At 37.5% G+C, this 144,179-nt stretch overlaps 1 protein-coding gene across 1 annotated transcript; it reads left to right on the forward strand.

The window, feature by feature from the left end:
• The first annotated feature begins 12,868 nt into the window (after window positions 1-12,868).
• Window positions 12,869-109,419, forward strand: Nhe3 (Na[+]/H[+] hydrogen exchanger 3). The gene is made up of 13 exons (XM_067765371.1): window positions 12,869-13,693; window positions 53,068-53,192; window positions 53,257-53,451; window positions 55,032-55,321; window positions 55,409-55,550; window positions 57,117-57,425; window positions 57,486-57,597; window positions 57,674-57,827; window positions 57,889-57,940; window positions 71,523-71,635; window positions 75,830-75,938; window positions 76,333-76,506; window positions 108,990-109,419. Exons 1-13 carry the CDS (start codon window positions 13,213-13,215, stop codon window positions 109,065-109,067), a joined length of 2,334 nt encoding a protein of 777 aa, XP_067621472.1. The 5' UTR covers window positions 12,869-13,212; the 3' UTR covers window positions 109,068-109,419.
• The last annotated feature ends 34,760 nt before the right edge of the window (window positions 109,420-144,179 follow it).

A 144,179-nucleotide genomic window follows, 5' to 3' on the forward strand; every position in this document is an offset into this window, starting at 1 on the left:
TTGTAACCTTGGCCAGTCTAGGTTGCGATTCGTTCGGATGTACAACCAGTACCATTCGCGAGCCTCTCCACTTAGCAGCCGATGAAAGTCTCTAATGATATCAGCCCACGAACACCCATACTGCTCTTTCAAATACTCAACCCTAAATACAAAGTCCTCTATGGTCATGGAATCGCGGTGACCCTGGTAACTGATCCCCCACTTTTCTATATTTAGTTCAGCTCGGTAGGTACCAGCTCTGTATTGAGGCTCAGGTGGTGATCTTTGTGAGGAAGAACGATGGTCCGGTGCTGCAGGGCCTAGGATTGGACGCTGATTCGCCCGATTATTGAACGCCGGTAATGGACCTACCGCCGACCTAACAGGAATATTATTATGTGCATTACGATTGTTGTTGACGTTTTCATTAACTCTTTCGTTTTCAGGTATCGAACGCCTCGATTCTGCTGACTCGCTGCTAATGTTATGCCTCCTTTTTTTATACTGTATTCGTGGCCTATTTGTCTGACTGCCAGCTCCCACTTCGACACTGGAACTGCGTACAGTTTCAAACATCGCCTGCATGCCTGCACGCATTTCGACTAAAAGGGCTTGTTGAGTTTCTGCCATCATACTTTTTATTATTGGGGTTACTTCTTCGCGTATGTTTGGTGTTATAGGCCTACTGGCCGTAACATTAGTTGCGAAATTGTGAACCGGAGGGGGGCGCGGAAAGGGTAAAGACGGTGGCCGGATGAGTACCGATTGGGTAACCTGGGCTTGACCATATTGTTTGGGCATTGTCCCCGTACTAGTTGTTAATGCTTGCACACTACCTTGTGGTGCGCCTTGCCCACTACCGCCTACATTTTCATCCCCTTTGTTTTTCGTACCTACGAACCTATCTGAAAGATCGATGAATGCGGGATCACCCTCATTCATTTGCTTGTTTCCGTCTTCTGCTGGCATGTTGGCTATCTTTGTTCTTGCTCGTGTATTATGGGCCGGTGCCGAGTGATTCATACGAATGATTCAAAAAAAATTTGGACTTAAAAAAAATCTTTGTATACGAGGCACCAAAAAGACACACTGTAAATGTATATATGTATATAAAATCCTTAAGTAACCCTAAAAGAGAAAATTATAGTATAAAACCTGAAATGTGTGTTAAATCCTATAAGCCTTGCGTGTCTATAGACACGCCTTCACGTACTAGCGCTTTAAAAAAAATCAAAAGAAAATTTATATAAAAGAAAATTTAAATCAATATAAAATATATGTATATGCGGGTTAAAACCCTATGCGAAATTATATATATCACGTATTAAACAAACAAAAATTTTTTTTTTTGGTAATGAACCAATTTAAAAACCATGTATATAAGTCGAAATGGCTGCGTATGTATGTATGTATATTAGATCCTATAAAAATTTTATCTCGGCTAGCCCACACCACCGTATCAGCGCCAATAGTAGTAAGCAAAATCCATTTATTTTAGTAATAAAATAGAGAAAAAAAATTTGGATGTATCAAAAAAAGAAAAAAATATACGATCTAAGGACAGTAGATGCACGTTAAATTCCCTCTGAATTGACTATGCGCATATACGACCCCATATATTAACACCCCATGTAATATAAAAAAAAAATAAAACGTGTATTAATACAAAAAATATTCATATATATAAACTATAAGATAGGATATCTGTATATGCGTATGTTCAACCCTATAAGTACTGAACCTTATGAGAAAATGTATATCTATTGGTATAATAAAAAAAAATATTTATGTAAACCAAAATATCAAGCAACCAAGTAATCTCGATGTAATCTCAAAAAGGAGAATATACGACATAGCAAAATATATGTATGTTAAATGCTATAAACCTTGAGTGTCTACGAACACGCACCCATGTATTAGCGCTTCATACAACTCACCCAACAAAAAAAAAATTATATACAAAATATATATATATCGATTAAAAACAAGTGTTTGTATTGATGAATATATATATAAGTAGGTATTGCATGCATATAGTATATCCGTGGGTCAAATCCTTTGTTAACTGAATGTTCATAAACTTATACTGACGTATTAACGCAACACGTACACCAAAAAAACTCAAACCTTTGTACACTGACTCCAAAAAAAAATCAATACCAAATTTAAGATAAGAACTCTCCGATATAAAAGAATGTATACACAGAAAATTTACAATTTAGAATATTACGAGTTGGCGGGTGTTCGGATGGCCTGACTCCTTGAGGAGGCTTAGGGTTCTGGAGCATAGTTGTTCGTTCCTGTGTGGGTAGGTAGGTGAATCCTCACTGATAAACTAAATAACGAAACAAATTACGAAACGATTTTATGCTTCACAACATCTACCAATCGCAATGTAGTTGTGGTCACAAAATCTACTACTTATGGAACAACAAAACTCAAAACCTATGTTTTGGCTTCCACATTTGTAGCCATATTCCTGACACTAACTCTCTATAAAAGAAACAAACCAAAAACTGAAATCTAAAATAAACTTTTGTGTTGTAAAAATGTCGATGCTAATAGATCACCCTCATGTTTTGTGTCTATGCCACCGTTTGGTTATTGTATCTGATATGGTGGGCTTGCTCCTAACTACTGGTGCAATTAAACTTTGTAACAAGTAGACAAGCAAGTCACCTAACTAGCTTAGAAACCCGCTTACACCATAACCTTTTTCAAATGAACGTTTTTTTTTTTTTTTTTGAAAGCTTAAATACATTTGTAAGTGCAAGATTAATTGAGTAAAAAAAAAAGATAATTATATCTTTGTATTTCTACTAGATGTTACTGAAGAATATTTGATTTCTTGCGAGGGCGCCAATTCAAGCTTCATTTCATGCGCTCTGTCGATTTATAAAAAAAATTATTTCTCGGGTGCTATACTAAATATAGCGATCCCTTCATGTGTTTTTAGTTTGGGCGCCATTTATAAATATATGTCACGTACACGTTGCTTTGGTTTCAGATGGTGGCCCTAGCTAGCTCAGTACATTTGGCAGGCCGTGGTTCTCAACCCGCCATCTTGGAACCGGACGCACACATATATTTATTAACTTCCATTCACCTCTTCGGGTTCACTTACCCACCGCACAACAGGAATCCCACCCAACCTTGGACCGCTCGCATCGTGCAACCTACTCTGCGGTCACCCTAATGCCATGCTCCATACTCCCACTTACCTCCTCATCATTCCATCCTTACATCCCGCCCCAAAAGAAATTAGCCAGCCATATTACTTCTCTTTTCACTTCAATAACGCATTTTTAATAAACATAATCTTAAAATCTATACACGAATGGAATAAAACCTTACAAAAAATCAAGCTTCGTTTATATTCAATAATATTTTTCTTCAAACACCTTAATTTATATATATACATATATGTAAATTTTAATTTAACACATATGGGTTCCTTCTTCGCAAAAAAAAATGTGTATCCTTGTGCAAACATATAAAAGTAAAAATAAACGTATTACAAACAGTATTTATACACGCGCAAACAAGCCTATAAATATTATCAACCTAAAAAGAATCAAAATGTGCTCATAAATTCCATAAAAAAAAACTGTATGACAAATGTTCAAATATATTTCTGGGTCTTTCTGTCGCCAAAATCACCAAACTCTTATCTACTCAAGTGGAGTTATATAAAAAAAGTAGTTTTAAACACACCCTAATGCCTGCCTAAAAGAGCTCTTTTATGTGGGGATTGGGGAGCACATTGGTGCAGGGTTCATACCCCCTGCAAAAAAAAGGTAAGACAAAAAAAACAGCTTAATTAATCGTTCTGGTATGTTTTGTGACTCATAGACGCCTTACAATTTTATAAATTTTGGTTTAATCGAATATTACGTTTAAGACTAAAACGGAAAAGATTTATAGTGACTCGGATATATGTCCATGCACATCAATGTAAAATTCATATTTCATACAGTTTAAAATTTGGGATAAAAAAAAACAATTCTTAGACTACCCTGACTCGTTTGTTAATTTTCTATCTACCATAAAAAGCTTTTGCACAAATTACATTATGGTGAACTTTTTTGCTGAATGCTATAATGAGGTAGGTCGCTCCAACGTTAGGGTAAATGGCTAGGTGAATAAAAAAATCCAATTGGACGCAGCTTTCCGAGACGCACATAAAAGGATTTGTTGGTGATGAAATGGTAATACCAAAATCGTGATGAGATGCAATTACGATTTTTGCTTGATAAAAAAAATGTTGTAGGGTTTTGATAGGTCGGAGATCGAATTGTATCGGATTTGTAGGCAATGCCGCTGAGTTTGTATAAAATGACGTCGAATATGTAGGAATAATATGGACTTTGTACAAAAACGGTGTTGATTTTATAAAAATGGTTGATACTCGTAACGATTTTGATGTTGAAGTTACAAAAAGAATTGTTGCATTTGTAAAATTTGATACCGAATTCGTAGAAATTCGTAGTTTTCGTAAAAATTCGTGATTTGTAAAAATTTTGATTCGTAATAAGTGTGATTCGCAAAAAATGTGATTCGCAAAAAATGTGATTCGCAAAAGATGTGATTCGCAAAAAATGTGATTCGCAAAAGATGTGATTCGCAAAAGATGTGATTCCCTGGCGCTTTAAAAAGGCTTCACTGGCCACCTCCGGTTCCCACTACGAGAATGAAATCTCAATTAGCGCCAATTAAATTCTTTCATTAAGGCTCCCAAAACCGATTTGGCGTTCACGCGCCTTATGTCACACATACATTAATATTATATTGCCCTCATACCTACACGCAATATGAAACGAATGTATCCGCAAAAAATTTATTATTTTAATCAAAAGGAAAAATCAAAGAGATAGTAAATTTTTAGAATTTGGGATTACGCAAAAAAACAATGATTGAGTGGGAATCTTCACTCAGGAAAATCCGTGCTTGCGGATTTATTGAGGAGGCTGGTGACCGAAGTCGAAATTGAGGTCGCGTGAACCCCAAACGGCGCGAAAGTCTACATGATTAAAAAAAAAAAAAATCTTCATAATTTAAACACTCACCAGGTAAACAAATATTCCACCTCCTTATGCAGCAAGGAAATCCTGTCCTGATGGTTGGATGCAGCGTCGTCCTTTTTCTTTAAAAATTATCGACCGAAACCGCTTTTTTTTTATTGAAGGCAATTTGCCTTATCAAAACTTAAAAATTATTGCTATCGGCACTAACCTGATCCTTTCTGGATCTTCGCGCACAGGGAATTTTAAAACTTTATCACACGCAAAAATCACAAATGTTTTTTTTTCTTTTTATAAGCGGAGCGCGCACTTTAGCCCGATATGCTGCTATATTTTACTTTCCTCTTGTTCACCTTCAGTTACCCCCTTTTATACTATCCGAACCGCTGAAAAGAACCGTTTCCTTATGCCGTTTCCCACGGTCTTTCTTTTGTCTATTGCAATCATAACCACCCTATATCTATCCCTGTCCTTATTCTCAACATATCATGCACGTCAATCTGGCAATCTTCAACCTAAAGCTTTTTTCATCAATTGTGAACTTACGTGAGTTCACCATGGTGTTTTTTTTTTGCGACATTTTCATTTGACGTTTCTCGTGTTTACCTTTTTGGTAAACACAATTTTATAAATTTTATTTATGATAAATTGTAGTTGAGGGATCGACTGCTACCCACAACCTGTCGCGAGAGGTGTCCAAGACGCGTCGAAAACAATGTTCCGAAGGCGGAAAATAAGAATTGTATCTCTATCCGGAGATATTTGCAGTGTAAGTTGGTGATTTTCAGGTGATTGTTGTTCTGTTGTGCAATACCCAACAAAAAAACTGTGAACATAAGTGCTTTGCGTGGATATAGTTTTGGTCTCCAAACCGGTGTTGGACCTACCCAGGGTGCTGTTTTATAAGCGCGGCCGACGGCCACCAATGCAGAATGGTGTTCTGTGCAACCATGCTGTGGATACCACCCCCGGTTTAGGCGGGACCCGCTGGTAACTTTTCGGTTTTTTTGTTCATATATTTTGAACGAGCAAAAAAAAATGTATTTCAATATTGCTGTTTTAACAGCGTACTCCACCCTAACATATGAGGCTCTATACATCCGAGCGGGCCAAGGTCTGCATGAAGCCCAACGCGGGGACGACCCACGCCCTGACAAACTACATTTTTTATCTCGTTTAAAAGTTATTCGCGGAAAACCCGTCGGTACTATTGTCGCTTTTTTCGTTGTTGCAATTAAACAAACGAAAACAAATGAAGGTGGTGAATAGTGTTGCCAGCTCCGCAACAATATCTTTTTAACTTGGTAGAAGATTATAAGGTGGTGACACATCGACATAAATGCAAACAAACTTACACTATCAATGTATTTTGTTTTGTAATTCTCTGAATAATTTGAAATTAATATATTTAATTGGAACAAGTGCAGAATACATACATTTGTCAAAAAAAAAAAATAAAAAATTGGACTTTATAGAGATTTTTATGCTGATTCCAACGGTAATTCCGCGTAGAACACCTTTCTGCATAGGCGGCCTTTGGCCGCGATTATAAAAAATAACCCTGGGCTACGCCATGCCAAGTCCGGGTGTGTGGTATAACCGTGGCTACCGCCACGGTGATGTCCTTTTGCGTAGTACACCCTTCTGCGCAGCACCCCAAATAATATTAGACTACAATTATTAAAAGTGTTTTGCTAATATGTCGACGTGCCACCACCTTATAATGTTCTACCAAGATAAAAAGATATTGTTGCGGAGCTGGCAACACTATTCACCACCTTCATTTGTTTTCGTTTGTTTAATTGCAACAACGAAAAAAGCGACAATAGTACCGACGGGTTTTCCGCGAATAACTTTTAAACGAGATAAAAAATGATGTTTCTGCTTTCGGATTCTGAATCTTGACGCAAATACGCGTCTTTTGATACCGCTATCGACATGTACGACCCGAATTTTAAGTGCAGGACTTAAGTTGAAATTTTACTAAATTTGAAAATTAAAAAGCTTATATTTCGTAAACTAAGAGTTTCCTAGAGTTGCGGATGATAATTTTGTGATTTTTAGGACCCCCTCTACCCATACAAATCAGAAAAAGTTTGAAAATCGTGGCACCTTATATAAAATCCAACCCTTGGCGGTGTCGGATCGGTTAAGGATAATTTTTTTAAAGGTGTTCTACGCAGAATTACTGTGCATGGCGTAGCCGGTGTTGGATCGACTAAGGGTTGTTTTTTTTAAAGTGCGGCCGAAAGCCGCCTACGCAGAAGGACATCACCATGGCAGTAGCCACGGTTATACCACACACCCGGACTTGGCATGGCGTAGCCCAGGGTTATTTTTTAAAAGCGCGGCCGAAGGCCGCCTATTCAGAAAGGTGTTCTACGCAGAATTACTGTGCATGGCCACCAAAAAAGAGCTTTTAAAATTTTTGGTAAATAGACTAAAAATTTAAAGATATATATACATCAGATAAAATGTATTTTTATAAGTTATTTTTCGATTTTTTAATTTTTGAAATCCATCCACTAGTTTCGCAGATATTTTGATTTGAAAAATTCATAATTTCGCCTTTTGACATGGAATTACCCCCAAACCTTTCATTTGCAGCAAAATAGAAATATACCGTTGGAATCAGCATAAAAATCTCTATAAAGTCCGATTTGTTATTTTATTATTATTATTTTTTTTTGACAATTGTATGTATTCTGCCCTTAAGCCCCTTTTTCTAAATTCTTATCATAAGAAATTTTTATATTTACTTAAAAATCTCGCGTTCCGGTTAATTAAATATATTAATTTCAAATTATTCAGAGAATTACAAAAACAAAATACATTGATATTGTATGTTTGTTTGCATTTATGTCGACGTGCCACCACTTTATAATGTTCTACCAAGATAAAAAGATATTGTTGCGGAGCTGGCTACACTATAAAGGTGGTGACCTTCATTTGTTTTCGTTTGTTTAATTGCAACAACGAAAAAAGCGACAATAGTATCGACGGGTTTTCCGCGAATAACTTTTAAACGAGATAAAAAATATAGTTTCTGCTTTCTGATTCTGAGTCTTGACGCAAATACGCGTCTTTTGATACCACTATCGACATGTGCGATCCGAATTTTCAGTGCAGGAATTAAGTTGAAATTTTACTAAATTTGGAAATTAAGAAGCTTATATTTCATAAACTAAGAGTTTCCTAGAGTTGCGGACGATAATTTTGTGATTTTTAGGACCCCCTCTCCCCCCTCGAAAAAAATAGTTGAAAAATCGTGGCACCTTATTCAAAATATTCCCCCAATTTTAAGTTACTCGACACGTCTGGTCGCTAAGAAAGTATAAGAAGAATAATAACATAGCAAGATACAATGAAATGTCAAAAATGTATTGTTGTGGTTGCTCGTTTGCTACTCCGTGCTAGTCGTTGCTGGCAGAGCTGCCACAGTACTCCCCTTTTAATGACGGAGTCACTGTTGGTTCAGGAATCGTACGCGCCTTGACTTCTCGTATGTTCGAGGAATCGGTTTCGTAGCTGCCTCATCGAAACTGGTGTCTGTATCTTCACGTATGATGAAAGCTGGCTTTAATCTGTCAACCGATACAGCAACTTTCTTGTTGTTCATCTTCACGTTACAAACTCTATCTGTGGTACGATCTATAACCTCATAGGGGCCTGTGTAAAGAGCTTCTAAATGCTCTCGAACTGCATCTGTTCTCAACAATACGTGCGAACAGTCATATAAGTTTTTGAGCAAAAATAAACTTTTCTTCGAGTTATGATGAGCCGCTGGAATAGGCCGAGTATTGCGCATATATTCGCGGTGCTTTTCTAGAAAATTTTGTGGATCGATAGTTGGTCTCCAAACCGGTGTTGGACCCACCCAGGGTAATTTTTATGAGCGCGAACGAAGGCCGCCAATGCAGAAATGAGTTCTGCGCAAAAATACTATGGATCCCGCTCCCGCTTTCGGAGCGCTCCGGGCCATTTTTCGGTTTTTTTTTCGAAATATCTTTGGTAATAGTCTAGTAGAGGGGTCGACTGCTAATCGATAGAGGCGTGAAACGACGCCTTTCGACATCAGTATTAATAATCCGAAGGCGGAAAATAAAAATTTTAACTCGTTCAAAAAATATTAACGAAAAACCGGAAAATGACCTGTGGGTACCTCCGAAACCGGGGGTGGAATGATTTCGCTTTATTTGGCCCATTCGATTCATCAACCTTTACCTTGCACTTTCGTGGTCTTTGTCGAGTTGTTGTTGTTGTTGTTGTAGTAGCGATTAGGTTACTCCCCGAAGGCTTTGGGGAGTGTTATCGATGTGATGGTCCTTTGTCGGATACAGATCCGATACGCTCCGTTAACACAGCACCATTAAGGTGCTGACCCGACCATCTCGGGAACGATTTATATGGCCACATTAAACCATCAGGCCATTCCCTCCCTCCCCACCCCCAACTTCCATGAGGAGCCTGGAGTCGCCAGAGCCTCGTCTGTTAGTGAAACGGGATTCGCCACTCGAAGGTGACGTTGGCAATTGGGTTGGAGAAGCTATATATTGCGCTACACAACCCCTTGAATCCCGTCTTTGTCGAGTCTTCTCCACCAGTACTCGATTACTGCAGAACCCTTTCTCCAAACTGAAATTAAGTGGCGCATCCTGGTTCTTATAACGCATCACCCTTTTCTGCATGTCGATCTTGATGTCATGGGCAACTAAGAAATCTACTCCCAATATAACTTCATCAACAATCTCCGCCACAACGAATTTGTGTAAAACCATGACCTTCCCAATTAAGACTTCACAGATCACTTCTCCCCGGACTTGGTTATACTCGCCAGTGACCGTGCCTCAGGTAATGACTTTACTCTCCTGTAGACCAAATCAGATCGAATCAAGGAATGAGATGCGCCCGTATCTACAGTCAGTACACGTTCTTTGCCATCCACATTCCCGCTGACGGTAATACTGCTCGATTTTCTACCAATTTTCGACACAGATATCACAGGGCATTCAATAGCTGGATCTAGGTCTCGATCTCTATATCTTACTCGCTCTTGCTCATCCCCTCCAGCTTTGTTATTAAGACCACTCATGCTGTTGCAGCCACTAAGATCGAGATCGCAATGACATGCAATGTGACCGGGCTTCCCGCATTTGAAGCATTTGATAACTCTCTCACTCCGCTTTTGTGATCCTTTTAGCGCCTCCAATATTGCGTCTACCCACTGTGGCCTTTCTACTTCCACACGGCTACTTGAAAACTGGCTTACACAGAAGCGACACTGTTTCCTGAATCAGAGCTTGTGAAACCGTTTCTGCGAATGTTGGCTTTGGGTTTGCGTATGTAGCTCGCTTTGTTTCGACGTCCCGTATGCCATTTATAAAGCTCTGAATCTTTACCCTTTCAGTGTATTCCACGGGTGCGTCCGCATTCGCTAAATGTGCCAGCCTTTCAACATCCGACGCAAACTCTTGCAATGTCTCACCAGGTTTCTGAAAGCGGTTCAGTAACTCCATTTGGTATATCTGTCTCCTATGCTCCGCTCCGTATCGTCTCTCTAGAGCGCCCATCAATGCTTCATAACAGTTCCGTTCGCCCTCTGGAATGGTTTGTAAAATGTCAGCTGCAGGCCCTTTCAATGCCGTGAACAGTGCAGCAACTTTATCTTCAGCATTCCAGTTGTTCACTGTTGCGGTTGTTGTTGTTGTTGTTGTTGTTGTAGCGATTAGGTTACTCCCCGAAGGCTTTGGGGAGTATTATCGATGTGATGGTCCTTTGTCGGATACATATCCGATACGCTCCGGTAACACAGCACCATTAAAGTGCTGACCCGACCATCTCGGGAACGATTTATATGGCCACATTAAATCTTCAGGCCATTCCTCCCTCCCCACCCCCAAGTTCCATGAGGAGCTTGGGGTCGCCAGAGCCTCGCCTGTTAGTGAAACGGGATTCGCCGCTCGAAGGTGAGGTTGACAATTGGGTTGGAGAAGCTATATATTGCGCTACACAACCCCTTGAATCCCCCTGTTGCGGTCTTCTCAAATTGTAGCTTAAAGACCTGGAAGGGAACAGAACCGTCAAAGGATGGTGTTTTTACCTTTGGATTACTCGTTGAAACTGCTGGGCGGTTTAGTTGCAACTGCTCGATGCGTCCTCTCAGAGCATCCACCTCGGCCTCGATTTTTTCTCAAACTGTAAAATTTGTGTATCTTGCGCCTCCAACTTCGAAGAAATACGTCCTTCTTGCTCTTCCAGTTGAGCAGAGATCTGCGATGATATCTGTGCTGAAATTTGCGCCGACATTTCGTATATTCGTGCCTCATGTACTTCAATCTTCGCTGTTATACGGTTCTCCTGCGATTCCAGCTGAGATGACATTTGCGACGGCATTTCGGATATACGTACCTCCTGTGCTTCCATCTTGGATATTATACGGTTCTCCTGGGATTCTAGTTGTGATGACATGTTGTTGGATATTTGTGATGACATTTCGGACATTTGTGCCGATATTGCAGCCAATATCATGTTCAGGTCTGTGTTCGCCATTGTCTGCGGTGTTTCAGTTTTCTCCTCCAATTTTGTTGTCTCATCGCCATCAAGATGAAAGACATACTCTTCCACGTCAATTCCTTCTAATTCCATTGCCTGTCGTAGTCGTTCCTGAAGTTCTAGTTTAATGCCGGTTGTATTCAATCCACGGCCCCCCAACTCCTTCTTCAGTTGCTGGATCTTCAATTCACGTAACTTTTCCATGTCCAAGTTGTATTCGAAATCTCCAGAATTTATTCAACAATTCCTCTTCTGACACCAATTGTAACGAATTTACTGCAAATCCTCTTATTTGCAATTTTCTGCTAAGTTCGAATCACTAAACTGTTGAATAAATAACTTCAATATTTAATAATGCAAAATGGCCTTTATTCAAGTACTTTCAAAATAACACTTCTATTGCTCGACAGATAGCGTGCTTGATCGAAACTGATTATCGCGCCTCTACTATTGCTGCTTTTATACTGTGTGATTTCCTCGTTGCATCTTCTAGGCGCTTCCAGTATTTACTTAGTTACTGGTATATAATTATAACTACAGATGCACGTGTGTAGCTCTCATATGCGCGTGTGTTTGTGAGCGACACTTCCACAATTACAATTGCATACTTTTGGGAGCATCTCAGATAAGATATCTGCATGTGTTTATGCGTTGCTTCTCCGCTGCGTGTACGTACATATGTGTAGACATAATGATTGATTCGTTTATGTAGATACATAATGATTGATTTATGGATGTGTATACAAGTCACTCTTATCATCGGCTTAGAGATGATAGTATCCCTTAGTGTTGCTAATATTCGTAACAGTATTTTTGCGCACAACACCTTTCTGCCTTAGCGGCCTTCGGCGCTTATAAAAAATTACCCTGGGTGGGTCCAACACCGGTTTGGAGACCAAAACTATATCCGCGCAAAACACTTATGTTCACAATTTCTTTTGTGGGTACAACAATATTACAACAACCACATGAAAATCGCCAACTTCAACTGCAAATATCTCCAGACAGAGATAAAATTTTTCTCGAGGTCAATACGTGTCTTTTGACACCTCTCTCGATATTTTTGGACTAGTTTTAGCAGTTGTACCCTAAAGTAAACAATTACCAAAAAGAATTCGGTCGCGGGTCCGCCAGCACGTTTCGCGTTTACTGGGTTTATGCAATTAGTATAGTAATGCTAGTGCTTTATGTTGCAACCCTGCTTGAGAATTAATTGTTTAGAATGATGTTCAAAAGCAAATTCGATACAAAAACAAAATTTGTTGTTATTTTCCCATATAAACTTCAGAAAAAAAAAACTAGTCAGCTGTCAAAGCTCACAAAATTGTCAAAAGCGCGCAGAGAAATAAACGAAGACACCGTCGGAAGCAGCGACGTCTCTGGTAGGAAGTCAAGAACGAAGGATTTTTCTATCTGACTTGAATTTGCGTAGAACCGTTCGACTGAGTAATCGCTAAAGAAGTTAAAATAAAATTGTGATAAACGTTGTGAAATATTTTAAAATTTTCATAAAAGTGCATTGAAAGAATACGGCATAGAATTGACATACTTAATTACATAAAGTTTTGCATGAGGATAAGGTTTGAGAGCTGTCTCATATCCAACAAACCTCTATAGAAAGCAGAGCATACATAAAAGAAGAAAGTAAAAATCGATTTTGATGTCTAATAGTCAAAAAGTGTATAATCCTGGAAGAGTGAATATGAAAAGAGTGTTTCATTGCAAAAGAGTGAATTGCTGCGCAAAAGTTCCAGATCATAGAAAAAATGCACAACGAAATATTGGCCTACGATGGGGCACCTCATCCACCGCGTCTTCAACATTAGGCAACAATTGCAGCAGCAACGTAGATATTGTCATGAATGGCGGTAGCAACTGTGGCGGAGGCAGATCACTTTTTGTTGGTGGCCGCATCTCAACCGCCCTTTATTTGTTTTTATTATTAGCTGCACTATTGCAAAGCACCAATGCGACAGCAACGGATATTGCGTTGGATGCAAAAGCTACTCTAACACATAGAATTGATAGTCTTAATTTGTTAGTGTATACATTTTTACTCACACTAACCGTACTGACAATTTGGCTGTTCAAGCATCATCGTGTTTCCTGGTTACATGAAACTGGTCTTGCGGTAATTTATGGTAAGTGCATATGTACCTAAGATAAAGTGATTCCATATGGATGCAAGAATATGTACGTATGTATGTTGGTGTATGCCACCACAGTTGTTCTTTTTTTTGCTAGTTTAGATTCATTTATGACTTAATTGGCATACAAGAAAGCCTTTAATCCAGATACAAAACTAATCGATTTATTAAATGTCGCTCTTTTATAGATAGTTTTTTATTGTGCGCATTTCACCCCCCATGGTCATATGAATTGGATATGCTTTGTGTGTACTACTTAGAATCAACGTCATGCAAACAATAACATTGCGACTCACGTGAATAATATATCAAAGCGACAAGAGGTATTGCAATAAATAATACGAAAAAAAGACAAAGTGTAAATCTAATCAGTAGCTAAGTGGCGTTGATAGAATGCGTTTTGTAACCTTCGATTAGAGTGTGCTACTTATACAAGCTATGCCGAAACGGTGCTGATACGCAAGTCAGTCGGGTCTCGAATTCGATCTGGTAACTTTGATGAGACAAACTCTTACCAATGACATAACTAATGTGTGACCCATAGCTACACGACAAAAACCATGCTGTCGCAAAGATTCATGACTTGAAAATCACTAACCTTGGCATCCCAGCAATGGAGCTCATCGATCTTTCGGCCCGGGCCAGTGGCCATTATTGTGCAGTCATCGGCGTAAGAAACGATAGTAACTCCTGGTGGCGAAGGTAGTTTTGACATGTTAAAATTAAACAAAAGTGGGGATAGGACACCACCCTGAGGCACCCCTTGTTTAATTCTTCTTGGCTTTGATATTTCGTTTCTGAATTGCACCGATGCCTGCCGACCACCCAGATAATTTGCGGTCCACCTTTTAAGACATGGAGGAAGGGTAGACCCTTCCAAGTATTGCAGTAACGTGCCATGGTTGACCGTATCAAAAGCTTTTGATAGGTCTAGCGCTACGAGTACTGTAGGGCTTATGGTTTAGACTACAATTTATCTGGGTGCTAATGGCATTTAGCGTGGTGGTGGTGCTATTGAGTTTTCTAAAGCCATGCTGATGACAGGCTAGCTGCAAATTTGCTTTGAAGTGGGGGAGCAAAATGGCTTCAAGCGTCTTGGCTACTGGCGATAGGAGAGATATCGGGCGATATGACTCTCCTATGTTAGCTGGTTTCCCAAGCTTTAGTAGCGGGACCACCTTGGCCATTTTTCGGGTACGACAAAGGTGGAAAGAGACAGGTTGAAGACATGTGCTAAATATTTGAAACCCTCTTTCCCTAGGCTTTTAAGCATCGGCATGGCTATGCCGTCTGGGCCCACTGCTTTGGATGGTTTAGCATGACCGATGGCATCCTCAACCTGGTGTTGTTGTTGTTGTAGCAATGCTCGCCCCACCTAATAGCCGCGACCGATCACAAATTGTCATCAATATCCTCTAACGAGAGTCCAAGGAAACTTGCCGTTTCAACAGGGGTGGACCATAAGGAAAGGGGTGTTAGAGGCGTTGGTTCCACATTACAATTGAAGAGATGGTTTGTGTCATGTGGGGACACATTGCAAGCGGGGCATACATTTTGTATGTCGGGGTTGATTCTGGATAGGTAAGAGTTTAACCTGTTACAGTATCCAGAACGAAGTTGAGCAAGAGTGACACGCGTTTCCCTGGGGAGTATGCGTTCCTCTTCCGCAAGTTTTGGATAATTTTCGTTAAGTACTGGATTCACCGGGCAATTCCCGGCATAAAGGTCCGACGCCTGTTTATAGAGTTCACCAAAGACCTGCTTGTGTTTTTTCACTTCATACGACTGGGTTCTCAGGTGCCGTATTTCCTCAAAATGCTTACGGAGATGACTCCTTAAGCCCCTATGCGGTGCTGGTTCATCAATCAGATGTCTGTTGGGATGCCCAGGTTTCTGGGTATTCAACAGGAACTGTTTGGTCAGCATCTCATTTCTCTCCCTGATGGGGAGTATTCTCGCCTCTTTATGCAGATGGTGTTCTGGGGACATAAAAAGACAGCCCGTGGCGATTCTGAGAGCAGTATTTTGGCAGGCCTGTAGTTTCTTCCAGTGGGTGATTTTTAGGCTTGGCGACCATATGGGTGACGCGTAGCACGTAATCGGCTGGCTAATTGCTTGGTATGTAGTCATGAGCGTTTCTTTATCTTTTCCCCAAGTACTGCTAGCGAGGGATTTGAGGATTTTGTTACGGCTCTGAATTCTCGGAACAATTGCGGCTGCGTGCTCACCAAAATGTAGATCCTGATCAAACGTCACACCCAAGATTTTGGGGTGTAGGACAGTCGGTAGCGTAGTGCCATCGACGTGGATGTTCAAAATGGTCGACATTTGGGGCGTCCATATTGTAAATAAGGTCGCGGAAGATTTAGTCGGTGATAATGCCAGGTTTCGCGAGGCGAAAAAACTGGAGAGATCAGGGAGGTAGCCGTTTATTTTATTGCATAGCGCATCGATCTTTGGGCCTGGGTCTGTGGCCATTATTGTGCAGTCATCGGCATAGGAAACGATTGTGACTCCTTCCAGTGGTGAAGGTAGCTTAGATATGTAGAAATTAAACAAAAGTGGGGATAGGACACCACCCTGTGGCACCCCTTGTTTAATTCTCCTTGGTTTTGATGTTTCGTTTCTAAATTGCACCGATGCCTGCAGACCACCCAAATAATTTGCGGTCCACCTTTTAAGACATGGGGGAAGGGTAGACCCTTCCAGGTCCTGCAGTAACGAGCCATGGTTGACCGTATCAAAAGCTTTTGATAGGTCTAGCGCTACGAGTACTGTTCTATGGTGGGGGTATTGATTTAAACCGCAATTTATCTGGGTGCTAATGGCATTTAGCGCGGTGGTAGTGCTATGGAGTTTTCTGAAGCCATGCTGATGAGGGGCTAGCTGCAAATTTGCTTGGAAATAAGGGAGCAAAATGGCTTCAAGCGTCTTTGCCACTGGCGATAGGAGAGATATCGGACGATACGACTCACCTATGTTAGCTGGTTTCCCAGGCTTTAGTAGCGGGACCACCTTGGCCATTTTCCATTTCTCAGGTATGACAAAGGAAAGAGACAGATTGAAGACATGCGCTAAATATTTGAAACCCTCTTTCCCTAGGCTTTTAAGCATCAGCATGGCTATGCCGTCTGGGCCCACTGCTTTGGATGGTTTAGCACGACCAATGGCGTCCTCAACCTCTTTAGCGGTGATGGTGATTGGTGACGCGCTGAATTTGTGTTTATGTGCGTGTCTATTGGCTCTCCGTCTATCTTTGTCGACCGTAGGATGCATTATATATTGTCGGCAGAAAGCGCTCGCGCATTTTTTCGCGTCCGACAGCACTTTGTCGCCAAAGGCGATGGAAACTTTGTCTTTGTGCTTAGTCGGATTCGATTGGTGACGCGCTGAACTTATGTTTACGTGCGCGTCTGTTGGCCCTCCGTCTATTTTTGTCGACCGTAGAATGCATTATGTATTGTCGGCAGAAAGCGCTCGCGCATTTTTCGCATCCGACAGCACTTTGTCGCCAAAGGCGATGGAAGCTTTGTCATTGTGCCTAGACGGATTCGATACGGACTTTACAGTGGACCAAAGTTTACCTACACCGGCAGAGAGGTTACAACCGCTTAGGTGCTCCTCCCATTTCGCCCGCTTGTGTTCATCCACAATCTGATGCGTTAGTTTATGTCCCTTATTTGGGGGTCGCCGGGATCGAGCTGTCTTATAAGGTCACGTTCTCTCGCTAAACTTGCGGCCTCTGCCGGGAAGTGGCGCCGAATTTCGGGAATTCTACCGGCGGGAATGAAACGAGCCGAGGCGGATTCAATGACCTTGCGGAAAGCACGCTCCCCTTGGCGGGCATCAGTTGGGATAGGGAGGGCAGCAAAGCGGTTGTCTGTAAAGGATTTGTATTCGTCCCACTTTCCTTTTTTGAAGTTTATGAAAGTGCGTTTTTATTATTATTATTATTATTATTATTATTTTGATAAGAATTAATAGCCTTTATATTAAATAATATTTTGTTAAATTTTTGAGCTGAAGGCCAATTTAAATAAAAACACAACTTTTTGTATTATAGTTGTATAATTTATTTTTGTCGATATTTCGGCTCAGTCGATCGAACATATTTTATGATCCCGAAGATGGCTTTAGAATAAAGCCTAAATATCGACAAGAATAAATTATACAACTATAATACAAAAAGTGGTGTTTTTATTTAAATTGGCCTTCAGCTCAAAAATTTAACAATATATTATTATTATTATATTTATTTATTACGGTCTGTAAGACCTAGTTGATGTTAAGTAAACATATGTTTCATTAAATATTAAGTGTTTTTCAATATAAAAATAATTTTACTTTAAACTTATTAATATTTTCACAATCTTTTACCTCAGTAGGTAGTTCATTGTACATTTTGTACCCTGTATATTCTAAAGTCTTCTTTGTGAACTCTGTTCTTACTCTAGGCAGTCTTATATTATTGCAGTATCTAGTTCCATAACTATGGATCTCGTGATTATATAATATTTTATTGCTCAGGTAACTCTGTAGCATTCCTAATCTTACACGATGTATAAATTTCAAAGTGAAGTAACTTATTGACTGTTTTATACTAAGCCAGTTTAACCGATTCAGCATTATAGTTTTTGATGTTCTTGGGGGACATTTTAATATAAATCGCATAGCCTTGTTTTGTTGTATTTGTAGTCTTTTAATTTGCATATCACTCGCTATCAGCAGAACTGTAGCACACTATATAAAGTGCGGCTCAATAATTGAACGATACACCATTATTTTATGACGTTGACTAATATGTTTACATGTTCTGTACATGAATCCTATTTTCTGCGCAATTTTTCTTTCAAGATAATTTATATGTTCTCCAAAATTCAGGTTTTCATCAATTAAAACTCCTAAGTACTGCATACTCCTTGAATTAAGTTGTTTTTTATCTTCAGGGTTATATTGTTTAAATCGTTATTACGTATGGTGTTCTAGTTTTCGCAAAATACCATGAACTTAGCCTTATCTATATTTTTCTTCAATTTTTTAAGGCACAACCAGTTGTATAGAGAGTCAAGATCTTCTTGTGCTTTCTGCATTGCACAGTCGGCATATTTCTCACTGATGGTGAGCAGTGCATCATCCGCAAATAGACGTATATTGCAATATTTTAAGCATTTTTGTATATCATTTATGTACAATGTAAATAGTACCGGTGCAAGTACTGAACCTTGTGGCAATCCGATATCTACATCCACAACCGATGAGACTGCGTTTCCAATTACCGTCCTTTGCTTTCTGTCACTGAGATAACTTCGGAACCATTCCAAAGTCTTACCTCTGACACCAGTTTTGAACAAAACATTCAACAATTCCCGCCTATCAACTGTTTCAAAGGCCCGTTTCAAGTCTAAGAAGACAGACACAACTTTTTCATCTGATATATCTTCTTTCCATTCTGCAATAAGCATGTTAAGTGCTGTTTAACAAGAATGGCTCTTCCTGAATCCAGACTGTTCTGGTATAATAACTTTGTGCTTTTCTAGGTATGCCACCAATTGATTATTTATCTATTTATTTATTTAGTCTAGTAACAAATGTTTAGTACAGACACTTATGACTAAATTACAGAGACCAGCTTATATTAAGCTATGGAGAACACTAGCAAAAAGAATTTATATTATTACAGATTAAGTAATTTTTTAGTTTAAGTTTATTCACCACCATTTCCATAATTTTCTCAGCTGAGGGTAACGTATTGATTGGCCGTAGCTCCTCCGGTTTCACTGTATTTTTTACTTTTTCCACAGGTACTATTGTTGAAACTTTCCAGCAGTTTGGAACAATGTCATTATTTAGGGACTCATTTATTATGTCTTTGTAAAAGTTACCAATGTACATCATGGAATCCTTGAAGACACCCTCAGATAAAAGCTTTCCTCCGCCATATTTATTTTTAAAAGCTTTTGTGATATTCATTATATCATCTAACTGAATGTCAGTGAAAAGAAACGGTTCTATTGCGATCGAGCGATCAACGTTTAGTTCGGCTGCAGTAGGCATTTCTTCGATACTATCACTAATTTCGACTATGCTCTGTACAAAAAAAATTGTTTAGGGCATTAGCTATATGTTACTCATTATCGAGGCATTCGCCATGTATTACTATCTTAGTGATATGTGTTTTGTTATCTGTAAGCTCTGCGAGGTCTTTCAGACACTTCCACATCCGCTTCATGTTTCCGTTATTGCTGTGAACTCTGCCTTCCATATACATCTTCTTCTTATATATAATAGTACTTTTGTATATTTTCTTTAATACATTGTATTCATCCCAGTATCCTGTTTATGTGGCAATATTATATAGCTCAAGTTTTCTTTTATGGAGAGCTGTAAGCTCACGGTCATACCACTTATTTCTCAGTTGTATTTTTGTTCTCTTCACATATGTCAGTGCTTGCATTACTTCAGTAAGAATATTGTTCAGGGTTGTAGTTTTATTTTCCGCTCCCGCATTACGCATACAGCTAAAATCGCATGTTCTTAGCTTATTTAAAAGGTTTTCGGAACTATAGTATTCCCAAGAGGTAAAAGTAGAGTAGCTTCTCATTTTGCAAAACTTTGTTGATGGCACTATATTTTCCGACCTAACTTGATCATTATTAGTAAAGAGCAAGTTAATTTTGGTAGACGAGTTCTCTGTTGTTCTCGTATTGAAATTAATTCTTTGAATCATTGCCCTTTGTGCGAATAAACTTAATAGGTGTTTCGAGTATGTTGACGATACATTCATATTGATCTTAAAATCTCTAATTATGATATTATTGTCTGATTCCTTAAGGTTTTCAGTCAGGATTTCATCTAAAAACGTAATAAAGTCGGCGTCACTGCTACTCGGTGAGTGATAAAGTACACCAATTTGCCATTTTAAGGCACATTTTTTGATTATTATAATAAAACAAAAATAAATGTAAGGCGCGATAACCTCCGAAGAGATATAAGGCCGACCTTCTCTTCCAATTTGCATCGTGCTCCTCTTGATTTTCCCTACATGTTTTATGCCGACTCCGAACGGCATCTGCAAGCAGATGAATTTTCACTGAGAGCTTTTCATGGCAGAAATACACCCGGAGCGCTTGCCAAACACTGCCGAGGAGCGACCCCGCTTAGAAAAATTTTCTTCTAATTGAAAAACATTTCTAAAATTTTGATGTTGCTTTACCCGCGGTGCGAACCCAGGGCATACGGTGTGGTAGGCGGAGCACGCTACCATCACACCATGGTGGCCATTTTTATAATAATGCACCATATATTCATGTTAATGGCTATATTGCAGACTATACTAAACCCTAAATTTTCATGAACATACATCAAAACACCACCCGTATGTCTACTATGGGAATCGCAACGAATACATTTGTATGTCGGAATGTTTAATTCGGTATCCATTATAAGATCATTTGTGCATGTTTCTGCCAGGCATGCTTAACGAACGAAACGATATCATTTCGTTACGATAATCAACGTTAATAAACGAAACGAAGTCATTTCGTTTCGTTTATTAACGTTAAGAACGTCAAATTAACGTTAATTTGACGATCTTAACGTTAATAAACGAAACGAAGTGACTTCGTTTCGTTTATTAGCGTTGATTATCGTAACGAAATGATATCGTTTCGTTCGTTAAGCATGCCTGGTTTCTGCGCATAGTACAATGTTTGGTTTTCTTATTTCGACAAACCTCTCCAGTTCACTTTTGTTTGCTGTTATACTACAAATATTGAGATATATACATTCCAAGTTATGCGCCCCACTACTTCGATTTTTGTACTTTTTATGCTTTGGTTGCTAATAAACAATCTTTTTTTTCCTTGCGAACAATTTTTGCTGATATACAGGACATGCTCTATCCATAGTATCATGGTTATCATCAAGCCCAAGATTCAGTTCTTTATTTGCCCTCATACAGTTGATACATTTCCTGACTGGTTCCTTATAGCATTGCGTATGTTTGTGTTCACCCAGACATTTTGTGCAAACTTCTCTTTCTTTACAGTCACTGGCCTTATGATGAAAGCCTTTACATTTAAAACAACAAAGTACTTGGACTGCATCATACACTCTGCACCGTTCCCAGCCTACATTTATCCTTTCTCCAGCTAGTATATTCGTGAAAGCTTCTACGTCCACTTCCAATACTGCGTTGTAATACACATTCGAACCCTTTTTCTTTTCATACTGTTTTATAATTTTAATGTACGTTTCAGAAAGACACGCATTTTGTCGTTTAATTCTCTGCGCCAGTTCTTCACTATCATATTTAAAATGTATACCCGATACAACAACTGTCGTTTTCACTTTCTTAGGGATCTTGACCTCATAGGTATTTCCAAGATTAGTCTCGATGGCATTTTTAATTTTATCTCGTTCTTGATCATTTTTACTTTCAACTATCACTACCCCGCTTTGCCTAGTTACTATATTCGTTATTTGCAGCTCTTTAGGGTCTACATTTGAATTAAGGTCATTTTTTGTCCTTTGCGCATCTTGTTTTTTGCTCGGTTTCACTATTAGTGGATGATTTTTTTTTATCTCTGGCAACGCTTCTTTTTTTTGTTTACTACTTTTTGTTATATTCGCATATGATATTTTTGCTTAAACATTATTGACATTCTGCTTCAGTTCATTGCACATTTTTTTGTTTTCGCTGCTTATTGCTTCAATCGTTTTCTTATTGTCATCTTTGCATGGTCATCTTTGTTAGTTTTTAATTCGACACATACCTGTTCACTGCTTCGCTTAAAGTCTTCTGCTATTTCCCGCATTTTATTAACTTTTTTACACTTTTTTCACACGATTTTTGCATAGCTCTAATTCTTTCACTGAAAGCTGTTTCCACCGCTTGTAGAAGATGCTTTATTTCTTTTTCGTTCTTTCTAAGTGCATTGTCAAATTCACTTCTATATTCTTGTAGTTGTTCATTTTGCTTCACTACCATTTGCATGTCTTTTAATATGTCATGTTGTTGTTGTAGCGATTAGGTTACTCCCCGAAGGTTTTGGGGAGCGTTATCGATGTGATGGTCCTTTGTCGGATACAGATCCGATACGCTCCGGTAACACAGCACCATTAAGGTGCTGGCCCGACCATCTCGGGAACGATTTATATGGCCCCATTAAACCTTCAGGCCATCCCTCCCTCCCCACCCCCAAGTTCCATGAGGAGCTTGGGGTCGCCAGAGCCTCGTCTGTTAGTGAAACGGGATTCGCCGCTCGAAGGTGAGGTTGGAGAAGCTATATATTGCGCTACACAACCCCTTGAATCCCCATCTACATTACGTACATACTGTACACAGTCAGTACACATACGTCATTGTTTACTATATAGTTTGGCAGCTTAAGTAGAGGTTATGTTGCGAATAGAGTGGAAGGCAGTGGACTAGGCAGCCGAATGTCATATAATGAAGGAATGGTGTTCGGAGATTTTTCGAAGTTAAAAAAAACAAGTAAGGAAGGCTAAGTTCGGGTGTAACCGAACATAACATACTCAGTTGAGAGCTATGGAGACAAAATAAGGAAAATCAATCTGGGGTAACCCTGGAATGTGGTTGTATAACATGTGTATCAAATGAAAGGTATTAAAGAGTATTTTAAGAGAGAATAGGCCATAGTTCTATGGATGAACGCCATTTAGGGATATCGCCATAAAGGTAGACCAGGGCTGACTCTAGAATTTGTTTGTACGATATGGGTATCAAATGAAAGGTGTTACTGAGCATTTTAAGAGGCAGTGGGCCTTAGGTCTATCGGTGGACGCCTTTTCGAGATGTCCCCATTAAGGTGGACCAGGGGTGATTCTAGAATGTGTTTGTACGATATGGGAATCAAATGAAATGTGTTACTGAGCATTTTAAGAGGGAGTGGGCATTAGGTCTATAGGAGGACGCCTTTTCGAGATATCGCCATTAGGGTGGGCCAGGGGTGACTCTAGAATGTTTGTACGGTATGGGTATCAAACGAAAGGTGTTACTGAGCATTTTAAGAGGGAGTGGGCATTAGGTCTATAGGTGGCCGCCTTTTCGAGATATCGCCATTAGGGTGGGCCAGGGGTGACTCTAGAATGTGTTTGTACGATATGTGCATCAAACGAAAGGTGTTACTGAGCATTTTAAGAGGGAGTGGGCATTAGGTCTATAGGTGGACGCCCTTTCGAGATATCGCCATTAGGGTGGGCCAGGGGTGACTCTAGAATGTTTGTACGATATGGGTATCAAACGAAAGGTGTTACTGAGCATTTCAAGAGGGAGTGGGCATTAGGTCTATAGGTGGACGCCTTTTCGAGATATCGCCATTAGGGTGGGCCAGGGGTGACTCTAGAATGTGTTTGTACGATATGGGTATCAAATGAAAGGTGGTAAGGAGTATTTTAAAAGGGAGTAATCCTTAGTTCTATAGGTGGACGCCTTTTCGAGATATCGCCATAAAGGTGGACCAAGGGTGACTCTAGAATGTTTGTACGATATGGGTATCAAACGAAAGGTGTTACTGAGCATTTTAAGAGGGAGTGGGCATTAGGTCTATAGGTGGACGCCTTTTCGAGATATCGCCATTAGGGTGGGCCAGGGTGACTCTAGAATGTGTTTGTACGATATGGGTATCAAATGAAAGGTGGTAATGAGTATTTTAAAAGGGAGTAATCCTTAGTTCTATAGGTGGACGCCTTTTCGAGATATCGCCATAAAGCTGGACCAAGGGTGACTCTAGAATGTTTGTACGGTATGGGTATCAAACGAAAGGTGTTACTGAGCATTTTAAGAGGGAGTGGGCATTAGGTCTATAGGTGGACGCCTTTTCGAGATATCGCCATTAGGGTGGGCCAGGGTGACTCTAGAATGTGTTTGTAAGATATGGGTATCAAATGAAAGGTGGTAATGAGTATTTTAAAAGGGAGTAATCCTTAGTTCTATAGGTGGACGGCTTTTCGAGATATCGCCATTAGGGTGGGCCAGGTGTGACTCTAGAATGTTTGTACGATATGGGTATCAAACGAAAGGTGTTACTGAGCATTTTAAGAGGGAGTGGGCATTAGGTCTATAGGTGGACGCCTTTTCGAGATATCGCCATTAGGGTGGGACAGGGGTGACTCTAGAATGTTTGTATGATATGGGTATCAAACGAAAGGTGTTACTGAGCATTTTAAGAGGGAGTGTACATTAGGTCTATAGGTGGACGCCTTTTCGAGATATCGCCATTAGGGTGGGCCAGGGGTGACTCTAGAATGTTTGTACGATATGGGTATCAAACGAAAGGTGTTACTGAGCATTTTAAGAGGGAGTGGACATTAGGTCTATAGGTGGACGCCTTTTCGAGATATCGCCATTAGGGTGGGCCAGGGTGACTCTAGAATGTGTTTGTACGATATGGGTATCAAATGAAAGGTGGTAATGAGTATTTTAAAAGGGAGTAATCCTTAGTTCTATAGGTGGACGCCTTTTCGAAATATCGCCATTAGGGTGGGCCAGGTGTGACTCTAGAATGTTTGTACGATATGGGTATCAAACGAAAGCTGTTACTGAGCATTTTAAGAGGGAGTGGGCATTAGGTCTATAGGTGAACGCCTTTTCGAGATATTGCCATTAGGGTGGGCCAGGGGTGACTCTAGAATGTTTGTACGATATGGGTATCAAACGAAAGGTGTTACTGAGCATTTTAAGAGGGAGTGGACACTAGGTCTATAGGTGGACGCCTTTTCGAGATATCGCCATTAGGGTGGGCCAGGGGTTACTCTAGAATGTTTGTACGATATGGGTATCAAACGAAAGGTGTTACTGAGCATTTTAAGAGAGAGGGGGCATTAGTTCTATAGGTGGACGCCTTTTCGAGATATCGCCATTAGGGTGGGACAGGGGTGACTCTGGTATGTTTTTGTACGATATGGATATCAAATTAAAGGTATTAATGAGGGTTTTAAAAGCGAGTGGCCCTTAGATGTATATGTGAAGGCGTTCTCGTGATATCCACCAAAATGTGGACCAGGTGATCCAGAAAATCATCTGTCGGGTACTGCTAATTTATTTATATATGCAATACCACTAACAGTATTCCTGCCAAGATTCCAAGGGCTGTTGATTTCGCCTTGTAGAACTTTTTCATTTTCTTCTACTTAATATGGTAGGTGTCACACCCATTTTACAAAGATTTTTCCAAAGTTATATTTTGCGTCAACAAACCAATCCAGTTACCATGTTTCATCCCTTTTTTCGTATTTGGTATAGAATTATGGCATTTTTTTCATTTTTCGTAATTTTCGATATCGATAAAGTGGGCGTGGTTATGGTCAGATTTCGCCCATTTTTTATACCAAGAAAAAGTGAGCTCAGGTAAGTACGTGGGCTAAGTTTAGTAAAGATATATCGGATTTTGCTCAAGTTATTGTGTTAATGGCCGAGCGGAAGGACAGACGGTGGACTGTGTATAAAAACTGGGCGTGGCTTCCACCGATTTCGCCCATTTTCACAGAGAACAGTAACCGTCATAGAATCTATGCACCTACCAAATTTGAGAAGGATTGGTAAATTTTTGTTCGACTTATGGCAATAAAAGTATTCTAGACAAACTAAATGAAAATGGGCGGAGCCCAAGTTTCGTCGCTTTATCTGTCTTTTGTAATGAGTTATCTCACTTTTTCGGTTTTTCGAAATTTTCGATATCGAAAAAGTGGGCGTGGTTATAGTCCGATATCGTTCATTTTAAATAGCGATCTGAGATGAGTGCTCAGGAACCTACATACCAAATTTCATCAAGATACCTCAAAATTTACTCAAGTTATCGTGTTAACGGACGGACGGACGGACGGACGGACGGACGGACGGACGGACATGGCTCAATCAAATTTTTTTTCGATCCTGATTATTTTGATATATGGAAGTCTATATCTATCTCGATTCCTTTATATATGTACAACCAACCGTTATCCAATCAAACTTAATATACTCTGTGAGCTCTGCTCAACTGAGTATAAAAATGATAAAAGCTTTAATATAAATAAAACTATTGTTTTAATAACAACAAAAACGCCATATATATTCTGTATACATAAATATGTAAGGATTATCTCACTTTAAAATTTGAATTAAATAATCTAAAGTTTTGTTTTGAAACTGAGTCGAGAACTGTGCGTGTGAATGTGCGAATTTTCACCGATCAGCTGTTAGTTGCGCTACTTGGTAAAATTTACAATGACATAAATCTTAGCATTTCACATTCTTGCAGTTTATTAATGCTGTATTGGTCCAACCCAGAACATTTGGTAAGGTGTTAATATTTACCACACACCCCATCCACGTATCGAACTTTTACACTTGTCGCACTTTTTTTCCATTTTGGTTTAAGTAACTTGCATACATATATGTGCATACATATGTACATATGCAAGTAGCCACTAATGCAGGTGCAAATGTATGCGTATGTCTTATTTATATTAGGGGGACTCATGTAACCGTATAAATGCCTTATAAAGTGTGTAAACGTATAAATTTATCTAGTTTACGCACGAGCTGTCAAATTTTGTATGAAAAATCATTTACACATTTTGTATAAATTTACGCGCACATTTCATTGTGTAAACGCGGTAAACTCAAAGGAATGCAACCTTGCAGACATTACAGACGGCATTTTCATCAAAAATCTCCAACATCAGCAAGTAAAGGCGTTTTAGTTTTGATTTTTCACTTAATCTTGGTATTTTTTAATTTGTATAACAATCAAAAAAATTTTTTTGGAAATAATACAGCTGAAAAACAATCAAGTTTATCAAGAGTATTACTAGGTGCGTTCATATAACCGCGTGTGTAAATGGATATAATTTTACACCTTATAAGTGCTCCGCCTATCACACCGTATGCCCTGGGTTCAACTCCCGGGCAAAGCAACATCAAAATTTTAGAAATAAGATTTTTCAATTAGAAGAAAATTTTTCTAAGCGGGGTCGCCCCTCGGCAGTGTTTGGCAAGCACTCCGGGTGTATTTCTGCCATGAAAAGCTCTCAGTGAAAACTAATCTGCTTTGCAGATGCCGTTCGGAGTCGGCATAAAACATGTAGGTCCCCTCCGGCCAATTTGTAGGGAAAATCAAGAGGAGCACGACGCAAATTGGAAGAGAAGCTCGGCCTTAGATCTCTTCGGAGGTTATCGCGCCTTACAGTTATTTTTTTTTTTTTATAAGTTTATATGCTATCATGAGTCCCCCTATTAAAAATTTATTAATTTAGACTATTTCATTTAGTGTCACAAATAACTTCCAAATTAGTTTCCTGAGTCTCTATCTCTTACATTAGATTATGTTATCTAATATTTTTATGAGGTTTTACAATTTTTCAATATAAAATTCAAGGAGCAAAATTAAACACGACCGTTCCTTTTCGCGCCACTCATGAATGATCACGATGAAGTCGGAGGTACGCTCGAACGAAATAAGTATAGGCAGGTGGTCGGATGCCAATGTTACCATCGGCTGCCAGTTGACGCAGTTTACGAGTTCTGCGCTCACGATTGAAATATCCGGCGAACTGTCACAGCTTCCTACCATACGTGTGGGGCGTCTCCGTTTATAGTGCACAACGTCGTTTCTTCTATTTGATCCGCTAACATCTCACCCCTACTGTCCACCCGCAAGTTTGAATGCCATAGATCGTGATGGGCATTGAAATTGCCTAAGATAATGCGATTGTTTCTAGTGAGTACGCCGCCGATATCAGGGCGGTATCCACTGGGGCAACAGGTGACAGGAGAGATGTAGATGTTGATGATTTCTAAATTTGCATCGTCCTACCGGACAGATAATCCTTGACGTTCTAAGATGTCGGGATCAAATATATGATATTGCACAGTGTGGTGTATGATAAACGCGAGGCCGCCCCCATTTCCGCTCTCGCGATCTTTTCTGTGGACATTATATCCAAAACAGGTCTGCAATGCAGATCATGCTGTGAGTTTAGTCTCTTGAGTCGCAGCAATGCGGATGTTGTGCCGCTTCATGAAGTCGACTATCTCCGTGGGAGGTAGGGACTAAGAGTCTGTTTCCCTGACCTACACAATTGCTGCCGGAAAAGAGGGGGAAAAAGACGGGTGCAGGGGCTGATGCTCGGAATTGCTCCCGACTCTACTACGGAGATTGTAGGTATGAGTGGGAGTAGCCGTGTGAGTTGGTGGCGCCGTGGGGCGCGAGCAACAGCGGGTACTTGTTGTGGCTTGCTGAGCAGCGGGGCTGCTGGAGGGTAGCGGGGCGCTAAGGCGCAGAATACGGGACATCCTAGGACGTGAACAGCAAGGATCCACAAAAGATTTATAGAAGTTACGTGGACGTCTGGTTTTGGGGTCTAGCCCAGAACAACCTGTCCGATGCAACCATCCCTTAGACGAGACACACTGACAAGAGTTTGACCGTCCTAAAAAGATTCTTTTCCGGCAGATGCAGCAAATCCATTTCTCAGGACCGGGGTCAGGAGACGGACCCGGATTGGGTTCGATACCTTCCCGGAGCAAGAGAATATGGAGCAGTCCCGCTGCAAGGAGCTGCTGGGAGGATGACAATTTGTGGGAGGGACGCAACAAATTAAATGGGGTTACACTGAAATGGCAGTCCTTGGTCGGGAAAAATCCCGAGTCGCTCCGGTACATAGAACCGAACCGACGGCCTTGAGGGTTAATGGTACTTGTTACTGGACCGTACCGGGTATATATCCAGCAAAGACCATTAAAACCGATAACAATTCCCAAAACCTACGGGGAGTGTCCTCATCGCCAGGCAGAAAAGCATCGACTGAAAGCTCATAGGACCTAGAGATTTCCAGGCTAAATCCTCTTAGAATGACGTGGGTATATTCGGCCAAAGCTATCATCATTACACTTTTTTATAAGTGGAAGGACGAAACCATTTATAAACTCAGGGGACTGTTAAAGCCTATAACTCTGGCAGCTTTCTGTTTTGTCATGGTGTGTTTATATGTAAGCAAAGACGAGTGTCATAGGTAGCATTCCAGGGGTCTAAAGGTAACAACGATTCCTGGATTGCTCCGATTGTTATGCTCACCTTTATTTGACTCTGCGTCAAATAAAACGTTAGCCAAAGGTCTCTTATCTAATCAATTGTTAACATCAGTGCCAGTACCTTGCCAAGGCGTTCTACAGCGTCGATAATCACATCCTACCGCTGCTCCTCCAGCGAGTTAGGGGGCTTAGAATATTCCCGCCGTAGGTATGCCTGTCATAAGACGCGACTAAAATACCAAATTGGTTCAAGGGGTTGTTTAGCACAACCCTTTAAATGGGTTTCCAGCGCAATATATAGCTTTTCCAACCTAACTGGCAACCTCACCTACCCGTGGCGAATACTGTTTCTTTAGCAGCCGAGGCTCTGGCGACCCAAAGTTCCTCATGGATCTAGGTGGTGGGGAGGCGGTATGGCTTTGCAGGTTTCATGGTCATACTAAATCGTTCCGAGAGATGGTCGGGCTAGTGCCTTGATGGTGATTGTTACCGTACCGTGAACGTGCCGGATCTGCGTCCGGCAAAGGACCATCAACATCGATAACACTCCTCAAGGCCTTCGGGGAGTGTCCTTATCGCTACAACAACAACAACAACAATGTCCTACCTGGCAAAGCTAGCAACACTTTTAACGTCCAGAGTTCGCTGTGGCACGCTTTCTTGCTTTATTTGATTATTAATAAATCAATTGGTATGTTGTCAATAAAATCATATCAAAATGCAATTTTATTATACACTAACTTTACCCGGCGTACGTTGTAACGCCCGAGATCGAATGAATATTGCGTCATTCTTTCTGTTTTGTTTGTTGATAATTTAGTTTATTGTTCTGTAAATTGAATTGAATTTTGTACGCATATTTGGTGAAATTTTTGTTTAAAACATTTTATTATTGTATCTTATTGTAATGAAAGTGGGTACACAGTATTTTTGGTTTTTTTTTTTTTTGGAAAAGCACGGACTCTCTAAATTTAATCCTGCAACAGTAAGCGATTGTCCTTGTGCTTTGTTGATTTTAATTGCAAAAGCAAGGCGTACAGAAAACTGCAAGAGCTTAAAATTGAATGGCAAATCTGTAGGAATCATTGGGATCCGTGGTAAGAGCACACCACCTTAGCTTTTACCGCTGATGATTGATGCTTCGATTACAATCGGCATTAATTTCTTAACGCAAAGTCTGGTACCATTGCACAATTTTGGTGGGTCTAAATTCCGAAGAAGCATGATTGGTGAGCCAATTTTCAAAGTTAATATATGCGCAGGCATTCCAGGTTTTTAGAGTTTAGAAATTCAATTGGATAATTCACAATTTGATCTTCATCTGTAACTGTGTCGATCGATTTATATTTCGTCACTTCACCAGGAATTTGGTTTTGAATGCGATCTATACATGATTCATTGTATACATGAACATTTTTGGGAGCTAAGATTGCTCGTTCGCATAGCCAAAAAAAAAATTTTAAGTTAAAATTCTTAATTCTGAAATATGAAAAACCTTCGTCTTGATGTTGTTGTTGTTGTTGTTGTTGTTGTTGTTGTAGCGATAAGGTTGCTCCGCGAAGGCTTTGGGGAGTGATCGATGTGGTGGTCCTTTGCCGGATACAGATCCGGTACGCTCCGGTACCATAGCACCATTAAGGTGCTAGCCCGACCATCTCGGGAACTATTTATGTGGCCACATTAAACCTTCAGGCCATTCCCTCCCCTCTTCGTCTTGATCGAAGGAACCTATAGCCAAAATTTGGTGATGATTGAAGTGTGAGAAATACGTTTCCATACACTCAGAAAAAAAATTATCCCGATTGAAGAAAAATGGGAATTAAATGGCACTTAAGAAATTTTTTCGTTATTCGCATGGCCAAATTTCTTCAAAATGAGGAAAAATTCTCAAATTGAGGATTTTTTCCTCATTTTGAAGAAATTTTGGCCATGCGAAGAGGAAAAAATTTCTTAAGTGCCATTTCATTCAAGTTTTTTCTGAGTGTAGAGAACACACACACATAATTTAATTTTTATAGAAGACTAGCACCCACGGAAGACTTTGTTCTGCCCTAAATTTGATCATCTGCATACATTTTAATAAGCTTTTTCCGTCTAACCCTGCCCTCCCCCCTCTTCACTTTTTCTTAATCCTTTTATTCACTCCACCCTCCATCTTTTTCGCTTCATCTATCTCTATCTTCGCCTCACTCTATCTCTTTCTCACTCTCCTTCCCTCTTTTCTCTTCTCTCAAGTTCTTCTCATTCTTCTGCATCCCTTATTGCCAGTCCCAGAGGGTGGTATCTATTTTGTTCCAGTACCATTCCGAGTCCCAGTCCCACTCCGAGTCTCAGTCCCAGTCCTAGTCTTAATCCCAGTCCCATTCTGTCTCTGGTCTACTTCCCGGAAAAAAAGGATCGTGAATACTAATATAGACAAATTTATATACCAAATTTCAGGCAAATCGAATAGGACGTATGTAAATAGGTACATACATATGTGGGTATTATTAATTCATGTCTTTATTTCGGCTTCGAATGCATATTTATCAGTTTTTCCAGGTTGATGCGACTAAATAGAACATCACAATGAAAATTACTTTAAAGCTCGCAGCAGCAGCTTTTATTAGATATCCATATTACACACACGGGCGGCCTATCACGCCGTATGCCCTGGGTTCAACTCCCGGGCAAAGCAACATCAAAATTTTAGAAATAAGATTTTTCAATTAGAAGAAAATTTTTCTAAGCGGGGTCGCCCCTCGGCAGTGTCTGGCAAGCGCTCCGATTGTATTTCTGCCATGAAAAGCTCTCAGTGAAAACTCATCTGCCTTGCAGATGCCGTTCGGAGTCGGCATAAAACATGTAGGTCCCGTCCGGCCAATTTGTAGGGAAAAATCAAGAGGAGCACGACGCAAATTGGAAGAGAAGCTCGGCCTTAGATCTCTTCGGAGGTTATCGCGCCTTACATTTATTTTTTTTTTTTTTATTACACACACGTTCTAGGGGTACCCGGGTCCACGTTTTGGTCTATATCTCGAGACCCTAGTCACCAATAGGTATGAAAACTACCCTGTACTAAAGCACTCATCAACAGCATCAATTTGATGCTCATAATGTTGTGACGAATACTAGCAACATTAAGGGGTGCTATCATCTCTAAGCCGATACTAATCAATCATTATGTCTACCCATATGTCTATACGAGCAGCGGAGAAGAGACGCACAAACACATGCATATATCTCATCTGAGATGCTCACAAAAGAAGGCAATAATTTGTGCCAGTATTACTCACGTATACACGCGCATAAAAGCTATAAACGTAGTTGTGGCTGGTGATTTTGTAGCTGATAACTAACTAGTAAATTCTAGAATAGAAAAGCCTAGAAGTATGCAACGAGGAAACCAGACAGTATAAAAGGCAGCAACAGTAGAGGCACGACAATCAGTTTGATTTAAGACGAGTTGATTTAAGGCCAGCAATAGAAGTGCTATTGTGAAGTACTTTAATAAAGGCCATTTTGCATTATTGAATAGTGGAGTTATTTATTCAACAGTTTAGCGATACGAACGTTAGTAGAAGGCTGCAAATAAGACGAATTTTCGTAAATTCGTTACAGTGTAAAAACACATCCTAGTGTTACCCTGATCCACGTTTTGGCATATATCTCGGGACCCTAATCACTAGTAGGTATGAAAACTACCCTTTACTAAAGCACTCATCAACAGCTTTCATTTGATATCCATATTCTATAAACACATTCTAGGGGTACCCGGGTCCACGTTTTGGCCTATATCTCGAGACCCTAGTCACCAGCAGGTATGAAAACTACCCTTTACTAAAGCACTCATCAACAGCTTTCGTTTGGTATCCATATTGTGTAAACACTGTCTAGTCACCCAAGGGTACGAAAAATTCCCCGTATCAAATTACTCATAAACAGATTCCATTTGATAGCCATATTGTACAAACACATCTCAGGATTACCTTAGCATAAAAAATATATTGAAGAATTAAATTTCCTTAGTGCACAAATACCAAAAAATAAAACTTTTGTTTAAGAATTTTAAAGAAATGTTCAATATTTTTAACGAAAGAGTATTTTTCAAGAGATGTTTGCATTCTTAACCATTTATGTACGTTGGATTAACTTGGAAACAACGCATAAATATGTATGTACATACATATGTCAAGCTGATATGATATGAAAATACATACATACATCCATATATATAAATGTACTCCCGAAGTTAAATAACGCAGCGAATGCTATGTGTCGCCTGACTCAAAAGCAATTTGCGCGCACAGTTGACACCGAATAACCACACACTCGTATTTTTTGGTAAAAATGTTACTTTTGCTTAAACAATTTGGCTGATATAAGAAATTAATCAAGTATTTTTTTGATGCAGAACGAAGGTAAATATTTCAATGTTTTACTGAAAAGTAGAATTTTTTAAATCCATCTATCCATTTATGAGTTATAGCTGTGTAAACAAAAATTTTATGATTTTTTACTAAATTTAGGCAATTTGCCACGCCCCTATAATATATACCTTCAAATTATTTTAACTGTACCATCTCACGTAGCTAAGCTTTCAAATGCAAAAAAAACTTTTTAAAATCGGAGCATTCTGTGTGAAGTTATGTGCGTACATGGCATTTAGCGACTTTATTTTATAAGATGTACTAGCAGACCCGTCAGACGTTGTTCTGCCCTAAATTTGGTCTATCTCCATACATTTTAATAAACTTTCTCCGTCTAACTCTGCACCTCCCCCCCCCCCCCCCCCTGTCCTCCCCCTTCTTAACTTTTTCTTAATCCTTTCACTCCTGCCTCCGTCTTTTCGCTTCATCTATCTCTATTTTCGTTTCACTCTATCTCTTTCTCAGTCTCCTTCTCCTTCCTTCTTTTCTCTTCTCTAAAGTTTTTCCCATTCTTCTTCATCCCTTATTACCAGGCGAATCGAATAGGACGTATGTAAATAGTTATGTGGGTATTATTAATTCATGTCTTTATTTCGGCTTCGCATGCACATTTATCAGTTTTGCCAGGTTAATGCTACTAAATTGAATATCACAATGAAAATTACTTTAAAGCTCTCAGCTACAACTTTCATTTGATATCCATATTACACACACATTCTAGGGGTATCCGGGTCCAGGATTTGCCCATATCTTGAGACCCTAGTCACCCAGCGGTATAAAAATTACTCTGTACTAAAGCACTCATCAACAGCTTCAATTTGATACCCATAATGTAAAAACACATCCTAGTGTTACCCTGATGCATGTTTTGGCCTATATCTCGAGACCCTTCACAAATAGGTATGAAAACTACCCTGTACTAAAGCACTCATCAACAGCTTTCATTTGTTATCCATATTGTATAAACACTTTCTTCACGTTTCGATCTCAAGACCCTATCCAGAACGGGATAAAAATTAGGCTATGTCTGTCTCCTGGTTCTAAGCTACCCCTTCACCAATTTTCAGTCAAATATGTTCATCCGTTACTTCCTCTTCAATCACTCTTTATCTATTAAAAAAAGCGCATCGAAATATGTTGCGTATTTTTAAAGGTTTAAGCATTCAAAGGGACATAGGGACAGAAAAAGCGACTTTGTTTTATACTATGTAGTGATGTACATCCATACATACCTATAAACCTACGCCCGAAGTTAAATAACGCAGCGAATGCTATATATGTACGTATGTATGTGTCGCATCAAGCCTCACTCAAAAGCAATTAGCGCGGACAGTTCACAGCGAACAAACACACATACGCATTTTTTGATAAAAATGTTACTTTTGTTTAAACAATTTGGCTGATATAAGAAAGGAATCAAGTATTTTTTTTTGATGCAGATCGAAGGTAAATATTTCAAAGTTTTAATGAAAAGTAGAATTTTTAAAATCCATCCATCCGTTTATGAGTTATAGCTGTGTAAAAAAAAATGTTATGATTTTTTACTACATTTTGGCAATTTGCTACGCCCCTATAATATTGTAACGAATTTGCTGCAAATTCCTCTTATTTGCCCTTTTGCTAGGTTCGTATCGCTAAACTGTTGAATAAATAACTCCAATATTGAATAATGGAAAAATGGCCTTTATTAAAATACTTCACAATAACACTCAAACTGTGCAACGAATAGCTTAATAACCAAACTGATAGCTCAAATGAAACTCCACTATTCAAAATAATACTGCTATTGCTCGCTAGATATCGTCTTAGTCGTAACTGCTTGACAACTCAAATCAAACTCAAACTCCTCGCCTTTACTGTCGCGCCTTTTATACTTTTTGATTTCTAATTGCATACTTCTAGGCTTTTCCATTCCAGAACTTACTAGTTAGTTTCGGCTACAAAATCGCCAGCCACAGCTACGTGCACAAATTATTGCCCTCTCTTGTGACAACTCAGATAAGATATATGTATGTGTTTGTGCATTGCCGCTCCGCTGCTCGTATACGTACATATGTGTAGACGCAATTATTTATTCGTTTATGTAGATACATAATGATTGAATTATTGATGTGAATGTTTGTAGTTTACAGTCTCTCGAGTACACATAGGCGTATAAGTAAATGCATCTGTGTGTGACATCTCTCTCGGCTGCCTTATATATGTGTATACTTGATTTGATTATTGACGTAAATACTGCTTAGCATGGCCTTAGTGATGGTATAGCTTAGTGATGCTAATATCCGTGACACTGCCCTCCACCTAAGTCTGATCGTCCCGATCAGACAAATCTCTCGATCTAAACGCTGCTAATATTTCCAAATGAACCACTTTAATTTTGGTTCGTGGTTTGGTAGTGGTTTGTATGTGGTACACTACATCGTTGATCCCTTTTACAACCTTGTATGGGCCTTCCCAGTTACACTGCAATTTCGGGGAGCACCAAATCTCCTTCCTGAAACCCTTCCGCATTAATTGCTTTATCGTACCTCGCTTTCATCTTGTCACTCATAATCTTTGCTCGTTGCCTTACGAGATCGTGTATCTCTCTCAGCTCTTCTTCCAAGACATCAGTGGATTTCTTGACATTCCTCTCCGCATCGGCATCTATCCCATACTTCAAATCAGCTGGCAGTCGAAGGTCATTGCCAAAAATTACCTTTGCGGGAGTTTGGCCCGTTGTGTCATGTACTGCCGATCGGTAGGCCATCAAGAATAATGATATGTGTGTATCCCAGTCTTTATGGTACTTGTCTACTACTTTCCTTAAATGCTCCTCCAATGTTCTATTGAAACGTTCCACCATACCATCGAACTGAGGATGCAATGCAGTTGTCCGTGTTTTTCGAATGCCCAACTTCTTGCATATTTCTTGGAACGCAGCTGATTCAAAATTCCTGCCTTGGTCAGAATGTAACTCCATTGGTACACCATACCTTGCAACCCATTCGTTTTTAACCACTTCTGTTTCTTGGTTTGGGATTGGGTATACCTCTGGCCATTTACTGAAATAATCCATAACCACCAGTACGTATTTGTTTCCGCGTCTGCTAGTAGGAAATGGACCTGCGACATCCATGGCGATCCTTTCAAAGGGTGCACCTGAAATATACTGCTTCATCTGGCCATGACTTCGGGTTTTGGGCCCTTTCGCTCTGCTACAAACCTCGCAGTTCGCAATCCACTCAGTGACTGACTGACGGCAACCAACCCAATAGAATCTCTGCTTAATTTTCTCGAGTGTCTTCGTGATTCCAAGATGACCTCCACTTGGACCATTGTGCAGCTTGCTGAGCACGTCAGGAATCCTCTTTCTGCAACCGGATATCAATTCTAAACTGTTCCACTGTGCCCAATATGACTTCGCAATGGGACTCTCTGCTGACATCTCCTCTCTGCTTGGTCTTTCGTTTCTATCTAGCTCTTGCATAACATGTGACAGATCTGTATCTTCTAGCTGACACTTCCTTAGTTGTTCCTTATCCCATTCATCCGTACACGTTATAGTCATTAGCCGGACATCTATAATGTCTTCTTTAGCCTCGGCCTTTGAACAGTGCTTGCATTCCAAACTACATGGTCTTCGTGACATTGCATCAGCATTTCCATGGGTACTACCTTTTCGATGCTCAATGGAAAAGTCATAGCTTTGTAGTCGCTCGATCCACCGTGCCAATTGTCCTTCCGGATTACGGAACTGCAGAAGCCATTTCAACGCTGCGTGATCTGTCCTGACACGGAATCGCTGGCCGTAGAGGTATTTGTGAAAATGTTTAATGCACTCTACCAATGCCAACAGCTCTCTCCGCGTAACGCAGTAGTTCCTCTCTGGTTTTCCAATCGAACGGCTGTAATATGCAACTACCTTTTCCTGTCCATCGACCAGTTGTGATAAAACGCCTCCTATAGCATATCCACTCGCATCTGTATCTAGAATAAATGTTGCTCCTGGAATCGGATATGCTAACATTGGGGCAGTGTACAAACGCTCCTTCAATGTTTGGAAAGCCACTTCTTGCTCCTTCTTCCATTCAAAAGCTTTGTTTTTTCTTGTAAGCTCATGGAGGCTATGGGCTACGCTGGAAAAATTTGGTACAAATCGGCGGTAATACGTGCACAGCCCAAGAAAACTTCTCAATTCATGTAGGTTCTGTGGTATTGGCCAATCCTTTACAGCCTCTATCTTTTCGTTCGCAGTGCAGATGCCCTCTGTCGTTACCTTGTGACCCAAATAATTTACTTCCTTTTTAAACAGCGCACACTTTTTGGGACTTAACTTCAGACCAGCGCCAGCTATTCTCTGGAAAACTTCCTCCAAATTCTTAAGATGTTCATCAAAATTCTTGCCCAATACGATGATGTCGTCCAGGTACACCAAGCATGTTTTCCAATGTAGTCCTTTCAGTACCTGGTCCATGAGTCTCTCAAAAGTAGCTGGTGCATTACAAAGTCCAAAAGGCATCACTGTAAATTGCCAAAGACCATAACCCACACTGAAGGCTGTTTTCTCTTTATCTTCCTCCTTCACTTCAACTTGCCAGTAGCCGCTTTTCAAGTCCAGTGTGGAAAACCATTTCGTACCAGATAGCGAGTCCAGAGTGTCGTCAATTCTTGGCGATGGGTAGCTATCCTTTTTCGTTACGTCAGTCCACGCAAAACCTCATTTTTCCATCCTTCTTTTTATACAAGTACTACCGGTGAGCTCCATGGACTAGCTGATGGTTTGATGACGCCGCTGTCGCTCATTTCTTGAATGATTTGACTCACAACTTCCCGCTTCGCCAGTGGAACACTACGTGGAGCTTGACGGATCGGCCTCGCATCTCCAGTGTCAATTTGATGTTTCACAACGTTGGTGCGGCCTGGTTTAGAATCATCCTGGTCAAATATGTTCGCGTACTTTAGGAGCAGTTGTTTTGCCTTACTCTGATATGCTTCCTCTAGCCCCTGCGTCCATGCCGTGATGTCATTTGAAAGATCAGTATTACTAGCTGAAACGTGTTCCTGGAGCTGTTCACAGTTAATAACTACTTTAGCCTCTTGGCATCTTCCCAAAATAGCTCCTTTAGTCAGTTTGAGTGGTGACTTGAACTCATTGAGTACTCTTACCGGAATACGTCCATCTTGTTTTGTCATAGCCAGGGTTTTTCCTACAAGTATGTTTAGTGCTGATTTGTTTGCTGCTTCGACAACCCACAATTTGTTTGTCCCACAATCTCCATCAACCTTTGCCCAGATGACTGCTTCGGATTTTGGTGGTATTTGCTGACTCTCTTCCACCAGCACTCGTTTACTGCTGTAGCCTCTCTCGTAGCCGAAATTAAGTGGTACATCCATGTTTTTATATCGCATCGTCTTGCTTTGCATGTCGATCTTGATGCCCTGGTCGATTAAGAAGTCCACTCCAATTATGATTTCATCAACAATTTCTGCCACTATAAAATTGTGTACTACCGTGACGTTCCCAATTGCGACTTCACATTCTACTTCTCCAATTACCTGGGTCGTGGCTGTACGTAATCTTGCTCCAAGCAATGGTCTTATCTTTTTGTTGACTAAATCCGCTCGAATGATGGAATGAGATGCACCCGTATCTAAAGTCAGTAAACGTTCCTTTCCGTCCACATGTCCTCCAACAGTAAGATTGCTCGATCTTCTTCCAATCTGCGAGATAGAGATTATAGGGCATTCAATTGCGGGAGCCAGCTGTCGCCCCTTGTGGCTAACTCGATTTAGTTTAACGATTGAGTGGTCTTGGAGATTTGCTCATCACCTTCTGCTCTGCGTTTACGACCACCCACATTGTTGGAGCTATTGGGACCGCTGCTGCAATGTCGTGCAATATGACCTGGGTTGCCGCACTTGAAACATTTAATAACTCCGGCATTTTTCTGTTGTGATCCATTCAGTGCTTCCAAAATTGTGTCTACCCAATCTGGTCTTTCCACTTCCACACGATGAGCTTTGTATGCTGGTTTACTCAATAGTGAGGCCGTTTCCTGAGTCAATGCATGTGATACCGTTTCAGCAAATGTCAGCTTTGGGTTTGCGTATGTAGCTCGCTTCGTTTCCACGTCCCGTATGCCATTTATGAAACTCTGGATTTTTACCCTTTCAGTGTATTCCACGGGTGCGTCCGCATTTGCAAGATGAGCCAATCTTTCAATATATGAAGCAAACTCCTGCAATGTCTCATTTGCTTTTTGGTAGCGGTTTTGCAACTCAATTTGGAATATCTGTTTTCTATGCTCGCTTCCATAACGTCGTTCTACAGCAGCCATCAATGCTTCATAACTGTTCCGCTCTCCTTCGGGAATCGTCTGTAGGATTTCCGCTGCTGGCCCCTTCAATGCCACGAACAGTGCAGCAACTTTATCTTCCGCATTCCAGTTGTTCACTGCTGCGGTTTTCTCAAACTGTAGCTTGAAGACCTGGGAAGGAACAGAACCGTCAAAGGATGGTGTTTTTACCTTTGGATTACTCGCTGAAACTGCTGGGCGATTTAGTTGCAACTCCTGTATACGATCTTTTAAAGCATCCATCTCGGCCTCCATCTTATTTTGTCGTTCACTAAAAGCCTCCAGCTGCGATGAGACATTTGTTTCCTGTGCCTCCAGCTTCGTTGAGATACGCTGTTCCTGGGCTTCGAGTTGTAATGTTATGCGTGCCTCTTGCTCTTTTAACTGTTCTGCAATTTGTGACGCCATGTGTTTTTTCTGTTCATCCAATTGTGCTTCAATCTTCGCTGTTATACGGTTCTCCTGCGATTCCAGCTGAGATGACATTTGCGACGACATTTCGGATATACGTGTCTCCTGTGCTTCAATCTTGGATGTTATACGTGTCTCCTGCGATTCCAGTTGAGATGTTATATCTGTCTTTTGTACTTCGAGCTGTGTTGACATATCGGTTGATATTTGTGACGACATTTGCTTCAGCACTGCTAGTATCGCGTTACTTAGTGTCTACACACGCCAATGGATTCGAAGTCTCTATCTTCTCCTCCAATTTAGTCGCCGCTCTTCCACATCAGGATAAAAGACATACTCGTCCACATCAATTCCTTCCAACTCCATTACCTCTCGTAGCCGTGCTTGAAGTTCGATCTTATTGCCGGTTGTATTCAATCCACGGCTCTCCAACTCCTGCAGTTGCTGGATTTTCAATCACTGAACTTTGCCATGTCCTTGTTGTGCTCTGGAATTTATTCAACAATTCCTCTTCTGACACCAATTGTAACGAATTTGCTGCAAATTCCTCTTATTTGCCCTTTTGCTAGGTTCGTATCGCTAAACTGTTGAATAAATAACTCCAATATTGAATAATGGAAAAAGGCCTTTATTAAAATACTTCACAATAACACTCAAACTCTGCAACGAATAGCTTAATAACCAAACTGATAGCTCAAATGAAACTCCACTATGCTATTGCTTGCTAGATATCGTCTTAGTCGTAACTGCTTGACAACTCAAATCAAACTCAAACTCCTCGCCTTTACTGTCGCGCCTTTTATACTTTTTGATTTCTAATTGCATACTTCTAGGCTTTTCCATTCCAGAACTTACTAGTTAGTTTCGGCTACAAAATCGCCAGCCACAACTACGTGCACAAATTATTGCCCTCTCTTGTGACAACTCAGATAAGATATATGTATGTGTTTGTGCATTGCCGCTCCGCTGCTCGTATACGTACATATGTGTAGACGCAATTATTTATTCGTTTATGTAGATACATAATGATTGAATTATTGATGTGAATGTTTGTAGTTTACAGTCTCTCGAGTACACATAGGCGTATAAGTAAATGCATCTGTGTGTGACATCTCTCTCGGCTGCCTTATATATGTGTATACTTGATTTGATTATTGACGTAAATACTGCTTAGCATGGTCTTAGTGATTGTATAGCTTAGTGATGCTAATATCCGTGACAATATATACCTTCAAATTATATTAACTGTACCATCTCACGTAGCTAAGCTTTCAAATGCAAAAAACCGTTTTAAAATCGGAGCATTCTGTGTGAAGTTAAGTGCATACATGGCATTTAGCGACTTTATTTTATAAGATTTATAGATAGAATAGATATAGATGTAGATAGACTGAAGCTAACAACTATTTTTTAACGGCGGCAGATTACTATACGTCCAAAAGGAATAACAGCCAAATTCAACAATGCAGTCAAACTTTAGGTGTTAAAATAACCTAAGTTTGTACGGCAGCCAATGCTCTGAAAAATCCCATTTGTAAGGAAGGTACCACGCCCCTTTTTTCCCAATTCCACATTTTACTGGAGGTGTTAGGACTTAACGTCATATAGCTCCTTACCAATTTTCATTATCCTACCATTACCACATCCAGAGATATGCAGTATGATATATTCCATTTGTATGGGGGGTGCCACGCCCCCTTTTTCCTAATACCGCATTTTCATAGTGGTGTTAGGGATTGACCTCATATAACTCCTTACTGAATTTCAATGTTCTGGCATGTATACCTTCAGAGTTATGCAGTACCAAAGATTCCATTTGTAAGAGAGGTGCCACGCCCCTTTTATATATCGAAATTATTATACTCAGCTGAGCAGAGCTCACAGAGTATATTAACTTTGTTCGCATAACGGTAATCCGTAACGGCATAAACTAATCGAGATAGATATAGACTTCTATATATCCAAATGATCTGGGTGAAAAAAGAAATTCATATAGCCATGTCCGTCCGTCCGTCTGTAAACACGATAACTTGAGTAAATTTTGAGGTATCTTGTTGAAATTTGGTATGTAGGTTCCTGGGCGCTCATCTCAGATCGCTATTTAAAATGAACGAAATCCGACTACAACCACGCCCACTTTTTCGATATCGAAAATTTCGAAAAACCGAAAAAGTGCGATAATTCATTACCAAAGACGGATAAAGCGATGAAACTTGGTAGGTGCATTGACCTTATGATGCAGAATAGAAAATTAGTAAAATTTTGGACAATGGGCGTGGCACCGCCAACATTTAAAAGAAGATAATTTAAAAGTTTTGCAAGCTGTAATTTGGCAGTCGTTGAAGATATCATAATGAAAGGAACTTTACTCCTATTACTATATGTGTTCTAAATAAAAATTCAAAATATGACAAACACGCCCACTTTAAAAAAAATGTAAAAGTAAAATTTTAACCAAAAATTTAATATCTTTACAGTATATAAGTAAATAATGCAAAATTCAACTCCAGTAATGATATAGTGCAACAAAATATAAAAATAAAAGAAAATTTCAAAATGGGCGTGGCTCCGCCCTTTTCATTTAATTTGTCTAGAATACTTTCAATGCCATAAGTCGAAGAAAAATTTATCAGTCCTTTTGAAATTTGGTAGGTGCATAGATTCAACGACGATAACTGTTTTTTGTGTAAATAGGCGAAATCGGTTGAATCCATGCCCATTTTTTTATACACAGTCGACCGTATGTCCTTCCGCTCGGCCGTTAACACGCTAACTTGATCAAAAATCGATATATCTTGACTAAACTTCGTTCACGTACTTATCTGAACTCACTTTATCTGGATATTAAAAATGTGCGAAATCCGACTTTCACCACGCCCACTTTTTCGATGTCGAAAATTTAAAAAAATGAAAAAAATTTCATAATTCTATACCAAATACGAAAAAAGGGATGAATCATGGTGATTGGATTGGGTTTTTGACGCAAAATATAACTTTAGAAAAAACTTTGTAAAATGGGTGTGACATCTACCATATTAAGTAGAAGAAAATGAAAGAGAAAGTTCTGCAGGGCGAAATCAAAAGCCCTTGGAATCATGGCACGAATACTGTTCGTGGTATTACATATATAAATAAATTAGCGATACGCGACAGATGATGTTCTGGGTCACCCTGGTCCACATTTTGGTTGATATCTCGAAAACGCCTTCACATATACAACTAAGGGCCACCCCCTTTCAAAACCCTCATTAATACCTTTAATTTGATGCCCATATCGTACAAACGCATTCTAGAGTCACCCCCGGTCCACCTTTATGGCGATATCTCGAAAAGGCGTCTACCTATAGATTTATGGCCCACTCACATTTAAAATACTCTTTAATACCTTCCATTTGATACCCATGTCGTACAAACACATTCCAGGGTTACCCTAGGTTCATTTTCCTAAATGGTGATTTCCCCTTATTTTGTCTCCAAAGCTCTCAGCTTAGTATGTAATGTTCGGTTACACCCGAACTTAGCCTTCCTTACTTGTTTTCACTTCCCTCTTTCCTCTTATTGTTAACAATGTTCGAAAAAGTGGAAACCGGCTATGGGAGAAAAGTAGGTATTATGAATGTAAGTGAGAGGGAGGTTTCTCTGCTATTTCTTAGGAATTTTTTCACTTGCTAAATTAAAGGGAATGCATCACAATAGTTAAAGTAAATTGGTTATATTAAGAAAGAACACTTATTTGTACATTTGTGCTAAAATATGTACATTCCACTACAATATTCTTTATTTTAAATCGAAAAGTATATTATAAGCAACGGAAGAGCTCTTGGTATATTTGATGCAGCCATCCAGAAATTGGGCAAATATTTTTTAAGAAGGCTTAAATAGCTTTTGCCATATGACGAAAAACGAATTCAACTCGAATTGGCCGCCAGAAAATTGCTTTGCTGAATGGAAGCAGGCAATTCCAGCGGATTTGTGTGTTCCCGCCGTCTTGCTCTTCTTATGCTCCCCTGTTGATGTTGCTGTGGCACCAATTCATTACTCACCATATGAATACCATATGAAATGCAATACTGTGCATTGTTTATATTTTATTTCTTAATTTCGAACAAATTCGAAAGCTTTTTAATTTTTTAAACAAAATGAGAAATGAGTACCGAAATTTCAATTGACAAAACAGCTGACTTCGAAAATTCGAAATTGCTATTCCCTAATTATTGTTCTCCCTAGGAGAAAAGAATAGGAGGCATTTTTCCGCGGGAATAAAAAAATCCGCGAGAATAAAATTCCGAGGGAATATTTAGAATTGGGCTGTAAGACTCCGGCTGTTCCCGAGAAAATTAGTGATGTGGCAAAGCCGTCACTAGAAAATACTCACATTATACAAATTTTGACAGGAGGTACTTTTTAATTTACTTTTCCCATATAAGTTGTAACTATAAAAAAATTGTATTTATGGTATTGTATTTCAAATATAGAGCTTTAAACAAAATGTTATCAACTTAGCATAAATGTATTCACTGAATATCATTGACTCATGCTCAAATATTTGAACGTGTTTTTTTTTTTCAAACTCATGCATAACAAAAAAACTAACAGTTTTAAATGAAGTTAGTGATAATATATGTATGTAGATTAGGTTTTTATTGAATTCTTTGTATATCCACACAAAAAGTGGAAAAAATAGCTTGACTCACAAAAAAGAAAAACAAGTGATAAAATACCCTGTAGCCAAACCATTAAACAACATAAAAAACATTCTGAAACCGAACTAGTTCAAAACAGAGCAAACTTGTACAAACCCAATGTCTTTCAACTTTGTAGAGTACTTATCCACACGAGCGACCTTTTGCTAATGTTCAATAATCATATTTCAATTATTATTTTCGGTTTTTTTTGCACATAGACTGAGTGAGTCCATAGCATTGCCAGAAGTTTGCTCAACGACCCAACTGAAAAACTACCAGAAATCTTGACAAACACTAGAAGTTTTCTTGGACCTATGTATGTTAATTGCTGCTACTAGATCTTAATGTAATAATTTACTGCATTTATAGAGTTACACTGTGAATACGAGTAGAATTTGCAGATCTTTTTTAATATTATAGCTGTTTAAATGTTGGGAAACATTTCTTAAATCGCTATAGCTCTGAGACTATTTGACAAAGACTAATAATATTTGGTATCTAGGCTACTTAGAGACTGGATCAATCAACTGCGGAAAAGTGAGCAGTGTAGACGCTCTTTCCCCTGCTAAAAACGGACAAGGTTTAAATAATTTTGGAAAAGTGAGCTACGCCAATATTCCTCGCCCTCGAAACAAGTTTTTGAAACATTATTATTCCCAGTGTAATATATTTGGTATCTAAATCTTAAGATCGAGATGCTTAGTTGTTGAAAATTGACCAGTAACAGTAACCACCTTCCGCTCAGGCACGCTTTTCTTAGTCGTTATAACAGAGCTGCAAAACTATCAATTTTGTTGTTGCTATTGTTGTAGATATAATGACATTTCCCGAAGGTTTGCGGAGTGTTATCGATGTTGATGGTCCTTTGCTGGATATAGATCCAGTACGTTCTAGCAACAGACACTATTGAGGTACTAGCCCAACCATCTAGGGAAAGATTTAATATGATCACTAAATATAAAAATTATAAAAAATAAATGTAAGGCGCGATAACCCCCGAAGAGATTTTAGGCCGAGCTTCTCTTCCGATTTGCGTCGTGCTCCTTTTAATTTGTCCTACAAATTGGCGGCACGGGATCTACTTGTTTTATGCGGACACGGCATCTGCAAGCCAGATGAGTTTTCACTAAGAGCTTTTCATGGCAGAAATACACTCGGAGTGCTTGCCAAACACTGTAGAGCGGCGACTCCGCTTAGAAAAACTCTTCTAATTGAAAAAAATTGTTTCTAAGATTTTCATGTTGCTTACCCCGGGGTGTGAACCCAGGATAATCGGTGTGGTAGGCGGAGCACGCTACCATCAAACCAGGGCGGCCGCCAGTTAAAAAATGGCAACACTTTTTCATTCGTCACCTTCTGAGCTAGCCCAACCTTTCCAGCCCAATCAAAAAACGTGACCGTACTAAATTGCACAATATTTAATGTTAATTTAATACGGGTTAATTAAATTTATTACTTACTTACTTACTTAATTGGCGCTTAACCGTCTAAACGGTTATGGCCGTCCAACAAGGCGCGCCAGTCGCTCCTTCGCTCCGCCAACCGGCGCCAATTGGTCACACCAAGGGAGTTTAAATCGTTTTCCACCTGGTCCTTCCAACGGAGTGGGGGCCGCCCTCTACCTCTGCTTCCATAGGCGGGTTCCGATAGAAACACTTTCTTGGCCGGAGCATCGTCTTTCATTCGCATAACATGGCCTAGCCAGCGCAGCCGCTGCGTTTTAATTCGCTGGACTATGTTGATGTCTGCGTATAGCTCGTACAGCTCATCATTAAATCTTCTTCGTTACTCGCCATCGCCAACGCGTAGAGGTCCATAAATCTTTCGAAGAACTTTTCTCTCGAACACTCCCAAAGCCGCTTCATTTGCTGTTGTCATGGTCCATGCTTCTGCCCCATATAGCAGGACGGGTACGATAAGTGACTTGTAGAGTATGATTTTCGTTCGCCGAGAGAGGACTTTACTTTTCAATTGCCTACCTAGTCCAAAGTAGCATTTATTGGCAAGATTGATTCTTCGCTGGATTTCAGTGCTAAATTTATTACACTTGTTTTTTTTTAAATATCGAGGGTTGGGCTAGCTTAAGTTTAAGTTTAAGCTAGCCCAACCCATATGCCCAATCAAAAACTGAAAACATATTTAATTAGAGCATATTTAATGCTAATTTAATAGCTTAAGTTTAAGCTAGCCCAACCCTCGATATTTAAAAAAAAAAACAAGTGTAATAAATTTAATTAACCCGTATTAAATTAGCATTAAATATGCTGTAATTAAATACGTTTTCAGTTTTTGATTGGGATATGGGTTTGGCTAGCTTAAAGCTGAAAATGTGTGACGTACTTTACAAGCGACGTGTAGTGATTCAATTTTAGGTAAAATCTGGCGAAAAGTCCTAGCAAGTAGTCAATGGAAATTAGACTTGGATATTTGAGTATTACCTTGAGATGCGTAAACAGTGGGTGGGAAAGGGTGGGAATCGGCCAAAGAAAGCGAGGATGTCAAAGTCACATCTGAAGGCAAGGTTGATTGTTTTTTTTTTTTCAATATTCATCGTGACTACACTCCCGCTGGCTAGGAAGATTGTATGTTACCGTTTTGGAGAGGCTGCGGGCACGTGTTTTTGGTGTGTTACCAAGAATGACTGGATCTTGCATTACGGTAATACACCGGCCCATTCCTCGCTCGTTGTGCAAGGGTTTTTGGCAAAAAAAAAGGCACCCCATCATTACCTTACTCATCCTATGGCTCCGATATTGCTCTCTGCGTCTTTATTCTATTCCTCAAGATAAAGTCACACCTCAAGGGAATTAATCCCGACGACGCACAGGAGGTCCAAGAAGCTGCAACCATGGTGCTTAACGAGGTTACTACAGAGGACTACCTATCATGGCAGAAACGTTGGAACCGTTGTGTAGGTTTAAATGGAGACTGTTGTGAAGGTCGATAGTAAAATTGTTCCTACATCTTAATTCTTTCTTTTTAATTAACAAATTCCCAGAACATAATGGTCACACCTCGTATTTGTATAGTATAGTACCAGATGTGAATATTATTAATGATTGAAATATTTCCTAGCTGATAACAAGTAAGGAAGGCTAAGTTCGGGTCTAACCGAACATTATATACTCATCTGAGAGCTTTGGAGACAAAATAAGGGAAAATCACCATTTAGTAAAATGAACCTAGGGTAACCCTGGAATGTGTTTGTATGACATGGGTATCAAATGGAAGGTATTAAAGAGTATTTTAAAAGGGAGTGGGCCATAGTTCTGTAGGTGGACCCCTTTTCGAGATATTGCCATAAATGTGGACTGGGGGTGACTCCAGAATGTGTTTGTACGATATGGGCATCAAATGAAAGGTGTTAATGAGTATTTTAAAATGGAGTGGGCCTTAGCTCTGTAGGTGGACCCCTATTCGAGATATTGCCATAAAGGTGGACCAGGTGTGACTCTAGAATGTGTTTGTACGATATGGGTATCAAATTAAAGGTATTAATGAGGGTTTTAAAAGGGAATGGCCCTCAGTTGTATATGTGAAGGCGTTTTCAGGATATCGAACAAAATGTGGACCAGGGTGACCCAGAACATAATCTGCCGGGTACCGCTAATTTATTTATATATGTAATACCACGAACAGTATTCCTGCCATGATTCCAAGGGCATTTGATTTCGCCCTGCAGAACTTTCTCTTTCATTTTCTTCTACTTAATATGGTAGGTGTCACACCCATTTTACAAGGTTTTTTCTAAAGTTATATTTTGCGTCAAAAAACCAATCCAATCACCATGTTTCATCCCCTTTTTCGTATTTGGTATAGAATTATGTCATTTTTCGAAATTTGCGATATCGAAAAAGTGGGCGTGGCCATAGTCGGATTTCGCCAATTTTTAATATCAAGATAAAGTGAGTTCTGATAAGTACGTGAACTAAGTTTAGTACAGATATATCAATTTTTGCTCAAGTTATCATGTTAACGGTCGAGCGGAAGGACAGACGGTCGACTGTGTATAAAAACTGGGCGTGGCTTCAACCGATTTCGCCCATTTTCACAGGAAACAGTTATCGTCATAGAAGCTAGACCCTTACCAAATTTCACAAGGATTGGCAAATTTTTTTTTTTAAAGAGTGGGCGTGTTCGTCATTCGATTTTGCTAATTCTTATTTAGAACACACATAGTAATAAGAGTAACGTTCCTGCCAAATTTCATCATGATATCTTCAACGACTGCCAAATTACAGCTTGCAAAACTTTTGAATTACCTTCTTTTAAACGTGGGCGTTTCCACTCCCATTGTCCAAAATTTTGCTAATTTTCTATTCTGCGTCATAAGTTCAACCCACCTACCAAGTTTCATCGCTTTCATTTTCATGTCTTTGGTAATGAATTATGGCACTTTTTCAGTTTTTCGAAATTTTCGATATCGAAAAAGTGGGCGTGGTTATAGTCCGCTTTCGTTCATTTTAAATAGCGATCTGAGATGAGTGCCCAGGAACTTACATACCAAATTTCATCAAGATACCTCAAAATTTACTCAAGTTATCTTGCTTACGGACGGACGGACGGACATGGCTATATGAATTTCTTTTTTCGCCCAGATCATTTTGATATATAGAAGTCTATATCTATCTCAATTAGTTTATGCCGTTACAGGTTACCGTTATGCGAACAAAATTAATATACTCTGTGAGCTCTGCTCAGCTGAGTATAAAAACTCACAAGAAATTTTTCTTTAGTATTGGGCTGTTAGTGTTATCTCCCTTTGGCAGCTCCGAAAAAGCTGCAGTCTTAGCGTTATCTCTCTTTGGTTTATATCCTACTTCCATAGTTGGCACATAGCCATTGTAACGTCCCCTCTCTGACTTGCAGCTTTCAAGGTTGTTGCTTTCGAGGTAGTTACTACCTAGCTATTGGGACCCATCCCAACTTACAATAGCTATCGTTAAAGTTTGAAAATCATTTTTATCCATTTATACCAAGGAAGTGCTTACAATTTTTTGCCTTTTCATTCTCACCTTTCAACCTTCTCTGATATTCCCACTAGAGATATACGAATGTCAAAAATATTGGCGCGGCGGCGGCGGCGGCCGGCGCGTTCACTATATTGTCTACTCGTTTAAGACTGTTTAGGCCATTTATTTTTCATGTCGAAAATCGGTCGGATATGGCCGAAAGTGGTATCAACGGATGCGCATCACTGCCAGTATTTAAAAAAACAGGGGCTTTCGATGTCAGCTTAACACGCACTTTGCATCGCCCAATTCACCAAGTTATTAAAACAAAACACTAAAAGAAAAGTTATATAATAAATTTATATGCTCACTTTGCATATTTTTTAAAAAAAATTAATAATGAACAATGAATTCAAATAAAATGACCCAAGTTTTCAAATTGTCTTCAAGTTGTTAAAAAAAAGCAAATTACCCAAAAAATGGTGCCGAAATCCTCTAGTAGGTTCTAGGGACATAAACACTCCTTTGAAATGATTCTTACCTCATACTTATGCTTAGTTGAGGATATATGTACGTATGAGAAGGGTTTGAAAAATCACTTGGACTTACATTCAAATATTTATTTGCGAAACTATACAATAGCGTCTGAAATGTTAATTTTTTGATTTTCACCCTTCATCCTTCAACACCCAAGTCTCCCGGTGTAACATTTCCTAAAGTTGGTGGCCCTATCCAAAAACTAGTCCCTTGGAGTGAATCACATTGATTATAGCCTATCAACCAAGTTTAAATATCACCTACACGTTACGGCTCCTTATACAAATGTGAATACGTAGGCACATATATTTACCAGGTGAGGCTTTGTCCTTCGCAAGAACACTCAAAGTGGTGAAGCAAAAACTTTCCCAAGACAGTCGAACTTATGACCGTATGTGCTACTACCCTAATGTGAAAATGGACAGTCGAACTAGTCTGCAAACTGAAGCTACGCGGTCAACCATAATGAGCTCTTATATCATAAGGCCGGAAAACTGCAGTTAACATCTTTCAACTTAAAATCGGTCGACTTTCATTCTAAAATATCGTTTTCATTTAACGAATACTATTGAAATCAATGTTGTGAATACAAACGTCTGCAAACTTTGGCCTACATTTTCTTCTACTGGAGGCGCCCTGTGCCACGAGAGTCATTAATAGACCATTACATACCAACCATAAGTCGCCTTTGTGCGTGACCGCCAAGGAACTAAAAATTATCTAAAGAAATTGTGTTCGCGACGATTATTAGGAGTTAGCCCCAGGTGAAACTACGCTTTGCACGAGATATACACACAAAAGTGTGACCATTTTATGTATCTCTATTTCTTTTCAATTCCAAAGATCGGGGTTAGGTTCGAATCCTCACTGGAGTAAGTGAACGAGGGACAATCCCTCCGTAAGAAGCTACTCCTGAAAATTTTTGAACGATCTACGAGATTTTGGGCAAAACCCCCCGGATCTTTCCGAAATGGCCAAAACGTTGATTTCCTTAAATACTTACAAACAAAACCTTTCCTAAATATTATTTTTTTAAATAGTAAAATCAAACTTTTTAAAGTAAGAATACCTACGTATGCCGGCACGCCGTCCACATCGCCGCCGCCGGTATATAATAGAGCCAACGTCGCTGCCGCCGATAAAGTGAAATTTTCAGTGGATTTGTTGAAGTTTTATTCAAGCAACTATTACCTTTCAAAGGACCTTACTTCTAATTTTCTTTAATTTGAAAAAGATGACCACCTTTCGGGTCGCAGCGATATCGATGAGCGTCTTCGTGAAAGTTGAAATTTTCAACTGCAGAGCTAAGAACAACTGTCTTCGCGAAACAAGTGTTAAAGTCAGGGTCATAAATACTCCTGTAAACATTTCATTCGAACATTCCGGGGAAGATCTGATCTGGTGGTGTCATTATCTTAATATAAGGATGGATTTGTTAAGCGACTTGACAGAAAGATTTGTATTGTGAGTTACCTACTAAGTCCCATGTATCACCTTTTCGCAAGAGAAATTATCCTGCTGACAGAATGATTCACTGACTAAAATTAGAATAACGATTTTTCATTATTATACTGAAACCTTTCACCTTTTCGAACTACTAACTGTCAACAAGTTATAAGGATGCCAAGGTAGTCCAGGTGCATGACGCCATTTCTAATGACAATAATTCACAGCTGGGCCAATTTTGTATGTCTTTTTATCCAGTCCAGCTAAAGCAAAACCAGTAGAGCGACAGTCAAGACCAGTTGTATGTTGTAGTTTTTGTCATGGCGATAAAGATACTCCCCCTAGATTTGCGGATTGTGTTGTCAATGTTGACAGCACTTGCCCTGAATAGGAAACGATTTGACATGATCACATCGAACCTTCGTTTTGCATATCACTTCAATTAAAATCATTCAACACATTTTTATAAGTTTGGGTTAGGTAGTTTATAAAATTAGTTCAAAACTTAACTTTCAACTTAAAAATGTGTTTTTATTTTATTTTATAAATGGCAGGACTTATTGTTGGCGCTGTTATACGATATGCCGGTACCTCAACGCCACTTGTGCACTTGGAAGTTGATCCCGCAGGTGATCCTAAATTCAATCAAACTTTACCACCAGACACCTTATGGATGAAGGTAAACGGTGCAATTTAATTAATTGTTAACTTTTTTTTAATTCGTTATTTAAATTGATATTTAGTTTCCTGGAAAATTGGCGCCAAATACCACCGACAAAGAGCCAATACCCAACAAAACGTATGCGTATGTTTTTCGCGGCCAAGTCTACGATGTTGATGAGAACGAAATCGATTTGAAGGCCACATTTGATCCAGAGATTTTTTTCAACATAATACTACCGCCAATCATTTTTCATGCAGGCTATAGTTTAAAAAAGGTTTGCAAATCAAATATAATATAAGAAGAACGACATTTTTTGGAAACTAATTGCAACTTGTTTTGCTTCAAGCCATATTCGGTCTTAATTTGAATTCAGCATTGGTATTTCTCTATTAGTTCTGAACTAGTTGGTTTAAAAGTACACCATCTCTGCTCTCTATCTGCGCTCATGCGAACGGAATAACTTCTTTACTATCGATTTACCGTGTGTCGAACCACAAATAAAAAGATCCTACAAGCCGCCAGATCACTGCAGTATCTTTCAGGCAGACACTGTAGCTGTGAAAAAAGCAGCAGCAATTCTGGAGGCGGGCAATGAATTCATCGACGGTAAACGTTCCAATCCGTTTAGGAGAAATAAAAGGGACAGGAGTTGCATATGATCCATCAAGCAGGAAAAGCGTGGACAGAAACGCGGGCTGCAATATGTCTTAGATTATGTGAAAATTCTTCGACGTTAGACTCACTCATATCTCTAAAGAGACGCGAAGGCTCACGATAGTCATACTAACTAGACACTGCATTCTGGCGTCACATGCTTATAAGTTAGGCCTCGTCAGTAACAGTAGATGTGGAAAGTGCCAGCTGCAGGAAGAAACGGTGAAGCACGTTCTGTGTTCGTGTCCGGCGCTCGCGAGTTCAAGGCTCTAGCTACTAGGGGCGGCAGAGTTGTCAGATCTCGAGGCAGCAATTAAGCTAGGTTCTGGAAAACTTCCAGTATTTGAAGAGGACGGAGTTATTCTATAACTTAAGTCCTGGTACCTAATTGGGGGTTTTCCATTTGGTTCTCATACAATTCTGGTAACACTATGGACACACACATTCAGTTTATGAGGTCTTTATTGAGCCAAACATAACCTATTAGGTCACTTTCTGGCGTGTCTGCCTGTTTTCCATACAAAAGTTAAGAATGTTGGAATCAGTTTTAAGTAACTTCCCACTATGCTAAAGACTAAAATTTGGAATACGAGTCAGAACCCTGCTGCAATACACCGTGGGAGGAAAAAATCTGATAGGCGGTGCTCAGATCAAGGGTTAGACTTACTTAAGAATTCGGTGACAATCGAACATGGCAGAAAACAGTTCTGCTGGTGGCGAACAGATTACGATATTGGGACCCAGTCCAACAATACTACGTTGTGTGCTCATAATTGATTCAGCTTTTCTACGCACTCAAGGACCAGTGCTGACTTTATTTCTAACGCCGAAATTGTCTACTTCCCAGTAAGTTGGTAGATGAAAATAACAACTTAGTTTAAAACTGGATGACAGAGCAATAAGCAAAAAAAAAAAAACAAAATGAGTTAAAATGCCGATTATAACTGAAAGTTGTGTCCTTCACACATTTTGAACAGCAGAGCTAATGGAGCGAAACCTAGCCGATTTCAAACTGAGCATACCAAAAACCGTTGGGAAAAATCTAAAGGCTACTTTGAAAAAAGGTATTTTTTATTATCTTTGACAAAACTTTCTATTTGAATTGCCTTTCGCTCCACAATACCTAGTAGCCGCGCTGGTTTATCATCCAAATATTGACGCTGCGCTGCGTTAATTATTTTTTCGATATTTTCGTTTCAGAAATACTTTTTTCGTAATTTGGGTGCCATATTGATGTTCGCCATATTGGGCACAACATTATCATCGTTCCTAATCGGCGCTATTATGTACGGCTGTGTGAAACTAATGCCAGAATATTTAAGTAGTAGTTTCACATTCCTGGACACGCTGTATTTTGGAGCGTTGATATCACCAACAGATCCACTAACAATATTAGCTATATTCCATGATTTACATGTGGATGTAAATTTATATGCGCTTGTGTTTGGTGAATCTGTATTAAATGATGCAGTTGCCATTGTTTTAAGCGGGTAATTATTATAGTGAAAGTTTGAAATGTGTTGGCTTAGACGCTGACCTTTTTTTCTTTTTCTTATTAACCTCTTCTATCTTTACAGCGCTATACAAAATTATGGCGAGCATTACTCCAGTACTGGTGGTTTTGAAACGAATGCTTTCTTCAGATCGTTGAGCGATTTCTTTGGTATATTTATGTTGTCGCTATTAATTGGTGCTACGATGGGCTGTTTTACGGCATTGATATCCTTTTTTAATTAACTAATGCTGGTTAGAGTGAAGTATTTGTAGCCAGTAGTATATATAGTGGCTAGTCATGTGTAGTAATAGTAATATGTTTAGATACAGAATTTCGATATTGAAAATTCTGTAAAAGAAAGTTAGCTCTTATATTTCAAAAGTAAGAAAATGCAAGTTTTGGAGTAGCCATGTGCCCTGAAGGTATTGCCATGGAGAGGTTTAAACAGGGTGGTGTCCTTTCCCTGGCGTGCTAGCAGCTTTAGTTACAAGACTATCTTGAGAACGATTTTTATGACTGTCGGCCTAGTATCTGGTGCTAGTTCAGAAGTGTGCCGAATTCATATCAGCGATAAGACTGTCCTGATCGGTTCGCGTAAGCCTGAGTGGTTTTGTTGTAACACCAGCAAGAGTGACTTACGTTTTTGGTAACGACTTATGAGATTCACAAAGCGAATTTCTGTCTGCGTTAGTGATGATGTTTCGTTTAATCCTACCCAAGCTAACTGAGACTTATTGAGCCGTCTAAACTAATGTTGTCAGCGCCCATGCTGAATTTATTGGCAAAGCCCTTTACAGTATCAAAATTAAGGACGCAAATGCGCTGACTCCTTGCTTGATATCAGCAGGTAAAGAAATTGCAATATAGGTAGTCACCCTATCTGAAACCTCGTTAAACTTCTAAGACCTCGGAGATGTCATTCCCAATTCTGATTAAGTTGTGGTATTGTTCAAATCATATTGAACAGAGGGAAAACCAAATTCAAACTCAATTCGTGCTGTAGAAGGCGCCTTTAAAACCGACGAGGAGGTGATGTGTTAAAATTCTCTTTTCCGGGGGTTTTTCCACGATTTGGCGCATAGTGAAAATTTGGTCGATGGTAGATTTTAGAATAAGCAATTTGTAAAGAACTCCTTGATCTAGCTTCGCATCCAAGAGGGATACGGAAATATCTACGTAGGCACTATGATGAGTTGCGGCACCTCCCCATTATCAATATGCACTATCCAACCCTTGCAAAAGAAGAAAGCAAACTACCAAGGTAGACACGAGTCAGTCTAACCCAACTTCGTTCTGGATACTGTAAAAGGTTACACTTTTTTATTTGCCCATCAATCCCGACTATGTAATGTATGTCCTGCATACGATGTGTGCCGACATGACGCCAACCATATTTTCACTTGTATTACGGAACCTACGCTGTTTTTTTCCTTGGACTCCGTTTTTATTGTTGTTCGTGGTCGCACCCATTGAACGAGGCGAAGCGCTGTTAACAACAACAACATGCTTGACAGGATAGTTGGCGCAGTTTGTATAATCTCCTTTCTTGTGAGAAATTACTCCAATTTTATTCAGTCCATTCGTAGGTCTATTGCGCCAAATTATTATTAATATACCATACTCATTTCCATTTACCTTGCTCTCTCTGGGTATATGTAGGCATATTTATCTTTATTATTTTAACACGCATGCGTCGGTTTCGAAAAGTTTTACCAAATTGACAAATGGGGTGGGCGTGCTTATAATATTTCAGAAAATTCATACAAAATTTTCCTTAACTACTACTGCACTTGACCAAGTTTACTCGTGTACGTGAGTTCCCGCTACTCGAATCTGCTCTCTTTGTGCTCATGTCATACAGCACTTTTCTAATCGCGGAAGCATCTGAACTGACTGGCGTTGTGGCTGTGCTATTTTGTGGTATTTGTCAAGCGCATTATACATATAATAATTTATCAGAAGATTCACGCACGCGTACAAAGGAAATATTCGAATTATTGAATTTCTTAGCAGAAAATTTCATATTCTCATATATTGGAGTTTCGATGTTCACGTTTCCGAAACATCATTTTGATGCCGTTTTCATAGTAACCGGCTTCGTAAGTAATCCTAACAATAAAGTAAAGTTTGTATTAATTCTCGGCTTTCATACTCCGCAGATCACCGCCGCAATTGGACGCGCTGTAAATATTTATCCATTATCGTGGTTATTGAATTTGAATCGTAAACCAAAAATTTCTTCAAATTTTCAACATATGCTCTTCTTTGCAGGTATATAATAAAGCATGTACACAGCATTATATATCAGCTATATGGTGTAGTATTTTTTTCCCCCTTTTGTATATAGGATTGCGTGGCGCCATGTCCTTTGCTTTGGCTATAAGAAATACAGTTTCGGAGGCACGTCAAACCATGTTGACCACGACATCGTTAATTGTTATATTTACAGTTGTAATACAAGGTGGCGCATCTAATTTCCTATTGAACTGGCTTAAAATACCGTAAGTTTTAAATATGGGTAGACAAAATTTGCAAGAAATACTTTCATTTCTATTTATACAGTGTTGGCGTTGATGAAGAGACTGAACAACTCAATAATTATCGTGTACGCAGTGTGAGTATTGCTTTCTATATCTTATCCGAATTTTTATTGTGTAACTAAAGTATTGGTTTTGGATTCGTTTTTCAAAACTAAATTATCTAAGAAATGATTGTGTATGATGATAGCTTTTGGCTTTAATATGCCTGCGAATTTGTAATTTTTATTACATAAGTTTAAATTTAAAATCCATCAAAATTCAGTCTAAGTTGTTTAAGTATGTGCATTTGTACTAGAGTGATCGCTATATACTTTTTTTTCTAAAAATATTTGCATAACATACTTGATCAACCATGTCTAAAACTCAAAAATTAAGCATGTCATTTCTTCCGTACTCAGCTGTTTAAAAAATTGCATTGTACATACAGCATTCTTGCACACCCACAACATAAACGCATTAGCTTTTTAACAGAAAAACTGTTCTAAAAAGATGCATAGTCATTATAAAGGTCCCAAGTCAACAGTCTTGTTCCATATCATATCCTCCCTCTTCTCATTGCTTCACTTGCTTCACTAATAAATAATAACAGGTTATGGTGTTTTGTAAGATAATCCCTAGAAGCCAGCTCAAACGTTTCTGCATATATACCGTCATTGCAAAGTAGTTACTCCAGTGAATTATTTACCACGAAAAAAAACCCTACACTTCACATGATAGACTGTTGAGAACATCGATTATGAATCGTAGTTTTTTTTGACAAGGCTCCTGTTATCCACAATATTATTGGCGAAAAGCCATGAACAAAGCCACATAAGTGAGCCCTACGTTGGGCGCAATTTTTACTTTGTATGTAATTTGTTCAGGGTACTTACGAAAACTCCAATAAATTCGAAAAAGAAAGGTCTGCTGTGTTGGTTACAATATGTTGGGGCGGAATCCAGATATAAGCGTAAGTGCAGGCGTTTTGTGTGGAATTGGTATGTTATAGGAGGGAATGCAGAATGTAAGCTCAGGGTAAGTGTAGGCATAGTGTGTGGGAGGGGTGTGAGGAAAGGAAAGTAAACGAACGGAACTGGAGTGAAGAGAAGGAAAGTTAGGGAAAAAAGTAATGAAATGGGAGAGACATAAAAGGATAGATGAAAAACCAAAACCGAAATTGGACCCGAAACCCTTTGGCGTGTTATCGATTTATGTTTATCGACGAGTTTTCGGTTTGTTCTCGGCGGTTTTTTGCGTGTTCCCCATTTCTGCTCGACGAGATATATATATACGAGTTATCAAATTACATAATATAAATTTGATATAAATGCCCCTATTATGGTTTACAATTCAACTTCGTTGAGTTTGGTATTACGAATTACAACTTATTTCAGTTGAAGTTGAATTGATGTTGCCAACCTAAAAATGTGATGATTTGACAGATAAATGAACAGCTGATCAATTTGTGGCGGAAATTCAAGCATTTGCCAAAGTGATTTTTTATTAATAGCAAAATGGATATTAATTAAATAATATTAGATTTATTTTATAACGATGAAAATTTTGGTGACAAAATTGACATGTCGCAAAAACGGAAAAAATTCGCCTGATCACTCCAATCCATTGGAACTACCAAGCACCAAGTAAGAAAATGTTTAAGTGACAAATGATGAGCTTCTAATGAAGTTATTTTTCATATTTGTAAGTTATTTTCGGTTAAGTAAGGAAGAATATAGCTCGAGGGGCGGCTGCGCCCCTATTTTAAAACTACACTCCTTGCTGACGGCTGCTATCAAAAATGGAATGTGGAAATGATTTTAGTGTTGAATTGGACAACATCTAAAGTTAATAAAGAGGTTTTAGATATTGAGGAGCATATTTGTATGAAGTGGATTAAAACCCATATGCCTCCAGCGCTACAAAAACCGCTCATAAGTTGTTCAATGTAATCCTTGGTTGAAAACTTGTTTTTTTCTATAAATGTGTAAAAAATTGCTGATTACAAAGTTTGTTTAAATTAATTTAAAAAAGGTTTAATTTCTTAGTTTTATTATCATTGTTTACTATATAGTTTGACAGCTTAAATTGAGGTTATGTTGCGAATAGAGTGGAGGACACTCGAATTCAGTGAAAGAAACACTCGAATGGAATGGAATGAAGAACAGTAGGAAGAGCAGAGTTGCATTGAATTAATATAACTTCAATCATTGCATCAATATTAAAGATATATTTAGAAAAAATAATTAAATACTTGAGTATAAGCAAACATTTTCTTTCAATTACTGCAATCAAGGTGTCCTAGATGCTATATATTCCAAAAAACCTTTTATGTCTGTTTAAAAATTTAACTTCAATTTCCCTAAGATTTCCGTAATATGGCCATTAGTGATGTTTGTGTTTGTGTACAAATTTTGAGCGATCAGCTGTTAGTTGCGCTACTTGGTAAAGTTTACAATATTTATTATTTTTTTTTTTTTCGGCAACGTTTTACAAATAGGTGCCCGATCAAATTTTTTTCAAAAAGTATCATAGGTTATCAAAAGACACGTTTCGACATCCGTTTTAAGCATCCGGAAGCGGAAATTAAAAATTTTATTTCTAAAAAGGTATTTACAAAAATCCATACAATGGCCCCGAGAGGGTTCGAAATATGAGGCCCGATTCATAGTTTTTTTGCACAGAACACCTTTCTGCGTTGGTGGCCTTCGGCCGCGATTTGTAAAAATAACCCTGGGTGGGTCCAACACCTTTCTGCGTGTGTACAAAAAATCTGGCAAAATACAACATTCACGTGAAAATTTGAACCGAAATGATATGACAGAAATTAAATTTTTAATTTTTGCTTTCGGATTCTAAAAACGCAGGTCGAAACGTGGCTTTTGATACCAACTTTGAAAATGTTTGTTAAAAATTAGGTGGTGAACCGTCTTGTAAAACGTTACCTTTTTTCAAAACAACTGCAAAATTGTATGAGACAACTGCTAGTAATCAGTTGTCAAATTTTGATGTCTTTGACAACTACACAAACGGTAATGCCACAAAAATTTGTTAGATCAGGCAACTTCAACCGACAGTGTTTTTGACAGGTTAGGTTGTAATCTTTAATACCAGATTGCAAAATTTCAACTGAAACAGAGTTGAGTTGTAAACGGTAATAGTGGAAATGATTTTTTAAGCGACTGATCGGCTCTATGTTTGTGTTGTTTGTAGTACTAAGCCGGTTTAACAAACCAAATTTCATATGCTTTCACACGTAAAAATATCGGTTACCCTTGGAATCGAATACAACTTGATGAGTAATGGGACTTCGAAATATTTCAAACTATTTCTGAATCAAAAATTAAATTTTTAAATAATTTTGATGTTTTTAATAAATTCACCATCTGCATGTTGCAGTTTTAACTCTTATTTCCAGCTGGGATGCTCGTGCTCTAGCTCTCACTGAAGGCCGCGGTACAATGACATTTTTCATATAGATGTGTTTAACACAAGCTTATACTGTTTTCACACAGAAACTTAATGATCTCATTTCACCTTCTAATGAAATCGTAAATTTTTTGCTTTCACACAGAAGTAACTGCTCGATTAGTATGAAGGATGAAATGTTAAGCGAATAAAATGACAATGCTATATGACAGACAATCATGGCGGAACGATACAAGGTAGCAGCATGGTGACATACCTACAAACATAAAAAAATTCCATGTACTTGTAAATTCGATGGACAAATGTCAAAATCGTACTGCGCCGGTAGTTGATGTATCAAATCAAATAAAAAAGGCCACCTTGTATCGTTCCGCCATGCAGACAATGATATTTACTTTGACAAATAACATTTTTAAGCACTGAACACACCAAAAACTAAGAAGCGTAACGCGGCCAACAGAGTTGCATTGTGCTTTTGACTTCATTAGGCATTCGATTAGCTACTAATGAAATAATTATAGATTCGAATTTTGTAGGGAAGATTGAGCTCAATAAGCGTCTTAATGTAGAAAACTGCCTTTATTATTCAATAAGCCGTCTGTGTGAAAATAGTATTATGCATTCGAATAACATCGCCACAATCAACCAAGATGTTGCGTTTGTAAATATGAAGGAACTTCAGACTTAGCAATTGAAGTTTATTACGCCTTGCCCATTCACATACAAAATTTCGCGAAGCACTGTTATAAACATTCTCCCTATACAACAAAAATACTTGCTAACATATTTTGTGTCGTATTCATTTGTTATATTGCAGTTTTCAAGTATTTCAGTATTTCAGTTTCACCCTTATCCAAAGCAAATGTCAAATTCTTATGATTTGCTTGGAACAAAATTTGGGAGTTGGCTGCATTTCAATATCAGATGGCGCCAGTGTAGCTCAATCTACCGTTCTCCATAAAAATACGTGCAATCTACTCATAATGCATAAGCTTGTGTTAAACTCATCTATATGAAAAACTGCTTATGTGTCGGAGCTATAACACACGTGTATTTAAATTATTGCCGGCCACTATTCTACATACATATCGTCGGTACAATGCCAAAGTCACGAATGTGCCATTTTTGTTTTACCGAAATATTATATATGTCAAATTTTGCAAAGCCAAAACAATAAATGTGTATTTTTTTGAAAAAAAAAATTTTTTTTAAATAATTTTACAATTAAATTACTTAGTGGTTTACAAAAGTAAAACTTCCAATAGTGGTTGAAAAATACAAAATTAAATCTCTATTTTTAACAATGTCTTACGCGTTTTTCTCAAAACATCAAATATGCACATTCGTGACTTTGGCATTGGACCTACGATATATCCCACACTACTAATCCTACGCTTACGCTTAAACTTTAATTTTACGCTTAAGTTCAGGATTCCCCCATACCGTGAGCATAGATGTTTACACATTAAAAAAATAAAAAGTGGAAATGTCACTTTGTATCTTTTATAAATAAAGAAGTGAGAGGATAAGGTTCTTTCAGAAAAGTAAAGTAAACTAATTGTGTACATAATTATTTCTGTTCTACACCTATTTAAATGTATTGTTATAGATCAATTCCTATTTACCAAACTAATTAATTTTCTATGTTGCTATTTCAATTCTCATATTTTTTCTATCGCCTACTCTTTCCTTCGGCCTCATATCACACATCAAGCTAATTGCAATTAAAAAAAAAACATAACTTTCCAAATGCCAATTATACACCAAAAACGAAATTAACTGTTAATCCAATAAAGGTTTATAACTCAATGGAAAACACAGCGGGTGCGGTATGTGTACTAATCATTCATTAATTTCATACAGACATACATATTAAAAAAAAAATTGTTAATGCATTGGAAGTTTAACGAATGGGTTGTTTGTTGTTTCTGCGTGGTTTTTTTTTTTTTAAGTTAATACACTTTTTTGCAGCTGAATTGACTTTGAGTATTTGTTATGGTTGTTTCTAACAATTAATTAGATTTTGAACATTTTTTTTTTTCATTTTTTTTTTTACAAAAATATTTTATCATCAAAAAATACACACACCGAAAGAAATGAAACTAGTAAAGTCAACAAATGGGATTTGTTGTTGTGAAATTAACAGTTATTCAGTAAAATTCATCGCATGATGGTTAATTGAACCGAGTTTTCGACTGTTGTTCTAAAGTTAGCAATATTCTGTAAAAATTACAGATTCACAATTATTATATTTTTCTGTTAAAAGAACTGATTTCATTGGTTATTTCAACAGTGAACAACTGTCGATATTATGCGAATGCACATCAGAAGCACGTAACTTTTTGCAAAACGCTTTACAGTTATATTTGGTTAACATTACAATGAAAAGTCTTTGTTAATACAGGTTTAGGAAAATCCCTTGAATCTCTCTGAAAAAATGGATTTTATAGCCGTCCTGTGGTATATAGGACATTGGGCACATAGTATACTGTCAAGCGGTTTCAGAAAATGTATCAAAGGGATTTAAAAAGTAAATATTCGAGAGTTTCCAGTAGACAAGATGAAATCAAATTGGTTTTTTGGCAAACAAGGTCATTATAAAGATCCTTTGAGCATTCCTATAATGGCCTTCCCATAGCCGGTGAAGGTATATGCCTCAATTTATAAGAATATCAGTCGGTCTCATTTGTTCAAAACTGTAAAAGTTGCAGAAAATCATTAAGTGTTTATAAAACGAGACCACTCTAAAAGTGCTCTTCCGAATAGTAGTACAATATACTTCCTTCGGCGTGTTCTAAACGAAAACTAAATGTTCTGTACCTCGGCTCAACAATGTATAGCCATCTCAGCCCCATTGATTGTTCAAACGAGAATAAGCTTTAAAGCATAAAAATAAATGTAAGGCGCGATAACCTCCGAAGGGATTTTAGGCTGACCTTCTCTTCCAATTTGCGTCGTACTCCTTTTAATTGTTCCCTACAAATTGGCGGGATGGAAACTACATGTTTTATGTCAACTCCGAACGGCATCTACAAAGTAGATGAGTTTTCACTGAGAAGCTTTTCATGGCAGAAATACACTCGGAGTGCTTGCCAAACACTACTTGTTTCTAAAACTTTGATGTTACTTTACCCGGGGCGTGCACCCAGGACGTCTGGTGTGGTAGGCGGAGGACGCCGAGAAAATCCTCTTAACTAAGTATGAAGTAGTAGATATATATGCCCAGTGTCCTACGTATTGTAACGATTTTTAGAAATTTCTGATTATTATGCACCTTCTGTTAACGTTCGAATCGCTGAACTGTCGAATAAATAACTCCTATATTCAGTACCAGCAGACCATTTTGGGTCTTTATTTAGTACTTCTTAACGTATAGCGTATTAAAATCAAACTCATTCCTGATTCATCAACTCGTGCTCCTTTTATACTCTCGGTTACCTCGTTCTCCCATATCTCCTAAGGTCTAGACTTTTCACGAGCATGCCTTCTGGAACAGTTGTATCTCATACTTGGTTATTTAGCTATATACATATATATCTATAGCTTTATTGCCGTCTATGTGTGTGAAATATTCTATCCACTGTTAGCTGCTGGTTATGGGCGTGTGAAACATTATCTTATTCTTAATAAATAAAGAAACGCTGCTTAAGCACACTTGGGTGTCCTTTATATAGGACATTTGGCATATCTGGGTTGAAGAGAAACTTACGCTCACGGCGCTGACTGTTGTTGTTGTTGTTGTAGCACCTCACTACTTTGTTCTTATGACTATCGTGCCACAGAAATCTGTCATAACAACAGCAACTACTTTAACAGTTTTCATTGGTATGTTTGAAATTGTTTTGGTACGGTGGAAATTGTCCGCGCTGCTAAAAGCTTTTCACATGTTCCGAACTACATAAAAATATCGAGTTTAGAATTGGTTCTTTATTGGCACTTTTGCGATTGTTCCGAACTTGTGTTAAAATTTATAGCTTAGATCTAGTTCTTTTCTTGCTAATATTTCGTTGGCTCCGAACCGGATATAAACTCTACATGCTGCTTCTAGTACGATATTATCCCCTTTTTTGATAGTTCCGGAGTGGTGGGAAAGTGTGGGGGGAAAGAGCATACTCATAGTCGAAGCTCCTTAAAGCTGGTAGCAGTTTTTTTGTTGGTGGCCTATTTCTCAAATACGTACATATGTATATGTTAAATATGAAATATAAAAATCGGAACTGTCGATTTTATTACTGGAGATAAACTAGCTACTATCGAACTAATACTTACGCCCCGTTTCTAGTGTGGTAACAACATTATTCCATACAGTCACGAAATCATGTGGCAACTTTTGCACCCTTTTGGTATTCTACCCGAAAGTAGCGGGACAATTTTTTACACTCAAAAGTAGGTGGCAAAATCAAAAGTAACACACAACAGCTGCTGTTTAACAAAAACTGAGCAGTAAAAAAGTGATGCCTCTTGCTATAGATATTTGTTTACATCATATACTTTCACAGAAGAAATTACAATATACATACCTATGTAAAAACTTATGCATGTATGTATCTACAAGTGAGCCATTTTTGGTAAAGCCACGGCGAATTCAGTACCAGGTGTTGTTATCCCAACAGCTGATTGCTTCTTCTTGATTAATTTCCATACAACGCCTTGTACAACAATATGTCAGTTAATCGAAATCAATGAACATTTTCTTTTTATCTGACATTCTTCTGCACGGCAAATTAGTTAAATTCGCTTTGCCACCACCTCAGTTAATCGAAATCAATACAAATTCTCTTTTGACTTGACATTCTTCTGCACGGCGAATTGTTTGAATTCGCTTTACCACCAGCTGGTATAGATTCTCCTTGGGTAAAGCGAAGAAAACTACCTTTCAAATTTCCCCACAGTCACTGGTGAGTTTTTCGGTGATGACAGCATTACCACTTGGGCCAGAATCGCGGATAAAAGAACTGCAAACGATATTTGGTTACATAATATTCTGGGTACTATTTTAACGGCAACGCTCAGAATCGGGGCGTTATTTGACTCTTTAGGTCTAGTTCCGAGCCATAAAGTTGTATCACTATACTGACTTCCCTTCGGGGCAGCTACATTTGATAAACTTTTTTTTTTCTTTTAAATACTCAATTCAGAATCAACTATTGTGCGATGGATAAAAATTTATAGAAATATCGGTTGAATTTACCCGTGATTTTACCAGTTTTTTGCTTTTGCATACACCTAAATCTGCTCAAACAGTCATTCATAAATAATTTTGAGCGAAATAATGGGAAAGTACATAAAATGAATGAATTTATATTAATAAAAATATATGAAAACCTGTTAAAACAAAAATAGCAGCATAAATTAAAAAAAAACTATTTGTTCTTTACATTTATTTCTCTTTTTCATTTGTTTTTTGAAAAAATTCGAATTAATGGAAAATTACAAAATTAGATTAGAATTTTCAAACACTTTTCGAGTATGCAATTTTGTAATCATATCGTTTTTGTTCAAAAAAGTATATGTTTGAAGTCTCTTAGAGCTCGTGAAGATTTTTGACAGGGGTGTTGCAGATTTCCATCCGCTTAAACAGTTATGGCCGGCCAACAATCCGCACAGTCGCTTTCTTCTTGGGCTAACTTGCGCCAATTGGCAACGCCAAGGAAATTTGAATCATTTTCCACTAGGTCCTTCCAGTGTAGTGGGGCCGAAGCATTATCTTTCATTCGTATTGGCCATCAACGCCAGAGTCGCCTCATCAGATGTCCATGCTTCTGCGCCATATATTAGCACAAGTACGATAAGTGATTTGTAGAGCATGTTTTTTCTTTGCCGAGAGTGGACTTTACCTTTCAATTTCACACTTCGTCCGAAGTAGTATTTATTGGCAAGAGTGATTCTTAGCCGAATTTTAAGACTGACAATTTTGTTTTTGTTAATGCTGGTTCCCAAATAAACAAAGTCTTTTAATATCTCAAAATTTTGGCTGCGTGGTTGCCAAGGCGTAAGTGCGCCGACTCTTTGCTTGATGACAACAAGTACTTCGTTTTGTCCTCATTCACCATCAAACCCGTCTTTAACACTAGAGCAACGCTCTTATAGAACATTATTCCAGAGCGGCTAAGTTCTGGAGCTAGTATAATTTTCACTTCCAAACTATTACTCAGCTGATGTAATTTTGCACAGCCGTGTAAGTTTTGCGGGGACACCAAACTAAGACATAGCGGCATATAGGCAGCTCTTGTTCGTTCTTTCGGAGGCGGCTTTAAAATCGTCTAAGAAGAGATGTTTGTCAATATTTTTTCGTGGGGATTTTCAAAGTCTCGCCGCATAGTGAAATTCTGGTCGATGGTGAATTTATGAGGTCTGTGCACTCATCCGACCATATATCATATCCTCATAATCAAAGCACTCTCTGATCATCGGTTAACAACTCGCCGTTTTCCGTCCTACAAGAGTTTTCCCCGGGCTTAAAACTTTCTGTCTGTCGCCGTAAATTTAGAGGCTTTATGATGGATAGCAGCTCCAGCTCCTCACCCTCACGCCTTTCAGCCTCTACATTTTTCTTCGTTTAACGTCGTCTCACTTCGTTTTTCAATTCGCGGTAGCGTTCACACACTCTTTATGTCGTGTTCGCTTATAACGTGCAGGGCTACGTTCTTTTTTCGATCACAACGCAGTGTTCTACATCGAGTTACGAAATCATTGGCAGTCTGTTGCGATTCAAGGCGAATTTTCAGTACCAGGTGTTGTTATCCCAACAACTGATTGCTTCTTCTTGTTTGTACAACAATATTTCATTTAATGGAAATCAATGCCAGTTCATCTGGCTTTTCGTTAGCATCTATGTCCATATGATCGGACAAAAAAACCTGCCTAATGCCTAATGTCATGTCCAAATATATGACTGTACAAAGTGCCTAGCTCTAGTTTGTAAATAGAATAGGTGACAAATCTCCGAAAGAAAACTTTGGCAGGATCGCATTAATCTAACGGCATTATGTCGCTCGTGACGCTCGTAGCGCCCATCACCATCACGAAATTTTCTTTGGTTAACTCCATTATCTCTCTCGCCGCTCTCTCCACTCCAAGGGCCATCTCCACTCCCTTGCACTCTGTCCATTCATAAAGGAAGGTGTTATGAGAGACTTAGCGATTTGTAGAATTACCTTCAAGGCTCACACAAGTTCCAATCTGAAGGCATGCGATCGCCCAACCATATTTCGCACCCTTTTTACCAACACTTCATCTCCTTATGTTTACCAATTCTTCATCTAATCAATCTTTCCAGCATTACAATCGTTCGAAATCTATATTTAAGGATAACTACCCGGCAAGCGTTCTGCCATGGCAATCCTTGTTACAAATCTATCGACTGAGAGAAGTTTTAAAGTGCCCCAATAAATATTTCGCTCAGTTTTAATTGCATTTCGTTACTAATAGTTTAGTTAGAGATTTTGTAAATTTTTGTTTATTTTATGTACAATACACGCAGTCAATCGATACCGGACTCAATTTGGGCCAGCTGCCTGTGTCGCGCCGACGTAGCTCCTTGGTAAGGATACGTGTCTAATTCAATAATTTCTACAAAAAAATATTCAGGTCTATCATTAATTCCGTTCGGTCAACATTGTAAAAATGCTTTTAAAACTCTGACAAAGCGAATCCAATATAAGGTGATGGCATTCCATCAGCTGATTGCTTGTTTTTGCAAGCCAGCTAGCAAAATATGGAACATCAAGATGTTAACAACTTGATGAAAGAAAAGTTTTTTAATTGAGCATGTTGAGGTAATACACTTTGCTATCCCCTTATATGAATTCGCCGTTGAAGGTAAAAACGAACAAGCAAAAATAGCAAATCAAGGCAAATTCAATGCAAGGTGAAAGCCCTGCAATAGCTAATTAGTTATTCTTAAGATTATTTCAGCAAAATCTGGTAGCCAACACGCCAATTTAAAGAGGTAGCGGATATTTTTCTTTGGATATGATGTCAAAGCGAATCCAACAAACTCTCCATGCAGAAGAATGTTAAGTCAAAAGAAAATTTACTTTTTGATCATTATTTGCTTAGTGCAAAGTTAAATAAAACTCCACTACACCTTAGGTTGTTTAGGAGCGAAGCTGAATTTATTTAGTTATTTTTATTACAAACAACAACAGTGTGCATAAAAGAAAGTTATTGGAAAAAATGTTTGGTTAATAATGAGCAAAAAGATTATTTTAATATTTATTTATTTAAATAAAATTTTCTTTGATTTCGATTAACTGAGATGTTCAGACCAATTCTAAATATTCTCGCGGAATTTTGTTCCCGCGGATTTTTTTTTTTTCCCGCGGAAAAATTCCTCCAATTATTTTCTCCTAGGGAGAATGGGAATTTCGAATTTTCGAAGTCAGCTGTTTTGTCAATTGAAATTTCGTTGCGCATTTCTTATTTTGTTTAAAAAATGTAAAAGTTTAATTATTGTTGCGAATTTGTTTGAAATTAAGAAATAAGGTATAAACAATGCACATTATTGCATTTCATGTGGTATTCACTGAAATGAGTAATGAATTGGTGCCACAGCAACATCAACAGAGAAGCATAAGAAGAAGGCGGCGGAATAACACAAATCCGCCGGAGTTGCCTGCTTTCATTCTGCAAAGCAATTTTCTGGCGGCCAAGTCGAGTTGAGTTCCCCTTTCGCCATATGCCAAAATCTATTTAAGCCTTCTTAAAAAATCTTTGCGCAATTTCTGGATGGCTGCGTCAAATATACGAAGAGATCTTGCGTTGCTTATGATATACTTTTCGGCTTAAAATAAAGAATATTGTGGTTGTTGTTGTTGTATTGACAGTGAGAATATTGTGGTAGAATGTAAATACATATTTTAGCACAAATTTGTACAAATAAGTGTTCTTTTTTAAAAGAACCAATGTATTTTAACTATTTTGATGCATTCCCTTTAATTTAACTAGTGAAAAAACTCCTATGAAATGGCAGAGAAATCTCCCTCTCCCTCATATTCATAATACCTACTTTTCTCCCATAACCGGTTTCCGCTTTTTCGAACATTGTTCAGAATAGGACGAAAGGGAGAAGTGAAAAAACTCACAAGGAATTTTTATTTAGAATACGAGGAATGGGAGAAGGGAAAAAACTCGCACGGAATTTTCGTTTAGAATTGGGCTGGTTGTAGTACAACGTGTTGTATGGCAAATAATCAAGAACAAGCAATCAGCTGTTGGGATAACAGCACCTGGTACTAAATTCGCCTTGACCAAGGCGAATCTACGTAAAGTAATGCAAAGCGAATTCAACTGAATTTCCCGTTTTGAATAATGTCAAATCAAAAGAAAAAGAAGCAGTCAGCTGGTGGGATAACATGACGAATCTATATCAGGTTGTGGCAAAGCGAATTCAACCAATTCGCTGTGCAGAAGATGTCAAGTCAAAATAAAATTTTAATTGATTTCGATTAACTGACATCAAGGCGAATCCATAGTAGGTGGTGGCAAAGCGAATTCAACCAATTCGCTGTGCAGCAGAATGTCAAGTCAAAAGAAAATTTTCATTGATTCCGATTAACTGCCATGTTGTAGTACAGGGCGTTGTATGGAAAATAATCAAGAAGAAGCAATTAGCTGTTGGGATAACAACACCTGGTACTGAATTTGCCTTGACTGACATATTAAAGTACAAGGCGCTGTATTGAAAATAATCAAGAAGAAGCAATCAGCTGTTGGGATAACAACACCTGGTACTGAATTCGCCTTGGGTTTGACATTCTGTTATAATTTAGAATTAGACATGAATTCGCTTTGCTGCGCCCCTGTATAAATTAAATTATCAACTCCAGCTTCTAATACTCCAAAATTGCTAATAACATTTTTTTTAAATGTGTGCCGGGCGGTATTTGCTATCATGGCAGCTCACTCGGACTTACTCATAGGCCTGATTGTTTCTTGTTTATTTTAATTTCCAAGAACTGGATTTTCACCGCAATCAATTGCACAAAAAAAATTTTATATTTCTTAATCTTATTACCCCATTAACAAGTTGCTTATTTTATGTACATTTCCAACACTGCTTGTACTGATTTTTTTTAACTTTCTTTCTTATTTATATACACTAGCGTTTTGTAATTGCAATTATTGTTGCGCTTCTTCAACCTTCTTTATGTTCATTTACATGTGTATGTACTTACGCCAATTTTTTGTTTTAATAACACTTTAGAATTTAACTACAGTTTAAAAAATTAGTCTGATGCATATTTGCAGGATGCGGAAGTGGACGTAGAAGGTGCTGGTGGATTGGGTGATGGAATCACACCAGGTATAAAACGCAATGAGAAGGCATTCTTGGCAAGGATATGGGCCAATTTTGATACCAAGTAAGTTTGTAAAGTAAATAAGTTATTCATGCAGCTTTTTTAAATCTCCATGTTATTAAGTCAATGCCATAGTGGCGAGTTGTATTATACTATTGTAATGAATTTAGGGAAACTCCGCTTATTTTACACCTTCTACTAACGTTCGTATCGCTAAATTGTTGAATAAATAACTCTAATATTGAATAAGGCAAAATGGCCTTTAGTTCTTCTAGAATTTACTACTTAGTTACTAGCTATAAACTTAACAGCTATAAACTACAGATGCACGTTTATAGCTTCTCGCATAGCAATATGCGCGTGTATATGTGAGTGATACTTCCACCGATGATTGCATACTTTTGTGAGTATCTCAGATATATGCATGTGTTTGTGCATATCCCTCCGCTTCTTGTATGTACATATGTGTAGACATAATGTTTGATTTGTTTATGTAGATACAAGTGACTGCCTTAGTGTTGCTAATGTTCGTCACACTATATATTGTATTTGTATTGTATTTGGCGGCCACCGTGGTGTGAAGGTAGCGTGCTCCGCCTACCACACCGTATGCCCTGGGTTCACACCCCGGGCAAAGCAACATCAAAATTTTGAAAATAAGGGTTTTCAATTAGAAGAAACATTTTCTAAGCGGGGTCGCCCCTCGGCAGTGTTTGGCAAGCGCTCCGGGTGTATTTCTGCCATGAAAAGCTCTCAGTGAAAACTCATCTGCCTCATCTGAGGTTTTTATAGTCGGTTCCTGTGACTACTGGGAAAAACATAAAAGTTATGCGTCCCTGATAGTGACACCCGCCAGTGAAGATACTGTTTCAATTCCATAATGTTTCCGAATATATTTGGCAGATATTGCGTTTAACGGATACAAGAAAAGGCTATACGGATTATCACGAATAAAAACCGATTTCCAAGAACAAAAAAGGTCTTTTTCTCCGAGATATGTTTATTTTATATTTATTAATTAATTTTTATCTTCAAATGCTTTATTGCTATCACTGAGATCGTTAAATGTGTTTTATTGACAAAGTTTTTTTTTAAACTTGTATTTTTTTTTAAACTTGAAATAGGTTTTGAGAATGGTAAATCTCTCTCCTGCTCCGTTAGAAATGACGTAAATTAAACTCAAAATTATGTTATTATCAGACTCTGCCAAATAATTGTCAAAATTTAAATCAGTACAGACATACTACGTCGCTATCGTATCTATATTTGTTCATGCAGAAACTATTTCAAGGATGGTTTTTACATAATTTGTGGACTCTTTATGGTTGTGGGGCTATGTTGGGATAATTTCTGGACTATTTTGAGTTTATTTCGATATTGTTTTTGATTTTTTTTGGAATTGTTTTGTATTTTGAGAATGTGTTAGGGAGCATATCGGAATAATTCGCATACAAAATTCGCGACTATTTTGAGAGCATTTCCAGATAATTTTGGGATTATATAATCGACTACTTCGGGACTATTTTGAAATCAGTTTGGCAAAAGTCATTTAGGTATCAATAGGAAAAATTATTGGGCTGTTATTATTATCGGCATGCCATATGTTTGTTATCGACTTATTATCGATCAAAAATGTTATCGAAGAGTTATCGGTTTACCTTGTGGTAACTTTTATCTGATATATCTAACATTCTTCGTATACAGCCTTTCGCTGTATTAATTATCATAGACTTCGGGTGTTTTGAATTGAAGTTAATGATTCGTCCTGATGATGTTGGTCTTTGATACCACTTTGTTTTTAATTGATTTCCGCGTTTTATCACGATGGCGTCTAAATACGGTAATCTTTCATCGTTTTCAAGTTCTATTGTAAATTTAATATTATTGTCAAACAAATGTAATGCATTAAGTGTTCTTTCTACCTCATCTTTCCGAATAATTGCAAACAAATCATCAACATACTTTGTTAGTAGCCTTGGTACACGTGGAAGTTTTTCCATTGTTCGGTTAAGTAACTCCTCCATAACTATATCCGCGATTACTGGTGATGTAGGGGATCCCATCGGCATTCCTTTAAGCTATATGTAAATTTTATCATTAAATCTAAAATATCTGTTTTCTTCAACACAAAATCTTAAGATTTCCATAAACAAATTTTTGGGTATTTTTGTGAATTCCTGTATTTTTGTCCATTTTTCTCTTACAACCTCAAGTGCTAACTGTATCGGCATGCTTGGAAATAGTGACACCACGTCAAAAGAAATTAATTTCTCATCATCGCAAATTAAAGTATTGTTAACTCTTTGTTTAAACTCAACTGTGTTCTTTATGTTATAAATAGAGTTCATTGTTATGTTTTTTAATATTTTCACAATTATTGACATAATCCATATGAGGGCGACCCGATAGCGGAGCATATCGGTCTTAATGGTGTACCTTCTTTGTGCAATTTTGGGAGTCCATAAATCCTTGGTGGTAGTGCCGTGGTTGTACTGAGGGTATATTTTTCTGCCTTTGAAATAAATCCCATTTTAAAAAGTTTGTCGACTAGCATGTTGTTCTTGTTTTGTAGTCTCGTAGTTGGATCTTGTCTTTGAATCCTGTATGTCGATAAATCATTTAATATTTCTGTCATTTTATTATTGTAATCATCTTCTGACATTGCTACTGTTTTGTTTCCTTTATCACTCGTAAAAATTTTAATGTTTTCATTTTTCCTCAGAAATTTCCGCGTTTGTTCCACTGTGTCTGTTATTGTACTATCCATTGCACTTAGCCTGTACGAGACTCTCTCCCCCGCAATGTATTGGAACTTTGGAAAATCAGGGTTTTTTATTGGTAATCCAAACTTTGGACCCTTTGGCAAGAGCGCTCTTATATCTTGAGGGAAATCAACATTAGTTTTGTTGACAAACCAATCTGCCTGTTGGTTGTTATTGGTAAATATATTGTTTCGCTTGTTTCGTAGTTTCTCGTATTTAGATAATTGCCGCGCTTTTAATGTTGTTGTTAGTTTGTTTTCTATATTCTTCTCCCTTTCCATAAATTCATGTAAATCCTCAGCGCTCAGCTGTTTCTTTAGGTTTGTTGTTATTTCTTCTATTCTTTCTTTTAACCTTTTCAATATGTTATGTTTTTGTTTTATAAGTAAGTTTAATATTTTTGTGTGATAATAGTGTGTGTGCCTGTGTAAACATCTATCTATGTCTGGAAAAATGTCACTGTCAAATACAAATAATTTTTCACATTTGCTAGAATTTTCAATAAAGCTAGGAATAAGTTTGGTTTTTCTACACTTTAAAAGGAACTTTATGCTGGACTTCAGTTTAACAATTTTCTTAGATGTATATTGATACTTGTTGATTGTTTTCTTACAGTTGTCATAGTTTTCTTTGATTTTCGCATACCCCATAGTTGTTGTTGTAGGCATACGGTGTGCCTTCCGTTTTCGTAATATAATAATTATTTTGGCGACCTTTATTTAATAACTCAGAGATGGTTTTTGCCGGCTCGAGGCTAAAAATTGATTTTATAATAAAAACAACAAAGTTTTAATTTTATGTTCCGATATATTTCGATTACAACCTTCGGTAATCATCTTCAGACATTTATTAACTAACAAATCGACAGTAGAAAGCTCTGGGTCAAACAGAACGTGACGTGTAAAACAAAATGTATGTTATTATTTTATTGTTAATAGTTTAAGTTGATATAAATAATGTTACATTTGTTATATTTGTTATAGTTCCCTTGAAGATGATTACCGCAGGTTGTAATCGAAATATATCGGAACACAAAATTAAAACTTTGTTGTTTTTATTATAAAATCAATTTTTGACCTCGAGCCGGCAAAAACCATCTCTGAGTTATTAAATAAAGGTCGCCAAAATAATTATTATATTACAAAAAAAATATATCGATAAGTTATTGAAAAGCTAAAAATTTTTTATTCAAAAGTTATCGACCCTTATCCATTTTTTATCGAAAGACTATCGATTTATTATAGAAAATGTAACGGTTTGTTAAAGAAGTAGATTTCATCACAGTACATACATCGCGGAAATACACTCGAAGGCATTGTAACGACGACATAGATAATGAAAAAGGAAAGCTGTGCTTAATTTTTAAATGTAGGCAAACTAATCGAACAGAACAAATTCTGTCGGGTTTTTATTTTTATCTGTTGTTAAAATTCATAGGCTCTCGCTCATTTCCTATAAGATTTCAATATTAAAATCAACTTTTTTTATTTCTTAGATATATGAAACCATTGTTGACGCATTCGAGGCCAACACTGCTTGAAACTTTGCCTGTTTGCTGTAATCCCGTGGCGCGTCTACTCACCACAACTGAACAACTGACGCAGGTATACTTTTGTTTTTATATAGAAACCTTAGCTTGTGTATAGTCAAATGCTAACATACCCTAAACTTGTTATGAACTTTATGCAAAACTAACGCCTTCTCCTAAATTCTCAATGTTTACCCTCCCTTTATATATGCTTCCACATGCAAAATCGTTACCATTTTCAAACATACTTTCCTCTTTGCATTTTTATTTCATTTCATCATCTTATTGCATGCTGAATTGTATTTGGCTATTGCACAAAACCACTTTTTTGTATAAATAACTACACATCCCAAAACACTAAAAAAAATACAAATTCTTGCTTAACTACAAACTTTTATGCGGGTATAATCAATTACTACGATTGATTGATTATTTGACGCACCGGCGCATACGCATACGCAACTTTATAGGATAGTGGTGGCTTACGACGCACCGATTCCGATTCGGATTTATGTATTGATGATGAGAATTTCGGTGCGTCCTCAACGAACGGTAATGGCCCAGGCGGTGGTTTAAATGGTGGCAGCGGTATTGGTGGTGGCAGTGCAGGTGTTGCGGGTGCGCGCCGTAATTCGATTAATCGTGTAAGTATACGTTTTGTCGCAGATGACCGCAGTCTTTTTGCTAGCTATAAAAATCGTGATTGAATTAGTTACAATATTTGTACATAAATAGTTATGTATAACTTGTACTGACAAATAGATAAACATATGTATGTATGTATTTACTTACGTACATAAACATACTTATTAGTATGTAAAAGTCTAGATTGACTAAGCAAGACAGTTAAAACGTAAACGAGCTATTGAAATTTAAAAATTAGGATAAATTTTGTTAGTAACTTAGCTTAAAATTTAAAACAATATGTATAAACATGCGCTTTTCACGGTATTGGTGTAAGAAATACATATAATTAACAAATAAATACTAAAGCGGGTGTATAAAGTAAAATTTAGAATAATTCCATAAAAAAATATTTTAATTTCTAAAAATTAAAAAAATACGTAGAATATTTGGCAGCGTCATCTGCCGTAAATTAACATGCGCCAAAAAACTTAGAAAGCTTTATTTGTGTTAAAAACCTTATTTCAATATTGTTATTAGCTTTAGTGTTTAAGACAGTCACTCAAAGTCGTACTTGGCATTAGAGTTGGATTTTTTAGTTCAATGAAAATATTTCTCCACTTCTAGTTCGTTCAGTCCATCGAACTAGTCCTTTTGGCTCTTAGTTCAGTCACCTAAGTGAACTATTTGTTCAACCAATTAAACTAGTTCAATAATTCAATTCGGAAGTCAAATCTACTCACTCCCTGCTTTAAACATCATATATGCCGCCAGAAACTTATGGAAATTCGGCAGTACTTGTATTTTATTTTGTTTTCTTCACGACTTTCCTTAAAATGCTTCCATATTTCACTTCGCTTTGGCATCTGAAACAAATTATGTATTAAGCACACATTTTTCTAGTTAAATTTATGAACGCAAAATGGAAATACCTACTATTACATTTAAAAGACTAAACTTCTAAAATAAATTGTAAAACTTCACAATATTACGATATGGCGGTAAACATCGCGAAATTCGATCAGCTGTTTTAATTTTGACAAAGAAGTGAGTTGCCATACATTTTGAAATTTTAATTTGCACATAAAAGTTTAGTTCACTTTACTGAACGAACTACCGAACTAGTTCAATTAATAGATCTAGTTCTTTCAATAGATCTCCAAGCCTACTTGGCATCTATTTTTTTATTTTTCACGATGTTTTGTTAATTCTCATATACAAGGTGATGGCAAAATGAATTCAATCCAATGCACAAGACATTGTGTGGAATCTAATCAAGAAGAAGCAATCAGCTGTTGGGATAACAACACCTGGTCTGAATTCGCCTTGCATTTAGCATATTGCTTTTTAGAGCATAGGATTCGAAGAAGTGTTCATGCTGGCCGCACCAGTCTCGAATCATATGTTTTTGTTTACCAACTTTCGAATCACGTGCTTTTAGTTTACACCAAGGCGGATCTATACAAGGTGATGGCACAGCGAATTCAACCAATTCGCCGAGCAGAGGAATGTCAAGTCAAAATACAATTTTCATTGATTTCGATTAACCAAGGCGAATTCAGTACCAGGTGTTGTTATCCCAACAGCTGATACAGCTGATTGCTTCTTCTTGATTATTTTCCATACAACGCAATGTACTATAAAAAGGCGAATTCAGTACCAGGTGTTGTTATCCCAACAGCTGATTGCTTCTTCTTGATAATTTTCCATACAACGCCTTGTACAACAATATGTCAGTTAATCGAAATCAATGAACATTTTCTTTTTATCTGACATTCTTCTGCACTGCGAATTGGTTGAATACGCTTTGCCACCACCTGGTATAGATTCGCTTTGGTGCTACAATATGTCATTTAATCGAAATCAATGAAAATTTTCTTTTGACTTAACATTCTTCTGCACGGTGAATTGGCTGAATTCGCTTTGCCACCACCTGGTATGGATTTGCCTTGCGATTACCTGACATATTGTTGTACCAAGGCGTTATATGGAAAATATCAAGAAGAAGCAATCGCCTGATGAATTCGCCTTGTTTTACAAAACAAAAAACAACGAATGACATTGTGAGCAAGAAAGGAATGACAGTGGCTGAAAGAAATGAAAGAAAAATAACTCACTACCAACCATTTCGTGAATTTTTTCGAAGAAAGTTGGTTTTCGTATTTCTAATGCTAATACTAATATGCGGTTGCATTAAGTCCTATTTTTCTGCCAAAATTTGTATGGCTAATGTGAAAATAAATGTAACGTTTTGGGTTAAATGCTAAAATGTGCTCAAAATGCTAAATGCGAGCTGATCAATAACAATTTATTAGTGGGCAGCGATACAATTTGTGAAATGCTCCTCAACAAAATAACGTTTTGAAAATCTTGTATGTAATTTTTTTCACCATACATGAGATTCAGCCCTTGCCTTGAAAGTTTGGAAAATACTCTTTAACTATGTACATATTTCAAGGTGCTAGCATAGTTCAGCTTTATTAACTTAACTCCATTGTACCTGTTGAATCCAAGAGTGGTAGCGATTTTTTTTTTTTTTTTTTTTTTGTACCGCAAAATTTCGACCTTCTTCCTTTCTTCGGATCTTCAAGTTTTGATAGATATCTGCTCTTAAGCATGCCTGCGATCTATTATCGCCACAGTCAGGAAGTGATGAATGCTTCGTCGCTTCGTTAACGTTCTTGGTGACGACCGGAGTCGCAGCGTTTTCTTTACAATTTTTGAGTATACTGGAATCTTTTTGTTACCTTCCTCGTTAAAAAATATACCGAAAATCGGCTCGTTCTAAGAGGCAGCGTGCATCAAACCGACGATACTGAGCTCACGCCCTGGGCAAAGCAATGTCAATATCTTAGAAGCAAGGTTTTTCATGAAAAGCTCTCATCTGCCTTGCAGGTGTCGTTCGGTGTCGGCATAAGACAAGTAGATCTCGTCCCGCCAATTTGTAGGACAAATTAAAAGGAGCACGACGCAAATCGGAAGAGAAGCTCGGCCTAAAATCTGTTCGGAGATTATCGCCCAGTTACGTTGCCAACGAGAATAAGCATTTAACAGCTGATGAGAAAGCAACCCTCTATTATTATTCAGAGAAGTTTACTTTACTTTAAAAAACGATTTAAGGACATTAATCGAAGTTGCGATTTTATCAAAAATGTGTTTTATCTCCGACTACTTATAGCTACAACGGAAAGTCTTTATCTAAGTATTTTATTGACAACTTTGTTGTTCTTGTATTGACGATAAAGACGTCCCGAAGGTTTTGGGGAGTGTTATCAATGTTGATGGTCCTTTGCCGGATACAGATCCGGTACGTTCCGGTAACAAAGCACTATAAAGGTACTAGCGCGACCATCTCGGGAACGGTTAATATGACCGCATTAAACCTTTTTTCTTTTTGACATATCTCTATTCTGTATGAAAGAACTGTCAAAATCAATCTCACTTTGCTCATTGCACTTTGCTAAAAACGGAATGCCGCCTCATATTTTATTTATCCATTTCATCGATCTGTACGAGTATTATATGATTTTAGACAATTTTTTTTTTTTTTTTTTAATATTTATAGAAAAATTGTTTTGACTTTGAGTGACTGCAACACTTAAGCCCTCTTTTCATTTGCTGGATGAATGAATAGATGCAATCAGTCCGATAAATACTAATTTAATGTAAAAATAATTATTATTAATACCAATGTTTAGTTCAATTCGATGCCTGAGTGTAAGATCGCAAACGCCCCAACTCAGAATTTGATTTAAAAATTCACTATATCAGCAATTTGTTCAAAACCAATTTTTTTAACTTAACACTGCTGTGTATCTTCTAAAAAAAAAAGTATTGAATTTATATTTGGGTCAATGCGCAACAAAACAGGTGTTGGCCGCAAATCAGCTGATGTGTACTTTTTAATATGACTTGATACTTCAACTTCCGGCGCAGTACGATTACATATGTTAATATGATGTCCCCTGCTGTCATCTTGTATGATTCCGCCGCCATTTAGACAAAGAATTTAAAAAATACTTCTTCAAAAATATTCTGAGATGGAACTAAGGCACGGCGATTTTCCATTCAGTCAACGAATAATGTTATTGAAATTTATAAATATACATAAGCTTTGTTATTATGAGTTTATTTCGTTTTTATAAATACAAGTTTCCCATTTCTGCATAAAATGCTTACGTATCCATGTAATAATTTCGTAATAACTTTCTATATAAAATTGATGTATATATTTAACTTTAACCGCACTTATTTTAATTTATTAACGCTATTTCAAACTTATTTATATCAGTGTAAGAATGTTAGGGTGGGTAAATATTTTTCTTTGGCAATCGTAACCTAATTTTTAGATAAAGTTGTGTTATGGGAACATTTAATCGTGACTAAATATTCAGCTCAATCGAGCAATATCTGCGATGGCCGCCAATATATTGCAATAAGAATTTATGCGTTACTCGCCCGATTGGAGCACTTATATACGGTATCCAAATCATAAACGATGAAGAAGAATGTATATATTTCTTGCAAATTTCATTCAAGAAACTTATAAATACAGTCACTGTTATACCTGGTATTTAACCGACTATGTTCTTACAGGGTCGTTGCTCAGGAAAAAATTATGCTCGGTTTTCCAGTACGAGTTTAAACTACAGTTAAAATCGACTAGAGTTTAACCTTGCCACTTTGTTCGATAACATAAAATTTTTGCTGCTCATCTCAGCTTAAGCGGCCGAAGTGGCAGGGTTAAACTCTAGTCAACATTAATTGTAGTTTAAACTCGCACTGAAAAACCGGACATTAGACGTACATACATATATTTCTTGGCGAAACTAGAGCTCCCCTGTGCACATTTGCTAAACAAAATCTTTAGAAAAAGGTAGCAGAAAGCGTATGAATTTTCTTGAGAGGTGGATACTATTTGACAAACAAAGGTTTTTTTTGAGTAGTTTTTGATTGTTTTTTTTTTTTTTTTTTGGAAATTTCATTTCTTGCCTTGTGAATACCGTGCTATAGTTAGGGATGAGACAGCCGAAGTTTTTCCAATATTGACCCATCCTAACGTACAAAGATGTTGGGGTGTGCTAAAAAAATTTAAATCGGATGGGGAATCTCATGCAATTCGAGGTTGAACTTTAACCTCGAATAACTACTAAACGAGTTAATTTAGCAAAAAACTGTGTGTGACTTGGTACACTTTCAATAAAAACTTAAAAATTCCCCATCTGATTTTTATGGAAAAATTAAAGTCGCGATGAGGCACCTCTTACCGTAAAAATTGAAAGCTGACATTTGTACAAAAAAAAAAAAAAAAATGGCACACCCTATTACATCCATACATACATACATATTATAAATATTGTGCATGTAAAATAAAATTAAAATAAACAATTGAAATTAACGCAACTATGACTAAAACAATTTTCTTTTTTTTTATCTGCCATTTTTTCTGCTATTTTTCTTTCGAATAACCCCAACACTTATGAACATTTTGTTGTTGTTACAAAAAAAAAATACTAATTTTACTGATTATGTTATTGCAAAATATTGTTTATTTAATTATTGTTAATGTATAATTATTTGTAAATACATTTCCATTACTTGTAATTCAAAACTATAATATAAAATAAAAAATTAAAATTAATATTTCCATAATACTAATCACAGTTGCAACGCCCGCAGCAATCACATTTTTTAAATGAAGCTAATCAATTGTTAACTGATCTTAGTTTAGTTACTAACAATTTTATGTGAAGGAAGTAACATTTTTTAGATTTGTTTATAGGAATACATAAATATACATATATACGAAGCATTCCATACCAACTTATCCTACCGATTTTACATCACCGATTTCGCTCAAGTTGAGAAATCTTTTTATAAACTTCGAAAAAGGTTTCATAATTTTTTGTCGGCCAATCAAAAAATAATTTTTAGAAAATTCACAACTTCCCGCATTGGCGGAAAAATAACAAGACATTATTTTATATTTAATAATTTGGGAAAAAGTGAAACAACGTTACCATTGTATAGGTTTACAAGTAGCATATGTTTGTTTCGTTCTCTTTCTAACACACTGCCGTTTAACACTGAAAGAAACGTCAAAATTCCCAGTGCTGCTGGCGTCGCGATCGACGCAGGGTCGCATAAATCAACAAAAAAATAAAATAAAACATTTTAAGCACTTCACTTAAAAATCAATCCCAAAATTCCCTCCGTTTCGTACCATTTTCTAAATATCTCATCCCGTGCGCCCCCTAGCGAATCTTTTTTTACCGTGTCATCGGCTGTCATCGACCTCTGAATTAAGTTTGAAATTTCAAGTCTCGAGCTCATCGAGAAGTTACTTAAAAACTGGTTTGAAAATTTTAAAAGTTGTATCTAATTATTTCGATCCGTGCACCACCTAACGGATTTTTTTTCCTTTTGTTGCATTGTCACGGTGTTCTAACCTATGTGTAAAGTTTCACGTTTGTAGCTCAGTGAGAAGTTACTTAAAAATCGATTGCAAGATTTGTATGAATAGCGGACAAACATTCAACCGACCTAATATAAAGGAAGTAAAAAGGAGGGGAATTTCAGATGTGGGTTTTTGTTTTTTCGACAAATTTAATATGAAAATATATATATATATAGGGCATTATATAGGACCTATTGAAATTTTTACAAAAGTCGTAAAATAGGATATCCGAAGACGCGTAATTATATCAGCATAAAAAATCCAAACCCGGAAGTGAAGTTTTTCCACCCGTTCAAAAGTTGTTCTCGAAAAACAGTACTACAGCTACTACACACATTACTCCACTACAGTTAGTAAACTATTTTGTGCCTAAGAAGTACAATGTTGCCGAATAACCTCCATAAAAAGAAGGAAGAACAAACATTTTGATCAGGTGATCGAACAGCTGACACATATCTTACTTGCAAACGTTTGCAATGAACGTGACATCATGACGGTCAAAGCGACATCTGAAACCTCGTATCTCGTATGAAAATCCCCCATTTAGGATAGAAATTTTAAACTCTTAACTAAAAACTTGAGAACTACAAGCACACATGAAACTAATAAAAGATTCTTCGCTGGGTTAACTGGCAGAAATTGGTTCCGTAGGCGGACTCCGATAAACATTTTCAGCTGGAGCATCATTCAGCTGGAGAATCATTCATTCGCATAACATGGCGAATTTTGGCTGCGTTTTGAATCGTTGGATTAAATTATTAAATCTTCTGCGGTACTCGCCGTCACCAACGCGTAGAGGTCCATAATTCTTTCGAAGAACTTTTCACTCGAACACTCCCAGAGCCTCATGTTGTCATGGTGCATGCTTCTACACCATATAGCAGGACGGGTACGATAAGTGACTTGTAGAGCATAATTCTCGTTTGTCGAGAGAGGATTTTTCTTTTCAATAGCCTACCAAGTCCAAAGAACCATTTATTGGCAAGACTGATTCCTCCCTGGATTTAAAAGCTGATGTTTTTGTTTGTGTGTTAGTGCTGGCTTCAAAATAAGCGAAGTCTTTTACTATTTCGACATTGTGGCTGCCAACAGTGACGTGGTTGCCAAGGCGCAAACGCACTGACTCTTTGCTTGATGACAGCAGATACTTCGTTTTTTTCTCGTTCACCATGTTGTTGTTGTTGTTGTAGCGATACGGTTGCTCCCCGAAGGTTTAGGGAGTTATCGATGTGATGGTCCTTTGCCGTTTACAGATCCGGTACGCTCCGGTAACACAGCATCATTAAGGTGCTGGCCCGACCATCTCGGGAACGATTTATATGGCCACATTAAACCTTCAGGCCAATCCGGTATTTTAGTCGCCTCTTACGACAGGCATACCTACCGCGGGTATATTCTAACCCCCTGACCCGCTGGGGGACTCGTTCACCATCAAAACCATCTGTTCCGCTTCTTTTTCCAGTTTGGAGTAAGTACAACCTACGGCGTGGGTGATCAGGCCGATGATATCAATGTCGTCAGCATACCAGTAATTGCACGCCACGAAGTCGCTCAAACACCTCGTAAATCTTTCCTAAAGCATTTTCTACCGGGAGTGACGTCAGGTTGCTTAAATGTTTCCCATAAAGCGTAGCTTTGGTACAAGCTACCATACAAAGTATGTACTGTCCAAAGAATAAACTTTGCAAAGATGGCAATTGGAAAAAGATGCAGAACAAGGAAGGCATGGTTTTGTCAGAATGTGCTCCTAATGCGTGCAAGTTTAAACTCCAGTTAAAGTTGACCAGAGTTTTACCTTGCCACTTAAACTGAGATTAGCGCAAAACTTTATGTCATACTGTTTTCACACAGAAACTTAATGATCTCATTTCACCTGCTAATGAAATCGTAAATTTTTTGCTTTCACACAGAAGTAACTGCTCGATTAGTATGAAGGATGAGACAGACAATCATGGCGGAACGATACAAGGTGGGAGCATGGTTACATACCTACAAACAAAAAAAATTCCATGTACTTGTAAATTCGATGGACAAATGTCAAAATCGTACTGCGCTGGCAGTTGATGTATCAAATCAAATAAAAAAGGTTATAATCAGCTGTTCGATGCGGCCACCTTGTATCGTTCCGCCATGCAGACAATGACATTTGCTTTGAAAACTATGAAACGGAAACGGAAGCGGAACGCTGCCAACAGAGTTGCATTGTGCTTTTGACTTCATTAGGCATTCGATTAGCTACTAATGAAATAATAATAGATTCTAATTTTGTAGGGAAGATTGAGCTCAATAAGCGTCTTAATGTAGAAAATTGCCTTTATTATTCAATAAGCCGTCTGTGGGAAATTAGTATTATACGCCAATTACACGGCTCAATTATCCTTGTGCCAATTACCAATTTGCACAAGGATTTGCCCGGTGTGTGCACTGGTTGCGCTATTTGCGCAGAGAACTGCGCTAAAATCAAAACGATTTGGATATTTACGCATGTCTGCAAATATTGCACATGCTTTTTTCTTCGTGTGGTGAATGTTATACAGTTTACCTGTGGTTTCTGATAATATAACATCAGTAATTGTTGCTTAAAAATGTTAATATCGAAGGCGTAAGGATCATCTCTAGCTTGTAACAGGAATTCGTATAAATTCAATAATACATAATAATTTTTTTATACAATTAGAACACATGTTTCATTTGTTACGCTAGTTGAAAAATGAATATTGCGCAGTGCTGCAATGAGTTGAGCTGGTCTTGCAACTAAAAAATATATATTATTAATACAATGGAAAATAAACGCTTTTGGTCCGAGTTTTTCGACTTATACAGTAAATTACAAGCACTGTGGAAACAAATAGTGTTTTTTTATAAAATTAGTACCTTTTTTATACAATTAAAACACATCTTTCATTTGTTGCGCTACATTAAAAATGAATATTGCGCAGTGTTTTTGAGCCGTGTATGTCAAAATTTTCATTTGTACAAATTCCGTCGTTTTATATTTGCGCATGGCTTCTGTGTCATGTATGGGCCGTCTTATCGAAAAAAGTGGCAAGGTTAAACTCTAGTCAACTTGAGCTGGAGATTACACTCGCACTGAGAAAACGCGCGAAGAGTTCAACCATCGGAGAAGTGCTGATTCAAATTCAAAATTTTTCGCAAATTATTTAATAAATGAAAAGTAAAAAATTACTTTAGAATTTTTAAACAAAAAATCTGAAAGTTTAATAAGTTCATGTCTCGCTTTTGGCTGGAAGAAATCATAGCAACTTTTTTTAAGAGGGATAAAAAGATGTTCGCGCTTCTGCGAACACGGTGATGCAAGCTCCATCGGTGGCAGAATTTTGCAAGGAATGCCCCATGTATAAATATACAATTTCTTGTACTTGTACTAAGAATTTAACTAACACCATAAACTTTCATACTTAACATACAAACGTGTGACCAAATACACTATCCATACATCATACCCTCTTCACTGCTATTAATTTTAACATCTTTCGATAATTACACTCTGCAACAACTTTGGGGACTTTTTGTGGGGCGGTTTTATTCGGACTCTGAATGATCAACCCACAGCTAAGTATATAATGAAAACTCTTGTTGCATTCTTTGACCAACTATTGAATTTAAGAGATAAACTAATTTAAAAACAATTATTAAATGTGAAAAATAAAGATTATAATACAAATCGGGGAGAACTATTTCGTAAGGCCACGTATCGAGCGCTAACAGTAACTACAAAAAAATTTTATAGGAGAAAAAACAAATTTTTTTTACAACGTAGCTCCAAGTGGCATAATTCGAAGGCTAAAAATTTACATTATCTTACTATCTCTACAAAAGGTGAGATAATCCCAAAACTTTTTTCCTCGAATTTTTCCGTTTGGAAGCACCCGTTTGGTTGGCACCTTGAAAACTTTCTGTAAAATTGTATTTCTCTTGGTTATATACTAAGGTTGCCGTTAGGCTGGATACAGAAAAATTTGACGAGGAGAAAACTTTTTGGAAAATTTTTACCCTTATCTGTCTTGAAAGTAGGGTCACTCGGAATCATTGCTGAAATAAATAGTTCGTGATTTTTTACATTTGCATTTTCCAAACTTCATTGATTATATTAATATGCTGAGCTAACGCAGGTCACTTCAGTGCTGCAACATCATTGTGGCTAGTGCGATTCCTCTGTCGATTCGGAAAAAATATCAGCCGCACTGATTGGGCTAAAATTAAGCAACATTCATCGTGTAGCCTCTGACTAATAAAGGATACATGTTATATTGTCAACTGACAGCAATATTGTTAGCAAATGCAATAGTAGCCCGGTCTTATTGTGGTTGCTGTGACGAAGGTTTTGGGGACGTTGGTGGTCTTTTCTTGACTATGAATCCGGTACTCTCCCATTCTAGCACCTACCGTGGCTCAACTGCAGTGGGGACCTTTTTAGTCTGTCTTGCCGCAAGTATATCTTAGGACCCTCACCTGCGGGTTAGGGAGTCAGAATATACCCGCTGTAGGTATGCCTGTCGTAAGAGGCGACTAAAATACCAGATTCAAGGGGTTGTGTAGCGCAACCCTTTCAGGTTGCCAGCGCAATATATAGCTTCTCCAAACCCAATTGTCAACCTCATTCATTAACAGCCGAGGCTCTGGCGACCCCGAACTCCTCATGGATGTAGGGGGTGGGAGGGCGGCATGGTCAAGAAGGTCGCATGTGGTCATAACAAACCGTTCCCGAGATGGTCGGGCTTCGTACCGGAACGTATCGGATCTGCATCCGGCAAAGGACCATCAACATCGATAACGCTCCCAAAACCTTCGGGGAGTGTCCTTATCGCTACAACAACAACAACAACCCTCACCCGCTGGAATTCCTAGTCCATTCGTCGTTACCAATGTCGGTAGTACACCAAAGCTGATAGTTCGAATCGATGTTGCAGATAGTACACACGTACAATATTGTCACAATATACGGGGTCGATTTGTCAGTCAGGAGATACCCATATGCCTCCGCCGTCATTATGGAATGTTTTATCTTGGAAACTGAGTTGGCTGTTGAGATAAATAACCCACACATTTTACTATCTAACATTTTGCTATCTCTTGAGACTATTCCTCTGCATGTAAGAGTACAGCTGTTTCCAAAATAATAAATATCTAGCTTTATAAAAAGTAACATTTACTTACTAATCCTAAGGGCTGTTAACTCAATATTAAAGGCGCTTACTTCGCACTTTGAAATACTTATAAATTTTCTTGATTACGAACTACAGGTACTATACAATTTTGCATTATAAATACTGATTAAGAGTAACACCAATTGCACACAGAAACTTAAAAGGAATCGCAATTTTGTTCAATGAAATAATCAACTTTTTCCTTTTTAAGAGCCAATTAATGGTTACTTATAACCATATAACCATAACCAGATAAAACAGCTGATCGAACCTACCTTATGGAAATCGATTAATGGTGCCATACCATAACGCTAACGCCATAACCATACCATAGCCAACCAATTGGTTTTTTGGTTTCTCGCCATATCCATAACCTAAAAATAAAAAAAAAAAATAAAATGTAAGGCGCGACAACCTCCGAAGAGATCTAAGGCCGAGCTTCTCTTCCAATTTGCGTCGTGCTCGTCTTGATTTTCCCTACAATTTTGCCGGACGGGACCTACATGTTTTATGCCGACTCCGAACGGCATCTGCAAGGCGGATGAGTTTTCACTGAGAGCTTTTCATAGCAGAAACCTATAACCTAAAAATATTTGAGTTTATAATAACCTAATAACTTTTTACAGATTTTATTCATTGTTTTGGATACCTTATGACTAAGAGACTTATTTTTTGTGGAACATGTTTGTAATTTTTTGCGTTTTCTTCATTTTTATGAAATTTTCACGATTTTTAGGTTAAGGCACCAAGAATCGATCACATTGGAGATGGTTATGGATATGGGTATAGTTACGACTATGGCTTTAGGGTTAAGGAAGTTTAATTAGCCCTTCACACATGGCCACTTGCCATTAACGAACATCCGTCAGCAGCCCCAAAAAATATACACTTTTTTCAAAAAATAGTTAAATGGATAGCATCCATTTACTCCTAAATTTTTAAAGACAATGTAAACAAGATCCCTGCGCAACTATTCATACACTAAAAAAAGCTGGTAAAATCAATCGAATCAACTCAACCGATATTTTTGTCCATCGCAGAAAGCGGTTGAATCAACTAATTGTTGATTCTGAATTCACCATTTTGATCCCAGGATTTGCGGTGAAGTAGGCGTAGCACGATATCATCATTAACTTACAATTATTAATGTCACACTAAACACACCAAACTGTTAAAATATAACAGTGGCTGTTGATTTTATCTTGTAATAGAAAAATCAGTTACATTGATTAGGAATCTGTCATTTTTACAGAATATTCTTAGTTTGAGATCAACAGTTTTCTTCTATTGAAATTACCACAAAATTTGTCCTCTTGACAAAAAAACTCCATTCAATTAACTAACCATAATGCGATCAACTTTACTGAATAACTGTTAATTTAAAAACAACAAACTTGATTTGTTAATTTTACTAGCTTTCACTGTAAATTGAGCATCCAACCAAATATGTGCATTAGGGTGGGTCGATTTGTATGGACGAAAGTTAACCGTTATCGCGCCATCGATTTTTCGATATGATTTGGGCTCAGGAAAAAAAATTCCACTACGCATACACAAAAAAATGATTTCGATATACCCTGTCCGACCCAAAAATGTCCGCTAAAAACGTTGTCGATAACAGTTACCCTATACATGAAAATTTTACAATCAAAAAAAAAAAATTTAAAAATCGATGGCGCGATATCGGTTAATAAATCGACCCACTCTAATGTGCATATTTCTTAAAAAGCAATATTATCTTTTGCTGAAAATTCTGCAAAAATAAGATTAAGCATTTTTTAAGTTTTTTTCTGTTTCGTAAAATATTGACCTCTCCGAGCCGTTCGAAACTAAAAGAGGTTTCAGACAGGGTGACCTATCGTGCGATTTCTTTAATTTGATGCTGGAGAAAATTATACTAGCTGCAGAACTTAACCGCACTGGAACAATATACTATAAAAGCGTGCAATTACTGGCATATGCTGATGACATTGATATCATCGGCCTAAACACCCGCGCTGTTAGCTCTGCTTACTCCAAACTGGAAAAAGAAGCGGTAAAGATGGGTTTGATGGTGAATGAGGACAAAACGAAGTACCTGCTGTCATCCAGCAAAGAGTCAGCGCATACGCGCCTTGGCAACCACGCTACTGTTGGCAGCCATAATTTCGAAATAGTAAAAGACTTCGTTTATTTGGGAACCAGCATCAACACTAGCAACAACATCAGCACTGAAATCCAGCGAAGAATCAATCTTGCCAATAAATGCTACTTTGGACTAGGTAGGCAATTGAAAAGTAAAGTCCTCTCTCGGCGAACGAAAATCATACTCTACAAGTCACTTATCGTACCCGTCCTGCTATATGGGGCAGTGGCATGGACCATGACAACAGCAGATGAAGCGGCTTTGGGAGTGTTCGAGAGAAAAGTTCTTCGAAAGATTTATGGACCTCTACGCGTTGGCGATGGCGAGTACCGAAGAAGATTTAATGATGAGCTGTACGAGCTATACGCAGGCATCAACATAGTCCAGCGAATTAAAACGCAGCGGCTGCGCTGGCTAGGCCATGTTATGCGAATGAAAGATGATGATCTGGCCAAGAAAGTGTTTCTATCGGAACCCGCCTATGGAAGCAGAGGTAGAGGGCGGCCCCCACTCCGTTGGAAGGACCAGGTGGAAAACGATTTAAACTCTCTTGGTGAGACCAATTGGCGCCGGTTGGCGGAGCGAAGGAGCGACTGGCGCGCCTTGTTGAACGGCCATAACCGTTTAGACGGTTAAGCGCCAATTAAGTAAGTAAGTAAGTAAATTATTGAACATTTTTTTTAACTGAAATTTTGTAATATTAACAATAAAATCCGAAACACCAAGCAAAGCCGACTAAATTATTAACTCCATTGGGCATTCAATTAGGAAATAGTGAAATAATTAAATTTAATATTCTGTATGTAAGATGAAGTTCAATAAGGGCATTAATGTAGAAAACTTGACTAACTGTTTCATTAACCCTGTGTGTGAAATTGGTATTACCTTAAGAACATAATTTAGAATTGCCAGTAATGAAGTAAGCTGCAGTCTGAACAATGAGTAAATGGTCCTTTAAATGTCAACACTCAATTAACACCAAAAAGCAATCTATTTTTCACCACAGCTAACTGCATATTTTTCGATTTACCTCTCAATTGGTTCAACTCTTTTAACATTAATGAAAAATAAATTACTGACTCCTTCCAAACGTTAGCCATTGTTGATTCTATTTATGTTTCTAACTCATAATTTGTTATTCAATATTTACTCTTTTTCTTACTTTCAGAGTGAGAACAGTTTACGTACTCATCATATTTAAAAAGTATTTAAGACAACCTAAAATGGGAAAATCAATCAGTTAATATTTTTGTGTTAAATTTTATTATATGTAAACATGAGGTCGATGTCAGATGGAACTTTGCGTCATACTAAAACTTTGACAATTAAAAGCAGCAAAGCAAAATATCCGAAAGATATGCCAAAATAATTGTTAATTTGTAAAATTTTCAGTGAAAATGTGTCAAAATTAATTAAGGCTCGGCTCGAGTTCGCCTAAATTGCTATCTAAATAGATAAAAAAAAAAACCTAAATTACTGGAAACTGTCGGCAAGGCAGCGCAAACGAAACAATTTTGAATTTTTTTGAACATACTTTTAAAAATGAACAAATGGCGGCTGCTATGGATCAAAATTTTCGCGAAGTTTTTAGAGGCGTTCACTTATCGTTCAAAAGTCCATAATTGGTAGAAGGCCTAATTACGTCCATATCATTTTGACCCTTAGATAGTGGCGGACACCTCGCTCCATGTGCTCCATGACGCTATAAGGCCCTACAAGTTGGAGCCGATGCATTGTCTTGTATTTCTATCTAGGGAACTCTCATGACCCATGTCCATTTAAGGCATGCATATCTGCAAAATAGTTTCATATTAAATTTTTTCGCAAACTTTTTCCAACGTAAACAATTTAAATTGTCTAATGAACTCGCACAGTTTTGACAATTTGTTACCTTAATTGTAGCAGTGCTGGAAAGTTCCAGTGGAATATTCGTCCAGGTACCTGAAATTTAGGCGTACTTGCACTCAGCCTAAGTTCAAAAAAATATTTTTAATTTGCTCAAATGAAGGCGAATCTATACAAGGCGAATTCCAACAATTCGCCGTTCAGAAGAATTGCAAGTCAAAAGAAAATTTTCATTGATTTTACATATTGTTGTACAAAGCGTTGGAAGCGTTGCAAGGCGAATCCATACCAGGTTGTGGTAAAGCGAATTCAACCAATTCGCCGTGCAGGAGAATGCCAAGTCAAAAGAAAATTTTAATTTATTTCGATTAACTGACATATTAAAGTACAAGGCGCTGTATGGAAAATGATCAAGAAGAAGCAAGGCGAATTCATTACCAGTTGTTGTTATCCCAACAGCTGATTGCTTCTTCTTGATTATTTCCCATACAGCGCCTTGTACTACAACATGTCAGTTAATCAGAATCAATGAAAAGTTTCTTTTAAATTGACATTTTTCTGCACGGCGAATTGGTTGAATTCACTTTGCCATCACCTGGTATGGATTCGCCTTGAGAAGAAGCAATCAGCTGTTGGGATACCAACACCTGGTACTGAATTCGCCCTTAGTTCAAATGTGTGTTGTTTTACAATTTTGTAAACAGCGTTAAATTAAAAGGAATGAAATGCGTTAATGTCAAAGCACACAAAAAGATCGGATTTGTCCAATTTTATGTTAAGCTTAGTGTTGTGCACACCGGCTTCGTTCGCCATGCTGAAAAATTTTACAACATTGTAAATTTTACCAAGTAGCGCAACTAACAGCTGATCGGTGAAAATTCGCACATTCACACGCACAGTTCTCGACTCAGTTTCAAAAAAAAACTTTAGATTATTTAATTCAAATTTTAAAGTGAGATAATCCTTACAAATTTATGTATACAGAATATATATGGCGTTTTTGTTGTTATTAAAACAATAGTTTTATTTATATTAAAGCTTTTATCATTTTTTTTTTTGTAACTTTGAAAAATCTCCGAACACCATTCCTTCATTATATGACATTCGACTTCCTAGTCCACTGCCTTCCACTCTATTCGCAACATAACCTCTACTTAAGCTGCCAAACTATATAGTAAACAATGTTTTACAAGTTATAGCACATTGTCAAAAAAAAGCGTTCGCTATGCTCATGGCGAATTCATATCAGGTGGTGGCAAAGCGAATTCAACCAATTCGCTGTGCAGGGGAATGTCAAGTCAAAAGAAAATGTTCATTGATTCCGATTAAAGCCGGAGTCATTGGTGCCGTATGTCGTATCGCTCTATCCGTATCCCTAACGTAATCAGCTGTTTATCGTTACGACGGTAAACCAAAACCCAATTGGTTGGCTACGATACGGTTACGACCTTAGCGGCACCAATAATCGATTGCATTGATTCTCATAAGGTTGGTCGAATCAGCTGTTAAAAGGTTACCGATACGGTTACCGATAAAGCACCAATGTCTCCAGCTTAACTGAGATGTTGTAGTACCAAAGAGTATATATTTGTTAAGAGGCGTCACTCGATACTTTGTTGTTGCCAAAGCAACCCTGTCAAGTCGAATGTGATTCTCAAGGAAGTTTTGTTGTATGGAAAATTATCAAGAAAATGCAATCAGCTGTTGGGATACCAACACCTGGTACTAAATTCGCCTTGGCTATGCTGAAAAATTTGCTAGGTAGCGGAAATTAAGAGAAAAATTACATTTAATTTTTGAGAAACTGCAAATTTCTGCTGGGGGATTTTTAGCATCAGAAATTTGCAATCAGGAAATATATTTACGATTTAACAAAAAATTGAGTAAGTCAGTACGCATTTCAGTGAAATTGCAGGCTTTTGCAGGGGCCGAATCTTAACATACGATCCGTGATCGAATGCCGTTTTCTAAAACACAATACCTCTGAAATGGTGTATTAATGGATTATGTGAACTACATACAACTTTCATTTGTAATAAATCATAAAAACCGGTTGATTTTTTTCGAGTTATGGGTCTTTTCTCGCGGAGCGTCGCAAATGTGAAATGATCTCTTAATATTCCTTTATACCTATGAATTTGTGTAATTGCTCAGGATGTAAAACTCCAGATAAGAGAAGAGAAAAAGCCTAAAATTTCCGAGTTAGCCGCTAACTGGTATTTTTTCAGGACTTCCATCATGCTCTCAGCTTCGTCTCGAAATCTCAACTCATCTCAAAGTTCGGGAATAGCACTTGTAATACCAATGAATTGTCCTAGGTGAAAGTTTATGAGATCCCAGGAAGCCCTAAAGCATTTTCATGACGAATCATGTATACTTTTTATTTTTCGGATTTAAAAAAAAATCAAAAAAAGTATACCCCGGATTTTTATTTAACAAGTCCTAAAATATAGATTAAGTATTTTAAAAACAGAATAAGGGTCCGGTCGCATAACTAGGTAATGGGTCATCCAAATGAAACAAACTTTTTACCAATTCGTTCGCTGTATCTTAATTTGCAACCTGTAGGGACACTTCAAAATCTTTGTTACTAAAACTATAAATTCGTAATCGAAAAACCATAACCAACTCTAGTAGTACTATACTTCTACTTTCCTATGGTAAACTTGCACCTGTTTTTTCGCCATTAATTCAACTAAGATATTGCCTTGAAATTCTGTTGAAACAAAAAGGATTCTGTGTGAAAAAAAAATCGGAAAATCGAATTAAAAACTAAAAGTCTGGAAACAATGCTTCTAAAGGAAGATCCTGGGTCGTCCCTGATCAATATCGCTTCTAAGGTTAGGTGCCCCTTTCTTACATAAAGTTTCCTTCTATATAATAAACTTATTTATCGCTTTTGCTAGTAATGTCCCCCTGAAGCGAATTTTTGCCTGTTAAGAAGAATTACTCTTTATTTCTCCTTAAAAATATGGCTCAACCGTGTGCGAGTGGACACGATTTGTCTTCGACGAAATTCTGGGGATACAATTTTAGGTAATGCAACATATCAGTATTATCGGCTTCTTATACGTCCAGGTCACGTTTTCATAATCCTAGAAGGCTCTGAGACTGTCAATTGTTCTAAATTCAGTGTGCTAATACGAATGTGGTATGTTTCATATAAGTATTATACCTGTTTAGTTTTGGCTGTCAAAATTTAACTGTCACGCATCGCGCAACATAAGTTCCATCTGACATAGCCCTACATTTGTCCTATTCACCCAAACTTAATTTTGTCCCCTGTTTGTGTTTTCTTTGAATTTGGGGTTTCGCACTTATTTGTTGGAAAGCACCATATTTTAAATTATAGTTCGATACCGTTATAGTAAATTTTTAAATATATATGTATGTAAATTTTAAATAATTTTTACGAAAATATAATAGCCGATACATATCAAACCTGCCTAAAGGGCTAATTAATGGTGAATTATAACCATAAAACCATAACCAGATAAAACAGCTGTTTGAACCTACCTTATGGAAATCAATGTAATCGATTAATGGTGCCATACCATAACGCTAATCCCATAACCATACCATAGCCAACCAATTGGTTTTTGGTTTTTTCGCCATATCCATAACATTAAATTATTTGAGTTGGTGAATTTAATAACTTTTTGTAGATTTTATTCATTGTTTTGGATACGTTATGACTAAGAGACTTATTTTTTGTGGAACATGTTTGTAATTTTTTGCGTTTTCTTCATTTTTATGAAATTTTCACGATTTTTAGGTTAAGGCACCATTAATCGATCATATTGGAGATGGTGAAAAACCAAAAACCAATTGGTTGGCTATGGTATGGTTATGGCGTTAGCGTTATGGTATGGCACCATTAATCGATTACATTGATTGGTTCGATCAGCTGTTTTATCTGGTTATGGATAAGTCAGCATTAATTGGCCTTTAAAGCCCTGGCAAAGTTGACGTATCCATATCCATATAAAACAGCTGATCCAAACAACCTTATAGAAATCAATGTAATTGGTCAATGGTGCCTTACCTTAACGCCCTAGCCATAACCATACCATAGCCAACCGATTGGGTTTTCGCCATATCCGTAACCTAAAAATATTTGAGTTTGCGAATTTATTAACTTTTATATATATTATTTATTGTTTTGGCCAAGAGGCTTATTTTTTGTGGAATGTGTTTGTAATTTTTGGCGTTTTCTTCATTTTTATGAAAATTTTACGATTTTTAGGTTAAGGCACCAATAAATGATGCCAATTGATATGGATAAGTAAAAATATGGTTATGACTATGGCGTTATGACTACGTCAACTTTGCCAGGCCCTTTAGTCAACTTTGAAAAAAAATGGCTAAACTAGAATGAATTTTTTAGCCTAATCAATATTTGAACATAGAGAATTGTCTAGTATATACCGCAATAAAAATCTCGAAAAATGTCATATGTGCACTTAGACGGTTTTGATATGTATCGACTCATATACACCTATAAATTTTTATTTAGTGCTGTTGTAAAAAATATATAAATTTATTCATAAACATCTGCTTGTAACTTAGTAAACGAAATACACTTTCACAATTCTTATTTATGTTCTAATTTTATTTTAAAAGTAAAATTATTCTTATGTGTCTTGTACATTTTTATAAACATTTATTTGAAAATGGTTTTATTCGTAAGTTGGTATTTTTTTATTTGTAAGATTATTTTCGCCATTAGTTTTGGCCCAACGAGTCGTGGTTGGGCCCGAACCCCAAACAACGAAAAAAGAAAGCGATCAACTACAAGACAAAATGTATTGCCATAGACTTTGGCGGGCTGCATCCGCATCTGGCATCGGCATTGGTTTAACCAAAGAGGATAGAAATAATAAGACGTCAGTTTGTAGTTTTTGCGAAATTAATTTGTAATGTAAATAGCTTCTGCACATTTTCATGAGGTTATATTTTTTTTTTGGTCTAAGGGATTTTATTAATTAAACAATTCATCCTTTTCCCAACAATCAATATACATATATTAAAATAAACTTTTTAAAAATGTGTAGAAGGTAATTTTTTAATACCCGCCAATCAGGTACATTACAAATTAATATTGAAATAACGCCTCTTATTATTTCTATCCTCTTTGATCTAACACGCCATGATTCGGTCCTAACCTCAATTTTTGTCTTACTTTGAGGTTAGGGACGAGCCATACCCGCTAAACAATTCCGATAGCGTTTTCGGATTAAGCTCATCAGAGTACAGGCAAATACACAAGTCGCATAACTAGATCCACCTTTTATTTGTTGTGGAACCGTTAAGTTATTAAACAAAACACATAACTATTAAAAATACGTAAAGGAACAAAAGTTGCGAATAAATCTATTTATAATGTTGTACCTATTAATTTAAGCAGTAGTATATGTGGGTGACCCAAAAAATTATGTTTGCTGCCGACTGAGGTACCTATCCGTATTTGAAAGAAACCGACAGTAATTTGATACAACAGTTTGAAAAAACGTTTATTTGTCTTCCATTAGACCTTGCTGAAAACAAATCAGAACAGACCAAAAGACTTGAGTGCCATTTGTAAAGAAAATGAAAACTGTCTTTTGAAATTGTAATAAAAATATACCCAAAGAACTTAAAAACTATTCCAAAGGGACAAATAATCTATGCACGTCCGTCTGCATATATGACCATGAATCCATGTTAGGGCTCATCCCCAAAAAAGTACCGTATTTTTTTTTGCCGACGTGACCGCTTTCGAATTGCTTCATGGTGATGTTCTATATTTTTTTTTATTTGAAGCAGAGATGAGCAAACCATTACACGCGTGTGAGAGCTTTAATTAGCTTTCCCACATACACTCTCACACCCAGATTACAAAAGTTGACTTACACGCAAATAAATTTCGCTTCCTCGAATAATATTTTAGTCGACGGTCAGAGCCAGAAGGTTTGTTGCTGCTGGTTTAATCGCTGAACAGAGGTATGTACCTATATGTATGTGTGCTCGTGGGGAAATTTTTGTTCTTTCTGTTTCCGACTTCCTGTTTAGTCCAATGGTGCAATCGAGGGCTTTGTGGAGCTTCGGAAAACTATTTTGCGTTCACCTACATGTCGTGTTATCGCAGCGACAATTATTCCTCTCCTTTTAATGATAGAATTAACTTTGTTGGTCTAGGGTTGTATGACCTACACATGACTATCGACACTTTACAGTCCCGCGCTTTGGTTCTACGGCAAAAGCTTCGAGAGATGCGTGCTTTTCCTCTAGCTCATCCGCTTTTTCTTTCTCATATATTCCCAAACGCCTTGGGACGCAATGCTTCTCCCTATCCCGGTTCTTTCCAGGGATTCCTTACTCTCTAACACACTATTAGATGCTGTGCTATGCGAGTTGATTGCCTTAATTGCTGCTTGGCTGTCAATATAAAAGTTGGCGCGGCTGCAACTTAAGCTACTTGGTTCCACTGTTTCTACTGCTTTGGTTGCGGCTACTACTTCCGCCTGAATAACGCTACAGTCATCTGGCAGCTTGTAAGATTTGTTTATTTCAAGATCAGCACAGTATACCGCAGAACCTACTCCTTCCACTACTTTGGAACCATCGGTGTACACGTGTATCGTCTCGTCGCCATTTGACCACGCTTGCGCCAACTATCTACCTCTATTGTGGGTGGTCTAAGAGCCTCTTCGAAACACAAACAAAATATCTTACTGGTTTAATTTGAGGGAACCATATTTCCTTATTTTAATAGCTATTTTTGTCAGTTTTAGTAATGTGTTTGGGTGTTGGAACTTCTTACTTTGTTATGACTTCCAGGGTCGTAAGTTTTTTAAGATTCAAACCAAAGTTGCATATGGTCCATCAAGCGGGAAAAGCATGGACAGAAGCGTGGGGCTGTAAAATTTCTAAGATCACGTTCAAATCTTACGACGTTAGACACACAATGTGTCTCATATCTCTAAGGAGACAAGACTTAAGGCTCACGGTGGGCATACTAAATGGACACTGCCTTCTGACGTCATATGCGTATAAGTTAGGTCTCGTCAGTAGCAGTAGGTGTAGGAAGTGCGAGCTGCAGGAAGAAACAGTTGGGCACGTGTCCCCCGCTCGCGCGGTCAAGGCTCAAGCTACTAGGGGCTGCAGTGTTGCCAGATCTCGAAGCAGCAACTAAGCTAGTTCGTATAAAATTTCTAATGTTTGTCAAGAGGACCGAGTTATTTTGTAACATAAGTCATGGTGTCTAATGGAGGGGGTTCCGTTTGGTCGTCTAACAAATTCTGGTAACACTATGGACACATTCAGTCTATGTGAGGTCTTTATTGGCCGGCCAATTCAACCTAACGTAGCCCAGAATAAAATTATAATTTTTTTTTTGGTCACCCTTAAGTAAAGAGGATATATTTTTAAATGGTATTTACTTTCTAAACGATATATTTAAAATAAAACTTTAACAAATTTATTTGCATACATATCTAAGAGTTAATATTTTGATTTAATTTAATTAATAAAAAAAAGTAGTACACATATTTCAAGGATGCATCTTTAACATATTTACGAAGCATCTTTGACATATTTATAAATATTGTTACGAATATTAGCAAAACTAAGGAGTGCTGCCAGCTCTAAGCCGATCTAAGCAGTGACGTGAATGCACATCAATAATTCAATCATTATGTATCTACATAAACGAATAAATAATTGCGTCTACACATATGTACACATTCCGACGAGCAACATTTACAAGGCAGCAAGAGATGAGATGTCACACACCGATGAATTTACTTATACGCTTATGTGTGTGCGGGAGACTGTAAACTACAAACACATGCATATACCTTATCTGAGTTGTCACAAGAGTGAGCAATAATTTGTGCACGTAGTTGTGGCTGGCGATTTTGTAGCCGAAACAACTAGTAAGTTCTGGAAATCGAAGAGCCTAGAAGTATGCAGTGTAAACTATAAAAGCGGCACAAGCAGTAAAATGTAATTCAGTTTGAGTTGAGATATCAATCAGTAGTAGTAGTAGAGTTTGATTTGAGTTATCAATCAGTTTGGTTATTAAGCAAGCTATTCGTTGCACAGTTTGAGTGTTATTGTGAAGTACTTTAATAAAGGCCATTTTTTCCATTCTTCAATATTGGAGTTATTTATTCAACAGTTTAGTGATTCGAACTTAGCAAAAGGGCAAATAAGAGGATTTGCAGCAAATTCGTTACAATATCATAACAAAAATTGTAGTGAACACTTAACAGGGCTCTTCAATCCTTAACTGATTACATGTTCATCTCTATTAACTAAATAAAATCAAAGTTACTTACTACACATTTTGTTTTTGAAGAGGAATTGAGGGACAGTGGCGAATGTAGGGTTTCGGTATGGGAGGTGTTATTTAAGTCAAGAACGTATCCCCACACGCCGTGCCAGATATTTGTTAATTAGGCAGTGGTGCACTTTCAGGCCATACCTCCCTCCCCACCCCCAAGTTCCATGAGGAGCTTGGGGTCACCAGAGCCTCGCCTGTTAGTGAAACAGGATTCGCCAAGGTGAGGTTGACAATTGGGTTTGGAGAAGCTATATATTGCGCTGGGAACCTGAAAAGGTTGCGCTACACAACCCCTTGAATGTGGTATTTTAGTCGCCTGTTACAACAGGCATACCTACCGCAGGTATATTCTAACCACCTAACCCGCTGGGGGTGAACCTATATGGTCGGTGGGATTGGTGCACGGTGGGTCGGTAGCAGAGTAGCAGTGTCAAAATAACCGATTGATCGGTGCATGATAAGCCTATGTCAGCATAAGTGATGCAACGATCAAATAATCAATGGATCGATAAATGGTGAACCAATATCGAAATACCCGCTGGATCGACAGATGGTGAATCGGCGTCTAAACATCCGGTGGATGGGTGACCTATGAGTAGATGTTCAAAAGGACCGAAGAACCGGTAACCGACGAATGGTGATCCGATGCCAAATATGCGTTGGGTCGATGAATGCTGAAACGATGTCCAAACGCCCGATGAATCAGCTAATGCTGAGCCGGTGTTCAAATAATCGGTTAGCCGGTTAATAGAAGAGATGTCCAAATAATAAGTGATTTATTGTATACACTAGTGCTTGGGAAATGTGGAGGGTATGATCTGTAAGATCGCGGCCGCTCTTAGTCTCTTAAGAGACCAAAATAGTTGGTAACGGAAGTCACCAACAGGAATAGCTTTGGAGAGTGGAGGGTACATATATGCAGGAAAAGGGGATGTAATAAAAGCAATATGTCGTCTTAAAAACAAAAAAGCACTAGAAAACGATACGACTACCCGCCGAGCTATTTCAAGCCTGAAGGCGAAAAGTTGGTTAAAAGCCTGGAGGAAAAATTTACGCTATGTGCGCAGGAGTGTACCCTTCCAGATTAGAATTTTAGTATGAACCTCCCAATCACCGCAAAATCAGCCTACTTTATATCGCATATTATATTCTATCTAGCGTATGGTGAAGAGCACAGGTGATGAACTCTTTGGTTCTGTGGCAGCAACGTCACTGTTGACGAATATAAATTCGAAACGGCATAGAACTTCGTATATTTGGGAACCAACGTTAACAGCAAACCCAACTTATGGTAAAGTAAAGACCGCTGTCTACGAAGAATAATAACCTCCTATGTCCTCGGATTAAACGACGGTGTGCCAAGGCGATGAGAGGACTCTTTTAGTACTCGAGAGAAAAGTTTTTCAAAAGATTTACGACTTCTCGTGATGTCGATAGCGTGTATCGAAAGAAATTTAATGGTAATTTCTACAAAGGCTTCGCTGGTTTAGTCATGTTATGCGAATGAATTATGCGATCCCACAGAATAGGGAGGAACGGTTTCAGAAAGACTTCATCTCCGTTGGTGCTCACGATTCAATTCAATTCAATTCATTTTTTTAATGCACATATAAGACATGGTCTTTTACAGTGTCATATTTGAAATGTTTACTTAATACTAGTACAAATTTATTACTTATTTATATATTTAATATTAGTTACTGACAGAGCGAGATTCAAAAAGTGAGATGAAGGAAGACAAAGGCATAGATATTTTTCATAAGTTCATTAACAAAGGATCTGGTGTACAGCTAACTTGAAGCGCTTAGGATTTCGTTCTGACTTTATTAGGCAACGCATTCCACAATTGCAAAGCTCTAACGAAAAACATTCTAGATGTCACCGAGTACTTAAAATGCGGTATAATAAGGTTGCGAGTTGACCGGGCAAACGAAAGCTTCGAAAACAGATATTCTGGGGAACGCGAGTAAATAATTTTATGTATAAAAAATAGTAGACGGCGATCAAAGAGCGAAGATAAACTACATTCAAGAATCGTTATTGAGAAGCTGGAAATATGATCGTATTTCCTTTTAAGAAAAATATATCTGGCGCAATTATTAATTATAAGTTGATACTTCCTCATGGAACCTTTATCAAGGCAACCATATATCAGCTCATGGTACGATATTATTGGCAGTAATAGAGTTTTAACAAGTTTAAGTTTGGTATCTTCACTAATAAAATTGGCCGTTTTCCATAAATGTCTCAATATATAATATAACCTACTAATTGATGAATTAACATGATCAGCGCAAGTAATATGCTTATTTAGTATGAATCCAAGCGTTTTAAAAGTCTTCTCAAATTTCACAACATTCCCATTAAGTATTATTGGAGAAACGTCATCCAAATTATAAGAATAATGAGAAATGACAAGAATAGAGTCCTGAGGTACAGCATATTTCACCGGCAATGAGCTGGATTTACTATCTCTATACACTACCCTCTGATACCTGTTTGTCAAGTAGCTATTTATGAGCCTCACAGCATCCCCACTGAAACCAAAGTAAGTTTGAAACTTTTGAATAAGAATTTTGTGGCAGACAGTGTCAAAAGCCTCGGAGAAATCCAACAGTGTAAGAATTGTCAGGTCGCCGTTATCAAAAGAAGGCCGTATATCTTCCATTACCTTAAGAATAGCGGTTGAATAGCTATGACCCCTAAGATAACCTGATTGGTTTTGTAAAAGCAGATTTTCTTTTGTCAGATAGTTCATAATTTGGTTCAATAAAAGTTTTTCCAAAATCTTTGTTAGACACGGAAGAATACTGATTGACCGAAAATCAGATGGTTGGGAGGCATTAACTTTTTTCGGAACAGGTACAATATTAGCTACTTTCCAAGCATCAGGAAAATTTAAGGAAGTTAGTGAAAAGTTCAGAATATGCGTAAAAGGCGGAATAATATAAGGTAAAATTAATTTAATGAATTTTAAACTGATCTTATCCTCTCCCGTAGTGTTCGATTTTTTTTTTTTTTTTGTATTGTTTCAGCCTCAGTTATATTTGAAAAATTAAATATTCGACCAGGATCATTAGAAGAATCTTCAATCGAGTATATATGTACATATATGGAGTATCCCCTTCTGGTAATTTCACAGCAAAGAAGTCATTCATGACATCAGCATCAACCAAGCATTCGGAGTTAATATTGGGCGTAACACCAAGTTGCTTTAAGTTACTCCAGAGAATCTTGGGTCCTAGGCTTACATCAAGTTTACGATGGAAATAACACCTCTTGGCCTCGCTGGTGATACTAGTAGCTCTATTTCGCAATACTTTGTAAGCCTGCCAATGTTCGACTTTAGAAGTTTTCTTCCAAAGCGAATGGCCTTTATTTCTTGCTTTTAGTTATTGCGAAGATCTAATGACGGCGTACTTTGCAAGACGATCAAAATCGCAAAGACAGTTAAGTGTCAATGAGCTATTTATGTACTTCACAAAAATTCAATCGTTTTGTAGTTTAGTTATTCATGAAAAATATTAAGATTTGAGTTGTTTTCATGGTTTCCATCATAAAATTTGATTAAAACATAGCACATACGGCGAATAGGAGACCTTGTGGATTTTCTAATTCATTAAAGGCATATGACTTGTTTACCATGTTAATGTCCTATTCATATGCGCTACAAAACTGTAAAAAAAAGTTTTGACATTGACTTCATTTATACATAAATTTTTCAGCTCCTTGACCCCAATTCAGTCACTGCCAAATTAGAGTGAAAATTTTTCTCGTATAATCTCATTCTTCTAGAAACTTACTTATTATATTTCGACGTTGATGGTCTAAATGTTTTTATAATAAGGGAATTGAGAATTTTGTGCAAAAATAAACTACGGTGCAATGGCGTAGCAAAAACACAGCCGTGTAATTTGTTAGTGTACTGTAAAAAATATGCTACGGAACTTTCCAAAGCAATGATGTTAGACTATTTGCACAAAATCCACAGAAGTCCCTTATTATATTATTATTATTTTTCGACGTGACATACATACATTTTTTATACACACATACATAAGTATGCAGCTGCACTACATATTCGTACAAAAAAAGGTTTTTAATTCCAAGTGCAAGTACCAAGAAATAGTTATTTAATGGGTGTTTTCTTTTGTTCACGAGTTTGCAAAAATGCCACTCATTTGAATTAGGTATACACGCGAGACAATAAAAAACATTAAAAGGACTCGCTTCGTCTTGGAAACGATGCATGAACTGCACGGATTGTAAAGTCACAACAACAAAATAAACGTAAAAAATTATATTCAATCCGTGCAATTTATAGTACGCTCTAACCTATACATATTATCGTGCATGGAATTGTTGTAAATGTAAATCAACCCTGCTTAAACGGTATTACTCTTATTTCGCTTACGAAAAACTTTAGCAAATGTTTTTAATAATTTTCGTAGTATTTTCCACAGTATACAGTAACATTGTGGACAAAACAAGTGATCATTGCGAATCAAACTAAGTGTGATATCTTCTCCATAGACGTCAAAATTCCAAAGTGATTGGATCACCTGATTTGTAATTCACTATCGCTGTCTCATTCTGTGATGGTAAGCACCAGCTTAAGATAGCCGGCCCTATGCGCCGCCATATTGAAGACGCTGTGAAAACGCTAAAAATTAGCCATATTGAACATCCTATCAGGCAGTTGACGGATAAGATATCACACTTAGTTTGATGCACAATGCAAGTGATATCTTATCCGTTAACTGCCTGACAGGATGTTTAATATGGCGGCGAAGACGGCCAGCTATCTTCAGTGGGTGATACAAGATGAATGAAGCCACATTAGTCACTTTAAAAATCAGGTGACTGGTTGTTATTGAAACTTTGACGTCTTTGCCGAAGATATCACACTTGCCTTATCCACAATGTACAGTAGTTTCACTGAATGATTTTGGTTACCATTTGTCTTTTACTGGTATTATGACATCTGACATAAAACCGTGCTACGAGAGTGGGTTGCGGCTATTTTTAATGTTTCCCTTTTTGCCAATGTGCTTTTAAATAATGGGTATGGATAACTACAGCTATTTTGTGTATATCTCTTGAATCAAGACAAATGACAAAGTTTTGGTTTTTGCAATATATAGGTACCTACCTACCTACTTGTAGATTAATCCACAATCTATATATATAAAAATGAATGTCCGTTTGTGTGAGGCTTATAGAATCAAAAACTATCAGGTCGATTTCAATCAAACTTTCACATAAGTTGCGTATACCTCACGCGGTGGTTTGCACATAGGTTAGGTTGCGATCGACGCACAGGGTCTCGAGATATAGGCCAAAACATGGACCCGGGTACCCCTAGAATATGTTTATAGAATATGGATATCAAATGAAATCTGTTGATGAGTGCTTTAGTAGAGGGTATTTTTCATACCCCTGGGTGACTAGGGTCTCGACATATAGGCCAAAACGTGGACCAGGGTAACACTAGGATGTGTTTTTACATTATGAGTATCAAATTGAAGCTGTTGGTGACTGCTTTAGTACAGGGTAGTTTTCATACCTATTGGTGACTAGGGTCTCGAGATATAGGCCAAAACGTGAATCAGGGTAACACTAGGATGTGTTTTTACATTATGGGTATCAAATTGAAGCTGTTGATGGTTGATGTGTGCTTTAGTACAGAGTAAGTTTTACACCGAGAAAAACTTGGGAGAAGAGAAAAGAGAGAAGGAGAAGAAAACTGAGAAAGAGATAGAATGAGACGAAGATGGAGATAGATGAAGCGAAAAATACGGAGGGTGGAGTGAATACGAAGATTACGAAAAAGTGTGGAGGGGGGAGGGCAGAGTTAGACGGAAAACCTTATTAAAATCTATGCAGTTAGACCAAATTTAGGGCAGAACAACGTCTGCCGGGTCTGCTAGTTTGATATAAAGTTACATCGTTAACCCTTCAAATCGAAAATGGGAATTTAACGGTACAGAAATGACTCAGCACCCAAATTGCCCTATATCTCTTGAACCAAGCAAGATTTTCTAAACTCTTATTTTGCATTATATAGCCACCTTTCTGAAGATTAATCCACAATTTGACTCAATTTCTACATGCGATTTATCGATTAATCGATCAGCGCAGTTTACTATTTGTGTATATCTCTTGAATAAAGCTTTTTTAAAGCGGTTCTTTTCATTCATATAGCTACCTACTTGTAGATTAATCCACAATTTGGTTCAATGCTCTATTATTAAAGCGCCAAATACACGATACGAACATTTCCGCGAACATTCCCGTTATGTCATGTTTCTGCGAACTTTTCTGTCGTGTATGGTGGTGTTTGCCAATTCGCGCAAATGTTCGCCAAAAATTAAAATATTTAAATTTTTGGCGAACTGTTCGTGCGTGTATGGCGAAATAGCTCATAATCGTAGTAATTTCTGAACGGAACAGACGTGCGCGGAAAAGTAAAATGGACAATAAAAAATTTCTGAGTGAATTTATTGAAATGTATAAATTTTTTTTACGCTTAATTGCCACAGCGAGCAATATTGCTGCAGCACAATTGTTGTCCGTATTCATCGCTGTCTGAAAGAGAACTAATGTTCGGCCAAAAGTTCGTATGGTGTATGGCCAAAGCTGCGAACAAGATTGCGGAATGTTCGCGGAAATGTTCGTGTCGTGTATTTGGCGCTTAACGTTGAAGGCGCTATCGGTTAATCGTTAATCGGCTTATCGATAACTACATTAATTAGATTCGTGGTTCTTTAATAAACGGTTAAAGCTGCAGACATTGGTGCTTTTTCGGTAACCGTATCGGTAACTTCATAACAGCTGATTCGACCAACCTTATGGGAATCAATGCAATCGATTATTGGTGCCGCTAAGGTCGTACCCGTATCGTAGCCAACCAATTGGTTTTTGGTTTACCGTCGTAACAATAAACAGCTCATTACGTTAGGGATACGACTACAGCAATACGACATACGGCACCAATTACTCCCGCTTAAGTCGTTACGTGGAAACGGCTTTTTGATAACTACAATCAATTTGTGCTTATCTCTTGAACCAAGACAAATGGCAAAGTTTTTGCTTTTGCAATATATAGGTACCTACTTGCAGATTAATCCACAATTAGATGTAAAGTTAATTGGCGTTATGTCGCACTGTTATGCTGGGGGAAAAAACAGTTTCTGTAATGGCTTCTGTAGAAAGCTATTTATTTTTCTGCTACTATTTTTTCAAATCAGGTAAATCTTTTACCCTCTGCTGACCGTCGAAAATACACCCGTACCCTTGCAGATAGTGTACATCTTCTGTCTTTTTCTATTTACTTCGCCTTGTGATTCCACCATGATTTAAGGGCCAATTAATGGTGACTTATAACCATATAACTATAACCAGATAAAACAGCTGATCGAACCTACTGCCCTCATCCAGTGAGTTTTACAGCTCCGGCTCACGCTCAATTCTCACGGGAATGCTCTGGATCATTGAGAGGCTTGAGAAGCAGATGTGAAATTTTCGCACACGTGTAATGTGATAGGCAGATTTCGCCGCTGTTTCTCATTTAACTCATACGGCGAAAGGCTAAGAAGTCGGTTTATTAAAGGCAGCATTGCCAAACTAAAAAGAAGTAATTAACAAATTATCTGGCTCACATCTGGATTTATCTGGCTCAAATCGTTGTTGTTGCATTTACATGTAAAATTATTTATCTGGCTCATGATTTTTCCACCGGATGATGGCTTACCTTATGTAAATCAATGTAATCGATTAATGGTGCCATACCATAACGCTAGCGCCTTAACCATACCATAGCCAACCAATTGGTTTTTGGTTTCTCGCCATATCCATAACCTAAAAATATTTGAGTTGGTGAATTTAATAACTTTGTAGATTTTATTCATTGATTTGGATACTTTATGACTAAGAGACTTAGTTTTTGTGGAACATGTTTGTAATTTTTGCGTTTTCTTCATTCTTATGAAATTTTCACGATTTTTAGGTTAAGGCACCATTGGAGATGGTAATGGATGTGGGTATGGTTACGACTATGGCGTTAGGGTTAAGGAAGTTTAATTAGCCCTTTATCCTTATTCTATATGCCCACATTTTAACGCTTTTTCTTACTGCTGTATGCTATAACTTAGCAATGGGGTGCTCTTGTAACTAGTCTTTTATATTTTGTTGTTGGATATAAATAATTCGTGCACCTTGCACGTTCCGCCTATTCATTTCTGCATAAGTAAGTTTTTCTGTTGTTTTACATGTATTTATACTCACATTTAAACGAGTGATTTTTTGCATATTTGTTAACAAAAGAAAAGATTAATATTAGAAATTAAAATTTAATATACAAATATATCTATACTTGGTAATTAACCATATCGTTGTTTTTTTTTCTTTTTTATTTCTAAAAATGCGGTGCAAATTTAATTGTTAATTGACCAACTGAACAAAAAATAAAAACAAAAAACGTTAATTGAAAAATATTTACTTGAAAAATATTTATAAAAATAAACCAAATACAAATCATAAATAAACAAATGCAAAAATATAAATGCATAAGTAAACTGCAGATGGAAATAATGGATAGTGTACAAAGTCCTGTTTCGACACGTATTAGGCTATTAGGCTTCTACGGCAAGAATTTATAGGTTATGTATATTTAAAAACATTAAGTTATACATAAAAGTTTACTTATCAATAAACATATTAATATATTTATGTAAATTTTTTAAATTAAAAAAAAAAAATGATAACTGAAAAGCTAGAAAAAATATGTTTTCCTAAAAAAATTATAAAAATCTGTAAATACTTATGTAATACCAAATTTCCTGCAAACTAGAAATGCAACTACGAATAAATTCGTAGTTATACATATGTACTTAAGTAGCCCTATGTATACAATTACAAATGTAAATTTATCAATACATAAATATGTTTAAATTATTTTGAATTATTTTGTACAAAATTAATAAATAAAATAAAATCGTTTGATAATTTTAAGTGTATTTTGTCACACAGCATATTGGAAAAAAGTTTAATATATAGTGGGCAACCATAAACAAATGAGCCAAGATCCCGCATTCCGGAATTGTTGTATTTGTAATTTAAAAAAAAAAGTTGATGACATAGCGCTTTTGAAATTTTTCGATTTATTACATTTCTCTCATATTTCGTTCCCAGTGTTCGGATTATTTGAAACTGTTACTTGAGTAAACGACTACGGCGGAGTAAAAGTAAAATTTGCGGAGTATATTTTTTTTTCCTTTTTGAAAGCTGGCGAACAACCAACAACAAATTGATTTGGTGTCTTGGCAATCCCCTCGATTGTTTTTTCCATGTAATCTTTCTCGGCAAAAAAGTTATCTGCCTAATCAGATGCACATGGAGTCGGCCTAAAACGTGTAGGATGACCAAATAATGCTCCCATTAGCACACCACATTCTGGAAGAAAAGTGGGCTCTATCTCCCCGGATATTTATCGCAAAATATATTATTATTATTTTCGGTTTATCATACATATTTCATGCTCTTTTAATGACAGAAAGCTACAAGACCGGGGCAGATTCCTGTAGGAATGATAATGGTGACCTGACGTACAGAGTGTGGGGGAAGACGAAGCCGATACCCCGATTGCCGATGATGAAAAACACGGCATCCAACTTTGGCGAAGTAATGACGGGATACCCGCCGGGCTGCTCAAACATGGAGGCGAAGAGTTGGTATAAGATACAGAAGCAAAAAAAGTGGGGCTTGTAGTAAATGTGGACAAGACGGAATACTTGCTGTTATCGTGGCCACGTCATTATTGACTGATATAAATTCAGGATGTGAGGGATTTCGACTATTTGGGAAGCAGCATTAAAAGCAAGAACAACGTCAGCCTGGAAATCAGATGGAAAGTAAGTCTTGCCAACAAGTCCTTCTTTAAGCAATTGAAAAGTAAAGTCCTGTCTCGACGAACAAAATTCTCGCTCTACAAGTCACTCATCATAACTGTCCTGACGTATGGCTCGGAATCATGGAAAGTGTCGAGAGAAAATGAGATGGCTCTTGGAGTATTCGATAGAAAAGTTCTCAGGAAGATTTATAGTCCTATTCGTGATGTCGACGGCGAGTATCGAAGGCGGTATAATGATGAGCTTTTCGGAGATACGACGATAGTGCAGCGAATAAAAACAGAAAGCTTCGCTAGCTAGGTCATGTTATGCGGATGGACGAATTCGCTCCGGCCAAGAAAGAAAGTTACCGCGGTTTGTAAACAGAGGAAAGAAAAGACCTTCACTGAGTTGGGAGAGACAGTCGCTTGGTGCTCCCAATTGGCGGCTGTTATCGCTGACCTTACTGACTCAACGTACTTAATTTTATATAAAACTTCAAGAAGTGCTGTATGTTGAATTTTGGCAGGATTTTCAGATTACGTTCGGACACATTTTTTGCTTACATTTTACTTCTTCAATTCTCATTCCGTACGAAAAAAAAACTGTAAGCAAAATGTGAACAAACATGTCTTAAGACACGAACAATGAATTCATTTCATTTCATCCAATCGTCACTTTTAAACAATCAACTTTTCATACGGATGTATATAATCAAAACTTCAACCAAAAGATATTAGGTAGTAATACTATTTAGTTTTCAACTCGACCCAAATAAACCTTTAAGATAAAAAATGTAGTAGGAGGTAAGAGCGGAGCAAAATACTCCGATTGGAATAAAGTCTGAACACTGAGTCAGCAATAAAAGATGTTGTAAAAAGCGTGACGTCACGCCAGGAACTTTTATTTCCCAGCCAACTATGATTTTTTTTGCTCTCTCATTTTTTAATACGGGATCCGTTTGTTGGTTCATGGTGGGCAACAACAACATATTTTGAACTCCCACGCAGGCCATTTCACCCTTTCTTGGACAAAATAGGAAATGCCGTCAAATTGGTGTAAAAATAACGGGATATGACGGGGCTTGCAGTTTTTTAGGATATGTGGCAAACTTTTAGCTTCCGGAGCCAATTCTATGTTAAATAACAAATTCACAGTGAGTTGCGTCTTAACAGAACGGTCACAAATCATACACACAAGATTGCGAATTGCGCATGTAAACAAAAGATCTGCTATTTTTTATGGGAAATTTTTACGTAATTTTCTTTTAGCTCTTGTTTTTCTCTCTCTTTATTTCATTTGCTCAAGCAGTCAAGTGTGTCGTAACGCGCAGAACGAAGCAATTTTGAACTCGTGAATGCGCAGCCTTCTGTGTGTGATTTGTGTAGATCGGTTCGATGGGAGAAAAAATATTATAAACGTGAGACCTAGTTTACATAGAACGAGAATATCTTTTTTTATTATTTACTTAGACCACGCTTACACATGCCTTAATCCACAATAAACCGGCAATAGATAATCTTCGCACTTACATATGTTCCATCGCTAGGGACCAGATTCTTTTATCAAATTTTCACTTTTCTCTTAAGGGCCCATTACTCATACTTAGCGTAGACTTGACTTGACTTAAGAACTGTCACTTACAGTTCTGTTAAATGAACATTGCATGTTACTGATTACTCAAAACTTAGCAACACTTAACTTGACTTAGAAGTCTGTTGAATTTTGATTTTCTATGTAAGTTCTAAGTGACGTTTACATTTTGAGATGCCATTTGTTTGTTTCCATTTCATTTTGACATTTTGTCATACAAATTGACATTTAAGTCAATGGAGTATAATCGTGGCTAAGTTGCAAAGTTTACGTCTATGCTAAGTATCAGTAATGGGCCCTTTATATTTTGTGCTTCCAGTTAGAGATTACACCCTAGAGGTGGAACTTTTTCTATGAAAAAAAATTCGCATCTCTAAGATTTTATCATAATTACCAATTATCGAAACGAAAATTTTATATGGGCAATCTAGTTGTATAATGTAACGATTAGGAGCTTAGTACGAAAATGAAGATTCTGTCGTTATATGTAAGCTGGGTCTTAGCTCCTAATCGTTGAAACCGACTGTCCTACACCCAAAAATATTCGATGTGAAATGAGATCAGAGGGCCTACTCTGTATTGCGATGCCAAACTGCGTAGCGCTATCGCATCGCTAACAATGTCGCTTTTTTTATTATTCGCTTATTTTTTGCTTGAGTATGCATCACTGACCCAGTGTTGCCAGAACTTTTTCAGAAAATAAGCTAAATGGGCAAAAAAAAAGCTAAAAAAAATGTTTAGCTAAAAAAGCTAAAAATTTAGGGCAACATTTCAAGGATTTTATTCATTTTTCATAAGAATTTTAGCATTTTAAACAATTTATACATCTAGTAAAAAATGTAAATTAATTTTTATTCCAAATATAATTTGCAGATGCAATCTGTGTTTTATACAAATATTTTAAAGTCAATTATTGGCCACTCCTCTACTACTGCTACAACTATTTCACTGCTTGCAACAGGATATACATATAAACGGTAGTAGGTGTGAGATAAAAATATACATAATGTCTTAAAATATTTCGATATCACAGCATTCTTCATCATCTGATGAATTGCAATAAATATTTGATTTGTTCATTAGTTCAATGAGATCGTTTGTAAATCATGGCAGCCTTTATTTTGTTTCCTTAATCTGTATCTTACATATAAAATTGAATTTAATATTTTTAAATGTAACCTGTTATACTAGGTTCAAACACACACCAAATTGGCAATTTATACTATTTGGGCAATTTATTACACAATTTGTCATATAATAAATTGTAATAATAAATTGCCCATTTAAAAAAAATTGGATAATAAATTGTTTCAAACTGCAAATGCAACATTGTAAAGTGTGTTTATTGAGTATATTTTAACGTCAGTTACGCATGGCTGAACTATATGGTTGGCTCATCTCATCAGCTGATTTTATGTCTTTCATTTCACTGGAGTAGGGATTGTCAAAAGAAGATGGCAAACTCAAAATGAAACCAAAACATTGAACACATTTTCTTACAACACACAAAAATTTCAAAGTTTTATGTTTTCATTCAATTTCATTCGCCCAATAATGTGCGTGCTCATTTTGACAGTCTGAACAAAGGTATGTTCTTGCTGTAGAGATAAGCCAACCAGCTATCAAATTACTATTGTGTAAGCTAAATCGAGTTGTATGAACAGCACTCAATTCAAATCGAAATTTCCTCAATTTATTTTTCTGTTTGAACATAGTATTACGCTGCTTTGTGCTGAAAATTCGCTCCACTTCTGCATTACTATTGAAAGAGTTTTTCGTATTTTAAAAGGTCGATTTCGCTGCCTTTTGGCTTCAACACAGTTGCATTATGCTCCAACAAAAGTGGTGCAAATGCTTATTGTTTGTTGTGCTCTGCACAATATTTGTATAATGTTCAATGTTGAAAATCCTCCCAGTTCAGAAATTAAACCGGAAGAAGTGACCGTTAAGTCTATTCTTAAATTCTCACGGTCCATTCTTTGATTATGGACAAATTGTTCTTTGGCAAAATTTAGCTCTTTTCTATTTTGAATGTAAGTCCCATGGTTTTGGAAATGTTCTTCAAATTGTTATTCATCTCGCTTAGAACTTTTATTGAGTTGCTTTGGTTGGGTTGCATTTAGTTGGAAAGTTACTCTCTTTCATAAATTTATGGGCGTTGTCTTTGCGTTGGGCGTTTTAAGTAACCCTTTGGCCAAATCTGGGTGTGTTGCCATGAAGTCCACTAGGATTTCAAATTATTGCTTTTGTGTTTGTTTAATCTTTGGAGTTGCCCTATATATTTTTAAAAGAATATACAATGAATATAAAGATATCAATTTATAAAATCATCAATTAATACTTACATATTTGAACAATGCGAATGCCTATTAGTTGTTTAATCTTTGGAGTTGCCCTATATATTTTTAAAAGAATATACAATGAATATAAAGATGTCAATTTATAAAATCACCAATTAATACTTACATATTTGAACAATGCGAAAGCCTATTAGTTGTAGCAAGAAAAATGCGAAACTCAATGCTGTTTGACATTCGCTTTCGCTATACAGAGTGCTGGCAATGCGAAATGGGAGAAAAATTGCGAATGGGCAAAATGTGAATGCGAATGTCTAGATACAGAGTACCGATTTTGCGATTTCGCGTATTTTTTCTTTCGCATCGCAATACAGAGTAGGCCCCCAGGATCTACATTTTGGCGAGCATGCATCCGCAATCGTACCTAAAATCTTAAACCGTAATACAATCTTCAAATCTCTTGCCGGCAGCACTTGGGGTAAAGATAGAGGGACGCTCATTGCCACTTACAAAGCCCGGCCGTTTGCATGCTATGCGTTTCCGATATGGTCGCCGAGAACACCACATATACGGTGAGGCGAAAGTGCCTACTCATCATAAGGGAGAGAAATGTAATGATGAACACTTTCTGTTGGATACCCAGAAACTTGGGCATCCCAACAGACATCTGATTGAAGAGGCCCGCCTCCCAGGGACTTAAGAAGTCATCGCCGCAAGCATTAAGAGGAAATACACCGCCTCAGATTTCAGCCGTATGTAGAAGAACACAAAAGACTCCTCAGTAATATCCACATAATGGCGTCGGAACCCTATGTCAGGAATTTGCTTTCTTTTAAATTGCGTGAGTGTTGTTGTTGTTGTATTAAAGATAAACACTTCCCGAAGGTTTTGGGGAGTGTTATCAATGTTGATGGTCCTTTGCCGGATATAGATCCGGTACGTTCCGGTAACAAAGCACCATTAAAGTACTAGCCCGATCATCTCGGGAACGATTAATATAACCACATTAAACCTTTTAGGCCATCCCGCCCCACCCCCTAGTTCCATGAGGGACTTGGAGTCGCCTGAGCCTCGCCTGCTAAATATGTGTATGATACGTAGGTGAGGTTGACAATGGGGTTGCGGAAGCTTTGAAGCTATAAAGTTTTGTATTGCGCTTATCAACCACTTTAATCCCTACGTGAGTGTGGGGCGTAGCCTGATACAACAACAACAGCAAAGGTACATATCAAAAAAAGTTTTACCCATTAAAATACCCACATTGAAGTTATGCTAGGATGACGCACGTCTTCTTGGGAAGTCGACTTTCCTCTACTGCGTGTTTCGAGTATTGGTCTCTGACTACGATTTTCGCTGGGCATTTATTGGCATAAGACTTTGACGACTCTTCATAGATCATTCGAGGGCCTGTTTATGCTCATGTTATTCTTGTGCGCCAGATCTCTTCGTAGTGCTTGCGGAGATGTCCCCTTACAACAGTGGAAGACGTGGCTTCTTGAATCAGACCTGCTGCCATTGCTTCATCGGGTAGGATTACGATTGTAACTCCTTCTCTTGCAGACGGCAGCTTCGACGCGTAATCAAAGAAAAGTGGGTACTCGTATTGGACACAACCCAGAGGTAAGCTTTGTTTAATTGGTTTAGTTGGTTTAGATTTTACGAGGCCATCCGGCTTGAATAAATCAGCTACAACCGGGCGCGGTTATGAATTTCGACGTAAATATATGTAGCTCCGGGTGTGTTTGAGCTGTAGTTGTTGCAGCTATATTACTTTTTATGACAGAGCATCACGTTCTTCGGCAAAGTTTGAACAGCATTGACAACGTCACGCGTTCGTTGAATGACATTGTGACAACCAATTTATATCACTAGCATATCAAACGCAACATAAAAATGTTCACTGCACTGTTGCAGTACATTATCAGCTTGAGTATCAGCAACATTCCATCAACTAAAGAGCACTTTAGCAATACTGTTATTATTTGGCGGCTGTCTTGATTTTTTTGTGAACGTCAGGTACTTACTTACTTACTTACTTAATTGGCGCTTAACCGTCTAAACGGTTATGGCCGTCCAACAAGGCGCGCCAGTCGCTCCTTCGCTCCGCCAACCGGCGCCAATTGGTCACACCAAGGGAGTTTAAATCGTTTTCCACCTGGTCCTTCCAACGGAGTGGGGGCCGCCCTCTACCTCTGCTTCCATAGGCGGGTTCCGATAGAAACACTTTCCTGGCCGGAGCATCATCTTTCATTCGCATAACATGGCCTAGCCAGCGCAGCCGCTGCGTTTTAATTCGCTGGACTATGTTGATGTCTGCGTATAGCTCGTACAGCTCATCATTAAATCTTCTTCGGTACTCGCCATCGCCAACGCGTAGAGGTCCATAAATCTTTCGAAGAACTTTTCTCTCGAACACTCCCAAAGCCGCTTCATCTGCTGTTGTCATGGTCCATGCTTCTGCCCCATATAGCAGGACGGGTACGATAAGTGACTTGTAGAGTATGATTTTCGTTCGCCGAGAGAGGACTTTACTTTTCAATTGCCTACCTAGTCCAAAGTAGCATTTATTGGCAAGATTGATTCTTCGCTGGATTTCAGTGCTGATGTTGTTGCTAATGTTGATGCTGGTTCCCAAATAAACGAAGTCTTTTACTATTTCGAAATTATGGCTGCCAACAGTAGCGTGGTTGCCAAGGCGCATATGCGCTGACTCTTTGCTCGATGACAGCAGGTACTTCGTTTTGTCCTCATTCACCATCAAACCCATCTTTACCGCTTCTTTTTCCAGCTTGGAGTAAGCAGAACTAACAGCGCGGGTGTTTAGGCCGATGATATCAATGTCATCAGCATATGCCAGTAATTGCACGCTTTTATAGTATATTGTTCCAGTGCGGTTAAGTTCTGCAGCTAGTATAATTTTCTCCAGCATCAAATTAAAGAAATCGCACGATAGGGGGTCACCCTGTCTGAAACCTCGTTTAGTTTCGAACGGCTCGGAGAGGTCCTTCCCAATTCTGACTGAGCTGATGGTGTTGCTCAACGTCATTTTGCACAGCCGTATAAGTTTTGCGGGGAAACCAAATTCAGACATAGCGGCATATAGGCAGCTCCTTTTCGTGCTGTCGAAGGCGGCTTTAAAGTCGACGAAGAGGTGATGTGTGTCGATTCTCTTTTCACGGGTTTTTTCCAAGATTTGGCGCATTGTGAAAATCTGGTCGATGGTAGATTTACCAGGTCTGAAGCCGCACTGATAAGGTCCAATCAGCCGGTTCACGGTGGGCTTCAATCTTTCGCACAATACACTTGAAAGGACCTTATATGCGATATTAAGAAGGCTGATTCCACGATAGTTGGTGCATTTTGCAGTATCCCCCTTCTTGTGGACTGGGCAAAGAACACTTAGATTCCAACCGTCGGGCATGCTTTCGTCCGCCCATATTTTGCTAAGAAGCTGCTGCATGCGCCTTACCAACTCCTCGCCGCCGAACTTGAATAGCTCCGCAGGCAATCCATCAGCGCCCACGGCTTTGTTGTTTTTCAATCTGGTTATTGCTATTCTAACTTCGTCATAATCGGGCGGGGGGACATATATTCCATCATCATCGATTGCGGGATCGGGTTCTTCATCTCTGCGCGGTGAATTGCTGCCTCCATTTAGGAGAGCAGAGAAGTGTTCCCTCCATAATCTAAGCACTCTCTGGACATCAGTTACAAGGTCGCCGTTTTCATTCCTACAGGAGTTTGCCCCGGTCTTAAAACCTTCCGTCTGTCGCCGTATTTTTTGGTAGAATTTTCGGGCGTTATTCCTGGTGGCAAGCAGCTCAAGCTCCTCGCACTCACGCCTTTCTGCTTCTGCTTTTTTCTTCCTGAAAAGGCGTCTCGCTTCCCTTTTCAACTCACGATAGCGTTCACACACTCCTCTTGTCGCGCCCGCTTTTAACGTAGCCCTGTAGGCAGCGTCTTTTCTTTCGGTTGCAACGCGGCATTCTTCATCATACCAGTTGTTTTTTCGTGGCCGCCGGTAACCAATTTTTTCCTCGGCGGCAGTATGAAGTGCTTTGGAGATATGCTCCCACTGCTCCTGTATTCCTTCAGGATGAGTTGTGCCCTCAGAGAGCAGGTGTGAGAGTCGAGTTGCGAAATCATTGGCAGTCTGTTGTGATTGAAGCTTTTCGACGTCTAGCTTTCCTTGTGTTTTTTGTTCCTTGTTTTTAGCCGCGTTGAGGCGGGTGCGTATTTTGGCTGCAACGAGATAATGGTCCGAATCGATGTTAGGTCCTCGGATCGTTCGCACATCTAAAACACTGGAGGCATGCCGTCCGTCTATCACAACGTGATCGATCTGATTGCGAGTATTTCGATCAGGAGACAGCCATGTAGCTTGATGTATCTTTTTATGCATGAACCTTGTGCTTGATATGACCATGTTTCGAGCACCGGCAAAGTCAATCAGCCTCAGTCCGTTAGGAGAAGTTTCATTGTGTAGGCTGAACTTTCCGACTGTAGGGCCAAAAACACCTTCTTTGCCCACCCTGGCGTTAAAGTCGCCAAGCACGACTTTTATATCATGACGGGGGCAGCGCTCATATGTGCGTTCTAATTGTTCATAAAAAGTGTCTTTCACCTCATCGTCTTTCTCCTCTGTCGGCGCATGGGCGCAGATGAATGATATATTAAAAAATTTTGCTTTTATTCGAATAGCGGCGAGACGCTCGTCCACAGGCGTGAACGCCAGCACTTGGCGACAAAGTCTCTCTCCCACCACGAATCCGACGCCGAAACTGCGCTTATTCGCATGGCCACTCCAATATATGTCACAGTTTTTGATCTTCTTTCTTCCTTGCTTCGTCCAACGCATTTCTTGGATGGCGGTGATGTCAGATTTTGCTTTGACGAGGACATCAACCAGCCGGGCATCTGCACCAATCCCATTCAGGGAGCGGACGTTCCAGGTGCATGCCCTCAATTCATTGTCCTTCAAACGTTTGCCATGGTCGTCATCAATAGAGAGTGTATTTATCCGAGGCTTGTTGTTATATTTCATTGGAGTATGGTTTTACGTGGCGGGTCCCAAGCCCAGCGCACAACCCGCTCAGCGGGGGTGAAAATATTACTTGGCACGTTTATATAGCGAGCCGCTTGCTCCAAGACAGACGCCCGCTTGCAGCCGCACCTAGAGGTGTACAGACGCTGCCGATGAAATCTCCCCCGACTAGCCCTTAAACCGATTATGTCAGAGTGGCCTAGCCAGGTTGTCGCCTTCTCACATTAGCTCACCGCTAAACGGGTGTTTAGCGGCTACCCAGAGGATACTTGGCCGCAAGCGACCGGCAGTAGTGAGCTGCTTGAACCGCATGCAAAAGAATCGCTCTGGCCATTCCCAGGTGAATGGCGGTCAGAAGCTTTCCCCACTTTCGTGGACTTCTACACACGGCACCACCCTCCCACCCTGTAAAAGCAGATATTTGTATATCAAAGCTGAAATTGGGCGTTACAGGAGATTCATCCTGGCATAAAACTACAGTGGGCATTGGATCAGAAGATTTTTTTCGTTATAAACGAGATTCGTAGACATCTATCCAAACTACAAATATTTGAAATCAGCGATACTCAGCTACTTTATTACGACCGTAAGTTCCTGTTCGCACCTTCCGAAAACGTACCTATTTGAGGTGGCAAATTTTCTAGAGCAGCGAAATGGTTTATGCTGCATGAAAATGCTGTAATAATGCTATAAGGATTCAAATTGCATCAATTTTATCTCCGCAGCCAAGTTTGTTTTAGGTCAAAAATCAATTTAACATATGTACATATGTATTTCGACGTTCCACGTTTTTTAAACGGTTTTATTTAGCTTGACTTGACAGGCCAGCTGCACGGCTGCGCTGAACGATTTTTGTAATTAAAATTTAAGTAACTTCCGGATAAGCTACAAGCTTAAAACTTGGAATATAGTTCAGAATCGGATGACAATGCAATATGAAAAAAAAACTCCGATAGGTGGCACATGGATCGAAATATTTGAAAAAATCGTTTTTGTGGTCAGATTTGGCCCATATTTTTCACGCGCCCAACGCTTTTATTTAATTGTCTGATCAACGCCCTAAAATGATGAGGAGTGTGATGACTAGTACCTAGGACCTACCTAATTATTTTCTAGCTTTTAGTATTATTACTTCATGTAAGTATTGTTTTCAATAAAACCGTTAACTTAAATTTTTTTTAATTGTTTTATTCATAATAAACCCTGAATTTTAAAATAACAAATACCATGTTTATTTTTTATGGTAAATGTGCAGAATAATGTCAAAGGTAGATACTTGGTAGTTCAGACGCCTTCCAAGGATCTTTGACTCCTTATTCTACTTTAACCCTTTTTGTTTCTAAAATTTCGGTGGTGATATCATTACCTCCTCCATAACACTCTCATCTGTCTCAGCCTTATATTAGATGGAGCTACTTGCCAGCTATTGCCATTGGCATTGCAGTTCTCATATACTGCGTTGACTAGAGACAATGCCAACATTTTTATTTATTTATTTATTTATTTAAGTCCCCTACAAGAATACTGACTATCATCTTATTGTCAGCAATGCAACCTAACGATCAGCGCCTCATACAAACTTTCTATCACAAACTTAAGGGGACTTGCGCAAATGTGATGTAAACAGCTGTGTACGTGTGAGTTTTTGTCTCCTTCTTATATCTGCTGGTATCTGCTGTATGTTCCTTTTGTTCTGTACCAGGTTGCTTTCCCAGTTTGAGTCCTTTTTCATGATTATAGGCTGTCGTTGGGTACATGCGGACATGCGTGTGCGAACATACATAAATTTCAGTATCAATGTTTACGTCATCGCAGGATCAGCATTGTCAATTAAAAGTGTGAGTGTATTAGTAAAACTATCAGCGTTTCTTATAGGGTCTACAGTACCAAATACCTTACAGAGTAGAACAATATATTTTGATAAATCCCAAACAGGTAAGTAAATATTATATAGAATAATACAAAAACTCAAGTTTTTTACTAACAAATTGCATTAAGTGTTTTTAAAAAGTGTGAATTTGAGGAAGCAAAGTTGTTGTTGTTGTTGTTGTAGCGATAAGGTTGCTCCCCGAAGGCTTTGGGGAGTGTTATCTATGTAATGGTCCTCATCCGGATACAGATCCGGTACGCTCCGGTACCACAGCACCAATAAGGTGCTAGCCCGACCATCTCGGCAACGATTTATGTGGCCACATTAAACCTTCAGGCCATTCACTCCCTCCCCACCCCCAGTTCTATGAGGAGCTTGGTGTCGCCTGAGCCTCGTCTGTTAGTGAAACAGGATTCGCCGCGGATAGGTGAGGTTGACAATTGGGTTTGGAGAAGCTATATATTGTTCTGGCAACCTGAAGGGTTGCGCTACACAGCCCCTTGAATCTGGTATTTTAGTCGCCTCTTACGACAGGCATACCTACCGCGGGAATATTCTGACCCCTTAACCCGCTGGGGTGAGGAAGCAAAGTCAACATGATTTGTGATTGAAAATAAAGCATTCATTTGACGCAATGCCCGAGCAATAGGCGCCATACTCGCATATTTTGTTTTAAAATTTTTTAAATAAAAGGGGAACATTGTACGCAGATTTCTTCGCGGAGCATTAAAACTATTACGCTCAAGTAAAATTGGACAATCAATTACGCCATTAATAATGTTAAACACGAACCCAAGTGAAAGAACTTTCCGTCGCTTTTCCAAAGAATCCAAATTTATTAGTATACGTCGAGCATCATACGAGGAAGCTGGATCCTCGAACCGAAGGGAACGTAATGCGTGTTTCAGAAAAACTTTTTGCACCCGCTCGATCCTATTGATCGAAAGCTGATCATATGGTCGCCAAATAAAGACTGCATACTCCAAGTGTGACCGGACAAGCGATGTAAAGAGTTGTTAATTCAGACGAGCTGCGACGAATGAAACCCAAAAGAGAATATGATTTCGAAATTATACCATTTAAATGACTGTTGAAATTTAACTTTGCATCAAACACAACTCCTAAATCCTTAAATTCTGTAACGGATTGCAGTACACCAGTACGAATAGTATACGATTATAGTTTAGAATAAACCTATATATTTTAAAATTTTATTTTTTATTTTAAAATATTAATATTCATATTGAAGATTTATAAATACTGACAAGAAAATTTTCTTTTTGGAATAATATTCAAAATAAAATAATTCAAAAATAATTTACAAAAATATAGTATTTTTAAATAAAGTAGATAACTACATTTACTCCCCTCCAGTGAAACAAAAAATTTATTTTTTTAATGTTAATTTACAGTGTATATTGATTACTGTAAGGATTTTGTGTTGTAGTTTGAAAAACATTTGAATTTTGTGTTAATTGCGTAAATATTTTATGTTGGTATTGATGTAAGTACCCAATCTTTTGATGATTCGATGTACTTGATAGCTTATTTTTAGTTGTTGTTATATTTACTTATTGTAATAATATTTTATGTATATTAATATTTGGTTGTGTTATTGCTATGTTGTTCAGGTTAAAAATAACTTAATAGCTGTTTGTTAAATATTGTCAATTATAATTATGTTTTTGAAGAACCTAGAAGAGGTTGAATTATAGTAGATGGCAACTTTGTGTGCACAATTACTCAAAAATTAAAAGTTGTATTATGCGGAATATATGTTCAATATATAATTGTACTCTGCGTAATGTATGTCCAAGTTGTTGATAAGGAATGAAAAGTTGAATATTTTATTCGTTCATGGGGGATATGAATTTATCATCAATTGAGTCATGTTAATAGGTATATTGTTGAGTTTTTAATATGATTTATATTTCAATGTGAAATATTGATATTTAGGAAAATATTTCGTTAAAATTGTAAAAATTTGATGGATTTTTAAAAATCAAAGTTATTTCTTTTTTTTGTAGTGTATTGTGTTACTTTCGAATTTAATATGAATTTATTTGTAGTGCGGGTTTGTATGTCTGTTGTTGTAAAATATCTTATATGTGTAGATGATAAATATTATTGAATATAAACTGGAGAAGAAGTGTACATAATTCAAATGTACTTAATTAAACTATAATTTAGAAAAATTAATTACATTTTTGTATATATTTAATAATTTCATCAATAATTTGTATTAAAGTATAAATTGAATATTTTGTTTGTAAATTGGTTCAACAAATGATTTAGACAATGAAATTTTATTGATAAAAATACGTACTATTTTTCAAAAAATGTGAAATTTTGAACAAAATAGCTCACCAAATGTTGAGGGTAGGTAGATGTAAATGTTGAGGGTAGATAGATGTTGGAGTTAAAAACATAAATTGATATTGAGTTTGAATGTTGTTAATTTGAATAGAAGAAACTAATTGTTCCAAAATAATCCTCAATTATATTTTGACGGTCTTTGATTACATATAGCAATTTCCTCCATGCTTTTTCAAGATCAGAAGTTGGATACGTTGTAGTTGTAATATGTTCGGCTGATATTTCGACTCGCATAAGAATAATAATGAGACTCAAAATCGTAGGTATTAGTATTGCAAATAGAAATTGTCAACGCTTATTCCAATATTTGTAACAATCCATCCATAACATTCGTTTGAAATGTACCTTATGATAATTCGTTGGAACTAGGTCTTCATCACTGCTAAAGGATGGCATTTCAATAATGAAAATTTTTATTTTAAAAATGATTAAAATTATGGCACAAACACAATGTTCTTGGTAGTATTTTATCTTGTTAATTTGGATTTTTGTTTGTAATAGATTGTATAAATCAAATAATTGTAAATTTCACAAAATTTAATTTAAATATATATATTTTTCTGTTTGTAAGCTCTAGGCCTCTTTTAAATAAAACAACTCGGTTTGTTGCTGACTTTGCATCACAGCGGAAGATTCCTGATGATGATCTCAGATTGAGATCGAAATATCGATAATTAAATACATAATAGCAACAAACCGAGTTGTTTTATTAAAAAGAGGCCTAGAGCTCACAAACAGAAAAATATATATATTTATTCATTAACGGCCAATAAACAAATTAAAAATTTAATTTAGTTTTTAGTATTAGCACTTTTATTTAAATTTTAGTGGTTGTTCTAGTTGTATGAAAACGCACCGAATTTAATTTTTAAAATTTCTTTGAAAGTCATATTGTTATGGATACGCATTTTCGGTGGAAGCAGTAAGGAAGGCGGTCGGCATGATGTGTTGGTGCACAGTGGCTAGTCATTGTCGGCTGGGGCGGGTCCTTGCCAACCTTACCGTTCCTGCGCCATAAACAGAAAAATATTCCTATCATGCCTATCAAAAAACTCAGCTGTCAGATTCAAAAAAAACTGACAGAAGCGCAGAGACCGACTCAAAACGCTTATCAATTCAAAATAAAACAACATCCGGCCGAACCGGATGTCACGGACAGACCGTTAAAACATTCAAAATTTAAAATTCAAAAAAAGAAACTTCAAAAAAAAACTATGCGCAAAAAAATTACCGAACCGGACATGGCCGGTTACCAACGTTGAAAATCAAAGAAAAAAAAAACGGCTGAAAAATAAAAATACAAATAAAAGGGCCGAATATATAGAGGGGCGCCGCGGGTGTTGTTGCGACGCCCGGTGCTTAGCCCACCCTCAAAAACCATGGCCACCGACGCACCTAAATTTCGGTGGCCCCTTACCTGGTTTACCTAAGTGCCTTCTAAATAAGTGGCGACGCCAGCATTCCCATTTTAAATTACAAAATTTATTTAAAATTCATCATAAAAAAAACTGAAATATCATTAAGTATATCTATGTGTTTTAATCTTCGCGAGCTTCCTGCTCATAAGGCAATACAATCTGATTCTTTTTTTTTTTTATTTACTTTCGTGAAGTCTATGTTATAATTTTGGTTGGCTTACATAACTATTTTATAAATTCATAAACGTATATAGGTTGGCACCTATCGGTATTGTAGATTTATTATAATAACGTGTTTGGTATCTTTGTTTCTAAACACCCTCTTTAAATGCTATTCTGCTTTGCGTACATAAATTCTGTTATCTGTCTAATAGCAAGTTTTGGTTAAGTTAACTTACTATTGATATGTTTATGTACATAGAGCAGCCTATTTAACTTATTGGGTAGGTAGGGATTAGTAAGATTTTTGAATCTGCACATCCGTGCATTTCTTTACATATGAATTGATTTCCTTATCTCTGCCAACAAGGTACCCAACAAAAAAAATATCTAGTTCATGAACTACGGTACATGCATGTCAGTAGGTAGGTATGTTAGAAGTGAAGGAATCAAAATATATGCAGAAAAAGGAAATGGTAGGAGTGATTAACCATACCAAAAAAAAAAAAAATATATATATATATATTTTTCTTTATTCGTCCAAATGGCATTGAATGGCCTAGGCATGTATATGTATTCTATCTTAAATGAGTCTTACTGAATGATATGTTACTTCAATTGTAGGCAGTAAAAGTTAATAAATACGTGTATAATATTTAGGTATATATTCGTGTTAATTGTAAAATACTTTATGATTGTCCAGAATCAAAAAAAGAAGTTGTCAATACCATCGAAGGTGGAAACGAATGAATTCCTGTGGTTAACGAAGGTAGAAGGTGATAACATTAATATAAGTAAAGAACAGGAGAGAGACAGTTTAAAACAGAATAATTTTTGAACCTACGAGTCTTAATAGAAAACAGATCAACAGGTATGCATTTTGAAATATTAAAAAGAACCTTATAAGAAATTGTTAAGCAGGAGAGAGACAGTTAGAAACAGAATAATTTTTGTACCTACAAGTCTTATTAGAAAACAGATGAATAGAGCTTTGAATGAAACAATAACAAAAAAAAAAACTTTCAGTTGAAATTATATGTGAAACCAAGAAATACGAATAATTTGAATACTCGGTAAACGGAAATAATTATATTGAAATAAAAACTTAATTTTGTAAAGCAGAAGTTGAAATATAAGAATTTGACACATGTAAAAGAAAGATCTTATTGGAATATTCATAGTAAGAGATAAGAATTTTACTACAGTTTAATTAATTAAAATTTTACCTTAAATCGGAAAATATAATTTGTAACATCCCTGTAAGAATATAAGCTTTACGAGAAACCTAGTATAAAACGAAGGAGTTGCACTTATTTATGAATTAAATATTTTAAAAATTTAATTAAAGTATTTTAGAGGGTTTCAACTCCAAATTTTAAACATATATTTAAGATGAATAGGGATGAAATCTTTGCACTAACCGTGAACGGGTTGAAAGAAAAACTCACGGGACTTAGTCTGTCTACAAACGGACGAAAAGCTACGTTGCAAGATAGGTTATGTGAACACTTCGGTCTGTGCGTAGATGAAGGTAATGGTTCTGACGCAGAAAGTGAGTCTTTTGAGAGTACTGTTTTACCGGCGGCGGGAGTGGGTCGCCCTGTCTTTACTTTGCGTGATATTGAAGGTTCTTTTCCAACATTTAATGGATCCGGACAGCCCACAGTTGAAGAGTGGCTGGACGATTTTGAGACCAATGCAACAGCAGTGCAGTGGGGGGACCTACAAAAGTTTATTTATAGTAAACAACTTTTGAAGGGTGCTGCAAAACTATTTGTCCGCAGCCAACGGGGTATATCCTCCTGGTGTTTGCTTAAGCAATGCTTACAAAAAGAATTCGGTGTTGTCATATCATCCATTGATGTGCATCGTGCACTTAGAAACCGTCGAAAGCGTCCTAGCGAAGATTATCGCGAGTATCTTTACAGTCTTATGGATATAGGAAGGCCAATAAATTTGGACGACAAAAGTCTTATCGAATATTTTGTCGACGGAGTTCCAGACTCACGTTCGAACAAAGCTAATCTGTATCAAGCTAGTACCATAGACGAGTTGAAGCGACAGATTCTTGTTTATGAAAAGGTACGTTCCGGGCATCAACCTAGTGTTGGACCTAATCAAAGCAAGCGTGAAGATAAATCTCGTATTAACACGCAGGGTGTTGAGGAGAAACGCTGTTATAAGTGTGGGCAACTAGGGCATTTAGCTAACAAGTGTGACGCGCCAAGACAAAATAAATGTTTCGGATGTAATCAGTCTGGACATCGTATTGCTGATTGTCCTCAGAAGAAAACACAGATAAAGCAGGAAGGTGCTAAAGTGAATACGCTAGAAGCAATATGTGTTGCGTCTAGTGGCTGCGTTATCTTCAAGAATTTAACCATTAATAACTTTAAATTTTCTGCTTTGATTGACACTGGATGTGACTTATGTCTCATTAGGTATGATGTTTTGATGATGTTGGGAGAAATTCAGCTGTCTAACGATGTGCACAAACTGAGGGGTATAGGTAATAGTATGCTTACCACGGTTGGAAGTTTTACTATTGAAGTTATAATAGACGGAATTGCTTTGGATATCACTTTCCATGTTGTACGCGAACGCGATATTAATTATGAAGCAATTATAGGTAATAATGTGCTAAAACAAGTTAACCTAGTGGTAACGGAGGACTTAGTGGAATTTAAAGAAAAGAACAACGACAAGTCTCCCTCGGTTTCTGCAAGACAAAAACAAGATGAAGGCATAGAGCTCATCAAGGAGTTTAGGGATCTTTGCTTGTCTGCGGAGTCGGCCGTAGAGGAAAATGTAAAAATAGATTTGTCACATCTCAGTATAAATCAGATTGGGGAAATAGAGAATATTATTGAAAATTATTCGCCAAAAAAACAACGGGACTCTCCAGTTGCAATGAAGATATGTTTGACCGACGAAACCCCAGTATTCCAAGGACCGAGGCGTATGTCTTATTCAGATAGGTGTGTTGTGGACAAACAAGTTGCGGAATGGCTGAAGGAAGGGATTATCCAGCCTAGTTCTTCAGAATACGCATCACCAATTGTATTGGTGGCTAAAAAGGACGGTAGCAAAAGGTTATGCTGCGATTATCGCCGGCTTAACGAAAAGGTCATGAGGGACAACTTCCCAATGCCTCTGATAGACGATGTCATAGAGCGCCTCCAGGGAGCGCGAATATTTACCACCCTAGACTTGAGAAATGGATTCTTCCATGTACCAATGGAGGAAGGTTCGAGAAAATATACGTCATTCGTTACCCATCAAGGACAGTACGAATTTTTATATGTTCCTTTTGGGATATCCAATTCCCCAGCAGTTTTCACACGGTACATATATGCCGTATTTAGGAATTTAGTAAGAGATGGCGTGGTAGTTATATATATGGACGATCTAATTGTTCCATCTATGAATGTAGATCAGGGTATAGCCAAACTAAAAGTAGTGTTAGAGAAAGCAGCTGAATATAATCTGCGCATCAAATGGCAAAAATGTCAATTCCTACAAACCAGGGTCGATTTTTTAGGTTATATAGTAGAGAATGGTACCATAAGACCATCTGAGGCAAAAACCCAGGCGGTCAAGAGCTTTCCGCAACCTTGTGATAGAAAAGCCGTTCAAAGGTTTCTAGGCCTTACCTCATATTTTCGACGATTCATTGAGAGTTACGCAGTGATTGCCAAACCACTGTCGGACTTGTTACGCAAGGATACAAAGTTCACTTTCGGTGAAGAACAGCAGGCAGCATTTCAGCAGTTAATAGCAGTATTAGTTAGCGCCCCAGTTCTGCGGCTGTATAACCCCAAGGCACTAACCGAGGTACATACAGATGCTTCAAAGCACGGTTACGGAGCTGTTCTTCTACAAAAAGATAGCGAAGACCAACTATTTCATCCAATCCAATACATGAGCCGAAAGACGAAACCTGCTGAGGAGAGTTACCACTCTTACGAATTGGAGGTGCTAGCGATCGTGGAGGCCTTGAAGAAATGGAGGGTTTACCTAATGGGCATACATTTTAAGATTGTTACCGACTGCAACGCATTCGCTATGACCATGAAAAAGAAAGATGTTCCATTAAGAGTGTCTCGCTGGGCGATGCTATTGCAGGATTTCGACTACGAAATCGAACACCGGAGCGGAACAAAAATGCGACACGTGGATGCTTTGAGCCGAGTTGCGTGTTTGATGTTAGAAGACTCGTTGATTCATAGGCTCAAACAAGCTCAAGAAGAAGATGATTGGGTTCGAGCAGTTCGCAAGGTATTGGAAATGGGTACTTACGAAGACTTCTATATCAAACATGATTTGGTGTACAAGGACCCCGTAAAAGAGCTGATAGTTGTACCCTCCTTAATGGAGGAAGAGATCATACGGACAGCACATAAACAAGGGCACTTCTCAGTGAAAAAGACACAGGAAGCTCTTGGAAAAAACTTTTTTATCGCGCAAGCCGGAACAAAAGTAACCAGAGTTGTCAGAAGCTGCATAGAGTGTATCGTTTCTGACGCGAAATCCGGAAGGAAGGAAGGGTTACTGAACCCGATCGATAAGGAGGATAGGCCATTAAGCACCATTCATATCGATCATGTTGGACCGATGGAGCAAACGAAGAAAGCATATAACTATATCCTCGTAGTGGTCGATGCGTTTTCTAAGTTTGTGTGGTTGTACCCAACCAAAAATACCGGTGCTGATGCAGTCGTTGATCGGCTCTCAAAACAAGCTGTGACATTCGGAAATCCCAGACGCATTATAACTGATAGGGGAGCAGCGTTCACAAGTAATCAATTCAAGGAGTACTGCACAAAGGGGGGTATAGAGCATTTGCTTATAGCAACAGGTGTTCCAAGAGGCAATGGACAAGTTGAGCGAATGCATCAGATTGTGGTACCAATGATATCTAAACTATGTTCAGAGGAACCAGGCAATTGGTATAAACACGTAGATAGGGTACAGCAATACATCAACAGTAATCCGACACGGAGTACAAGGTTTTCCCCATTTAGGATCTTGACAGGGATAGAAATGAGGATAACAGGGTTGCCAGATTTCCATGAGTTAGTAGAACAGGCAGCCGTAGCCGATCTGGATGCGGAACGCGAAATGGTACGCCATCAAGCAAAGGAAAATATCGCTGTTATACAAAAAGAAAACAAACGTAACTTTGATGGGAAAAGGAAGGAGTCAACTAAGTATAAACCAAATCAGTTAGTTGCCATTAAGCGTACGCAATTTGGGAGTGGACTCAGACTTAAGCCTAAGTTCTACGGTCCATACAAGGTTTTGAAGGTACTGGCTCATGATAGGTATGAAGTAGAGAAGGTTGGCGAAAGTGAAGGTCCTAGGCGCACCACTACCGTCGCCGAGTATATGAAACGCTGGGAGCCATCGTTCGGGTCGAACGATTAGTCAGGATGGCCGAATGTGGGATCTGATACCTTGAAATGCAACCTTAGCCTTAAAATACAACCAAACTAACAAACTCTAACCTGACGAACAATTTAACGAAAAAGACGAGAACAACGACAACGACTGAAAACAGACGAGTTCAGATAAACTTTGAAACCCGAAGCGTACACAAGAAATAAAAGTCGCACACAAAAGAAAATTATCTAATTATACTAAAAATTTAATCTAATACTAAGGAAAACTTAAAATAACTATAATTAAACAATAAGAAACAAATTAAATGTAAAATCCTTAACAAACAAAGTGAAATTAAACATTTGAATAAAACAAAACGCTTGTTTCATTCCACATTAATGATCACAAATTGTTCTGCCGGAATCCTTCTCGCAATTAAAAAGCATCAAAGCTGTTGAAAGAGCTACAACGCGGCATAAGCGCCTCGAGATATTTTACACGTATAACTTAATACCACAATTCATCTGTATAAATATAGAAACGAGCAATTAAGAACAATTAAATTTTCCTTTGAAAAAGAATACGCGCTAATTTCATTTCGATGGAATAAACATAACAACCTTGAATTTGTTATTTTGGTAGAACAAAAGCTGTTTGTTTAACTGATTTAGAATTTGCATAACGCTTGACGCATTAACCATAAAAAATTAAAAAGAAAAACAATTAATGCTTGACGCGATTTATCTCCGAGAAGATTTGGGCCGAACTTCTCTACGAATTTGCGTCTTGCTCCCTTTTGATTTTCCCTACAAATTGGCAGACGGTACCTACATATTTTATGCCGATTCCAAACGGAAGCTGATGCAAGGAAGATTTATTTCCACTGAAAAGCTTTTCATAGTAGCAATACGCTTGGAGTGTATGCCAAGGCCTTGCCGAGGGACGACCGCGCTTGGACATATTTTTTATACTCAGCTGAGCTGGGCGCTCATCTCAGATCGCTATTTAAAATGAACGAAATCGGACTATAATCACGCCCACTTTTTCGATATCGAAAATTTCGAAAAACTGAAAAACTGCTATAATTCATTACCAAGGACGGATAAAGCGATGAAACTTGGTAGTTGTGTTGACCTTATGACGCAGAATATAAAATTAGTAAAATTTTGGACAATGGGCGTGGCACCGCCCACTTTTAAAAGAAGGTAATTTAAAAGTTGTGCAAGCTGTAATTTGGCAGTCGTTGAAGATATCATGCTGAAATTTGCCAGGAACGTTACTCCTATTACTATATGTGTGCTAAATAAAAATTAGCAAAATCGGATAACGAACACGCCCATTTACAAAAAAAAAATATTTTAAGTCAAATGTTAACAAAAAATTTAATATCTCTACAGTATGTAAGTAAATTATGTATGCCAACATTCAACTCCATTAATGATATGGTGCAACCAAATACAAATATAAAAGAAAATTTCAAAATTGGCGTGGCTCCGCCCTTTTTCATTTAATTTGTCTAGAATACTTTTAATGCCCTAATTCGAACAAAAATTAGCTTCTAACACGCTTTTATTAATAAAATTAGGACTGTGATATAAACTGTAAGATTTAATAATTTAGGTGTGAAGTTTTAATGTTAAAAATATATAATTATGTACAATATGACATTTTTTTGTCGCAGACGAAGAAGCCTAATTATCTTTAAAGGTTACAATGAACTTATAAAGTGTTATATTTCTATGCAGTCAATTTATTTTTTGCTTTTTAGTTAATTTTATTAACCAATAATAAAAGCTTATTATAAAAAAGTTTTTTTATTTAATTTTATTTTTTACTTTTTAGTTCGTTTTATTAATAAGTAATAAAAGCTTGACTTAGAAAAGCTTTTTTCTTAAATTTAATTTAAATATCAATTTTTTTTAAATTTTTAGTAGGGTAAAATATTGTTTAAATTAGTTATGTAATCTTTACTTAGTTATTTGTAACGTTTCTCATCCTATCCATTTCTTTTAATGCATCAACATTACAAGGTTTCTGCGAAGTCAACTTTGAACAGTCAAGTTCTTCGATTCGAAGACCTGCTAAAGACCTAACTCGGCTTAAAGCCACATAAGCTTGACCAGCAGCAAATAATTTGTAGCCTAGATAAATAACAGCATGATCTACAATAGTTCCCTGCATTTTGTGCACAGTTGAAGCCCACGACAAGACAATTGGGAGCATTCTTCTTTCAGCTGTGCCGTGATTAAATTTAGAAGGAAATTGAACTGATTTAGGCTGTATTATGTGAATGCCATCGTTACCAACGTCTACGCGAACCGATGGTATATCGTTATGCTATAGTTGTCTGTAATATGGCCATATAATTTCAGTGATGTGACCTATTGCTCCATTTACAAGTCCCTTAGCAGCGTCAACGTTAGATCTCAACATAACTTTAGCACCAACAAATATTTCTAATTCTTTTGGAAGACCTCCTGTTTTGTTAATGTCTGCTGTATTATATTATTAACAGCAATCTGATCATTGTTTTTTGTTCCATCAATTAATTGATCTTGCTTAATAACACTGGACCACGAATTTCAACTTTTTCTCTTTCCAGAAACGCCGCTATGAAATTCGTATGCAAAACCCCCCCTGATTTCGAAAATCGTTGATCATTTTTGATTCTATGGTACCGTTTTTGAGATATTTGCAATTTACCGTTATTCGAAAAAACCAAAAAGATGGCTCCATTTAATTACGTATATCACGAATGGGTCAAGCAATTGCAAATAAGTTTACAGAATCGGAAAGATGATAAAATTTGCTATAAATGCATCATACATTGTTTTTTGCTCAACCATATAGTTTTCGAGATATTAGCTCATCATTTCAGATTTTTGTTTTTTTTTTATGAAAAAATATGAAAAAAATTACTCTTTGCGAGGGCAGCATTCCAAAACCACAACTTTTTTTCCAAATATTTTTTATTTACGTAAAGATCTGTTTAATTAGAAAAAAGATAAGCTATCATCGAAGAAAATCGATGCAAAACTACGTAAGTTATAAGCGATCAAATAAAAATACCCAGGTTGCGCAATTTCAACGTATACCTCAAAACGTATGTATGGTATAAAGAAGAGTGAAATATCTAGCTATGCTCTGTTTCTATTTAGTTAAAAGTTCAATTTATGAATGAAATTACCCATATTTTTCTTTTTTTTTTAAATTTATTTATGTTTGTACTATATTCTAACAATCTTTATCTTAATTTTATTTTACTATGTAGTCGAAATAATTATGTGTTCGACTTTGACGCTTATTCAGTTTAGGATCGGTTTCTCTTATGAGAAACCAGCAGTAATCACCCATCATTGCGACGTCCCAGAATCCTTGATATCGATTTTCAATTAATTTCATTTGCTGATGAAACCTTTCGTCATGTTCGTCACTTTCGTCGCCAAGATTTGCCGGAAAAAAGCTCAAATGTGAGTGCAGAAAGTGAATTTTTAACGACATATTTACGCCTGGAAAGAAAATATTAGTTAGGTAAACAAGTTATAGAATTTTGGAAAATTAATTTTAATAGGCCTTTAATATTTACCCATTTTCGCATAATTATTGATTAAGTCATTCACTATCTGCTCGAAGTTAGGGCTTTTGTGTCTACCGAGAAAAGAAGCAACGACCTTTTCAAAGATTCCCACGCTGCTGCCTCAACTGATGAGAGTAGTCCTTTGAATTGATTATTGTTGATCAACTTTTTTATTTGTGGTCCGACAAAAATACCTTCCTTTATCTTGGCTTGAGAAATATCTGGAAAATTTGTTTTCAAATAGTCGAATGCTTCGCCTTCTTTGTCCAAAGCCTTAACAAAGTTTTTAATGAGACCAAGCTTGATGTGTAAGGGTGGAAGTATGATTTTCTCTTTCTTGACAAGAGGGGTGTATTTGATGTTATCCACACCAACGGTAAACTCGACTCTTTCCGGCCAATCCTTTCTGACGTAGTGGTCCTTACGAGCTCGGCTATCCTACTTGCAGAGGAAGCAGCAGTGCTTGGTGTAGCCGCTTTGTAGACCGCATAGCATTGCAACGACTTTGAGATCAGAACATATTTTCCAATCATGCTCTTCATATTTGATAAATTTGAGTAGTTTTTGCATTTCCTTTGTATTTGCTGCATGTGCGATCGGGATAGAAGGCTTTTTGTTACCAATATGCAATAATACAGCCTTCAAACTCAGTTTATTGCTGTCTATGAACATTCGCCACTCTTTTGAATCATATATTTGACCAAACTCTTTGAATAAACAAGGAATGTCGTTGCAGTAGCATATACTGTCTTTCTTGGTATAGTGTTTGGAAAATGGTTCGTGACGAGTTCTACATCATCTATATCACCTTAACATCGGATGACACAAATTTAAATTGTTGCATGAGAGAAGTGTGGATCTCGGCCTTTTCCTTGGATAGTTCCAAATCTCTTATCCAATCATTAAGTTGTGCTTGTGACAGAACGTTTCTCTCGTTTCCCATGCGAAATTCAGTACAACTTGATTCCCCGCACTCAGATATTACTGTTGACAATGGAACTGGAACCGCAACTGCCGTTGAGTGTAGTACTGGTAATGTCACTGTAGGTACGCTGGCATAGGTTACTCTTCTTGTTACGGTCTGCTGCTACGGTTTACGGCTACGACCCACTTGGGAGCGTGTTCACGCGAACACACCTAGCGATGTGGCGAAAGTGGCGATAAAAAAAAAATATTGAAAACAAGAAAAAAGACAGACCGGCCATCACTAGGAAAAAAGGAAAAAAGAAAAAATGTTTCTTCTTTTAGCACGAGGTTCCGGCCATGAAAGGTGGTAGGCTTTTTATTCAGTATTTGTTTTCTAAAAATTACACAAAAGGGCAATAGAAACTACCAGTGAAAAACCACCAACACTGACTGGTAAAAGTGCTCCTATTCATTGCACACTGCTTGCGTTTAACGGAGTCCCACATACTTATCAACCAACTACCCGGTAAGCACACTGGCAAAATAATCTTTGGGAATATTTTTACGCCTTCTAATTGTGGCGAAGCTTTTAACTGATATCGAACCGTTTGGAATCTTCCGTTTTGCAATTTCTTGCGGACCATAAAGGACAATACAGGGTCAAGCGAGTTACGAGAAGACTCTTAAACCAACACCTCCGCCTCCAGGGCCAGCAGTACGCGGCAGCGTAATACAACGAAAGCCAAATTTGGCACCAAGTCATTCCGAAGTTTCATTGCCACCAGGTGCACTCGATCACCTCGGACCAGAGCGCAACAACCCCCAACAGTACCAGCACAGCGCGCCCAAGACCGCGCACCACAACCAACATCAGCGTCAACTTCACCGGCAAGGTCAACTCCACCAGCGACAACACGCCGGCAGAGACCCATGGTACGTACTCTGTCGGCCATGTAAGTACCAGCACGCTATAAATTTAGATTTAATTACCCTACAAAAAAATTCTGGTCACGAAACTTACCCACGCCCATGCAAATGTGACTAAGAATAGAATCTATGACTGTATAATAAACTAGTCAAACGGCGTGGAATTACGAGAGCATTTTTGCAGGGTAGTTGAAGGAACTTCCAAGTGTACTTAGAGGGTTTCATATACCCCGGGGTAAACCATTCGACAGGGATCGATTTTTTTTTTGTCAAAATTACGACATTTTTTTAGAATTATCAACATAAAAAAAAATGCAAGGATAGTTAACGTATTATAGAAGAAAAGTTACACATAACTGATTGCCACTATTTAAATTTAGCTAGTAATAATTATCTAACCAAAAGAATTACTACTTGAACACTTATGTTTAGCAACTTGACACGATAATAAAGAATGCAACCACCGTTTAATATATTTACAAATTTTAAAGTTTTGTTCACAAATAAACAGGCAGTTTGTCTCAGTCAGGTCAAGCAGCACTTACCTGTTAGAACGCTTAACACTAATTCCAACATACGCCGTTTATTTGAGAATGCATCTTATATATAATATATCAATCAAAACTCTTTAAATATGATTAAATTTGCATTCAGCAATTCGCTAGTATAATTCCATTTACCTAATATCTACCCAAGCATTAGCTTTACATAAAAAGAAGAAGCATACATTTTTTTTCGATCATTTTAAGAATATATTTTGTCACCTTAAGATGTTTGAAGTTGGCTCTATACATTTTATGGATAATAAGCCGTCGCTATCACGCGAAACGTTTTAGCGATTCATTTTAGAAACTTAACCATAAAATTAATGAATTTTTTTTTGCGACAACAGCCATTCGTCGACTGTCGAGTATGCTCGAATTGGCAAAAGGATTTTGAATTCAAAATTTTTCTTTTATCTTTCAAATGCAATATATAGATATATATATATATATACATATTAATCCCTATGGCGGGCAATATCTTTCGAACAACAAGACGAAAGTGATTTACGTGAACGTAATACATATGGCTATCGCACTTTTACCTTTATTGCTTTTGGTAAATACTCTTTTAGTACATACTAGATGTTATTATCGTTATACTAGGCGCATTAGCATTATACCGATTCGATGTTAGGTTACACTCAAAAATGAGTTCTACTATAACACTTTATATATATTATTTGTTAACCGAACATAAGCAAAGTAAATAATATAATAATATACGTGGCTACAACAAGAAAAACCAAAACAAAAAAAAAAAACATTTTTTTTTAATGAATAAATTTTGCTTGAAATTAATAACAACAAAAACAAGCCGAGTCCCAAACATGGAAATTTGTAAATTTCTATTCAAACTTTATAGTTCTAAAATATATTTTGTTGAATGAAAATATTTTAACTTTTTTTTGCTAGTTAACAAAAACAAAGAAAAGAAATTATATCTAACCATAGCAGATTTAAACTTCAACAAAGTATATTTACAAACCACACAAATACACTCACTTCGTCACTTTTAATGTAAACGAAGTTCTTGTAAGTTTTGCTTTGAGCAAACCAAGTATAAGGAGATAAAGAAACTTTTCTTTAAAAATAGTAATTATATGCAAAAGCATTTTTTTTATAAGTAATCGCTTAGAAACATTAGACTAAACGGTGAACGTGAAGGTTAAAGCCAAGACAAGATTTGTCTATGAAAAGTGGCTGATTAAGTTATGATTACCTGCAACCAGATAAAATGTCCTAATGTAATTCCAACTTCGAAATTTAGAGAATTTTCGCCCTAGCTGTTCGTACTTCAAATTTTTTTTTTGGACGGCGCTTATTAGCAGTCTTGTTTTGGCTTGGAGCCTATGCTGTAGCGCCCTTGTTAAGAAGCCCGCGCTTGTCTTATTTTTTTTAAGTTATATACTTATGTTATTAATAATGAATTGTAATAAATAAATTTTATATGGGAATGCTGATGGTTCTCCTCATTTAGAAGGCACGTAGGGTTACCAGGTAAGGGGCCACCGAAAATTAGGTGCGTCGGTGGCCATGGTTATTTGAGGGTGGGACTAAGCACCGGGCGTCGCAACAACACCCGCGGCGCCCCTCTATATATTCGGCCCTTTATGTTTATTTCCCTTTTGGGTTCTTTTATTTTAATTTCAGCATTTTTTTTTCTCTTTGATTTTATCGTTTGGTAACCGGTCATGTCCGGTTCGGTAATTTTTCTTGCGTCAGTTTTTGAATTTTGAATTTAGATTTTTGAATTTTTTGAATGTTAACGGTCTGTCCGTGACATCCGGTTCGGCCGGATGTTGTTTTATTTTGTCTTGATAAGCGTTTTGAGTCGGTATCTGCGCTTCTGTCAGGGTTTTGATTTTGACAGCTTTCAGTTTTGATAGGCATGATAGGAACTTTTTTCTGTTTATGGCGCAGGAACAGTAAGGTTGGCAAGGACCCGCCCCAGCCGACAATGACTAGCCACTGTGCACCACAAAATCATGCCGACCTTACTGATTCCACCGAAAATGCGATACCATAACAATCTTCCAACGCCAAGTACTTTTGTTTGACAAATATAACACTCTATTGAATAGCAAGTAGGTTCTCTCCATATCATTGGTGTATCAAATTTTATTTGTTGTCCTGATTCCGACTGAATCAATTCTACTCGATACGATGTACACAAAGTGTTCGGTGTCCATGGTTTTTCAGCATTTTTAGGCTCAATGCCAAAATACTTGGAGTATAAAGTTTTGATATGATCTGAGAACACTCGTCGTCGCCTTATGATATATTATATGGGCCACACATGAAACAGAACATATCTGGATCGTTATTACACTCAAATTCTCGCGTCCTTTTACTCATTTTATTTTATTTTTTAATAAATCACGGTTTTGTAATTTGACTTATGAACTGAACTATCTCCGGCGAGCCTTGCAGATGTTATGAAGTTTAAAGGCGCATTAACTCATATTTATACTCGGAACAAGAATAAAATTTAAAAAATTAAATCTTACCTAGACAGAGACGTTCCTTTTTATACGAAGTCGGGAAAAGAAAATACTACCTGCTTTAGATGTAGGCTTTAAAAATTTTCTGTGTCTAATAATTTTGAAAATCTACCTGCATACTTACCCATAAGTGACGGAAATACATGTTTATAACTACATGCCTACAGCAGGTTTCGAACCCAACCACTCTTCCTTTCGATGCAACCACTCTACCTACTATAAAACAATTCGAGTATTAAAAGTACTATTTGATTTATTTAAAGAAAAAGTATTATCATTGCTATGGTGTTATTCGTTTATCCGGATAATATCCCATTTGCACTTTATACCTTTTATATATGTATGTATACATACATTGAAGTTGCGCAACCTGGGTATTTTTATTTGATCGCTTACAACTTACGTAGTTTTACATCGATTTTCTTCAATGATAGCTTATCTTTTTTCTAATTAAGCGGAGCTGCCCTCGCAAAGAGTAATTTTTTTCATATTTTTTCATAAAAAAAAAACAAAAATCTGAAATGATGAGCTAATATCTCGAAATCTATATGGTTGAGCAAAAACAATGTATGATGCATTTATAGCAAGTTTTATCGTCTTTCCGATTCTGTAAACTTATTTGCAATTGCTTGACCCGTTCGTGAGATATACGTAATTAAATGGAGCCATCTCAAAATATCTCAAAAACGGTACCATAGAATCAAAAATGAACTCGATTTTCGAAATCAGGGGGTGGTTTTACATACGAATTTCATAACGGCGTCTCTGGTAAATTTTGGCCGTCGACCAGTGTAATCAGTTATCAGCTGAGTGAAAGAAATTGTGCTTGTGAAACGATAAGCTGAGCCAACTGTCAACAACCAATCGATAAAAACGTTGGGTGAATGGAGCGGAAAATTTTTATGCTCACTAATTTGTCGTAAAGTTGCAACTGTGCGTTCCAAGAAGTTATCACTAATCAACTTCGCCAGCAGTTGTGCTTTTGGAATGCGCCCCATGCTTTGTTCAACTCATTCAAATGAATTTGTATATATGTGCATACACATGTTCACGTGTTCTTGCAACAACAAAACGTTAAATACATACATTCATACATATGAATATACGGATTTTCGAGAAAACATATCGTATGTGCTTGCCTAAAGTGGCTTCACTTCGGATATCAGCATCTTCGGTTGTCAGATCTTTCGCGTTCAACGCTAACGCGGTATCAGGATGAAAAAGACTCTCAACCAAATTACTGATATGAATTGCTACGTTTAAATAACCCTGACTGAGTATGAGCACACCATTTTTTTTATCATGATGCGAATATATTGGAGCATATTCATAATCGAAATAAAATGTGACTAACAACTGAATTCAGTAAGCCGTCCCTAGTCACTATTAGAGACTATTTGGGGTGAAAATCACTTTTGAGACAATTTGGCATTCTGTAAGCTGTCTCGCGTCTCCAGCCTCACAAAAGCAATCACTAATTTGTGAGCTGGGCCGGGGCAGATCACAAACGTGAAAATTTCAGAAAAAGTATGAAAATTATTTGCGAAAAACGCTTTAAATATATTTTTTTATTCCTCAAATTAAAATAAGCATAGAAAAAATTAAAAAACAGAAAATACTTTAAAAAACATCGAACTCTAATGTGGCGCCACTGAGATTCGAACCTACACACTTTGGGATTTTGCATAAAAATTGTGATCGGCGCCTTAGCAAGCTCAGCCACAATACCACCCAATATTATGTTGACAAAACGCAATGCTATATTATTTGTTCAATGTTTGAGTAAATTGTCATTTTGGTGAATGTCGTCGATATGGTGAATTGTTTTTGTGACTTTCGTTTACTGAGTACCGAAATCATCTCAAGTCACAAAAATTGTCTCTGAAGAAAAATCTCAAATTTAGAGACTTGAGATGAGACTGAATTACAGAATCCAGCCGGAAGTTAGTTGAAGCATTTTTGACGGAGAGCACATATAAAATTGTGTCAAACAGCGCTAACTAATTTAAAATCATATTTTATTGTGAATTTGCCTATGTCGCGTTTAGTTAAAACTACTAATTGCATATCTCTGCTCTGTGGGTTAAATCTGTAAAACAAAATCAAGTGCGCAGAAAAGTATACAACATGGAGCGATAACAGCCCAACTTCTACGTTCGTTGTATACCCAAACAAAGCGAAGTTACCTCGCTCTCGAGCCGCTGTAGGTTATTCACCATCCCTCTAAACAAAGGGCTTAAGCGCCAAATACACGACACGAACATTTCCGCGAACATTCCGCAATCTTGTTCGCAGCTTTGGCCATACACCATACGAACTTTTGGCCGAACATTAGTTCTCTTTCAGACAGCGATGAATACGGACAACAATTGTGCTGAAGCAATATTGCTCGCTGTGACAATTAAGTGTAAAAAAATATCTTATATATATATATATATATATATATATATATATATATATATATATATAATCTTTGCTTTTTACTTGCCACAATGATGGCAAAGATTTATACATTTCAATAAATTCACTCAGAAATTTTTTATTGTCCATTTTACTTTTCCGCGCACGTCTGTTCCGTTCAGAAATTACTACGATTATGAGCTATTTCGCCATACACGCACGAACAGTTCGCGCAAATGTTCACCAAAAATTAAAATATTTTGATTTTTGGCGAACATTTGCGCGAACTGGCAAACACCACCATACACGACAGAAAAGGTCGCAGAAACATGACATAACGGCAATGTTCGCGGAAATGTTCGTGTCGTGTATTTGGCGCTTTAGGCTTTTATTCCCTTGTGGACACAAATCTTTACCGATAACTCTGTTATCGATTAATTTATCGAATTCTCGCAAAGTAATATTGCATTATCATCGCATTTATACATGTGTGCAAAATTTCAGCTCAATCGGACACCGGGAAGTGTATCAAATTTAACTTGCAAGATTTGATTACAAACAACAGCCAAGTGAAAGTAAATAAAAGCTTTAATAAAAATAAAAGTGGTGTAAAATCACTAAATGCCGTCAGATCTGAAGATGGCCAATTTTTAGGCTAGTTTGATTATATTTATGACTTATGGCGTTTCAAGTATTTTTGACTAATTAAGGGCTTTCGACTAATCAAATAAAACGTAGCGAATTGTATTTAATAATTTGGGAAAAATTTAAACAACATTAAATTAACACTTTTGAATAACAACAAAGATTATACGTAAGTCAATAGGAAGTATATTTTGTTTACTGTTATGAATTTTTGTTCGTTTGTTAATGAAGAAAGTGTTTACACACTGGCATATGGCTTTATAACAATAGTTTAATTAGTTAAAAATAAGAGCTGTTTGCTGCGTAAAATCACTAAATGATTACATTTATGACTTATGGCGTTTCAAGTATTTTTGACTAATTAAGGGCATTGGACTAATCAAATAAAATGTGGCGAATTTTATTAAAAAAATTGGGAAAAGTTTAAACAACATTAAATTAACACTTTTGAATAACAACAAAGATTCTACGTAAATCAATAGGAAATATAATTTGTTTACTGTTATAAATTTTTTTTGTTTGTTAATGAAGAAAGTGTTTACACACTGACATATTGCTTTATAACAATAGTTTAAAAATTTGACAGTTCGTTTACGCACTAGATAAATTTATACGTTTACACACTTTATAAGGCATTTATAAGGTTAAATGAGTCCCCCTAATGAGAAGGAGTTTTTTTGACATCCACTGCTTATGATCCATTTGCATGTGAAACGTCTTTCGACTCACCATGTTTCCCCAAATGCATGTTACAGAAAATCATATTAAAACAAAAAACATGCAAATATTTTGGTACAAATAATAAAATTTTAATATATTAATCCTACTAAATACCTATATTCCCACAAAGAAATCATCTTAAGAGAAAATAATCAAAAAATGTCAACACCGGTTGAAACTGTTAAGAGGTTAACATTGAAATTGGAAGGTGTGTGGTGAGTCGCGAGACGTATTCACATGCAAAAAAGTTGGAATCCAGCAAAAGCTCCTCATTGTGTAAAAATTCTCTGGTTGTATACATAAACAAAGCGAAGTTACATCGTTCTTGAGCCGCTGTAGGTTATTCACCATCCCTCTAAACAAAGGACTTAGGCTTTTATTCCCTTGTGAACACAAATTTTTACCGATAACTCTGTAATCGATTAATTTATCGGATTCTCGCAAAGCAATATTGCATTGTCATCGGAGTTATACATGTGTGCAAAATTTCAGCTCAATCGGACAACGGGAAGTGTATCAAATTTAACTTGCAAGATTTGATTACAAACAACAGCCAAGTGAAAGTAAATAAAAGCTAATAAAAAGGGTGAAACATGGTGATTGGATTGGTTTTTTGACGCAAAATATAACTTTAGAAAAAACTTTGTAAAATGGGTGGGACATCTACCATATTAATTAGAAGAAAATGAAAAAGTTCTGCAGGGCGAAATCCAAAGCCCTTGGAATCATGACAGGAATACTGTTCGAGGTATTACATATATAAGTAAATTAGCGGTACCCGACAGATGATGTTCTGGGTCAACCAGGTCTGATATCTCGAAAACGCCTTCACATATACAAATAAGGTTCATTCCCTTTTAAAACCCTCATTAATACCTTTAATTTGCTACCCATATCGTAAAAATACATTATAGAGTCACCCCTGGTTCACCTTTATGGTGATTTCTAGAAAAGGCGTCCACCTATGGAACTATGGCCCACTCCCTTTTAAAATACTCATTAACACCTTTCATTCGATACCCATATCGTACAAACACATTCTAGAGTCACCCCTGGTCCACCTTTATGGCGATATCTGGAAATGGCCTCCACCTATAGAACTAAGGCACACTCCCTTTTAAAATACTCTTTATTACATTCCATTTGATACCAATGTCATACGAACACAATCCATGGTTACCCTAGGTTCATTTTTCTACATGGTGATTTTCTCTTATTTTGTCTCCAAAGCTCTGAGCTGAGTATGTAATGTTCGGCTACACCCGAACTTAGCATTCCTTACTTGTTTTTTTTTTTTTAATACGGTCATGTACACATATTACTTAACGTACACATATAACTTAATACCACAATTCAACTGTACAAATATAGAAACGAGCAATTAAGTACAGTTAAATTTTCCTTTGAAAAAGATTACGCGCTAATTTCATTTCGATGGAATAAACATAACAACCTTGAATTTGTTATTTTGGTAGAACAAAAGCTGTTTGTTTAACTGATTTAGAATTTGTATAACGCTTGACGC

The sequence above is a fragment of the Eurosta solidaginis genome, chromosome 2 (genome assembly GCF_040869045.1).
Source record: "Eurosta solidaginis isolate ZX-2024a chromosome 2, ASM4086904v1, whole genome shotgun sequence".
Lineage (NCBI taxonomy): Eukaryota > Metazoa > Arthropoda > Insecta > Diptera > Tephritidae > Eurosta > Eurosta solidaginis.

What these genes read in the sequence shown, in the direction of transcription:
- Nhe3 (XM_067765371.1), top strand. Translation starts at nt 13,213, where the DNA reads ATGTCTAATAGTCAAAAAGTGTATAATCCTGGAAGAGTGAATATGAAA. An exon ending in TTTTCATAGTAACCGGCTTC is followed by an intron (nt 57,426 to 57,485) that starts GTAAGTAATCCT and finishes CATACTCCGCAG; the next exon opens with ATCACCGCCGCAATTGGACG. An exon ending in CAACTGAACAACTGACGCAG is followed by an intron (nt 75,939 to 76,332) that starts GTATACTTTTGT and finishes GCAACTTTATAG; the next exon opens with GATAGTGGTGGCTTACGACG.